Source organism: Lagenorhynchus albirostris, chromosome 2 (assembly GCF_949774975.1).
Source record: "Lagenorhynchus albirostris chromosome 2, mLagAlb1.1, whole genome shotgun sequence".
Lineage (NCBI taxonomy): Eukaryota > Metazoa > Chordata > Mammalia > Artiodactyla > Delphinidae > Lagenorhynchus > Lagenorhynchus albirostris.
Genome location: NC_083096.1, coordinates 71,544,866 through 71,666,761, shown reverse-complemented (window position 1 = coordinate 71,666,761; position 121,896 = coordinate 71,544,866). Strand labels below are relative to the sequence as shown.

The window sequence follows — 121,896 nt, the reverse complement described above, 5'->3', positions numbered from 1 at the left end:
TGGTCTAAATAAGACTCATTTGATATCAGCAGTATACATTATGTAAAACTTGGAATCTCAAGGAAACTAAACTTTCTGCTGCCTTTTTGTTTACATAAGCTCACCTAGCCAATGCCCTTCCTTCACCATGAAGATAGACAGCAGCTCAGTTCCAGTCAAGGTCTGGCTAATTTTGACTCAGTCAAAATAGAAGGAAACCTGGATACAGGCTCCGGACTCTGTCCTGTTACATCATGAGATAAACTTGCAGTGAGTGCGAGCACTGCCATCTGCTTTGGAAGGCCTCAGCTTGGGCGTTAGACCTATAAAGCACCAATTCTGGTGGAGCATCAACCTGTTCATTCTTGACCAGAGTTATATCCTGTAAAGATCACACCCAAAGTATAAATTCAAATATCGCTTGGGGCTTAGGTGTCCCTATCTGATCTGCAGGCCACAGATTATTTGCTTTTAAGCAACAAACCAATGAATTAGACTGCTAGGGAGGCAAGCCTATAGGAAAAAACATGATGCTTATTATTTTTTCCAAATTATAAAAGTTATAGATGCAAAATATGGCATTGAGATAGTAAAGTATAAAAAAGAAGGTGAAAAGCACCCCTAACACCCCATTCCTAAGAATTAATAGCTAGTATATATATTGCTGTATTTCAAACATATATATGTATATATTTATATATATATATATATACTTAAAATATATATATATTTTTTCTGTACTTAGATCTTAGCTCCATAAACATCAATATTAATGACATCCAGGGTTTTAGAAGAACAGCTCGAGCCAGGTTTCCATATATGATTCAGGATTGAATGGTTGTTCCTTGCTTTTCCTGGCCTTGATGACCTTGAAGAAGAAAGAGGTAAAGATAAACAATGAGACGACCCTGATTATACATTTCCCCCTTCACTCACACTGTGTCAACTTGCTATGGGCTGCATCCCTTATTCTCTTCCCGTCTGAGGGGCTCTCCTCCCACTCTCACCTATCTTCTTTAGTGAATTCCTGTCTTTTGAGTCAACACCCCCAATTCTTGGCTGGAACCCTGAAATGAGATATGCACTCACACCCAGCGTGAGTGCATGTGGACAGGCAGGAGTTGTTGGAGAACAAGAGAGAGGAAGGAGCAGGTGTACTCAATGCCAAGTGTTGAAGGGAAAGTTCTTACTGGGAGAAAAGGTGGAAGGAAGGGGCAAAAGTTATTCCTGGCTCCATGCTGTGAAGGAAGGATTGGGATATATCATTGAGAGCCTGAGCACTGGCAAGATCGAAGAGCATGTGCATTTCTGAGTGCCTGATATGTCAGCCTTTGTATTTGATCTGTTTGCATTCCAGTGCAGGCATACCTTGGAGATATTATGGGTTCACTTCCAGACCACTGTGATAAAGTGAATATTGCAATAAAATGACACACAACTTTTTTGCTTTCCCAGTGCATATAAAAGTTATGTTTACACTATACTGTAGCCTATTAAGTGTGCAAGAGCATTAATGTATATACCTTAATCAAAAAGTACATTTTGCTAAAAACAGCTGACCATCATGTATCTCTCAGCCTTCATAGAATTGAAGAGTGTTAGGACCTTACCCTGGGAATGTTGTGGCTGGTTTGACCTTCTATCCAGACCACTAAAACTTTTTCCATATCAACAATAAGGCTATTTTGCTTTCTTATCATTCATGTGTTCACTGGGATAACATTTTTAATTTCCTTTAAAAACTTTTCTTGTGCATTCACAACTTGTCTATTTGGTGCAAGAGGCCTAGCTTTTGTCTTCTTTTTTTTTTTTGCCTTCCTCACTAAGCTTAATAATGTCTAGTTTTTGATTTAACATGAGGGATATGTGACTCTTCCTTTCACTTGAACGTTTAGAGGCCTCTGTAGGGTTATTAATTGGCCTAATTTCAATATTGTTTTGTCTCAGGGAATAGGGAGGCCCAACGAGGAGAGAGATGGGGGAATGGTCCATCAGTGGAGCAGTCAGAACACACATAACATTTATCAAAGAAATTCACCATCTTGTATGGGTGTGTGGTTCATGGCACTGCAAAACAATTTCAGTAGTAACATCAAAGATCACAGACCTCTCAGGCTGGTGAGTGCTGGTCGGCGCCGATCCTCTGTGTGGGAATCTCTCCCACTTTGCCCTCCGCACCCCTGTTGCTGTGCTCTCCTCCGCGGCTCCGAAGCCTTCCCCCTCCACCGGCCGCAGTCTCTGCCCACGAAGGGGCTTCCTAGTTTGTGGAAACTTCTCCTCCTTCACAGCTCCCTCCCAGAGGTGCAGGTCCTGTCCCTATTCTTTTTTCTTTGTTTTTCCTTTTCTCCTTTGTCCTACCCAGGTACGTGGGGAGTTTCTTGTCTTTTGGGAGGTCTGAGGTCTTCTGCCATCATTCAGTAGGTGTTCTGGAGGAGTTGTTCCACATGTAGATGTAGTTGTGGTGTATCAGTGGGGAGGAAGGTGATCTCCACATCTTACTTCTCCACCATCTTAAAGGAGCCCCAAGAATTTTAAATTTCATTTATTGTGCTGTTCATCATTGTTTGTTTGCTCTTTAGTTCTTCTAGGTTCTTTTTAAATGTTTCTTGTATTTTCTCCATTCTATTTCCAAGATTTTGGATCATCTTTACTATCATTACTCTGAATTCTTTTTCAGGTAGACTGCCTATTTCCTCTTCATTTGTTTGGTCTGGTGGGTGTTTACCTCGCTCCTTCATCTGCTGCATATTTCTCTGTCTTCTCATTTTGCTTAACTTACTGTGTTTGGGGTCTCCTTTTTTCAGGCTGCAGGTTCATAGTTCCCGTTGTTTTTCGTGTCTGCCCCCATTGTGTAAGTTTGTTTCGGTGACTTGTGTAGGCTTCCTGGTGGAGGGAACTGGTGACTGTGTTCTGGTAGATGAGGCTGGATCTTGTCTTTCTGGTGGGCAGGACCACGTCCACTGGTGTGTTTTGGGGTGTCTATGACCTTATTATAATTTTAGGCAGCCTCTCTGCTAATGGGTGGGTTTGTGTTCCTATCTTGCTAGTTGTTTGGCATGGGGCATCCACCACTGGAGCTTGCTGGCCATTGGGTGGAGCTGGGTCTTAGAGTTGAGGCGGTGATCCCTGGGAGAGCTCTTGCCAATTGATATTACGTGTGGCCAGGAGGTCTCTGGTGGTCCAATGTCCTGAACTCGTCTCTCCCACCTCAGAGGCTCAGGCCTGACACCAGGCCAGAGCAGCAAGACCCTGTCAGCCACATGGCTCAGAAGAAAAGGGAGAAAAAAAGAAAGAAAAAATAATAATTTAAGAAAAGTAAATTAAAAAATAAAAGAAAAGAAAATGTAGTAAAAGAAAATTATTAAAATAAAAAATATAAATGTAATAAAAAAAGAAGAGAGCAACCAAACCAATAAACAAATCCACCAATGATAACAAGTGCTAAAAACTATACTAAGATAAACATAAAAATCAGAAACAAGTCAGTCGCAGACAGCAAACCCCAAGTCTACAGTTGCTCCCAATAATCCACCACCTCAATTTTGTGTTGGTTCGTTGTCTATTCAGGTATTCCACAGATTAAGGGTACCTCAAGTTGATTTTGGGGATTTCAGCTGCTGCTCCTGAGGCTGCCCAGAGAGATTTCCCTTTCTCTTCTTTGTTCGCACAGCTCCTGGGATTCAGCTTTGGTTTGGGCCCCACCTCTGCATGTAGGTTGCCCTCAGGCTCTGTTCCCACCCAGACAGGATGGGGTTAAAGCAGCAGCTGATTAGGGGGCTCTGGCTCACTCATGCACGGGGGAGTAGTTATAATTGGAATGAGGGGTGAGCCTGCAGTGGCACAGGCCAGCGTGACGCTGCAACAGCCTGAGGCACACTGTGTGTTCTCCCTGGGAAGTTGTCCCTGGATCATGGGACCCTGGCAGTGGCAGGCTGCACAGGCTCCTGGGTGTGTGTGTGTGTGTGTGTGTGTGTGTGTGTGTGTGTGTGTGTGTGTGTGTGTGTGTGTGTGTGTGTGTGTGTGTGTGTGTGTGTGGATAGTGACCTGTGCTTGCACACAGGATTCTTGGTGACTGCAGCAGCAGCATTAGCATTTCATGCCCGTCTCTGCTGTCTGTGCTGACAGTTGCAGCTCACGCCCATCTCTGAAGCTTGTTTAGGTGGTGCTCTGCCTTCTGTGGGAAGACAGGGAAGGAATCCTCTCACCTCACACACCACAAAACAATGGTCTCTTGCCTCTTAGGCAGCTCCAGACTTTTTCCCGGACTCCCTCCCTGATAGCTGTGGCACAGTAGCCCCCTTCAGGCTGTGTTCACGCAGCCAACCCCAGTCCTCTCCCTGGGGTCTGACCTCCGAAGTCCAAGCCTCAGCTCCCAGCCCCCAGCCTCCCTGGCGGGTGAGCAGACAAGCTTCTCAGGCTGGTGAGTGCTGGTCGGCACCGATCCTCTGTGTGGGAATCTCTCCACTTTGCCCTTTGCACCCCTGTTGCTGCGTTCTCCTCGGTGGCTCTGAAGCTTCTCCCCCGGAACCCACCCCCCGTATCCGCCAGTGAAAGGGCTTCCTAGTGTGTGGAAACTTTTCCTCCTTCACATCTCCCTCTCAGAGGTGTGGGTCCCATCCCTATTCTTTTGTCTCTGTTTTTTCTTTTGCCCTACCCAGGTATGTGGGGATTTTCTTGTCTTTTGGGAGGTCTGAGGTCTTCTGCCAGCATTCAGTAGGTGTTCTGTAGGAGTTGTTCCACATGTACATGTAGTTTTGATGTATTTGTAGGGAGGAAGGTGATCTCCATGTCTTACTCCTCCGCCATCTTGAAAGTCCACTCTATAAAAATGTATATATATATTTTTTTGCGGTATGCGGGCCTCTCACTGCTGTGGCCTCTCCCCTTGCGGAGCATAGGCTCCAGACATGCAGGCTCTGGACGCGCAGGCTCAGCGGCCATGGCTCACGGGCCCAGCCACTCCGCGGCATGTGGGATCTTCCCGGACCGGGGCACAAACCCGCGTCCCCTGCATCGGCAGGTGGACTCCCAACCACTGTGCCACCAGGGAAGCCCTATAAAAATATTTTGAAATGAATTTCTAAAGTCTCTCCAAGCTTATAGAGGAGAATAAACAATTCCTATTAATCAACATAAAATTATATATAATTACCTTCTGGACTACAAACAGCCTATTCACAATTGTTTTATGCGGCTGAGTTTGAAGCTTACGATCTTTGGGGGTTTCACCAGGTTTTCTGATAATGTGCTGTGGGACACTGATCTGTTGGTCAGATTCAACATCACACACAATGGAGGCACTATTTGCTTCCAGGAAACAACTATGCCAATAATATTTTGATATCATAATTTTTTTGGAGTGAATTTATCCTTCAGCTATTTATTGAAAACTTTTACATAAAAGAGCGCACTCTCCATAGCCACTGCAGTGTGAAACATCTATTGTTTTCCTTCTTGGGTCTCAAATTCAAATGGCTTCATTTCTTTCAGCACCATGACTGTCACAGGCTTTTCTGCAATACTCTTGCCTGATGGATTCCTGCTGGGCCACTGTCTTTTTCCACTCACGCTGAAGGCAACAGAAGAAAGACTTCAGCTTGAGTAAAGAAGGTACTATTGAGGAAACACCACTTCATTCATGATATTAAACCTCTGAAAGCCAGCCAAGGTAGATGGAGTCAAAGAAGAGATATAGAGGGGTTAGGAAGAGATATGAGGTCTAGAATTATCTAGATAGACAAGAGAGTGCATAGGCAAGAATTCATGTCCTACTTTCAGATGAGGCCATATTACCAGCTTTGGAGGCAGACTCCCTGAACTGCATCCTTGCTTTTCTACTGTATGTGAAGAGCCCATCAGATCTCTGAGACATTGCTTACAAGGCAAAGGGGTGAAGCTGGTCCTTCTATTGACTCCATTAGGACACAAGATGTCCACATTCCTCCACCCAATACTGTCCTGAATATTCATTTTACTCTGGTATAAAAGTAAGGGAGTTCATCAGGAGGTTAAAAAAAAATCAGCAATCTCAAACTCTTGCTTTTCCTTAAAAAAACAAAAAACAAAAAAACAGACTTCTATCAGAGCTGTTTCTTAAGACCCAAAAAGTATACGTTACAAAGAGAGAGAGAAAAAAAGATTAGAGATCAATGCAAGCTCACCCTGAAATGCGTGCCTCAGTTGATAAATGAATATGAAGATCACTATAAATAAAAGATGCTATGCCTTTTGGAGTAAAATATGAGGGCAGTCACAATGTGATGGATCAAGTTTAACTCAATTAACCCCCTGGGATAAACAGGGGTTTGGAGTTTGCTGCATTTGAAAACTGAACTGATATTAAAAAAAAACAAGCTTCTATATGAAAAGAGTCATCCAGAGGCTCAAAAAGGAGAATTCAGTTTCTTTCCTTTTAGGTAGTCTCTCTCAGACACCTGCACAAGATTTAGAAAATGCTTTCCCCTGGACAACAGAAAGCAGCGCGATCATTCAGCATTCTGTGAAGGTGCACCAACTTATCTTATTGGTTGATGTGATAGCTGGAAGCTCTGTTTAGGGGATGGATTCTTTTTGGCCATTTCAGTCCACAAGCTTTGCTCAGAAAATATGCTTTCCATTAGGATGTACACAAATCACTTTTGTAACATACCATTCATTAGATTAATGTTAGTATTAGAGCTTTGTAGAGCACATATGTGTCATGGGCATCTTTCCAGAAATGCATTATGTAACACATGGGTTTCCAGTTCATAATTGCAAAGGTTTCAAAACCTGAGCTTCAGAGGAGACTTTAGAAACAGGCTAGCTGCAATGAATTGTTCACTCCCTTGCCTAACTAGTCTTCCCAAATTATGCGCCTTTTCCAGGAAATGAGATCAAAATAAAAATGAAATTCTTGGTTAAAAAAAAAAAAGCAAGGGAGTTCAATTATCTGTACAAACCTTCCCAAATTTTTAGAGATGCTCCTGTGCTTGATAAAATGACAGATTAAGTTAGATGTGAGTAAAGGGAATGACCTAGATCTGAGATCCTGCAAATGAGTTAAAGAGAGAATTTAAAAGAAGAATCAACTCTACTTTTATGAATTTACCCTTAGAAATAATGAACTACCGCTAAGGTTTATATAAAAGAATTATATCTTGTTATCTGTAATTCTAAAAAATTGAAATAATTTAAATATAAAAAAACAGGGATTTGATTAAATTAAATATGTGATAGTCAGACGAGATAATACTATATAAATATTAAAACTGCTTTAGAGGAATAGTATGATAAATTGATTCAAAAAGGGTAAAGGCTCCAAACAAAATATACAATGTGTTTCTTATTAGAGAAATAAACATTAAGTCACACACACAATCACACTAGAGAGATATTTACCAATATCAAATATGGTTTTCTCTAGGTGATAAGATTATAGGTAATTATTTTCTTTGTGCTTTTCCAAATTGACAGAGATAGGAGATCGGGGTGTTGTTTTAGAGGAAAATGCTACTTTTGAAAAGCAAGTTGCTGTCCAAACTCAAAGGGGAATAGAGAAAAGCAGAGGCATATAAGGCCAAGTGTAGGACCTCCTGAGTGGAATCTCCAGTAGGACCTGGAGTGCAGGAAATGTCTATCCATTAGAGGACACTGATGGACCATGAAACAGACTCTATTTGAACCAATTCAGGAAAGTGTCAGCTTCACTTAGGTCACTCCAAGATTTCTTCTGTTTGTACCACTTACCTATAGCTGGACAATGTATATTTCCATTACTGATGACTGGAAGGCACCACTTACACCTGAATCTAGTCTCCCTGTCCAGAGAAAGTGGTTGTTCTAGACAAAAGGAAGAGAGTATGTATAATCAGTTTCCAGAGTTCATGCATCTGTAAAATGATATGATACCTGCCTCACAGGGAATGACATTGCATGCTTGTGGTGAATTCTGTGGTGAGTCTCCCATATGTTGTCTGCTGCTCCTCTTTAGGAAAGGTAATCATTCTTACAGAAGCCAAGACTCTCTCCAGGTATCACTCTTGCCTGAAGAGAGCTACCTCATCTTAGTGCAGGTGCATAAAGGTCTTCCTTCCTGTATCCAAATTATGACAACTCTGAAAGGTATTCCCATCTCCTGAGCTCCCTGTGGGATTTGCTGCAATGCATTGGAGATGAAATTTTGCCTCTTCTTCTATGTCATTCCCTTGCAGGTATTAATCCTGAGAACACTCTCACATATACCGCCTGAAAACAACTGTCTATTCCAGAGTTTTCTTCTTATAGAATCCACCCTGTAACAATGTGTTAAGATGCCCAGAGCCTGGCAGAGATTAGGAGCTCAGTAGGTGTTTAATCTGATGAATCTGAAGCAATTTCCCTTTTTGTTACCCAGACATACCTTTCATATTATAGCCTTGTTCTCTTTACTTGCATGCTGTGCGATAAAGAACAGAGGGCTCCAATGTGGGACATGACAAGGACAGTGACTGGAGGATGCTCTTACAAGGACTGAGGCCCCTCCACTTGCTCATCACAACTAATATGAGAGACTTCCAGTGGGGCATGTTCATGACATCATTTCTGGGAGCTGCAGAAACATCAGGAATCACTTCAACTTGACTTCTCTCTTTCATTAGCTTTGCTCCTTTTTTCCATTTTTATTTCTTATCAATGGGTTAAAAGTAAATAAATACACATTAACCCAGAAGAGATAAACATAGGTAGCTGAGAAAATGTAAATATTTCCTCTCGGGAATACAAGAAAATTATCTTGAGTCAAAACTTGCGCTGGGATCACACACACCTGCAGCTGCTTCAGCATATTGTAGCAGTAGGTAAATACCTTCAGAGATATAGGTACAGGAATATAATGATACACAAAAACATTCTGCCTCTAACATAGATGTTGTCAGACCAAATCCAGGAGAATATATTGACCAGAAATCTACTGTAAGAAATAACAATGGAAATTTTTCAGGCTAGAAGAAAGAAATGTCACACAGAAAGAAGAACTTACTGAAATAATGAAGAACACTTTAAAAGGCAAATACATGGGTAAATATGAAGAGTACTGACAGTTTAATACCACAACAATGATGAGGACAGTGACAGTGATGATGATAATAATGATGACACTGTATGTGATTATAACATGTAGAGGTAAAATATGCAATAATAATAATCATAATATTAGCACAAAAGATGGGGGGCACATAAGTTAACTTTTACTGCATAATAAACCACCCCAAAGCTTAGTGGCTTAAAAAAAAACAAACGTTACTATCTCTTATAATTCTGTAGATTGTCTGAGCAGTTCTTCCAATCTTGGCTGGCAGATGACTTCTCATACACACACGTCTGGGACTTTAGCTGAGACGCTGGGAAGACTGTGATAACTGGGGCTTCATCCCTTGTGGTGTCTCATCACCTAAATGTTAAGCAAGGTTTGTTCACAGTAAGGCAGAAGGGTTCCCAGAAACAAGAGAAGGCAAGCTCCAATGTACATACGGTTTTCACATCTGTTCTTCATGTTTCCTAATGCCCCGTTGGCTAAAGCAAGTCACATGCCTACACCCAGATTCAGAGGTTAAGATATGGAGCCTTGGGCTTCCCTGGTGGCACGGTGGTTGAGAGTCCGCCCACAGATGCAGGGGACACGGGTTCGTGTCTCGGCCTGGGAAGATCCCACATGCCGTGGAGAGGCTGGGCCCGTGAGCCATGGCCGCTGAGCCTGCGCGTCTGGAGCCTGTGCTCCGCAACGGGAGAGGCCACAGCAGTGAGAGGTCAGCGTACCGCAAAAAAAAAAAAAAAAAAGATATGGAGTCTTCACCTCCTGATGAGTATCTGCATGATCACAATGCAAGGGGTGATAGCGTGTTTATAGCTTACCACAGCATCAATTCATCCAATTCCCCAAAAGGTACCATTAAGAGTGTGAAAACCAAGCCACAAAGTGAGAGAACAAATACATTTCCATTTATTGACTGAGATAGTAGTGTACCCAGGGGATTCACTTTTTGATACTTTATGTGTATATATAAACCAAAGTACTGGTATCCAGAATATAAATAACTCTCATCCACACATGTTTAAAAGGTAGACACACCACCAGATAAGTAGGCAAAAAAAAAATGTATTGTCGCTTTGCTAAATAAGATACACAAATGGTCAATAACCACATAAACATAAACAGCGCTCAACCTCAAAAGTTATCAGAGAAATGCATATTAAAATACTCTTTAAAAATGGCAAATATTTTTTAAGTAAATAAGATTTCTTTAAAAACCTGTGAACTAAGTAGAATTCTCAAATTGCTACACCACTTCAGAAAATAGTTGGGCACTGTTTGCTAAAATTCAATATATACTAGCCTTACTATCCAGTAATTGCATTCACAGGTGTACAGCCAAGAGAAAGATTCACACATATACACGATATTATATATATACTTATATAATTGCATACATATGCGTATATATAAATGAAAAGACATACTTAATGTTCATAATATTTATAATGAACCTAAGTGATCATAGCAGCACTATTCATAATGGCCCCAAATAACAATCAGCAGTAGACTCTCTCTCTCATGTATATGTATAAAACTATATATATATATTTATATGTATAAAACTAAAATATGAAATGTTATACAGAAATTAAAGTGAACAAACTACTGCTACAAACTACATCATGAATGAAATTATACTAACGTCATTTGAAAAAAGAAAGACACAAAATAATTTGCACTGTAAAATTCCTTTTATATTCAAAAACAGGCAAAACTAGTCTCTGGTGTTAGAATTCAAGACAATGGCTATCTTTAAGCGTGAGTCTTAGAGGGAGTACAAAAGGGACTTCAGGGGTGCTAATAAAATTTACTGACCAAGATGGTATATCATCTTGCATTTACTTTTTGATAATTTATTGAGCTGTATTCTTAAGATCTGTGTATCTTCTATATTTGTGATATAATACAGTAAAAAGTAGTATATATATACACATATATACTGAAATGTGTATATATATATATTTACATGTATAAGGTGTATAGATATTTATATATAAATGTATATTTCACCTGGTAACTTAAATAATTTGAATAAAACTAAAGTGTCCTCCCTGACAATGCCCATTCACTAACCTTTCATTTCCAACCTATCACCAAATCTTAATACTTCTCAAATCTCTCTAAATTCAGTATATTTTCCTCCATTTCCATTTTATAAGCAAATCAAAGTTACTAATATCTCTTCCAGACCTATGGTAATAGTTGTTCTCCCCAAAGTCAAACTGGCTACTCATTTTTTTCCAAATAGTATCCAGAACTTTCACTATAAAATGAAATCTAGTAGCACTCTATGGCCCCAAAACTTTTGATCAATCACATCTGATAAAAACAAAGAATTCTAATCATGTTCCACAGGACTTACACCGTCTTCTCTCAAAGGGCATCATACTACCCTTCAGAGATTCTCTGTACTTCAGCCACACTGGTTTTCTTTTAAGCCCTCAAGCAAGTCAAACTCCTGCCACAGGCCTTTTTCACACTGTGTTTCCTCTGACTGAAGATACTTTTCATTCCTGTTCATTTTCAGAGTTTAGCACAAAAGTCACTTCTCAAGCGAAGCCTCAGCTGACCAACTCCCACTCTAACTCCCGGCTGTTATTAGGTTTCTTTGACACATGCTCTGCAACGACCAATGTCCTTTCAGTTGGAACTCTTACCTCAGCTTATTAATTCATTAATTTGTGCTCAAGAAAAAGATCTACCTCTCTCATTAGAAATGTAAGCTCTGTAAAACTTGGATTTGTTTATAACTCCCTGTTTTAACACCAGAACCTAAGAGTTCCTGTCACCTATTAGATGACTCAAGGGATATTTACTGAATGCGTAAGTGGATGGATGGGTGGATGACATGCTGGCTGCTCACCGGTGGCACCACAGTGCAGCTGTATCATCTGCCTTGGGTGCCCTAGGTCTATGGCCTAGAAGTTGGCTTTTCTTTAATGAAAAGCCAACTTCTAGCCTTGATTTTTAAAATACCATGTCTCAAGATGTCCTTTTCCAATTATTTGGTGGGGGGTGGTGGAGGGGTTGAGGTAGAGGGAACAGCATTCTCTGTTTTTTTTTTGTATTTAAGTATAATTTACAATGTTGTGTTAGTTTCAAGCATACAGCAAAGTGATTCAGTTTTATTTTTTTTCAGATTTTTTTTCCATTATAGGTTATTACAAGATATTGAGTATAGTTCCCTCTGCTCTGCTCTGCTCTGCTCTGTGGCACATGAGGAGAAGTTGTGAGAAGAACCTTATACAGCAGTCTGTGTGCAGACATGCCTGGTTATGCAGAAAGAACCTTCAACAAAGGATGGAAGATGAACCCTACAGGAAACAAAACAAAAACTGGTTTCCTACCAGAATAGTTAGGGGTGGCGTGGAGCACAAATAAATTTGCTACATACAAAGTAGACCTAAGAATACTCCAGGATGGAATTTTTAAACAAAATAGGAACCTAACTGACTTCTTATATGGAGTACTGAGCTACCAGTCATTCATAACTTTCCAACCAGATTCTTTTACTGAAATCTTGTCCCATACTGGATCATTTTTACCTAGTCAGGATAATAAAATTCTAGGATCATTACAACAGCAAAAAGAGGAAAGATTGCAGTAGGGGAAATTTGGTGCCATCCTGGACAGAGAGGAATGAATTCTTCAGTTTAGAGAAAAAACAAAAGACATTCTAAATATCTTCAGCCTATGTTCACCAACACTTCTAGATTCCTGGCTCACCCTCAGAAAACCACAGAGCTTTGGGTTACTTGGGGCAATTACGTGTAGTTACTGCCACCTTGAGGGCATCTCTAAAACCTACACCTTCTAACTTCGCTGAGCAGAGGAAAGTACAATGCAAGACACAATCAGTCCCTTCTGTAAAGTGCCTTAGAAACTAGATAACAATTTATATCAATGTAGCATCATGTGCTTATATCATCATTTACATTCATCATTTACATCATTTACATTTATCTCCTCAGTGTATATTCTCTACCTGGGCTTTCTAAGCCAATAGTGTAGATGAAAGCCAGAATAAATCACAGTTGTCAACTCATATGTCTCCTTGTAGAATGATTTCAAAAGGAAGAATGATTGAGAAGGCTTGTTAAAATCTAAGTCTTACGTCAAAATATATTCAAGGTAAGTGACTTGGAAACTTCTATCCCAAAGAAAATAATCCAACTTTCTATTGTACCATTATACCAGCTAACCTAGATTCTAAGAAAGAAGTAAACCATGGTATAGTACAGGGAAATTTAAAGTAATTCAGTTTGTGTAAACTTGTAAGCTGATACCAAATCAATCATGGAGTTTATCTGAATGCATTTCTGCTATTAGTTATTTTAAACCATATTTTCACTGGTGAATACAGTAATAATTGACACCACAGTCGTATTTTTATTCTGGATATATCAATATATTTTGAAATTACAAAATTACACAAGCCCTAAATTACTGTCATAACACTAAGAAGCAATAACTTGCCATAATTCAAACCCCTGGAGGAGTTATATCCCTGTTCCCAAAGTCATCCTGTTCTTTACTTTGTTAATTGGTCATCCCAAGACTAGAGTCCCAGAGTGAAGTGCTTACATCAGTATTTGGCTTTATAAGCCTGAGAAGCGGTCTGTCATTTGTCATGGCCGGGGAACAAGACTGGCCAAGTCAGTAAGCATTTCCTCCAATAACTTTCTACCACTTGCATGTCAATAATTCCTTTTTTTTTTTTCTTCTGACACTCATGAGGTGATGGCTTAACCAATTTAAGAATACAGGAACATTTATTTGGGTGCATAAGAACTTCTTTCCTTGGGCCAAAATTCTTAAGCCCCAATATGAAACTAAAAGGAAAGAAAATTCTGAATCCAAACACCACTACTCCAGTACCTTTAAATTATTTCCCTCATCTCAGTAAGTCAATATATATCAAGTAAAAAAAAATACTATGAGGGCTTCCTTGGTGGCGCAGTGGTTGAGAGTCCGCCTGCCAATGCAGGGGACACGGGTTCGTGCCCCGGTCCGGGAAGATCCCACATGCCGCGGAGCGGCTGGGCCCGTGAGCCATGGCCGCTGAGCCTGCGTGTCCGGAGCCTGTGCTCTGCAACGGGAGAGGCCACAACAGTGAGAGGCCCGCGTACCGCAAAAAAAAACAAAAAAACAAAACAAAATAAAACTATGAAATTTAAGTTCTAATTCATTTTGCCCCCTTTGCTGAGTAAATCTTAGTAAATTATATATTTTAGTAATGGGACAGTCTCGAAATTAGAAATTAGGGTGGAGAGCTCAGTGTTTTCAACAGTAAAACATCTCATCACCAATTTTAGTGTAAAGTAATATCTGAGAAAATCTTGAGAGTAAAAAGAGGAAATCCTGAAATAAAGCAGAGTAAAGGAATTCTTGCTCTAGCAAGGATCATCAGAGAAGCCCTCCTGGAGGTTGGTCTGTCTCAGACAAAATGATCAAATAGGGGATGAAAATAGCAGAAAAGGCAGAGAGGTGGGAAAGTATGCCTTGTCCACTATTTTAAGTGTCAGAGAACAATAGCTATGACGAACCAGGAACTGCATCTATTCATATACTTTCCCTGTGCCGTGCAATGCAGATGAGATTAATGGCGCCAGTTCTAGGTGTGTACAGTAGGACAGAACTGAGCTACATCATCCCGATGTTTTCATAGAGGTTCAGTCTCCTTTCCTGCTCCAGCACTGAGTCTCATCTTTATTCTACTTAAAATGGGGAGATCATCACAGAGCCACTGATGCCTTTTCTGCCACCAGAATTATCCAAGGTTTACGGTATTAGTTTGGGAAAAAGAAAAAATAAAAGAAAATAAATTTGAGATGCAGATTGCAGAATGAGAGAGAAGAGAGACTATATGGGAGAAGCATTCGAGTTGGAAAGAAAAGAATTCCACCTTATAATTTAACTAAATTCCCACTTGGTGCAAGTGTTCCAACTTCCCTCTCATGCCTAACCTTTCTAACCCTAGCCCTCCTCAGATATACCTTTCACTCTAAATTTTGCACATAACTGCTTGTCACTGCATTTTGGTTTTTGTTTTCTGAATTCTTAATCGATCTTATTTCCTAACCACCATAATGTTCTACTCCTGATTTTCAATTAAAATTTATTTTCCAGAAATATCCACTTGCTCTCTCCTGGCAGTTCATTCACTTCACCATGTTCTGGACCCGGGCTAGACAGTTTCCACACTTTATCTCCTAACCAACCTATAAGCACAGGAGATACTAAGAAATATTTAACAAACTGCATGGTGCAAGGATTGACCAACTAGAACAAGTGTCCACTGTAAATGGCCAGTATAGTCATACAAGACAATTATCACTTCACTGACTTTATCTTCCACAATTTTCTCCCTCATTCCACTCCAGGCACACTGGCCTCCTCAGAGTTCCTCAAGCTTCCAGGAACACTCATATTTCAAAGACATTTGTAACTGTTGGGTTTTTGTCTGCCTAAAAGATATTTTTCTGAGTGTATTTGGTTTGTACTTATCATTTTCTATTCTATATGTTTTATTCATTTTACTCATTTTATTCATGTCTCTACCCACTAGAATGTACACTCCATAATGGTAAAGATCTTTTTCTATTTTGTTTCCTGTTTTACTTCCAGCATATGGAAGGGTGACTGGCACAGAGCCTGCGCTCAGTGATTATTTTTGTATAAATTAATTTACTAATTTAATCTACAGAACAGTACCCTGATATAGATAATTTTATTATCTCCATCTTATAAAAAGGGAAATTGCAAATCAGAGAGACTGTATAATTTGTCCAAGAATACACAGACAGTCAGTGGCAGAGCCTGGATTAATCTCCATCTATTTGATTACAAAAGTCATGCTCTTTCTACCGTGCCATGCTGCCTTTAAGGAGAAAATGGTTCATGGTTGGTGTCCGGTCCAACACAGATGTAGATGTGTGGATTTTGTGCCCTCTTAAATTCCCTTCTGGCCAAAGAATTGTATTCCCCATGATGGATCTAAATCGCTCTCAACATGGCTTATATTTTTATGTTTAGATCTTGAGTTTCCAGGATATATACTAGGGCCTTAAGGAAGTGCAAAACAGAAACAACAGTGTAGAAGAGGAGGGATTGGAGCTTAGGGAGGTTGATCCACAGGCACTCACCAACAATTAAAGGTAAAAGAGAGAGAGAAAAAGGCAATTATCTCAAGTTTCTAGTTTGGAAAATTGGGTGGTAAACAAAAATAAGAAAGGAGGAATTCATTTACCATAGACGGAAAGGTATGCATGGGAGAAGTTTTGATACGTCTTTAGGACTTTAGAATTTTAGGGCCGAGATATTTGAGTATCCAACTGGTTCACGGCCCAACTCATGTAATGTGCTTCTCATTTTGATTACCTGTCCTATATCCCTGGTTATGAATTTTCCTGTTTCCTTCATCATGTCATTAGTTCTGATTTAGCTTCATAACAATTTGGCTGAAATAAAGTGGCTTAAAATTTTGAGCAATGCAGACTGAAGTAGAGGGGAGAGCAAGGTGAGAAGAGTGGAGATGAAGCTGGGGTGCTGACTCAGTAGGAGGGCTTATTCTGCTGGAGGCATCAGCATTCCATGGAACTACATCCAAAGAGACAAGGCAAAACAGAGATTGGCTCAGGATATATCAGTAACTGGAACAATCCAATGTGGTAGGAAGTGTCTGTAATTTAAACCAGCGGTTCCCAGCCTTTTCAGCATCAGGGACCGGTTTGATAGAAGACAATTTTTCCACGGGCGTGGGTGGGAGATAGTTTCAGGATGATTCAAGCACATTACACTTACTATTCCGTGGCTGATCTGACAGGAGGCGGAACTCAGGCAGTAATGAGAGCGATGGGGAGCGGCTGTAAATACAGATGAAGCTTCACTTGCTCACCCGCCGCTCACTTCCTGTTGTGCAGCCAGGTTCCTAACAGGCCAGGGGCCGCCACCGGTCCCTAGCCCAGGGCTTGGGGACCCCTGATTTAAACCTTATGGGAGCCCCATAAAAAATATGAGACTCAAAGAAGGCCAGGCAACTGAGGCTTATATTACCATCCTGAGCTAAGCAGAAGCGGGTAGAGGTCTGGGGCTTCAAAGGGGAGGAAGAAAATTCACAGGAAGATAAGAACAGATGTTTGGTAAATAGATGTTTGCCCTACCATGCAGATAAGTCTTTCTGATGTAAAAAGTTACCTTTGGTAATACCTCTCTTTCTGGTAGAGGCCCCCTATCTAAATTCTTTTAGGTAGGTTTAGGGAGATGTAAAAAGGTTTTCCTGAGTCTGCTGGTTCTTAATTGCCTTTAGCTCAAAATCCACATGTCAAAGTGAGATATTTGGGGGTGACATTGTACTCCTCCTCATTCCTAACTCTTATTTAGACTCTTCAGTAGGTTTTGCATCATTTGCTCATGTGTCTCTTGGATTTGTTGCTTTAAGCAATTGGCCTCCAACTCTGGGATTTCTTTCCCCTGCCTATTCTGACTACTGGCCCTACCAATTATTGGCTCACATGGCCATCCTAGCCTCCTAAGGGAAGGGAGCTTGGGACTGGAAAGATGGATGTAAGAGGCAATAGGATCTAAGAAAAACATAACTATCTTCTCCACTTGAAGTTGCTAACATCTACTAGCTGTATACATGCCAGATTCAACCTGTAATTTTTCCCTTATATCTCTTTCTGGAGGCTGTTGCTGGCACTTCTGATGTGTGATTGACATGGCATTCCTTAATCAGATTACCAAAAGTTGGGTGTTGATTTTATTTTTGCAGAAAGCAGAACAGAGGAATCATATATATATATATATATATATATATATATATATATATATATATATATATATATATATATATATATATATATATATGACCTAAATGACAACACAGGAAGGATGAAAGTATTTGGTGTTTGGAAAAGAGAACAAAATCCAGTGTAAAGAAGGGGATAAACTTCAACTTACATTCTTCAAGCTGTCAAAAGCTGGAGAAAAACTACAGCTAAAATCTGGAGTTCATAGTTTCATTAAGGTGAGAACTTCACGGAGGAAAGGCAACTCTCCAAAAGGATAATGTTTTGTGTTCGCTTTCAGCAAACTGGACAGGTGCTATTGAAGAGGATATGGTGTGGAAGACCCTGATATTTAGTACACTTACAGCTCACAGAACTTAGGAGCTTCCTTTTAGGAAATACACATCCTAGGCACACAGTTAAGAGGACATGGACTTCATAAAGCAGAGACACATGCTGTGGTACCCACACAACCCTACAGACTGTTGAATACTTAGTGTTCAACACTAAGTCTAATGCAGGCGGTTTGCCCAAAGTTGGACAAATTATTCTGAAAGAGGTATATAAAAGTAGACACAGACCAGGTATACCTTGAGGACACATTTCTCAAAGTCAATTCCTTGCACCTATCATAGTCCAGGGAAATTGAATCAGGATAAACCCGTACTGCTGACTTTTCGTCTCTCCCTCATACCAGTACATCTTGCTGCCACTACTTGGTCCTCTTCCCCATTTCTTAGCTTTGTTTGCACTGGCTGCTGTCTCCCTTTTTAAGAGTGGGGTGGAGACTTGAGACACTGGCATATGTGACCTTGTTAAGTAGGAGTGTATATCTCGAGCCAGATTTAACTTCAGAAGAGTGATTCAAGAGTGAACAATGTACTAGGAGGAAGGAAAGAAGATAATTTTATGAGAAGAAAAGAAAGATGCACTTTAGGAGGACAGTGGAGCATTGAAGGGGTAATTGATCAACTTCATCTCAGACTATGTATATTTTTTCTTCATCCAGGTTATTAAGGTCAAAAATTGAAATGAAATGGATCAATTCAGATCAACTGGTCTAAACAGCATTTAATTGAAGAATATCTAATACAGACAGCCTCTTCAATCAGACTGTGAGTTACTGGAGAGCAGCAGTACACAGGTTCCTTCCCAAACCCAGGCTAGTCAGAATGGGATAATTCCTGGATAAACAATTCCATACAGATGAGTAAAAATAACCAAATTCACAGGAAATCAAATATCAAAGATTTATAGCATGAAAAGATTGTCAACCTCACTGATAATCTGAAAAATGAAGTTAATATAAAATTTACTTTTTTCTTATGTTTAAGTGTACTAGAAGACCACTAAGGTTCCAAAAAAGGGCTTGGCAAAATTTTTCTGTAAAGCACCAAATAGCATATATTTTAAACTATGTGGGCCCTAGAGTCTCTGTTACGGATGCTTACCCTTGCACTGGCTACCAAAGGAGCCATAGACAATCCATAGATGAATGAGCATGTTTGTGTCCAATAAAACTGTATGGTGGACATTGAAATTTGAATTTGATATAATTTTCATGTGCCACATTCTTCTTTTGATTTTTTCCCCAAGCATTAAAAAAATATACATAAGAAAATTTTTTGATAATTTAAACTTCACCAAAATGAACATGTCTTTTCAAAAGTTACCTTTAAATCATGAAAAGGCAAGCCAAAGATTGAGACATAGTATTTGCTAGTCACATAGCCACTAAAGACCCTGTACCCAGAATTTATAAAGGATTCTCAAAACTCAGTATTATGCAAACAAACAGCTGAATTTTTAAGATGGGCAAAAAGAAATACATAGGTGGCAAATAAGGACATAAAAAGATGCTCAACCTTATTTATCTTTAGGGAAATGCAGAATAAAACTACAGTGAGATACCACTATGCACCAATTAGAATGACTAAAATTTAAAAAGATTGACCATACCAGGGGCTGATGAAGATGAGGAGGAAGTAGAACTGTCATGCAATGGTGGCAAGAATGTTAAGTGGTACAGAACTTGGCAAAAAAGTTGGATAGTTTCTTTGTTTTTTAAAATTAACATGCACTTACAATGCTAAACTCTGAGGTGGATGCAGAGCAACTGATATTCTCACACATTGCTCAGGGGAATGAAAAATGCTACAGCCACCTTAGAAAACAGTTTGGCAATTTCTTTTTTTTTTTTTTTTTTTTTTGCGCTATGCGGGCCTCTTACTGTTGTGGCCTCTCCCGTTGCGGAGCACAGGCTCAGCGGCCGTGGCTCACGGGCCCAGCCGCTCCGCGGCATGTAGGATCTTCCCGGACCGGGGCACGAACCCGTGTCCCCTGCCTCGGCAGGCGGACTCTCAACCACTGCGCCACCAGGGAAGCCCGGCAATTTCTTATATATTTGAAATACATTTATCATATGAACCAACAGTCTCACCCCAAGATTTTTATTCATTGAAAATGATAACACAGGTTCACACAAAAATCTGCGTGCGAATATCTGCAGCAATTTTATTTGTAAATATGTCAAAGTGTCAACAATCCAATTGCTCCTCACTTGGGGAATGGATAAACAAACTTTGGTGGGTCCACACATTGAATTCTACGCAGCAATAAACAGGAATAAACTGATATACACAACTACATGGATGAATCTTAAACATACTATACTAAGTGAAAGAAGTCAGACTCAAAATGCTATATACATTTTAACTTCCATTTTAGGAAACTCTGGAAAAGGGGAAAGTTTAAGTTAAGAAACTATGTCAGTAGTTACCAGGAGCTTGGATTGGAGGAAGCCTTGACAATAAAGTGTCATGAGGGAAATTCTTGTTATGATGGACTGTTCTAATCATTAGGAACATGATCTTACCTTCTGTCCCTTATTTTTCTTACTAGGGGAGTGAAAAGAAGAACATTATCAACCCTCTAGAGCTAATATAAGATTAAGTGACACAAAATAATTGCAAAACACCAGGTACCAAATATGTGATCAAGAAATACACTGTAAGGAAACTATATTCGATATCCTGTAATAAACCATAATGGAAAAGAATACAAAAAAGAATACATTCATATGTATAGCTGAATCAGTTTGCTGTACAGCAGAAATTAACACACACTATAAATCAACTCTACTTCAATAGAATACATGTAAAAAACTACATTGTAAATTTCAGTGTTAGCTATCTACTTTCCGCCATTGTACTCTAAACTAAATTAATTATTCGTCAGTGTTTGCCTAATGCAAGTCTTTGCCTGGAGCAACTTCCTCATAGGATCCACACATGTGAGAACCAGGAAGTATAGCTGCAGAGCTACTTACTCGTCAGTACCTGAATAAGTAAGTGGAACCAGTTATTTCACATCAGACAGGGCTAGAATTACTTCCAACATATACTAGTGACTTCATGCAAATCATCAGAAGCTGCCTTATTTGGTACACAAATTACCCAATTATGGCCCCTCCAGGAGATCAATTCTGAAAAGATATCATTGTTTTGGACTAAAGCAACTCCACCCTACGATAGGGGTTGGCAATTGAAGCACAGACTAGTTTCAGCTGCTCTGCCTTCTTCTTGGGTTTCTTTGAGCAGGGCACAGCTTGTTCAACCTGTTCATTCTTTACCAGAGTTATATTCTGTAAAGATCACAACCAAAGTATAAATCCAAATATTGCTTGGGTCTTAAGTATCCCTATCTGATTTGCAGCCCACAGACTATTTGCTTTTAAGCAATGAACTAGACTCCTAGGGAGGCATGTCTTTAGGAAAAATCATGTTTATTATTATTTCCAAATTATAAAAGTTATAGATGCAAAATTACGAATTGAGATGATACAGAGAAGTATAAAAAAATGCAAAGCACCCCATCCCTAAGAATTAATGGCTAGTATACATATTGTGGTATTTCAACCATATGTATACATATATACTTTTTTTCTGTACTTAGATCTTAGCTCCATAAACATCAATATTAATGACATCCAGGTTTTTAGAAGAACAGCTATAATCAGGTTTCCATATATGATTCAGGATTGAATGGTTGTTCCTTGCTTTTCCTGGCCTTGGTGACCTTGAAGAAGAAAGAGATAAGATAAACAAAGAGATGACCCTGATTATACATTTCCCCCTTCACTCACACTGTGTCACCTTGCTATGGGCTGCATCCCTTTTTCTCTTCCCGTCTGAGGGGCTCTCCTCCCACTCTCACCTATCTTCTTTAGTGAATTCCTGTCTTTTGAGTCAACACCCCCAATTCTTGGCTGGAACCCTGAAATGAGATATGCACTCACACCCAGCGTGAGTGCATGTGGACAGGCAGGAGTTGTTGGAGAACAAGAGAGAGGAAGGAGCAGGTGTACTCAAAGCCAAGAGTTGAAGGGAAAGTTCTTACTGGAAAGAAAGGTGGAAGAAAGGGGCAAAAGTTATTCCTGGCACCATGCTGTGAAGGAAGGATTGGGATATATCATTGAGAGTCTGAGTAATGGCAAGATCAAAGAGCATGTGCATGTTGGTGGGAATGTAAATTGATGCACTATGGAGAACAGTATGGAGGTTACTTAAAAAACTAAAACTAAAACTACCATATGACCCAGCAATCCCACTACTGGGCATATACCCTGAGAAAACCATAATTCAAAAAGAGTCATGTACCACAATGCTCATTGCAGCTCTGTTTACAATAAAATAGCCAGGACATGGAAGCAACCTAAGTGTCCATCAACAGATGAATGGATAAAGAAGATGTGACACATATATACAATGGAATATTACTCAGCCATAAAAAGAAATGAAACTGAGTCATTTGTAGTGAGGTGGATGGACCTAGAGACTGTCATACAGAGTGAAGTAAGTCAGAAAGAGAAAAACAAATACCGTATGCTAACACATATATATGGAATCTTGAAAAAAAAAATGGTTCTGAAGAACCTAGGGACAGGACAGGAATAAAGACGCAGACATAGAGAATGGACTTGAGGACACGGGGAGGGGGAAGGGTAAGCTGGGAAGAAGTGCGAGAATGGCATGGACTTATATATACTACCAAATGTAAAATAGGTAGCTAGTGGGAAGCAGCCGCATAGCACAGGGAGATCAACCCGCTGCTTTGTGACCACCTAGAGGGGTGGGATAGGGAGGATGGGAGGGGGGGAGATGCAAGAGGGAGGGGATATGGGGATATATACATATGTATAGCTGATTCACTTTGTTGTAAAGCAGAAACTAACACACCGTTGTAAAGCAATTATACTCCAATAAAGATGTTAAAAAAAAAAAGGGGGGGGGGTCTTCCCTGGTGGCACAGTGGTTGAGAGTCCGCCTGCTGATGCAGGGGACGCGGGTTCGTGCCCCGGTCCAGGAGGATCCCACATGCCGAGGAGCGGCTGGGCCCGTGAGTCATGGCTGCTGGGCGTGCGCGTCCGCAGCCTGTGCTCCGCGGCGGGAGAGGCCACGGCAGTGAGAGGCCCGCGTACCGCAAAAAAAAAAAAAGGATCATCAGAGTAGCTACTGCATAGGGTTATTCTGAAAATTAAATGAGAAGATCTATGTACGATATTTAGCACATGTCCAAAATTATCAATATCATCCACTCAAGCAAGCTCTGTTCCACATTGACTATCTTCAGTAATAAGCAAATTCGACATTAGCTGATTCCACATGTTTTGTGCAATGATTGGGTCCTATGGGATTAACTGCAATTAAGTACTCCAAGTTTGATGTCCTTTATTCCTACATAGGCATCTATACACAGACTAGAAATCCAGAGAGCACTAAAAGCACCATCATGATGAATGGCAGGGAGCAAAATTATAGTTTGAGAGTTTTTTACAACCTCAGTCACAAAAGAGATTTTGGGGAGAACACTTAATCGTAAAGACATTTTTTATATCTACTATTTCACTTAAATGTCAGATTAGAGAATAGGCTTTAATTAAAGTTTGTAATAAGTAAAAAAAAAAAAAAAGAGCATGTGCATTTCTGAGTGCCTGATATGTCAGCCTTTGTATTTGATCTGTTTGCATTCCAGTGCAGGCATACATTGAAGATATTATGGGCTCAGTTCCAGACCACTGTGATAAAGCGAATATTGCAATAAAATGACACACAATTTATTTGCTTTCTCAGCGCATAGAAAACTTATGTTTACACCATACTGTAGTCTATTAATGCAGTAGCATTAATTAATGTATTAATCAATGTATTAATGTACATACCTGAATCAAAAATACTTTATTGCTAAAAAGACATTAACCATCATCTGAATCTTCAGTGAGTCATACTCTTTTTTTTATGGAGGAGGATCTTGCCTGGATGTGGATGGCTGCCGACTGATGAAGGTGATGGTTGCTGAAGGTTGGGGTGGTGGTGGCAATTTCTTAAATAAGACAATGAGGAAGTCTGCTGGATTGACTGACTCTTCCTTTTCATGGAAAATCTCTCTATAGCATGCATTGCTGTTTGATAGTGTAGGGGAACAAAGTTTGCCACGTTTACCACCCCAAAATATGTCTTTCTGGCATGAGGATTAATTTATTTTGATTATCTTTAAGAAAGAGAAGAGTCTGTAAGTCTTTCTTTTCACCTCCCCTTTAGCTGTGTAAATAATTTAGATAAAGGGGCTGTTCCCAGAATAAAGGCCTCATCAGAGGTATCTGCAAAGAATATGGGCTAGGTGTAGTGGAGGAAAACTTGGCAGGGCCCAGAGATCAGAGTCCAGTCTGTGTCCCATCCTCTCTGCATGCCCAGAAACCATTTGTTTACCAAAACATTTGTTTTTCCATCTTCATGTGAATTGTCTTTCTCCCCAGTGGAAGTCCCAAACAACTACCCCCAACATACTCTTTTGTCATTAACTGAAGATGGTATTTAAGGTGAGGGTTTCAGTCATCTTGGTGAGTTACTCACTTTTTCTGGGTCTCTCCCATGTATACATGCTATTAAACTTTTGTTTGCTCTACTTCTGTTTATCTGTCTCACGTCAATTTAATTCTTAGACCAGCCGAAGAATCCAGGAGGGTAAAATAAATTTTTTTCCTCACCGAGAATAGCACTTTACACACAGTAGAACTTCTTTCAAAATTGGAACCAAACTTCTCAAACCCTGCCAAAGCTATATCAACTAAGTTTGTGTAATATTCTAAATCCTTTGTTGTCATTTCAACAGTATTCACAGCAGCATCATCAGGAGTAGATTCCATCTTAAGAAGCCATTTTTTTAATTCACCCATAAGAAGCAACTCATTATACGCTGAAGTTTCATCATGAGATAGCAGCAATTCAGTAACATCTTCAGGCTCCACTTCTAATTCTAGTTCATTTGCTATATCTACCACATCTACAGTTACTTCCTCCACTGAAGTCATGAACCTTTCAAAATCATCCATGAGGGTTGAAATCAAACTTCCTTCAAATTTCCTTCAAACTCTCATTCATGTTGGTATGTTGACCTCTTCCCATGAAATAGGAATGTTCTTAATGACATCTAGAATGGTGAATCCTTTCCAGAAGATTTTTATTTGACTTTGCCCTGATCCATCAGAAGAATCATATCTACTGCAGCTATATAGCCTTGTGAAATGTATTGCTTAAATAAGAATCCCTGGGCTGCAGAATGGATGTTGTGTTAGCATGATAACAACATTAATCTTGTTGTACATCTCCATCAATGCTCTTAGGTGATCAGGTGCATTGTCAATGAGCAGTAATATTTTAAAAGGAATCTTTTTTTTTCTGAGCAGTAGGTCTCAACAGTGGGCTTAAAATATTCAGTAAACCATGTTGTAAACAGATGCACTGTCATCCAGGCTTTATTGTGCCATTTACAAGAGCAGAGGCAGAGTAGACTTAGCAATCTTAAGGGCCCTCAGAATTTCAGAGTGGTCAGTGAGCACTGATTTCAACTTAGTCACCAGCTGCGTTAGTCCATAACAGGAGAGTCAGTCCATCCTTCAAAGCTTTAAAACCATGCACTGACTTCTCCTCTCTAGCTATGGAAGTCCTAGATGGCATCTTCTTCCAATATCAGGCTGTTTCATCTTCATTGAAAATCTGTTGTTGAGTGTAGCAACCTTTATCAGTCATCTCTGCTAGATCTTCTGTATAACTTAGCTGCAGCTTCTACATCAGCAGCACGCGCTGCTTCACCTTGTACTTTTATGTTATAGAGATGGCTTCTTAAACCTCATGAACCAACTTCTGCTAACTTCAAACTTTTCTTCTGCAGATTTCTTACATCTCTCAGCCTTCACAGAATTGAAAAGTGTTAGGACCTTACTCTGGGACTATTGTAGCTGGTTTGACCTTCTATCCAGACCACTAAAACTTTTTCCATATAAAAAATAAGGCTGTTTTGATTTGTTATTCATAGGTTCACTGGCATAACATTTTAAAATTCCTTTAAAACGTTTTTCTGTACATTCACAACTTGTCTATTTAATGCAAGATATCTAGCTTTTGACCTCTTTTTTGCCTTCCTCACTAAGCTTAAATATGTCTAGTTTTTGATTTAACCTGAGAGATATGTGAGTCTTCCTTTCACTTGAACACTTAGAGGCCTCTGTGGGGTTATTAATTAGCCTAATTTCAATATTGTTTTGTCTCAGGGAATAGGGAGGCCCAAGGAGAGGGAGAGAGATGGGGGAATGGCCCATCAGTGGAGCAGTGAGAACACACATAACATTTATGAAAGAAATTTGCCATTTTATATGGGTGTGCGGTTCATGGCACTCCAAATGATTTCAATAGCAACATCACTGATCACAGATCACCATGACAAATATAAGAATAATGAAAAAGGCTGAAATATTATGAGACTTGCCAAACATGACACAGAGTCAAAGTGACAAATGTTTTGGAAAAATGGCAGCAGGAGACTTGCTCTACACAGGATTGCTACAAACCCTCAATTTCTCAATTTGTCAAAAAAAAAAAAAAAAGAAAAAAAAAAGCAATATCTGGAAAGCACAAGAAAATGAAGTGCAATAAAACAAGGTATGGCTGTGTTAACTTTTGTTAGTGTTCCAGGAATCCATCCCACATGAATGTGTATATGTGGGTTTGACAAAGACCATGGAATTTTCCCTGTAGGACCAAACACCTCTGTTGTAGACCAGTATGTGTATCTCACTAAAGGCAGGTAACTTTGTGTTCTGAAATGCTCAGGGGCATCCTTGATCATTTAGATTGAAATGAGCTCTGTTAACTATCCTCTGGGATAAAAGGTATTTCTTCTATTCTATACATGATGAATCAGAGGTTCCTAGTATTTAAGTTATTAGTCACCTAGCAAATGACAGAACCAGTATTTGAAACAAATCTGCCTTAAGGAAGTCCAAATTTACTAAATAATCTACCTGGTCTGAAAATTCAAACAATTCTACAATATTTAGCTTAGATATCATATCCTTTAATAGCCTCTCTGAAGTTTCTCTCTTCAATATGATTAAAAGTACCCTTAAATGAAAACTATAAGATGCTGATGAAAGAAATTGAAGATGGCACAAACAGATGGAAAAGTATATCATGTTCTTGGATTGGAAGAATCAATATTGTTAAAATGACCATACTACCTAAGGCAATCAACAGATTCAATGCAATCCCTATAAAATTACCAATAGCATTTTTCAAAGGACTGGAAAAAGTTTTTTTTTATTTTGTATAGAAACACAAAAGACTCCAAATAGCCAAAACAATATTGAGAAAGAAGAATGGAGCTGGAGGAATCACGCTCCCTGACTTCAGACTACTACAAAACTACAGTAATCAAAACAGTATGGTACTGCCATAAAAACAAACATATAGATCAACGGAACAGGATAGAAAGCCCAGAAATAAACCCACACACTTATGGTCAATTAATCAATGACAAAGGAGGCAAGAATATACAATGGAGAAAAGACAGTCTGTTCAATAAGTGGTGCTGGGAAAACTGGACAGCTACATCTAAAAGAATCAAGTTAGAACATTCCCTAACACCATATACAAAAATAAACTCAGAATGGATTAAGGACCTAAATGTAAGACCCGATACTATAAAACACCTATCACAAACATAGGCAGAACACTCTTTGAAATAAGTTGCAGCAATATTTTTTTGGATCAGTCTCCTAGAGTAATGGAAATGAAAACAAAAATGACCAAATGGGATTTAATTAAACTTAAAGCTTTTGCATAGCAAAGGAAACAATAAACAAAACGAAAAGACAACCTATGGCCTGGGAGAAAATATTTGCAAATGATGCTACCAACAAGGGATTAACTTCCAAAATATACAAACAGCTCATACAGCTTAATATCAAAATAACAAACCCAATCAAAAAATGGGCAGAGGACCTAAATATACATTTCTCTAAAGAAGACATATAATGGCCAACAAACTCATAAAAAGATGCTCAATATTGCTAATTATTAGAGAAATGCAAATCAAAACTACAATGAAGTGTAACCTCATACCAGTCAGAATGGCAATCATTAAAAAGACTACAAGGGGGCAGAGTCAAGATGGCAGTATGGGCTTCCCTAGTGGCACAGTGGTTGACAGTCTGCCTGCCGATGCAGGGAACACGGGTTCGTGCCCTGGTCTGGGAGGATCCCACATGCCACGAAGCGGCTGGGTCCGTGAGCCAAGGCCACTGAGCCTGTGCGTCTGGAGCCTGTGCTCTGCAATGGGAGAGGTCACAACGGTGAGAGGCCCATGTACCGCCAAAAAAAAAAAAGATAGCGGTATGGGAAGACACCGAGTTACCATCTCCCCACAACTAGGGAGCCTGCCTAGTTGGAGGACCCAGCCTGCCAGTGGAGGACCCTGATGTCCAAGGAGATGGAGGAACCCCGAAGTGAATGGGTAAGATGTGGGGGGACTGAAGGGGGAGGTCAGACAGGATTGGCACCCCTGAGGACAGGGAGATCAGGAGACGCAGGTAGGAGGGGCCCTCTGGGAGGAGGAGCTGGAGAGGAGTGGAGGGTGACTGCCCCACCCACTTGGGCCCAGGGAGCCTGCTGAGCTCCCAGGCCAATGCCCTGCCTTCCAAAGGCCCCTCCAGGCCACGTGGGTCCTTGGGAGCATAGGAGGGAGGTCGGGGAGATCAGGAGAGGCAGGCAGGAAGGGCCCTTTAGGAGGGAGGAGCAGGAGAGGAGAGGAGGGTGTTTGCCTCACCCACTCAAGCCCAGGAAGCCCGCTGGGCTCCCAGTTGAGGTCTCCTACCCTCTGGGACCTCTGTTCAGTTGAGCCTAGGCCCCACGCCCCACTGCTCCCAGAGCCTTTTCCAGCACTGTGGGTCCTAAGCATAGGCCCTGTCCACTGCCCAAACCTTGACCTTGCTTAGGCCCTACCCTCCACAATCAAGGCCTTTTCCACCATTTTTTTTTCTTTTCCCTCCTCCTCTTTTTTACTATTGTGGTACCTTCCAGTTGATAATTCATTTATATTTTTATATTCTTTCTAACGTATCTGTTAGTTTCCTAGTCCAATTTTATTTTCTACATTGTTATTGTTCCCTCTCTCTCTCTTTTTTTTTTTTTGCCACCCCCACGGTTTGCAGGATCTTCATTTATGAGCCAGGTTGGGCAGAAGCTCCTGCAGTGGAACCTCCAAGTCCAAACCACTGGACTAACAGAGAATCTCAGACCCCAGGGAATATTCATCAAACTGAGGTCTCACAGAGGTCATCATCTCAGCACCAAGACCCAGCTCTACCCAACAGCCTACAAACTCCAGTTTTGGAAGCCTCACACCAAACAGCAAGTAAGACAGGAACACCATCCCACTAATTAAAAAAAAAAAAAATGAGAGGGCAAAAAAATATGTCACAGATGAAGAAGCAAGGTAAAAAACGTACAACACCAAATAAATGAAGAGGAAATACACAATTTACCTGAAAAAGAATTCAGAGTAATGATAGCAAAGATGATCCAGAATTGTGGAAATAGAATGGAGGCACGGATTGAGAAAATACAAGAAATGTTTAGCAAAGATCTAGAAGAAATAAAGAACAAACAAAGAGATGAACAACACAATAACTGAAATGAAAAATACACTAGAAGGAATCAATAACAGAATAACTGAGGCAGAAGAACAAATAAGTGAGCTGGAAGACAAAATGGTGGAAATAACTGCTGAGGAGCATAATAAAGGGGAAAAAAAGAAAAAAATTGAAGACTATCTCAGAGACCTCTGGGACAACACTAAATGGACGAACATTCACATTATAGGGGTCCCAGAAGAAGAAGAAGAAAAGAAAGGGTCTGAGAAAATATTTGAAGAGATTATAGTCAAAAACTTGCCTAACATGGGAAAGGAAATAGTCACCCAAGTCCAGGAAGCACAGAGAGTCCCATACAGGATAAACCCTAGGAAAAACACACCAAGACACATATTAATCAAACTAACAAAAATTCAATTCAAAGAAAAAATATTAAAAGCAGCAAGGGAAAAGCAAAGACAATATACAAAGGAATCCCCATACACAGATTTTTCAGCAGAAACTCTGCTGGCCTGAAGGGAGTGGCAGGATATATTTAAAGTGATGAAAGAGAAAAACCTACAACCAATATTACTCTCCCCAGCAAGGATCTCATTCAGATTTAACAAGAAATCAAAAGCTTTCCAGACAAGCAAAAGCTAAGAGAATTCAGCACCACCAAACCAGCCTTACAACAAATGCTAAAGAAACTTCTCTAGGTGGGAAAAACAAGAGAAGAAAAAGACCCACAAAAACAAAGCCAAAACAATTTAAAAAGTGGTAATAGGAGCATACATATCAATAATAACTTTCAATGTAAATGTATTAAATTCCCCAACCAAAAGGCACAGACTGGCTGAATGGATACAGTAATACGACACATATATATGCTGTCTTCAAGAGACCCACTTAAGACTAGGGACACATACAGACTGAAAGCGAAGGGATGGAAAAAGATATTCCATGAAAATGGAAATCAAAAGAAAGCTGGATTAGCAATACTCATATCAGATAAAATAGACTTTAAAATAAAGACTGTTACATGAGATAAGGAAGGACACTACATAATGATCAAAGGATCAATCCAAGAAGAAGATATAACAATTATAAATGTTCATGCACCCAACATAGGAGCACCTCAATATATAAGGCAAATGCTAACAACCATGAAAGAAGAAATCAACAGTAACACAATAATAGTAGGGGACTTTAACACCACACTTACACCAATGGACATATCATCCAAACAGAAAATATATAAGGAAACACAAGCTTTAAATGACACAATAGACCAGATAGATTTAATTGATATTTATAGACCATTCCACCCAAAAGTGGCAGAATACACTTTCTTCTCAAGTGCACACGAAACATTCTCCAGGATACATCACATCTTTGGACACAAATCAAGCCTCAGAAAATTTAAGAAAATTGAAATCATATCAAGCATCTTTTCTGACCACAACACTATGAGATTGGAAATCAATTACAGGAAAAAATACTGAAAAAACACAAATACATGGAGGCTAAACAGTGCACTACTAAATAACCAAGAGACCACTGAAGAAATCAAAGAAGCAATAAAAAAGTACATAGAAACAAATGACAATGAAAACACATCGACCCAAAACCTATAGGAATAAAAGGAATAAAAACCATATGAACATCTCATTAGATGCAGAAAAAGCTTTTGACAAAAGCTTTTGATGCAGCAAAAGCAGTTCTAAGAGGGAAGTTTATAGCAATTCAATATCACCTCAAGAAACAAGAAAAATCTCAAATACACAATCTAACCGTACACTTAAAACAACTAGAGAAAGAACAAAGAAAACCCAAAGTCAGTAGAGGGAAAGAAATCATAAAGATCAGAGCAGAAATAAATGAAATAGAAATGAAGAAAACAATAGCAAGGATCAATAAAACTAAAACTTGGTTCTCTGAGAAGATAGGCAAAATTGATAAACCCTTAGCCAGACTCATCAAGAAAAAAAAGGGAGAGTACGCAAATCAATAAAATTAGAAATGAAAAAGGAGAAATCACAACTGACACTGCAGAAATACAAAGGAATATAAGAGACTACTACCAACAACTTTATGCCAATATAATGGACAGCCACGAAGAAATGGACAAATTCTTGGAAGGGTACAATTTTCCAAGGCTGAACCAGGAAGAATTAGAAAATATAAACAGACCTATCACAAGTAATGAAATTGAAACCGTAATTAAAAATCTTCAAAAAAAGAAAAGTCCAGGACCAGATGGTTTCACAGGCGAATTCTATCACACATTTAGAGAAGAGCTAACACTGACCCTTCTCATACTCTTCTAAAAATTGCAGAGGGAGAAACACTCCCAAATTCATTCTAGAAAGCCACCATCACCCTGATACCAAAACCAGAAAAAGATATCCTAAAAAAAGAAAATTATAGATCAATATCTCTGATGAACATAGATGCAAAAATCCTGAACAAAGTACTAGAAAACAGAATACAACAACACATTAAATGGATCATACACCACAGTAAAGTGGGATTCATCCCAGGGATGTAAGGATTCTTTAATATATGCAAATCAATCAATGTGATACACCACATTAACAAATTAAGGAATAAAAACCATATGAACATCTCAATAGATGCAGAAAAAGCTTTTGACAAAACTCAGCACCTATTTATGATAAAAACCCTCCAGAAAATGGGTATAGAGGGAACCTACCTCAACATAATAAAGGCCATATATGACAAACCCACAGCAAGCATCATACTCAATGGCGAAAAACTGAAAGCATTTCCACTAAGATCAGGAACAAGACAAGGATATCCACTCTTGCCACTCTTATTCAACATATTTTTGGAAGTTCTAGCCATGGCAATCAGAGAAGAAAAAGAAAGAAAAAGAATACAAATTGGAAAAGAAGAAGTAAAACTGTCACTGTTTGCAGATGACATGATACTATACATAGAAAATCCTAAAGATGCCACCAGAAAACTAATAGAACTAATCAATGAATTTGGTAAGGTTGCAGGATACAAAATTAATGCACAGAAACCTCTGGCGTTCCTATACACCAATAACGAAAAATCAGAAAGAGAAATTAAGGAAACACTCCCATTTACAATTGCAACAGAAAGAATAAAGTATCTAGGAATAAACCTGCCTAAAGAGGTGAAAGACTTGTACTCAGAAAATTATAAAATACTGATGAAAGAAATCAGAGATGACATAAACAGATGGAGAAATATACCATGTCCTTGGACTGGAAGAATCAAAAGCAATCTACAGATTCAATGCAATCCCTATCAAACTACCAATGGCATTCTTCACAGAATTAGAACAAAACTTTTTACAAGTTGTAAGGAACACAAAAGACCCTGAGTTGCCAAAGCGATCTTGAGAAAGAAAAATGGGGTTGGAGAAATCAGGCTCCCCAAATTCAAACTATACCACAAAGCTACAGTAATCAAGACAGTATGGTACTGGCACAAAAACAGAAATACAGATCAATGGTACAGGATAGAATGCCCAGAGATAAACTCACACACATACGGTCACCTAATTTACAACAAAGGAAACAAGAACATACAATGGAGAAAAGACAACTTCTTCAATAAGTGGTGCTGGGAAAACTGGACAACTACATGTAAAAGAATGAAATTAGAGCAACTACCTAACACCATACACAAAAATAAACTCCAAATGGATTAAAGACATAAATGTAAGCCCAGACACTATAAAACTCTTAGAGGAAAATATAGGAAAAACACTCTTTGACATAAACCACAGCAAGATCTTTTTTGTCCCACCTCCTAGCGTAATAGAAAAAAAACAAAAATAAACAAATGGGACTTAATTAAACTTAAAAGCTTTTGCACAGCAAAGGAAACCATAAACAAGACAAAAAGACAACCCTCAGAATGGGAGAAAATAATTGCAAGTGAAACAACAGACAAAGGATTAATCTCCAAAATATGCAAACAGTTCATGGAGCTCAATATCAAAAAAAACAACAACAATCTAATTAAAAATTGGGTGGAATACCTAAATTGACATTTCACCAAGTGAGACATACAGATGGTCAAGAGGCACATGAAAAGATGCTCAACATCACTAATTATTAGAGAAATGCAAATCAAAACTACAATGAGGTAGCACCTCACGCCGGTCAGAATGGCCGTTATCAAAAAATCTAGAAACAATAAATGCTGGAAAGGGTGTGGGGAAAAGGAAACCTGCTGCACTGTTGGTGAGAATGTAAATTGTTACAACCACTATGGAAAAGAGGATGATGACCTAGAGGGGTGGGATAGGGTGGATGGGAGGGAGGCTCAAGAGGGAAGGACATATATGCATATGACTGATTCACTATGGTATACAATAGAAACTAACACAGTATTGTAAAGCAATTATACTCCAATAAAAATATATTAAGAAAAAGATACTATGTGGATTAAATGAGATAATGTAAAGAAACAAATAGTTACAAGTAACAAATGCTGGAGAGGGTGTGGAGAAAAAGAAACCTTCCTTACACTGTTGTTGGGAATGTAAATTGGTGCAGCCACTATGGAGAACAGTATGGAGGTTCCTTAAAAAGCTAAAAATAGAGTTACCACATGACCCAGCAATCCCACTACTGGGCATATGCCCTGAGAAAACCATAATTCAAAAAGAGACATGTACCACAATGTTCACTGCAGCACTACAATAACCAGTACATGGAACCAACCTAAATGTCCATCGACAAATGAATGGATAAAGAAGATGTGGTACATATATACAATGGAATACTACTCAGCCATAAAAATAATGAAATAATGTCATTAGAAGCAACATGGACGGACCTAGAGATTATCATACTAAGTGAAGTAGTCAGAGAAAGACAATTATCATATGTTATTATTTATATGTGGAATCTAAAAAAATGATACAAATGAACTTATTTACAAAACAGGAATAGATTGACAGACATAGAAAGCAAACTTATGGTTACCAAAGAGGATAGCAGTGGGAGAAGCGGGAGTAAATTAGGAGTTTTGGATTAACATATGCACATTATTATCTATAAAATAGGTAACTGAGGACCTACTGTATAGCACAGAGAACTATACTCAGTATCTTGTAATAACCTATAAGGGAAAAGAATCTGAAAATGAATATATATGTGTGTGTGTGTGTGTGTGTGTGTGTGTGTGTGTAACTGATCCCATTTGCTGTACACTTGAAACTAAGAAAACATTGTAAACTATACTTCAATACAAAAAAAATAAATTTAAAAATATCATTAAAAAAAGAATAATGAAAAGAAACTTTACACCCACTAAATGGCAAAAATTAGTTCTCGTTCCACCTGCTGGACTCTCCGTAGTAACAGCAGTCTAGTTTTCTTAAAGACTTCTACTTTGGAACAATAATGACCCCCCAGAAAATCTCACCTTGATGAAACTGTGAATTATGGATCTCAGCTGCCTCTTATCCCCACTTACTGCCAATTCAAAGCAGATGAGTGTAAGTCTATCGCCTTTCTCACAGCTGATTCTGGTCAGTCGTTCTCCATAAACCAGGACTTCCATCACTCCTGTATTATCTTGTATTTCATAATATATGCATTCATTACGTACCAATTTCTGCAAAAGAAAATTAGCATCCATCTTCTGAGAACTGGATCAGGAATTTCCACAACTTTGAAAATTATAGGGTGTTAGTGGAAACTGTTGTCTCAGACCAGTTAATATGAGCTGGAGGTCCAGAATTACAGGTACCAAATAGTGTAAGATATCTTGTTCAGTTTATCCCCCCATTTAAATTCTCTTTCTGTTTTTCCTTCCTTTAAGTCTTTGTGTGCTGGGTTCTTCTAGAAAACTGGATTACTTTCCTAATTTTTCCTGCTCCCATCTCAGAATAGCTGAGATTTCTTAAGAAAATTGGATATAGTGTGGTCTGATAAGCTTCACAGGTTTCTTTGGATCTCCCTGAGAACAAAGGCCATTCATGTCTTATTATGAGTCTCAAAAAGATGGTTGCAAGTCCTCCTTAAGCAGATTATTATTTCAATATGTAATTCTTTCCTCTATCTTCTCTATTTATTCATTCTTCCCTAATCTGCCCAATCTTGAATCTAGATCATCTACTTCCATTGTTCTAATTTCTATATCACTTACTTTACTCATGAATTCTACAAATGCACATGTGTGCACAGTCACTTAAACAGAGTGTATGGAAAACAACAGGGGGATAGGTAAACAGCCACCCTAGAAGACATATATAATGGATTATGAAACAATACTTCACATAACGGTTAGGTCAGCTAACCTTAGTATTTCTATGATGTGTTGGGACTGAAATACCTACCCTAATTCTAAAAATTCAGCAAAATTCTGCATTTTATTGCCCATATTAATATATTGTGGAATGAAACAACTTGATTTTTCTAGCGTTTTCAACATCCATATTTCTCTTATTTGTTAATGCCAAGGTTTTTTGCTCAACAATTTTTTGATGAATGAATGTGAAGAAGTGAGAGAACTTTAGAGGTCAGATGATCAGAATCTTAGCTAACTGTGGATAAGAGCTGATTCTAGGGCAAAGTAGTCTATTGATTTCTGACTCTGGTTGTCATAGTTGAAATCCTAGCTTGGAAGGGCAATTCTTTATTCACAATTAAGTTAAGCTGTCACTGAAACAGGAGGCAGAACTCAAAGAAACAAAACCAGAAGGAGAGCTCTCTCTCTTCGCCCCCCCACCTCTCTCTATATATCTATATATATAAACATATATAGATGGATATAGATTTGTATGTATCTATATATATATACAGATATAAACTCTGCCCTTTACTGGCTCAGGGTGGCTATGAATGGATTAGCACAGCTGTTAAAATCCCATGATTTCTGGAGGACTTGCATGCTGTTACCTTGGGAAGAAGAATGTTAAGAGATTGTCTATGTTATATTCTGAAGTGGGAAGACGGCACCCAGGTATCCCTGGTCAGGGGGGCTTTGAGTTCCTGTGTTTATGAAGTTAACCAAATTCATTCGGCAGCTAAGACTTTTACGTTCCAGGGTTGCAGAAGAAATATTGCAGAACAATGGTGTGGGCTTACCTCATGCACCAGAAACACCCCATTCACAAATGTTCCTAGAGCTTGCGAGTAAAGATGACTGATTTTAGGAGTTGCATTTGCCTTTTGAATCAGGCTTTTAGAGATCTCCATCTTTCGGTCAGGGTTAACATCAGACACAGATGAGGCATTGAACACCTCCAGGAACCCACTGCGGCCAAAATAATCTGATATGGCAATGATTTTCTTTGGGATGAACTTCTCCTTCAGGTCAACATGATAAACCTTCACTTGGAAGAACTGGCTCTCAGTAGCCACTGTGGCATGAAACATCTTCCTCTCGCCTTCTCTGACATCATATGTAAATGGTTCCGTTGCTTTCAGCACCATCACTTCTTTGGGCCCCCTCTGGAAGCCCTCCTCTCTGGAAGCTTCTTTAGGTACAGCCTTCAATCTTGGTTTCTACATAGAAGTATACACCAAAAACAGGCACAATTAAGAACAGGATTCACTCTCTAATGAGAATCATCTACGGCTAAATGTTGACCTCAACAAAGAACATAATTAAGAACATAATTAACATATTAAGAACATAATTAGGTGGAGTTGGGAAAAAAACATAATTAACATATTAAGAACATAATTAGGTGGAGTTGGGAAAAAAAAAAAACCTAGACAAAGATCACTGACGTGGTATATATAATCTAATGGAATGTATGGAGATGATTTAAACAGTGAATTTTCTTCTTTTTCATTGTTTTATGAGTGTGGTAGGAAGAATACTTTTCTTTAAAAGGTTTTTTAAACCTTTTTAAACTCAAGGGAAGAACTATTTCTCCCAGGAAGAGCTATGTAGAGTACAGAGGCAGTGGGCAATAGCAATGCTGCTGTGTAGTGATTTCTAGTAGAGATGAGGATGAAAAAATCAACTTAAATTATCCCATCAACTCATTTCAGTGTGCAAGATAAGATACAAATTTGGATGAACATAAATTGCCCTTGATAGCACTGAGAGTAGGGAATGGCTCCAGTCAGAATCCATTGATCTCATCCCAGTAGATGTGGCAATTTAAAGACCCAAATTTGAAAGTCTCTTTTCAGGAAAGCAGTGTTATGTTGAAAAAGGGTTAGTAGACAGTCACTGGAAAAAAATCCCATGAACTTTCTGAATTTGGAAATGTCCTGGATAAGGGATGTTTTGAAGAGTAGCAGAATCAGCCACCCCAAAATATGTTTCTTTGGCATAGGATTATCTTAAGCTGATTATTTTGAAAAACAACATACATAGAGGAAGCTCTAAAACCAGAAAGAAAGTTGCCCTTTTGCAAGGGAAATGTGTATTTATAAACTAAATCTCCATTTCTAAGGGTGTCTCCCCCTGTGTACTAGGAAGAGAAGGAGGACTCTAAATCTCAAGAGAATACTATCACCAGAGGAGAAACTGACTTAAATTTGCATAACAAACATCACCCTTGTTTTTCCTGCTTTTCCTGGTAACCTCCACAAAACGGGCCTCCCCACACTTTTCTTTCTTCTGTCTTCACTAAAGATGGTATTTAAGCTGGGGGCTTAGGCCACCTCAGGGAGTTACTCATTCTTCTTGGGTCTCCTCTATGTATAGATGAGGTATACCTGTTAATAAACTTCTGCTAGCTTTTTCTTGACAATCTTTGCTTTAATACAGGGGTCTCAGCCAAGAACTCAGAACGTTAGAGGGGAAATTGCTTTTCCTCCTCTACACACCCCTGTTAGAATAATGGCAGGACCCTTAGGAGAAGAATGCCAAAGGAGAAGTCAGGTGTCAGGGGACTTTTCTATGCCCCCCTGTCTACCCAGTGCCTGCACCATTTCTGAGTTTCAGGAGAGCAGTTTGAATTGGAGGGGAGGTTACTGATCTGTAAGAAGTGTGAAGGCAAGGGGGGGCCATGGGAGTTCTAGGGACCAGTTCATGGAGACAGGCCAGCTGCCTCCACAGACCAGCAGTGCTCCATGTGGTCTGACTTGTACCATTATACAGGCCACAGCCTGGGGGTCATGAGGCTTAACTCTGATTTCTCATCACTGTGGCCAATTCTCCCTACATCCGATGCTCATTCCCAGGCCAAGTTAATCAGGAAAAACAAATCTCATACTAGTAACAACAGCAGCACCTTGACAAGAAGTGCACAGGACCTAAGGAAGAAATTATGTATCTATACTCAGGGTCATGAAAGAAGACCTGATGGACACATGTTCTTATTATGTTCATTGTGTGTATAGGGAATACTGAAAATAGCCTAAAGTCAAATAGTAAAGGATTATTTTTAAATTTATAAAAATTTAAAGATGCAGTTATTCTCTTACATTAAAATAATAATTTAAATCTATACTTCTTGAATTAAGTAGCACTTCAAGATATAGCAGGTGAAAGTAGAAACCTGAATTATAGAAAAATATGTGTAATGTGATCAACCTGGGATAAATTGATATTCTTTGTATATACATAACAAAAGGTAAAATCAGAAAGACTGTTTACCAAAATATGGCATTTGATAGAAGGGAGATTTCAGATAGTTAAAATTAATTATTTTTGTCTATGTATCTGCATTTCCTAAATTTCTTAGATGATATTACTTCCATGATTAAAAAAAAGAGAAAGAATTGGTGATAGTGCTTTGTTTGTTTCTGTATTTCTCCACCTTATTGCACCCTAAGCTCTCTCACTCATGATGTATTGAGAGAAACACAGAAATAAAATTAAACAAACAAATTACTAGTTATACCCATGACTGAAGAGGAATGATTTATGTGCACATTAGGTCATAGAATATCCTAATACAAAGGGCAGCATAATAAGAGTCCGAATTTGAATGTAGGTAGGATCTCAAAATACACACTCAATAACAATACGTGTGATCTAATTAATAAAGAATTGTATGTTGTAGGGGATTAGAGTGAAGTTCCTTTATGGTTCTAGAGAACGCTGTCATTATGTTGTAGGGAGGGAAAGTACTGAAAACAGGAATCTGGTACCTTGGTTGAGGAACTGCTGGATGAGGTTGGTGGCAGCATCTGAGGAGTCTGAAGGCAGCCCTCATTTGGGATTATGCTGAAGTTTGCACATTGTGGAAGCTGACTCTGCTCCGGGCATAGTTTCTTTTTCTTGGAGTCAAGCGTTTTATTGGTTGTGTCTTCTATTCTTTGAATCCAAAAATATGTATTTTCTTCTTCCTGGTTAATGGTTTTCAATATCAGATGAACCATAACATTTCTCTCTCTCTCTCTCTCTCTCTCTCTTTCTCTCTGTCTCTATCTCTCTCTGTCTCTCTCTCACACACACACACCACAGGATCTTCACTCTGCCAATTTGCTCTGGAATAATAGTACATCTTCAGATACCCTCAACACCTCCCCACCTTGGAGTCCAACCAGGATTTCAAACTTCTCTCTGCAAATGTTAAAAACTGAGGTGATCAAAATTTCATCGATCTGTTTTGGAATTCTGGCTCTACCTCTGCTGCAAACTGGCCTGTATCAACTTTACCAAGACAACACTTGGAGTAATTTATTAGTAGAAAACTCTACCAGGTTATAATGGAAGCACATCTCTGAACAATGTTGGCTGTACTTATGGACATTTTATTAACTAAGTCTTCATTACCTTATATATTTACCAAATAAGCAAATCGGTTCTATCATCTACTCTTCAAATCCAGGAAACCCAGGTCTGCATTCATTTGAATGCTTTGTTTATCAGCATACCAGAGACACTGTTTCAAATTCATAATTCCAGAGGCAGGATTCTGCTATCTACCTAGTCTCTATCAAGCAACCAAATCTTTCGTAGTTCTCAGCAATAAACAGACCCATTCACGGTTTCACCCAGGGCATTCTCAGTACATGGATTTTTATAATTGTTTAAGCCAGGGCAGGAAGTGTCTGTAAAATCAATTATTTTGACTACCTTTGGTTTCACTGATGAAAGACCATTTCTAACGTTCTGCAGTATAGAATTGCCACAGTTCTTACCACTTCTAGCATTCATTTAACCAATCCATAAAGTATCAGTTGTTGGTAAAATTGTAGTTGAGGGAGCTGCTTAAAATGCCTGTCTCTGGCATGCAGCTACTTGATTAGAATACCCTCTGACCTTCCTTGTCACTTCATTCCTCATTAGAAAGCTTAAGAGTCTGGGCAATGGAAACAAATCTGAGATATAACACTATCCGACATAAATTTTTACAAATAAATTTCAGATATTGTAGCATCTATACAACAATATATGCAACTAAAAGCTCAAGTTTTAGAATTCAGTTAGGCTACATTTGAATCCTGGCTCTCACATTCACTTTCTGCATGAACTTGGAGAAGATTTCTAACCTCTAAGAACTTCAGTTTTCTCATATGTAAAATGGGATTAACAATAGCATCCTCGTGTGACGTTATAAAGAACAAATGAGATAGTGTACACAAAGAACACAGGTTTTAGAGTCTAGCATCATTAAATGCTCATTACCTAGAAATATCACTACATTATTATTTTACAGTAGACACAGGGCTTTCTATTTTTGCTCTGATCCACAGATGTTTCATGCTTAATGTTGGCTTTCTTGATGGAAACCCAATATAGAGGTGGTATGGGAAGCACTTTATTAAAGAAGCTTCTCTATTCACTTCTGCTACATTTAGTAATTCAATCTCATTGACAAGAGCATCTTGATCATTTTTTACATTTGGTTAAACCAAAAACTCCCATCATAACAGTAGGATTTAGGTCCCTAAAACATACTATATGGCTGGATAATACTTAAAAATAGTAATTGAATTTTTTCCCTTGGCTTATTTCCTTCACCACTCTACCCTGTTCTTGAAGCATGCCAATGTGTGCTGTTTGCTACTGGGGAGACATAGCAGCAGGAATAAAAGAAAATATTGGTCTGCTTCTGTCTTTGAATCCCAAACAGAGCCTATATTACAAAGAAAACAGTTGGGAGACCCCATGATGAAGAAGAGCAAGGCTTTCCTGCTCTTTCCACTGATGAATCAAAGACAGAATGGGTCAGATCGTCTTTGTGCCAGGTCTCCTACAGAGGTGGCTGGACCCCAAAGAAGAAATGACTGAATGGTGTGTTTAGGTGTATGAGGCCAAAAGGACAGATGAGCCTCCCTGGGATTCCTGTGCTCCAAGGAGTTTTAGGGGCAGCAGAATGATTCTTATGAAAGTAGAAATGACTATGTCACAAGTTTAGGCAGATAGGACCTTAGAAAGTGTCAATTCTAAGCCTGTATGCATAGAAAAATAGGGTTGTCTTGCAAGGGGGGGCGGATATGGGGATATATGTATACGTATAGCTGACTCACTTTGTTACACAGCAGAAACTAACACACATTGTAAAGCAATTATACTCCAATAAAGATGTTAAAAAAAATAAAGAAGAAAAATAGGGTTGTCTAGAGATGTCCACATAAGTCATTGTCGTAGCAGAGAGACAGTGAGCCTGGGGTTTCAATGACTAGACCAAGGCCAGCTGGACCTAGAGGCAAACAGGCACAGATTACTAGCTCCATCCCATAAATAAAACAAAGAGAGACTATGTGAGGAATTATTAATCATTGGAGGTAACAGTAATAAAAACAATAACAAAACTTGAAAAATCTTGTCAGAAGAAATCTGTCTTCAACTGGTATACATGGATTTGCGTAGGGGGCTTCAGCCTCAGCAGCTTGGAACTTGGGTGACAAACTATTTTAGAGAATAGTGATTTAAATACTCCTTTTGCCTATGCCTCAGTCACTTGCTTATCTACCGCAGAAATAGGCATTGTACCCCAGTGTGATGATAAGCACAGGGGTCAAATCAGGGCAGAACAAAGGCAGGCTAGGATAGGAGCTGATACACACGTGTGTGTACTCACTTTTCCATTCTCATCTGGTCTTTGCTGGGAAAGAGCACTGTGAATGAAAACTACGGCCTGCCACATCCATAAACTGAGGATGCTGCAGCCATCAAGCCATCACATTACAGCTGCCCCAATGGTAAGCCCTGAGGGAACTCAAGATAAAAACAGGATGCCCGCCATCTAGCAGTCAACTGCTGCAGCCAACCCTGATGGCACACCTTGAGGAAACTCAGCATGAGAAAGCACAGGAGACTGGCCCCAGATAGCTGAGGTTCATAGCAAAGGAATGATTTCAGTGAGTTCAGACTCTTGCATCTTCCTATACATAGAAAAGTGCTAAATTCCTTAACTTGAGATATCTGGCTGTCTTTATTAACAGTAATCTTTTGATGTTCCAACTACCTGGTCTTTGTTGCAAAACCTCCTATACATCCTGGCTCCCCACTTGCTTCTTCAGAGCAGTATCTCAGAGCTATCTGAGATTCTGTGTCCCCCGCTTAAGTCCTCATATTGTCTGCTGAATAAAACATAACTCTCAACTTTTAGGTTGTGCATTTTTCTTCAGTTGACCTGCACCTTATAACTGATGTTATAGTATAGTAACAAAGAAAAATGTACATTTATTACAGTTGCGATAAGTGCTAAAAAGGAAAAGGAAACAGATCTTTGAAAGCAAACAAAAGGAATACCTAGGACTTCCCTGGTGGCACAGCCGTTAAGAATCTGCCTGCCAATGCAGGGGACAAGGGTTCGAGCCCTGGTCCGGGAAGATCTCACATGCCACGGAGCAACTAAGTCCATGCACCACAACTACTGAGCCTGTGCTCTAGAGCCAGCGAACCACAACTACTGAGCCCGCGAGTCACAACTACTGAAGTCTGCATGCCTAGAGCCCATGCTCTGCAACAAGAGAAGCCACCGCAATGAGAAGCCCACACACCACAATGAAGAGTAGTCCCCACTCACCACAACAAAGACCCAACGCAGCCAAAAATAAAATGTAGATAAATAAATAAATTTATTAAAAAAAAGAAAAAAAGAGGAATACCTAATGTATTCTGTGAGGGGGGGTATCAGTGAGGACTTGTATGAGGAAGAGATTCAGGTTTGCACCTGAAAGGTGTAGACACCTGAACCAGTGGTGAATCAGGACAAGTGATTCCAAACAAAGAAAGCAGTCCATGTCAAAACATCTGACATGGGAAGGAGCACAGAACTTTGAAAATAAACCCCATCATGTGGTGGGTGAACAAAGGGGAGTAGGGCCAGGGAAAGTGGAATGTAAGGGTGAACACACATTCATCTTGACTTGTCTGGTCACCTTCCCCTCCTCTTTCTATTCAACACAAGAGTGTAACCCTCTCAAAATTAGAGATTATTTCATAAATACATGCTTTGTAAATAGCCAAGGAGTTAGAATAGAGTGGGATCACAAAACATACACGGAAAAATGAATGAGTGATTATATTAAATAAATAAATGGTAAATTGTGGGAAATGAGATTATGATAATTCTTGTACTTACGTTGTAGGAGGTACAAGGAATGGGAATAGGGAGCAGGTACCTTGACTGAGAAACTGCTGGATGGTGTTGGTGGAGGTATAGATTTCACTGGACAACTGCTCCCAGTTGGGCATTTGCTGGTTGCTGAAGTTCCTGGAAGTTGACTCTGTTTCTGAGATACGGTCTTCCTTTTTAAGTCGTTAATTTTGGTGGCTATGTCATTTTTTTTCTTGAGAAAAAAAGATTTTTTCCTTAGTTCTTGATAATGATATTCAAAATCACATAGAACACATCATTTCTTTTCTCTCTTTTTTTTCTTTTCTCTTTTTTAATGTAGAGTCTTAAGTTTTCAATTTTTTTCTGAAATAATAGCACATATACAGATACCTGTATTACCTATCCTTCTCCTATCTCAACTAGGATTATAAATTTCACTCTCCAAATATTAAAAGCTCAGATGAAATTTCATTGGTTTGGGATGGAATCCAGGTCCTACATCTGATGAAAACTGGCCAAAGCAGGAAGGTAAACTTCCCTGGTTATAAGGGAAGCAAATCTCAGTCCAGAATTGGCTGCATTTAAGGATGTTTATTAACTATGACTTTCTGATCAAGAAAATACACAAGTGGGTTTCTGATATCTGCTCTTCAGGCTCCTAGAAACCTACTGATATTTTGGGAAAGATTACTGGACAAAATATGGACTCTTGGAACTAATAAAAATGACAACAAGGAAACTACACCCCAAATAGAGAGTCCCTTTATATGGGAGGTCTGTCTTCAAGGGGCATGTGTGTGTGTGGGGGTGGGGTGGGTATGCAGCCTGAGTCAGAGGGCAGCTTGGTTCATAGGTGAGAAACTATGTTAGAGAATAGTGGTTTAAATCCTGCTCTTGCCTACCCTTCATGTTGCCTTGGGGCCATCTTTTAGTGCCCATTCATCTCAAATACAGGCTCCATAGTCCTGGGTTGCATATAACCACAGGGCAAAACAAAAAGCAGGTTGGAATAGGAGTCAATGTCTACAGGTGTGAAATCACTTTCCCACCCCTGTCTTGTCTTCCTCTGGGACAGGTTACCTATAATCTGAGCTCCTTGTCTAGAAGGAAAGAAAAATGTAGTTATCACAGTTGTGATAAGTACTATAAAGGAATAGTAAAGTGTCCAAACAATGAGAGTATCTGATCCTTTCTTGAAAGGGGTTGTTTCAGTGAGGACTTGCCTGGAGAAGGAATTCAGGTTGGTACCTGAAGGTTGAAAGCATTTGAGCCAGAGAAGAGATAGGGATAATGAATTCCCAATCAAGGAAAGAGCCTATGTGCAAACACCTGACATGGGAAAGAGCATATAATGCTGAGAACTAGTCTAGGCCCGTGGTTAAGGGGAAAGGGGTGAAAGGAGACTGAAATGTAGGGGAGAAACATACCCTTATAGTCATGTCTAATTGTCTGGCCACTACCATTCCTTATTTCAGGACCAAACATAAGACAGTCACATTCTTGAGGTCAGGAATTATTTCATAAATGCATACCTTGCCAAAAGCCACAGGACTTAGAATACATTGAGGTCTCAATATCTGCATTTGATAAATTAATGGGTGATTTTATTATATAAGGAAATTTTATATAGTAAGGGATTACTGAGAAACTCTTTCAAGGTCATGAGGATCCTTATAATATGATGTAGGGTGGTGAACATATTAGGAACAGGAAAACGGTACCTTGGTTGAAGAGCTGCTGGATGGGTTTGGTGGAAGCATTTGAGGAGTCTGGGGAAGGCTCTCAGTTGACTCTGTACTGGTTACTAACAATCCTGGAAGCTGACTCTGATCCTTCTTTAGATTCATCCTCTTAGATTCATTAGTTTTTGTGGTTTTCTTTCCCTGAAAGTAGGGTTTTTTCCCCCAGTTAATACTTTTCAATAATAAAAGAAACACATCTTTACTACTGAGAAAATCAAATTTTTATTATTAGATTCTAATTATACTAAAATTTATGTCCTTGGGAACTCCAGGGAACTACATATAGTCCATCGTCTGAAGAGATGCCCAGAAGGTAAGCAGTGCACATGTATGTTGGCTTCATACAAATAGTAAGGAAAATTTTATACATGTCATTCCTGTACTCACTTCTGTGTTGATGAGAGGAGCAGTGGACTTGGATTTAGAAGATCTAAGTTTGAATTTAGTCTCTTTGAGTAGGCTTTGGCAAGCTGTTTTCCTAATCTGCTTGCTACTTTAATATACATCTAAAAGAGGGGTAATGATTTCATATTTCCACCATAGGGAATTATATTACACAATTTAAAGTGCACAGTAGTTCAGAAACATAATGGGTGATCAGTACCTATTAATTCACTGGCTCTAAGATTAATTTTCACTCTGGCCCTGGATCCCTTTTTCTCTGATTCGTTTATTTGCATGTTGAGAAATGAATAAAGAACTAAGTGTTCATAAGAAGGTAACAAGTAGAAAAGCCACAGTAAAATCTCCTTTTGTGGGACCTTAGCCATCCTACCTTCACAGGTGTATCCTTGATTGATTCAGGTCCCAAAGCTTTATCAGTGGTGGATGTAGATTGGTCAGGACTGGGTTTATTCAGCTTGCTTTTTTTCACTGGAGTTGCTTCTTTTGCTCTGCTTCTCCTAATAACTGATGTGGTAAAAAAGAACATGATAAATCCAGAGGAGATGGTCTAAGATACCTGAAGCACCTTCAATACTATTTCCTGTCACTTCCTGCTTGTGGATCTGGGTAAGCTTGTATCTGCCTCTACTGCATTAGCCTAGCTTGGCCATAGGTGGCCAGCAGTAGCAGCATAGGTATAGGTACTGGCTCAGACTTCCTCAGTGGTTTCCTTTCTTGTCCCCTGTACCACAAGCATATTCTTCCTGTCCTCTGGACTCCTATCTAGCTCAGTCGAACACTTTTACAATCCACTTATTCTATATTTTCCTTTTAAGAATCTAAAGTTTTCATGATGCTAGTGGTGGGTCAATTTCTACAGAAGATCTATTTGAATTACTGAAACCAGAGAAAATGAATATAATCTAATTTGTGATGGGACAAAGTGGTGATACTAGACTTTGACTTTTTAAAATATGTTTTCCTAATCCAGTGGTTTTATAAGAGGCAAGTTCTTCACATCTCTCAGAGGTAGGTTTTTATTTAAGTACTGCCTCAGAGTTTTTCTAGAAAGTATAAAAATGATAGAGTAAATATGATAATAGAGCATGCATATCAACTGATTTAAATATTTCAAGAATCTACATGTTCTAATTTTGTTTCATCATTGTCTAACCTTTCTAATGTATGGAAGCCTCAGCCTTTCTCATCAGCTCCTTCTAATATTTCCTTTGCCCACACCCCCAAAATACACCCTCTAAAACATATCAGATCTCTTTGTAGGAAAGGCATCCTCTAAGTTGTCAATTTGTTGGCATCTGAAGTACTACCATTGTCATGGCTACTGAGTCCTAAGTTGGGAAACAGAGGTCTAAACTTTGACCAAATCAGGGTTCTATTTAAGGTTGAGGTCAGTACAGAGAGAGTGTGAAAGAGGTTCTTCCAAGTACCTTTTAACCTCTCCTTTCGAAGAGTTTTAGCAAGGTCTTTAATTTCTTCTATATCTTTGATCAAGTCTATTAATTTTTCAACACAGGCAGCCCCAGGGTACTTTACTTCCATCAAGTCAGCAATCTTAATTCTGTCATAGTCATCTTGCATTTTACTAGTCAGTCTTAAATCCTTGGCCAGTAAACTCTTAATTATGCTAAACTGATAATCATTGATGTGCTGAAATCCTTTCAGCAGAACAATTCTTTTGAATTCACTCCCCATCTCTCAAGTTAGGGATGTGCCTGCAAGAGAAAAATAACATACAGTGTTACACCTTTATACAGACAATTTAAAAGACTGGTTATATCTATGTGAGTTAACGGCATATGTCAAAGTATTATCCATGGGTGTGTGTGACAAAAAGAGACTATTACCAGATGTGTTACTGCAGAAAATGGGTTGAAAACTGCTGTATGAGAAACTTCTAAGAAATTCTCCCATTTTAATGATGATCTTGAGTTGGTTTAAGGGTGGGTATGGTGGAAGGAGGTCCAGAAATAAGCAATGGTTGCAGTGTGTCAAGTATGGGCTATGCAGTGTCAAAGTCCCTGATTCCTCCTCCCATCCTTTATTGGAGCTGCAGCCTACTTCTTGAATGTCTGCCTTGTTGGTTCATGACTCTTTCCACCATGTCTGAAGTGGCCTATGAACAAAACGGGCTGCAACCTCTCACCTTATACAAATATCCTTCTGCCATAGCACTACAGCTCCACGCTGGGTACCAACCCTAGTCCATCCACTTGGCACTTCCCTAGTCAGTTCTTATTAGCATCATCTCTCCCTGGGGCGTGGACCATGTTCTCTGTGTCCTATGTGCCCATATCAGTGTCCCTTTGTTGGACTTCTCCCTTCTCTCTTAGACAGGATCACAGCATTTATTGGCTGGAATTATTTCGATGGCTGCTTGATTTTTCTCCTTCCAGGCTTAATTTCTCTAATCAGTTCTTTTCATAGAGCCAGATATCTCTCTATAAAGCCACAGTTCTAGCTCACTTGACATCCTTCAACAGTTTCCCATTTTCTCTTTGAAAAAGTTCTTGCTCCATAGCCTGGCTTAAAATGCTTTGAATTATCTGCCTTTCTTTACCTCTGTAATTTTTATTATTTATTTATTGTAATTTTTGCTCTAGAAATACACACCACACCTTACCTTTTCATATTTCATGACTTTGTTAATTCCCTTCCCAAGGCCTAGAAGGCCATTCCCATCTCTCTTCCTCTGAATACCTCCTTAGAGCATTCAAGACTCAACTGAGGCTTTGTCTTCTGAAAGCTGCCAGGGGCCTGACTTGGGAGGGAGTGTCACTCTCTGGGCCTCTTTAGCACCGCCCTGTGCACCTCCTTGATGGCACTCAATGTATGGTGTGCATTCCAGTTTTCTGTTTCAAGTCATGAATTCTTTTAGTTAGGAAACATGTGTTTGTGTACCTCTTCTATAATTGGAATGTTCAAATTCCCAGGGTTGTGAATTATTCCTTCTTGAGAGATCAGGAGCATCCTCAGTGAGATCAGGCCCATAGAGTGATGAGCCCACACTGGCCCAGGACCACCACAGTGCTGCAGACTGCCTTATCAGAAACCAGCCAATCCACCAGCAGGCCTGAAACAGCCCAAGAATCTCCTGGGCCATTGACCTGCCTGCCAGTAGGTCGAAACCAATTCTGGGACACCATGGACCCCTTAGCCAGTGGCCCTAGGCTTTGGCCCCAATGACCAACAGGCTTATACCAGCTTCAGGACCTCCAGGGTCCTGTAGCCAGTGGCCGACCCACCAGTGAGCCGGCACTAGTCCCAGTAAGCCCTGGTCCTTGGTCCTGTCCTTTAGCAAGCTGACTCCAGCCCTGGGGCCACTGGGCCCCAGACCCAACCACCAACAGGCCAACACCAGTTCTGAGACACACTGGACCCCTCAGCCAGCTGCCCCATGACCAAACCCCACTCACTAGTGGCCAGCACCAGTTTTGGGACACGCCAGAACCTGTAGCCTGCTGGCCTGCCCACCAATGGGCCAGCACTGTCCCTGGGACCCCCAAGGTTGCACAGCCGGTCACCTTGTGACCCAGACTCACCAACCATTGTCCTTAGCACAAGGCAGGGCCTGGCAACCAACTGGGGTCAGCCACACCTACCAGACTATACACGATAGTCAGCCGACCACAAAAGAAGACTTGCATAGCCCTCATAGGGTGAACCCCTGGAGCAGGGGCCCCCGAACCCTGGGCTACAGACAGGTACCAGTCCATGGCCTATTAGGAACAGGGCTTCACAGCAGGAGATGAGCAGCGGGCAAGCAAGCAAAGCTTCATCTGTATTTATAACTGCTCCCCATTGCTCACATTACTGCCTGAGCTCCACCTCCTGTCAGATCAGCGACCGCGCTAGAGTCTCATAGGAGCGCGAACCCTACTGTGACTGCGCATGTGAAGGATTTAGGTTGTGCACTCCTTATGAGAATCTAATGCCTGATGATCTGAGGTGGAGCTGAGGCAGTGTTGCTAGCACTGGGGAGTAGCTGCAAATATAGATTATCATTAGCAGAGAGGTTTGACTGCACAGAGACCATAATAAATCAATTGCTTGCAGACTCATATCAAAACCCTATCAGTGAGTGGCAAGTGACAAGCTGCATCTGGTGGTAGGCTTTATAGTGGCAAGTGAGTTGATGTACTTCAATTGTACAGCTGCATCTGGTGGCAGAGCTTAAGCCAGAATCCGACACTTATTTTAGTCTGCACATGGCTGGCCCATTATTTTATTTACTATTTCTGTCCATGCCTCTTTCCCGCATTGCACACTTGTCTCAGTCACAGTTTTGGCAAGCCCGCAAGCTAACCCTAGCCAAAATGAGTAAAAAACAAAAGTCACTGGAGAGCTTCTTTGAAAATGGGGAAAGACCCAATGATGAGACAGCAGAAGACTCTTAAGACTGCCAACAAAATGAAAGCTGCATTTAAAAGAAAATACCAAGAGTCCTACTTAAATTACGGGTTCATTGCAACAGGTGATTCACATTCTCCAAGCCCACTTTGCATAATATGCGGTGACCAGCTATCCAACGAAGCCACGAAACCTTCAAAACTGTTTCACCACATGGAGACAAAGCACCCTGCATGAAAAGACAAGCCTTTGGATTTTTTCAAAACAAAAAAACGTGAACACAAAGAACAGAAGCAATTATCGAAGGCCACCACTTCATCACATGTGTCTGCACTGAGAGCATCATTCTTAATGGCTAATTGCATTGCTAAAGCTAAGAAGCCCTTTACTATTGGTGAACAGTTGATCCTGCCTGCTGCTAAGGACATTTGTTGTGAACTTTTAGGAGAGGCTGCAGTTCAAAGGTGGCACCTGTTCCTCTTTCGGCTGCACCATAACTAGATGAATTGATGAAATAGCAGAGGATATTGAGGCACAATTGTTAGAGAGGATTAACGAGTCACCGTGGTATACAATCCAGGTTGATGAGTCTACCGATGTTGACAACAAAGCAACAATGCTTGTTTCTGTGTGATATATTTTTCAGGAGGATTTGCATGAGGATATGTTATGTGCACTTTTGTTGCCAACCAACACCACAGCTGCAGAACTATTCAAGTCTTTGAATGATTACATATCAGGAAAACTGAACTGGTCATTTTGTGTCAGTATATGCACAGACAGAGTGGCTGCCATGACTGGACAGCTTTCTGGTTTCACTACTCAGGTCAACTGGGTCGCTTCTGAATGTGAGTCTACGCACTGTGTCATCCATAGAGAAATGCTGGTTAGCCGAAAAATGTCACCTGAACGTAACAACGTTTTGCAGGATGCGATTAAAATTATCAGCCACATTAAAGTACATGCCCTTAACTCACATTTGTTCACGTAGCTCTGTGAGGAGATGGACACAGAGTACACACATCTTCTCTTATACACAGAAGTGAGATGGCTTTCTAAAAGTAGATCACTGGTGAGAGTTTTTGAGTTATGAGAGCTGCCTCAGAGATTTCTTTTAGAAAAACAGTCACCATTGGTGGCAAATTTCAGTGACACAAAATGGGTCTCAAACTTGCTTACTTGTGTGATGTTTTCAACCTGCTCAACAAACTCGATCTGTCACTTCAGGGGAGAGCTACAACTGTGTTCAAGTCAGCAGATAAAGTGACTTCATTCAAAGCCAAACTGGAATTAGGGGGGTGACGAGTGAACATTGGGATATTTGATATGTTTCAAACATTAGCAGAGATTTTGAGAGACTGAGCCAGGGCCTTCTTTCTCCCAGCTGGTGCATGATCACCTATCTCAGCTTTCTAGAGAGTTTGAGCATTACTTCCCAACCACAAAAGACCCCCAAACTGGGAAGGAATGGATCTACAACTCATTTGTGAGTAAGCCAGGTGAATCGATTTTGTTCATGCTAGAAGACGATCGACTGCTTGAGACTGCCAATGACAGTGGCCTTAAAAGTATGTTTGAGACAACTTCAAATCTCCATGCAGTCTGGATTAAAGTCAAGGTGGAATATCCTTAAATTGCCACAAAAGCACTGAAAAGCCTGCTTCCATTTCCGACATCCTATCTTTGTGAAGCAGGGTTTTCTGCAGTGTCAGCAACCAAAACAAGATTACAGAGTAGACTGGACATGAGCAACACACTTCAGCTGTCACTGTCTCCCATCATCCCCAGATGGGACCATCTAGTCGCAGGAAAACCGCTCAGGGCTCCCATTGATTCTGCATTACGGTGAGTTGTATAATTATTTCATTATATATCACATTGTAATAATAATAGAAATAAAGAGCATAATAAATGTAATGCGCTTGAATCATCCCAAAACCATTCCCCCCACCTCAGTCTGTGGAATAATTGTCTTCCATGAAACTGGTCTCTGGTGCCAAAAAGTTGGGGACTGCAGCCCTAGAGCATATAGCTCTGGTGACCAGAAGGGAGTGCACTGCTGGGACAAATAGGACATCTTCTACAAAAGACTACTTCTCCAAGGTCAGGAAACATAACCAACGTACCAAATACACAGAAAGAAAAGAAGAAATTAGGTAAAATGAAGCTATAGAGGAATATGTTCCAAATGAAGGAACAAGATAAAACCTCAGAAGAACAACTAAGTGAAGTGGACATAGGCAACCTACCCAATAAGTAGTTCACAGAGGTGACCATAAAGGTGCTCAAAGAACTCGGGAGCAGATTGGATGAACAGAGTGGAAAGTTAGACGTTTTTAACAAAAAATTAGAAAATATAAAGAAGAATCAAACACAGATGAAGAATAATGTAACTGAAATGAAAAATAAACCAGAAAGAAACAACAGTAGAGCTAATGATACAGTAGAACAGATCAGTGAGCTGGAAGACAGAATAATGGAAATCACTGAAGCTGAACAAAAATTAAAAAAAAGAAAGAAAGAAATGAGGACAGTTTAAGAGAACTCTGGGACAACATCAAACATGTTATCATTCATCATATCATAGGAGGGTCCCAGAAGGAGAAGAGAGAGAAAAAGGGGCAGAGAACATATTTGAAGACATTAATAGCTGAAAACTTCCTTAACCTGTGTAAGGAAACAGACAGGAAGCCTAGAGAGTCCCAAACAGGATCAACCCAAAGAGGACCACACCAAGACACACTGTAATTAAGATGGCAAAAATTAAAGATAAGGAGAAAATATTAAAATCAGCAAGGGAAAAGCAACAAGTTTCATACAAGGGAATTCCCATAAGGCTATCAGCTGACTTTTCGGCAGAAACTCTGCAGACCAGAAGGGAGTGGCATGATATGGTTAAAGTGATGAAAAAGAATAATCTACAACCAAGAATACTCTTGCCAGCAAATCTTTCATTCAGATTTTGTGGAGAGATTAAAAGTTTTACAGGCAAGCAAAAGCTAAAAGAGTTCAGCACCAGCAAACTGGCTTTAAAAGAAATGTTAAAGGGACTTTTCCAAGTAAAAAGAAAAGAAACATGAAACATAAAAGGAAAAAAATCTCATTCGTAAATGCAAATATACGGTAAAGGTCATATATTAGCCATGTATAAAGCTAGTAGGAAGGTTAAAAGACAAAAGTTGTAAAATCATCTACATCTGCAATAAGTTGTTAAGGGAAACAAAAAGATGTGAATATGATGTCAAAATTATAAATGTAGAAAGGGGGGAGGAAATGCAGTGTTGTTAAAATGTGTTTAAACTTAAGAGGTCAGCAAGTTAAAATAATCATATATACATGAACAAGACAAGGATGCCCACTCTCACCACTTTTTTTTTTTTTTTACATTTTATTGGGGTATAATTGCTTTACAATGGTGTGTTAGTTTCTGCTTTATAACAAAGTGAATCAGTCATACATAAACATATGTTCCCATATGTCTTCCCTCTTGCATCTCCCTCCCTCCCACCCTCCCTATCCCACCCCTCCAGGCTGTCACAAAGCACCGAGCCAATATCCCTGTGCCATGCGGCTGCTTCCCACTAGCTATCTACCTTACTACGTTTGTTAGTGTGTATATGCCCATGACTCTCTCTCGCCCTGTCACAGCTCACCCTTCCCCCTCCCCATAACCTCAAGTCCGTTCTCTAGGAGGTTTGCGTCTTTATTCCTGCTTTACCCCTAGGTTCTTCATGACATTTTTTTCTTAAATTCCATATATATGTGTTAGCATACGGTATTTGTCTTTTTCTTTCTGACTTACTTCACTCTGTATGAAAGACTCTAGGTCTATCCACCTCATTACAAAGAGCTCAATTTCGTTTCTTTTTATGGCTGAGTAATATTCCATTGTATATATGTGCCACATCTTCTTTATCCATTCATCCGATGATGGGCACTTAGGTTGTTTCCATCTCCGGGCTATTGTAAATAGAGCTGCAATGAACATTTTGGTACATGACTCTTTTTGAATTTTGGTTTTCTCAGGGTATATGCCCAGTAGTGGGATTGCTGGGTCATACAGTAGTTCTATTTGTAGTTTTTTAAGGAACCTCCATACTGTTCTCCATAGTGGCTGAACCAATTCACATTCCCACCAGCAGTGCAAGAGTGTTCCCTTTTCTCCACACCCTCTCCAGCATTTATTGTTTCTAGATTTTTTGAGGATGGCCATTCTGACTGGTGTGAGATGATATCTCATTGTAGTTTTGATTTGCATTTCTCTAATGATTAATGATGTTGAGCATTCTTTCATGTGTTTGTTGGCAGTCTGTATATCTTCTTTGGAGAAAAGTCTATTTAGGTCTTCTGCCCATTTTTGGATTGGGTTGTTTGTTTTCTTGTTATTGAGCTGCATGAGCTGCTTGTAAATTTTGGAGATTAATCCTTTGTCGGTTGCTTCATTTGCAAATATTTTCTCCCATTCTGAGGGTTGTCTTTTGGTCTTGTTTATGGTTTCCTTTGCTGTGCAAAAGCTTTGAAGTTTCATTAGGTCCCATTTGTTTATTTTTGTTTTTATTTCCATTACTCTAGGAGGTGGGTCAGAAAGGATCTTGCTGTGATTTATGTCATAGAGTGTTCTGCCTATGTTTTCCTCTAAGAGTTTGATAGTTTCTGGCCTTACATTTAGGTCTTTAATCCATTTTGAGCTTATTTTTGTGTATGGTGTTAGGGAGTGATCTAATCTCATACTTTTACATGTACCTGTCCAGTATCCCAGCACCACTTATTGAAGAGGCTGTCCTTTCTCCACTGCACATTACTGCCACCTTTATCAAAGATAAGGTGTCCGTATGTGCATGGGTTTATCTCTGGGCTTTCTATCCTGTTCCATTGATCTATCTTTCTGTTTCTGTGCCAGTACCATACCGTCTTGATAACTGTAGCTTTGTAGTATAGTCTGAAGTCAGGGAGCCTGATTCCTCCAGTTCCTTCTTTTGTTCTCAAGATTGCTTTGGCTATTCGGGGTCTTTTGTGTTTCCATACAAATTGCAAAATTTTTTGTTCTAGTTCTGTGAAAAATGCCAGTGGTAGTTTGATAGGGATTGCATTGAATCTATAGATTGCTTTGGGTAGTAGAGTCATTTTCACAATGTTGATTCTTCCAATCCAAGAACATGGTATATCTCTCTATCTATTTGTATCATCTTTAATTTCTTTCATCAGTGTCTTATAATTTTCTGCATACAGGTCTTTTGTCTCCTTAGGTAGGTTTATTCCTAGATATTTTATTCTTTTTGTTGCAATGGTAAATGGGAGTGTTTTCTTGATTTCACTTTCAGATTTTTCATCATTAGTATATAGGAATGCCAGAGATTTCTGTGCATTAATTTTGTATCCTGTCACTTTACCAAATTCATTGATTAGCTCTAGTAGTTTTCTGGTAGCATCTTTAGGGTTCTCTATGTATAGGATCATGTCATCTGCAAACAGTGACAGCTTTACTTCTTCTTTTCCTATTTGGATTCCTTTTATTTCCTTTTCTTCTCTGATTGCTGTGGCTAAAACTTCCAAAACTATGTTGAATAAGAGTGGCCACTCTCACCACTTTTATTTAACATAGTATTAGAAGTCCTAGTCACAGCAACCAAACTAGAAACAAAGAAAAATAAAAGGAATCCAAATTGTAAAGGAAAAATTAAAACTGTTACTGTTTGCAGATGAAATTATATTATACATAGAAAATCCTAAAGACACCATAAAAAACCTACTGAAACTCACCAATGAATTCACTTAAGTTGCAGGATATGAAGTTAATATATAGAAATCTGTTGCATTTCTATACACTAACAATGAACTATCAAAAACAGAAATTAAGAAAAAAATCCCATTTACAATCACATCAAAAAGAATAAAATGCTTAAGAATAAATCTACTAAGGAGGTAGAAGAACTGTATTTGGAAAACTATAAGACACTGATGAAAGAAATTGAAGACAACACAAAAAAATGGAAAGATATAATGTTCATGGATTGAACGAATTAATATTATTAAAATGACTAAACTACCCAAAGCACTCTACAGATACAATGCAATCCCTATCAAACTACCAATGACAGTTTTCACAGAACTAGAACAAAAAAAATCTAAAATTTGTATGGAAACACAAAAGACTTCAAACAGCCAAAACAATTTTGAGAAAGAAGAACAAAGCTGGAGGTACCATGATCCCTGATTTCAGACTATACTACAAAGCTACAGTAATCAAGACACTATGGGCTTCCCTGGTGGTGCAGTGGTTGACAGTCCGCCTGCCGATGCAGGGGACATGGGCTCGTGCCCCAGTACGGGAAGATCCCACATGTCGCGGAGCGGCTGGGCCCGTGAGCCATGGCCGCTGAGCCTGCGCGTCCAGAGCCTGTGCTCCACAACGGGAGAGGCCACAACAGTGAGAGGCCCACGTACCGCAAAAAAAAAAAAAAAAAAAAAAAAGACACTATGGTACTGGAATTAAAACAGAAATATAGGTAAATGGAACTAGATAGAAAGCCCAGAGATAAACCCATACACATATGGTCACCTTATTTTTGATAAAGGTGCAAGAATATACAATGGAGAAAAGTGAGTTTCCTCAATAAGTAGTGGTGGGAAAAGTGGACAGCTACATGTAAAAGAATGAAATTAGAACACTCCCTAATACCATACACAAAAATAAACTCAAAATGGATTAAAGACCTAAATGTAAGGCCAGACACTATAAAACTCTTAGAGGAAAACATAGGCAGAACACTCTATGACATAGATCACAGCAAGATCCCTTTGACCCACCTCCTAGAGAAATGGAAATAAAAACAAAAATAAACAAATGGGACCTAATGAAACTTAAAATTTTGCACAGCAAAGGAAACCATAAACAAGAAGAAAAGACAACCCTCAGAATGGGAGAAGATATTTGCAAATGAAGCAACTGACAAAGGATTAATCTCCAAAAGTTACAAGCATGCAGCTCAATATCAAAAAAACAAACAACCTAATCCAAAAATGGGCAGAAGACCTAAATAGACTTTTCTCCAAAGAAGATATACAGATTGCCAACAAACACATGAAAGAATGCTCAACATCATTAATCATTAGAGAAATGAATGGCCATCATCAAAAATCTACAAATAATAAAAAAAGAAAGGTCATGAAGAACCTAGGGGTAAAACGGGAATAAGACACAGACCTACTAGAGAATGGACTTGAGGATATGGGGAGGGGGAAGGGTAAGCTGTGACAAAGTGAGAGACTGGCATGGACATATATACACTACCAAACGTAAAATAGATAGCTAGTGGGAAGCAGCCTCATAGCACAGGGAGATCAGCTCACTGGTTTGTGACCACATAGAGGGGTGGGATAGGGAGGGTGGGAGGGAGGGAGACGCAAGAGGGAAGAGATATGGGAACATATGTATATGCATAACTGATTCACTTTGTTATAAAGCAGAAACGAACACACCATTGTAAAGCAATTATACTCCAATAAAGACGTTAAAAAAATCTACAAATAATAAATGCTGGAGAGGGTGTGGGGAAAAGGGAACCCTCTTGCACTGTTGGTGGGAATGTAAGTTGATACAGCCACTATGGAGCCCAGTGTGGAGTTCCTTAGAAAACTAAAAATAGAACTACCATATGACCCAGCAATCCCACTACTGGGCATATACCCTGAGAAAAACATAATTCAAAAAGAGTCAGGTACCACAATGTTCATTGCAGCTCTATTTACAATAGCCAGGACATGGAAGCAACCTAAGTGTCCATCGAGAGATGAATGGATAAAGAAGATGTGGCACATATATACAATGGAATATTACTCAGCCATAAAAAGAAATGAAATTGAGTTATTTGTTGTGATGTGGATGGACCTAGAGACTGTCATACAGAGTGAAGTAAGTCAGAAAGAGAAAAATAAATACTGTATGCTAACACATATATATGGAATCTAAAAAAAAAAAAATGGTTCTGATGAACCTAGGGGCAGGACACGAATAACGATGCAGACGTAGAGAATGGACTTGAGGACACGGGGAGGGGGAAGGGTAAACTGGGACGAACTGAGAGAGTGGCAAGGACATATATACACTACCAAATGTAAAATAGATAGCTAGTGGGAAGCAGCCGCACAGCACAGGGAGATCAGCTCAGTGCTTTGTGACCACCTAGAGGGGTGGGATAGGGAGGGTGGGAGGGAGGGAGACGCAAGAGGGAGGAGATATGGGGATATATGTATATGTATAGCTGATTCACTTTGTTATACAGCAGAAACTAACACACCATTGTAAAGCAATTATACTCCAATAAAGATGTAAAAAAAAAAAAAGAAAGAAAGAAATAATCACTATGTTGCATAACAGGAACTACCACAATGTTGTAGGTCAGTTATACTGCAAAAACAAACAAACAAACAAACAACAAACTCATAGAAAAGAAATTAGATTTGTGGTAAACTGTGAGGAGAAAGGGAATTGGATGAAGTCAGGAAAAAGGTGAGAACTTCCTTTTATAACATAAATAGGTACTAGGGATGTAATGTACAACATGATAAATATAATTACCACTGCTGTATGTTATATATGAAAGTTATTATGAGAGTATATCCTAAGAGTTCTCTTCATAAGAAAAAGAAAATTTTTTTGTACTTCTTTAATTTTGTATCTATATGAGATGATGGATGTTGCCTAAACTTATTATGCTTATCGTTTCATAATGGATATAAATCAAACACTATGCTGCACACCCTAAATTCATACAGCGCCATATGTCAATTATGTCTCAATAAAACTGGAAGAAAAAAATATAAAATGCAGACCTTAGCTCCCTTTGCCCAGATAATCATTTAGATTCATTAAATAGCCTCTCTGAAGTTTCTAGATTGTGAATTTCAAAACATATCTAGTCCCAGGGGTAAGAGAAGAGGTACTCCCCATCTATCTTGAGGGGAAAATAATTTTTAGAGTAGAATTTTTAATCTAGTCTAAATGATACTTAAATATGAGGGCCTCAAACACTATTGCATTCGAGGCATTGGTAGTTTTGGCAGACAAAGACCCACATGGAAACATTTATTGGAAATAATAGTCAGTAAAAATTAATATATAAAGTCAAGAAAAACTGTAAGCTGAAAGGTAAGTAAGGGTGAAAACTTAACTTGATTAGGTGAGTCTATGCCTTAAAAATAAATAAAGCCCTGACTGAAGAGAAGAGAAGCAGGAAGTATATCAACATGGTGGAGGGAGAGAGGGAGGACAAAGAATATGACAGTTCACTAATGTATTTGTCTTAAATGGTAAGTCAGATGGGGGTATAAGTAAAAAACAAATCAAAAAAGGAGAATATAGAAGTATCATAAATTGAAAAGAAGAAAGCAGATACAAGACAATATATGTTAATTATCAGCATAAAGGTTCTAACCGGTTAAGCTTAAGTGACAAATTGGTCAACTTGGATTTAAGAAATCTGCCAATGTATTGTTAACAAAAGATCACTTAAAGGTGGAAAAGTAAAATATTTATCATGCAAAGAGTAAGTAAAAGAAAACCAGTTTATCTATATTACTGTGGTTTTAAATAGATCTGAAGATAAAAAGTATCATCAGAGCACAACACAATGATAAAACGTCCACCTCCTAGGGAAATACAACAGTTTTAATTGTGTATTTGCCTATTAAAAGTAAATATAATAAGTGTAATTAACAGCATTTATCTAACATACATAAGATTCTGAAATGAATATTAAAAATCTTATATTCTAGTCAAGCCCATATAAAATATTACTGTATCAGGCCATACAGAAAGTCTTTAAACAATTCTAAAAGTAGACAATAGAAATCTATTTGTAATTGCCTCTCTCCTATGCCTTGCCACCAGAAAAAAAAAAGTATTAATTTTCAGGAAGGCAGAAAGGAATCCTAAAAGAAACTGAAATAACAACACTGGCAGCTGGTGTAAAATGGAGTCTAAAAGAAAAAGTAAACTGTCTTAAGAGAGGTAAAGAAGCCATGTTTTATATAACTGTACTTGCGGAATTGAAACTTGTCTGCTCTTCTCTGTGTGTGTGTGTTTTCTAAAATTAGGACAATGCCATACAATACACTTTTATATCCAGATGTATTTTTTTACTCAATATTATTTTATGATACTTTTATCATGCCCCTATCTTGACTTTCACCGAGGCCCCCACCACAGCCACCAAGTTTCCTGTGCATCTTCCAGGGAAGGAAACCAAACCTTTGCTCTAAATATAGCTCATGCCGCTAGTTGCCTGGGGAATAGATTATAATATCTTCTATAGTCAAAATGCATCTCCCTTTGTTCAGGCTTCAGTTGTAGTGGAATAAAATGTCTATTATTTGCCTAGGCAGTAAAGGATTAGAATCAAGCTACTGCTGTTTTCACTTTTCTGAGTATAGTTGATATAAAACATTTCCCCCCAAATTCTTCATGACTAAAGCTCCCCTTCTCACCTTGAGGCTACCAACCAGGTACCCACAGCTCTCTAAAGAAATCCCTACCAGTCTTACCTCAGTGAAAATGTCCTCCACAGTAGTCTAGATATTGAGGTTTTCTTCAGATATGCAAGAATCACTGCTTATTTTGCTTAAGTAGGATGATAAATCAGTAAAGCTCTCAGAGACTGAACTTCAGAATTTTATAATCTCCTGAAGGGCAGAGGAAAAAGAAGTATTTTGAAAGACAACAAGGAAAAAGGGCACTGGCTATACAAAAACTTGACTTAGTGCTGGCTTCCTCATACGGTGCTTTCCCGGGGAGAGAGAGAAGTTAGGAAACAGTATTGAGACTCCTCCCACCAACGTTCTTAGCTTTCAGTTTCATTAGTCAGAGAAAATAAATGGTTTATTTCCTGTAAATATCTTAATCAAAATGAAAAATTATGGCAAAGTTACACTTAAAATTTTTTTATTATAAATGTCAGTAGATGAAAAGAGTTCCAACATTAGGACTCTGTTATCCAGCAGACTTACATGAGGGTCATTAGAAAACTATATTCCCTTGAATGACTCTCAAATATACAAGAAGTAAGGTAAGCCATCTGGCCACTTATCCCTTACTTCCTGTTCTCAGAGTAGCAGTGGCAAGAAGAGATCTTGGAAGAACCCTCTATCTCTACTCTTTTTGACTGAAACTCCTGGAAGGGGGTGAGTTTTCTATAAAATAGCTGTTGGTTTAAATAGCACCTAAAACATTCACCCAGTTAATGACTGACACACCTGGAGCTTGACAGAAGTAGAAGGTCATTACAAATATGTGAATCCTTCCTCAGATTATGTAGAAAGGAATGTGATATTAGTGGCCCTCTTGACTATGATTAGCTACTTAACTTCACTGATTAACTTCATGCTTACTCATCATGCTTTCTGCATTAGTCAAAGGTAAACACAAGTGGCTAGTAGGCTTATATCATGACAGCTTCGAAACCTTGCAAATTCTGGAAGAACACTGAACCTCTGGAATAAGAGGGGCCTGATAAACCTTCCGGTCTACGGTGTTACTTCTGTGAAGGACAGTGGATGCCTTCCGGAGTACCGTACGCCCTGAGATGTCGAATAAATGCCACCAGCCAGCAGACCTTATAGTGGTTACTCACCAGCTGATCTGCAAGTAGAGTGAGATCATGACTGCAAATGGGTCCTAAAACAGCTAATGTTCGTAGATAATCCGAGGTCTTCTAAAGAGAAGAAAGCCAATTACTTTCATACAAACTAGAGTGATGGAAGGGATAGTTGAAGTCTGGATATGAAACCATCTGAATAACTTCACCAAAGTAGAAGTCAGGAAAAAGCAAAGAGGATCTGGAGTGAGGTCCAGAAACACCTGTGGGTGTTCACTGTTTCCTGTCACAGGTTTTAGGTTGCTGTTATGTGGATGCATGAAGCTGGTGTTAAGGTAATGCGTAAAGAGGAACTTTAGGGAGGTCAGGAGATCCCACTCCAGAGATCAGAGGGCTGTGGACACATGGGAGGAATGGCCATAATTCAGAACATTTTCCTGCCCCTTTTCTTATAATCAATTCATGTGGAGTAATGTTCTCAGTAGAGACTCCAGTATACAACACACAGATTACTGTTATCAATGAACACAGTTCAGAGCAATGCTCCATAATTCATATTGTGCAGTTGGTATTTTAATAGACGAAGCAAAGGAATGCTAAAAAACCTTAACTTTGCCAACCTAGTTAAGGTTTACAGAATTTCACTCTCAGGAGGATGAAATGTATGGCATGGAAATAGAGGCAGACACTCAGTTGTGCAAACCAAGACAGTTCAGCTAGAGAGGCGAGATAGGAAGGGAGTAGGAAATGTCAGCACAGTTAGTATGTGTGTTGCTGGTTCTATGGCAGCAAGACAAATTCTAGACTCCTCTGAGGAGTGAGCTAGTTACTTCATGCCATGGTCACGACTGGCTTGGAAATTCAGTGGGATTCAGCATTAGAGGAAATTAGAATAACCAAGGGACTCGAGAGTGCAGATTAACATCAATCTCTGGTTTTGGCAATTCAGCTGAATAATATTCTTCTCAAACTTTAGGTTTGGCTTTTATTACCCAAACACACACACACACACACACACACACACACACACACGTATACATACACATACATGTATGCACTCTCATACATGCATGTACACACACATGCACAGACAGCCAATCATTCTCCTGTTTTTGCATTCTTGGAAGAAAATTCTTCTATCTACTTTTTTTAATTCAACAAATATTTAACAATAAGTAAGATTTAAGGATCTAATGTACAGCATGGTGACTATAGCTAATAATACTGTATTGTATACTTGAAATTTGCTAAGAGAGTAAATCTTAAGCATTTTTACAAAAAAAGGTAACTTTTAAAGTTTGTGTTTGTGTGCTCTTTTTACTCTTAAATATGAGTAAACAGACATGAATCACATTCAGAAAAACCCCTAATGTGAAAAAGAACAAAACATGCAGAGAAAGGAACTTAAAAGAAACAGAGACAAAGGATGAGGGAGAAGAAAACTACATATATATATATATATATATATATATAGAGAGAGAGAGAGAGAGAGAGAGAGAGAGAGAGAGAGAGGGAGAGAGAGAGAGAGAGAGAGAGAGAGAGAGAGAGAGGGAGAGGGAGAGGGAGAGAGGGAGTCATCAGAGATAGAAGGCATTGTATCAATGAAATAAAAAGATCATGCTAACAAATGTGAAAAAATAAAGAAATTAACAGAAGAGTTTTTAGAGATGTGTCTTTTAAATGTGATAGCAGAAAAAATTTAAACTTAATAGAGTGGTGGAGGATAAATTTGAGGAGTTCCTTTTCAGTGTATACCTAGAAGACAATGAGATGGAGAAAAGGGAGAGAAAAGAAGAAGTGTAGAGGTTTATGCTTTGGTGAATATTAACCAGCTCAAGGTGGTTATATATAATAGATGCCCAAGCAAGAATGAACCAAGACAATAAAGAAAAGGAAGTTATCAAAGAACTAACATCTAGCTTGCTGAATGGTGGTGGGGGGGGACAACATATATAAAAGCACATTATTTTAAAATCACAAAACACCAAGGAGAGAGCAAGTCTTAAAACTTCCAGAAGAAAAAAAAAAAAACAGATCACATCCAAGGATTAGGAATAAGAATGGTATGGCCTTTTTTTTTTTTTAATATCTTTTTTGGAGTATAATTGCTTTACAATGGTGTGTTAGCTTCCACTTTATAACAAAGTGAATCAGCTATACATATACATATATCCCCATATCTCCTCCCTTTTGTGTCTCCCTCCCACCCTCCCTATCCCACCCGTCTAGGTGGACACAAAGCACTGAGCTGATCTCCCTGTGCTATGCCGCTGCTTCCCACTAGCTATCTATTTTACATTTGGTAGTGTATATATGTCCATGCCACTCTCTCACTTTGTCCCAGCTTACCCTTCCCCCTACCTGTATCCTCAAGTCCATTCTCTAGTAGGTCTGAGTCTTTCTTCCCGTCTTGCCCCTAGGTTCTTCATGACCATTTTTTTTTTTTTAGATTCCATATATATGTGTTAGCATATGGTATTGTTTTTCTCTTTCTGACTTACTTCACTCTGTATGACAGACTCTAGGTCCATCCACCCCACTAAAAATAACTCAATTTTGTTTCTGTTTATGGCTGAGTAATATTCCATTGTATATAATGGCATGGCCTTCTTGACAGCAGCGCCAGAAGCTAGAAGACATGGCGGGTGGGAGGGGGGCGCAATCGCTTTACCACTTGAAGGCAAACAATTTTTAGCCTGGTATTCTATACCCAGCTGACAATTAATTACACATAAGCATAAGGAAGGAACAAAATTGTTCAGGGAATCTCCAGGACAACGATGAAGAGAAGTCCCTGAACCTTGACTCGTGAAGAGCTGGAGAGCAGAGCAGCTTGTCCAGATGGAAGGGTTGGACACGGAACTCAAGGAGGACTCCTGACCAAAGAAAGAGTGGCGGGGGGTGCGGGAAGGAGGGGGTCTGCCTGTGCTGCAGGTGGTGAGTGGCCCTTATAAAGTGAGTTTGCTTTGAGGGGAATTTTACAATTTTGGCAGTTTAGAAAGTCCTAGGGACCAGGGCATAAAAAGTTCAACAAACTATTAAAGAAATGTCATTGACTTCAGAAAAACATTAAAGACGCATAAGGAAGCAACACAATACAGTATATAGCTTACCTGTGAGTTTTATTTACATAGTCATAGTAATATAAAATACCAAACATTGATTTGGCCAAAAATACCAAACATTGATTTGGCCAAAAATTTTTTGAAAAATTTTGAAATGACTGTATTGGGGAAATGGAAGGAAGGAATCACATGTATTTGTGAGATGTGGGGCTCTCACAATGTACAAGAAAAAGGGTTTCATATAAAACAAACTTGTGGTTACCAATTATCCCCGGGGAGGGATAATTTAGGAGTTTGGGATTAACATACACATACTGCTATGTATAAAATAGATAACCAGAAAGGATCTACTGTACAGCACAGGGAATTCTGCTCAATAGTTTGTGATAACCTATAAGGGAAAAGGATCTGAAAAAGAATATATATATATATATATATATATGTGTGTGTGTGTGTGTGTGTATATATATATATACATGTACATATATATATATTCTGAATCATCGTGCTGTACACCTGAAACTAACACAACATTGTAAATCAACTATACTTCAATTAATAAATAATAAAAAAAATGTTAAAAGATTAAATTAAAACATAAGGGGCTCTACTAGATGCTGATTAAAGTATCAGAATCTTTCCACTTCCTTATCCTAAGGATCTATTAATTTTACACAAAATTTCAAACACAACCTACATTAAGATATAATAGTATTTTATAAGTAGAATTAACTACTTCCAGCTAAGAGAATTTGGGAAGTTTCCATTAGGGAAAAAGGGCATTTGGGCTGGTCCTATCAGAAAGAATCAGATTTCAATAAGTGGGAATACAAAAAATGGAATCCCAGGTCAGCAGAATGGAATAGTCCATTTCCAGGACTGTCCATGTAGAGTCAACAAGTCATCTATTCCCTGGGGTCCCTGATTGCCTCTGGCACAGAGAGCTAACCTTTATCACTAGCCTTTAAGTGGTAGGGCCTTCCATAGGTTATCTCATGTAACCTCACAACACACTATGTGTAAATACATTAACCACACCTCATCGATGAGGGAACTGAAACTGAAAGGTGTTAAGGCTCTTGTTCAAGGGTACCCAGCTAGTCAGTGGTGGAGAAAGAATTTAAACTCAGTTATTTTCTGTTAAATGCCCATTTCCTTTCTATCACTCTGCCCTGCCTTATGGAATATCTGCACATAATTTATAGACTTGACACACCAATATACAGAAAGCGTTTTTTTAGGAGTACAGACAGATCAAATAAAGAAACCCTAGAGGGGCAGGCTCTGCACTCACCCACAATCACCGTTTCTAGGTCTTTCTCACCACATCCTTCCCCTCAGCTCTCACACAGCTCAACGCACAGATAAATGTTCTACCAGAGAGGAAGCAACAACCTCAGACTGTTCAAGATTCTTACTGCAAATTATACAATCGACTATGGCTAGTTGTACTTTTTTTTTTCAATTTGTTGTACAATGTGATGATTTAATGAATTGGAGGGGCTTTATTAAAGTATAGTAACCTCTCAGATCATTGGGAAGGCTGAAGGAGCAAAATCAAGTCTAAACTCACGTAAACAAAAAATGCCGCATGCTTTGCACACCTCCTTACCCCGCCCATATCCACACACTCCAAGCCAGGCAGCAAAACTGCTCTGAATGAGCAAGCTCAGTGCTTCTGCCACTGCACACAAGATGTCAAGACCTGACTTCACCTTATTCACGAAATCTGCAGTACGAATGCCACTTCCATATCAGGAAGTTGAACTTTAGGTTGCTGCATTCGCCTAAAACCCACACATCTTTGAAAACAGCTGTATCAGCAAGAGGGAAGCCCCATGTGCATCCTGGTTCTCCTGCTGAGGACTTCCAAATCAAGCCTCCCTTGGAAGCAGGTGACAGGGCAAACCTATGCCACATGTATCCAACTGGGCTGCAAGAGAACTTGAGAGTCTGAATTCTGAGTTGGGAGGTGGGAATTGTTACATGTGAATTATTTAAAAGATGTTGGGCAGCCATGAATATGACATGTCTGCTGTAAACCCATTCAAAAGACATAGGAGTCATTCATCACTCACGGATTTCTGGCTCAAGAGCATAGGTGAATGATGGGGTGAATGACGGGGGAGTCATTACAGAGAATAAGAGCACTGGAGGTGGGGTACATCAGGACAGGTGAAGAGACGTGGCTTGAGTGCTAGAAGTGTTGAATTTGAGGTTCCTGTGAGATGTAAATGGAGATTTAATTGCACATATGACCCTGGAGCTTAGATGAAAGGTCAGAACTCCAGATAATAAAATGGACAGCATCAGAATACAGACGGCAATCGATGCTGTAGAACAGGATGAGATCGTCATGCTGAGTGAAGACAGTGTGGGCCTTGGAGCCACAGAGAGCTCAGACAGGAAGTGGCTGGGCGGAAGAGGAAGAGTCAGCAAGGGAGACTTACAAAGAAAGGCCAGAGCAGGATGGAAAAGAAGCAACAGCTGGCGCGGTTCTGGAAGGCAAGACAGAGAGTGTTTCAAGAAGGGTGGGGTTCAGACCCAGCAAACCCTTCTAGAAACAGTCATTAGGTAATTAGTCATTTCCTCCATTTACCCCTCATTCCATAATTTTAGTCTGGTTTCCCCTGTTTACGTTGAGTCACAATGACCTGAAACAGACAGTAGGTAAAAATGTAACACAAGCGAGGCAATAATAAAAGCCTGAGAGTCGATCCTAAGGCTCTTCCAGCTTCTAAATCATATTCTCAGGGCCTCCTTCTCTTCCTACCTTGTGAACACGGGCCCTTTGTTCGTGGTGCGTGGTCATCTTTCTGTTCTCTTCCTGGTCATCTTATCCATAATGCTCTGTGGCCAGGCCTTTCCCCACATCCCTCTGTCCCGATAGACTAAGCTCAGGCTACCCTGACCATACCTGCCCTCCATTTCACGCTCGTCCTTCATTTGGTTAATTCCTATTCACCTCCAGATCTCTCTTTATATTTCACTTTCTCCAAAATTATTTTCAAGTCCTCCCAGCCTAAATTTGGGTTAAGTACTCCAACTGTCCATCCCCATAAAACCCAGGACTTCCCATATATCGACATTGTGCGAAGAAGTGCCCGGGCTCTGGCTCTGCACGAAGTTAGAATTCCCGCTCCACCGCCTGTGTGAGCTTGGGAACGTCTCTTACCCCACTGGAGACCGACAGTGCCTAATCCATGCCGGTGCTGTGAAAATTTAAAAAGTTCAAGTACTTAAGGCACTAAGCATAGTCATTGAAAGACAGAAAGCACTTGGCAAACACTGTGCATTATTATTAATATCATCCGCATTATCACTCTCATCATATTGTTTAAGGCCTAATATCTGCCTTCTTCCCTGAGATATAAACTCTGTAGGGGTAGAAACTGCATCTGTCTTGTTTAAAAACAAAAGAAAAAAAAAATCAACACTGGGACTGGAATCGAGTAAGACTTCAATGCACATTCATTAAGTATGGGATTCTCAGGCACTTGTGTAAAAAATAATTCCAAACCCAAAGGGCCCAGATCCTCCACAAACCTGCCACCCTAAAAGTCATTTCTATCCAAATGTATAATGAAAAACTCACACTCCACATATCCTAAATCAGTGATAATCTTGGGCCCCTAAGTACCATCTCTTTCTGATTCTGCTTTTACTGTTAATGGAACCACAATCCTCCCAGTGACCTAGGCTCCAAACCTCATAGTCATCTCCAATTCTTCCCTCTTCCTTGACCCCTACATCTAGTCAATTTCATAAATACTGACAATATTAGGGACAAGGCTGACTCAGGGGTGATGGTAGTCAGGTGAGGTTGTGATAAAAAAATAAAAATGATCACCATACCTGATAGTAAGTTAACCTTTCAATATCTATGGGAAGCCTGCCTGAAGGAACCGTCCTCGTGCTGAACTGCTGAAGGGCACCTGAAGACAAAAACAGGGGGATCAGGATGGTGATTTTGGTATTTATATTCCAACATTTATATTAATCATTTATTAATGAATTTTTAATGGTAATAACCTGTCAAACCATTTGTGTGTTATGAAAAGCAACTGCAGGCTTTCTCTTCATTCTCAAGAGTCTGTTTTTGAATTTAATAGTGACATGCAGCACAGTTGGGTACATTTCTTCAGTGCTAAGTGGTCCTTTGATCCCTGAGGTTTCCTGCATAATCGGAAATGTTCCAATTTACTCTTGTCCCTTTCCTACTTCTCATTTACCACAGTGGATGATGGAAAATTACAAAATGATAGAAAAAGTTAATGCAACTGGTGATAAGCCAGGAGAGTGACCCTAATTGGGACATCAAGTAGGCAGGAAGAAGGGGAGGTGGGATAGAAAAAGCATAGGGTTACTTTGACATTATCAGGCATAGCTGAGGTTCTGGGGTGATTGAATTGGCTCTGGAAAATGGGATGATGTGTGTATATGTGGGACATAAAAGTTGTGTCTCTGACACCTGGATCCTACATCTTCCTGGCCATGTGGCCATTGTACATGCCTTAGAATCATGGGATGAAGATACACCAGGTACTAGGAGCCTCATGAGTCAGTTGGGCCTGATGTTTATTGTTTCATAATGTCAAGGAAATGACCTAAAGTTTCACACTGGTTTTCCCAATTATAACCCCAAACATATGCTTCCAAAAAGGCAACGATGTCCCTCCACCAAGCCCCAACCTCAATGAAACTATAGTGTCCAAATATCAGCCGCAGCTTTTTTCCCCGACGTATTGTTGGTTAAAAGTAGCTATTTTTAAGCTTATCTCCATTCTCACACTTGATCTTAGTCCATCATCCAACTCACTACATCTTCCTTCCTTTGCCTTTTCTTGAAACATAACACAGTATCCTGGCTAAGGATTGTCATACATATGAGAAGGACAAGGTTTTCATAGAAACTCCTGGCCTGGGTGATGGGCTATCTCTGAGCCACTGACCGACCTGGGTACATACAAGTATTGTTTAAATTAATAATCCTAACTGTGCAAAGTAAGCATGACTATTACCCCCACTTTATAGATGAGAAAATAGAGGCTTAGAGGTGTTTTGTGACCGGCCCCAAATCATACAACTAATGAGTAGCAGTAATAGGGTTTGAACTTCAGCCTTGTGAAGCCAGAGCCAAAGCTCTTAAAGATTATAAAACACTGCCCCTTCGTGGCAATATGAAGAAGTACAGCTCAGTGACCAGCAGGATAAAAACCACGTGGCTCAACAGGAGGTAAATATATAGCATATGTCTTGCTTAAAGATGTAGCAATTTGGGGTTGTTTGTACAGCTCCACTACATGCAGGCATCCTTACTGAGTCTTGTTATCTGGCTCTTCCTTAAGAAGTTCTTTTCCTAGTTCTATTCTTTTACTCTCAGCGTAGCTGAATGCAAAACAAAACACAAGGCCCTCTGCTTAGTTCTTTAAATTATGTGCCAGCCTGGACCAAAAAAGACTACTCAGGGGCATTTTCCTGGGTTCCAGAATCACAATATCACAATAACAGAACTGGAGGCTGGAAAACACCACCCAGATCCCCAAACCCCACAAGGAAAGCATTTATTCCTCCAGGAGTATTGGCTGCTGACAGCTGAGTTTGTCTCCTGGGATTGCTCAAGGCTGAAGGAAGCTGCCTTGCCTAAGGTTACACTCTCGTATGGACAGGTTCAAAGTTCCAGCCCTCCTGCCTCAGTGAGAGACCACTAGAAGCCATCCCAACTCTAAAGTAACAGAGGGATTGGCTGCATCCCCGTTACAATTGCACCGCGGTTCAACTTCTTCCTCTGCCCAAGCTGCTTCCCTCTCTCCTTTCAAGTGTTTCCAAGAGCATCCTCTAATAGGCCTCCCACAGGCAAATCTTGGAGTCTGTTTCTCAGACAACCAACCTAAGATAATACTCAACTCTTAACTTGAATCATACTCACAAATACTGTCACTTTAAATAAGGTGCAGGAGTGCAGGGTAAAGATATATAACAGAAAAGCACATGGATGTAAAGTTCAGAAACATACCAGAAGGTAAAAGTCATATATGAATTGGGGATCAATCAATCAGTCCTCATATGCTGCTCGAGTATGTGACCACTTCACATTTCATAACTTTGTAATCGCCATCATGCCACTTAAATTCCTTGTCCTTCAGTTTTTTAATCTCTAAATAAAAGGATGTAATTAAATGTTTTCTATGGTCACTTCAGACCAAGTCCAAAAATTTACCTTAAAACTTCACCTTAAAACTTCATAGTGAAAACTCTTACAATCTTTCCTACAAGGTTGTGTTTGAAGGTTATTTGTTTGTTTTCGTTTTGACCTTGAGCTGTTCATCTACTGTTTTGATATGGTGATTAGGGATACAGGTCTTTTCCATCAGTATCAGCATCAAACATATGCAAGGCATGGTTCAACTCTAGGAAACCTTGGGACAGTAATTGTTGATTCCTCTTTGGGGTAAAGTTCTCTTTTAAGTTGATGCTAAAATTTTTCACTAGGAAGAAACTCACTCTAATTATCCACATTAGCATGAAGTGTCTCATTCTCAAAGACTCAAGCTCAAATCCCTCCTGGAATCCCTCTTATTCAGTAACTTCCTATTGACCTTCTTTCCCTCTTAGTTTCTTCTTTGAATGGAGACATGGGAATAAAGGTATAGACTGTCATCAGGAAAGATGAATGACTGTTACATGAGAAAACTCAATCCCAATGTTAAACTTATAAAACTTAGTTTGCGTGGTCCTAAGGAAATGTTGAACTTAGGAAGACAGTACAAAATAATTAATACAAGATAAAGTAACTTAAATAGCAGAGCTAGAGAAAAGAATGATGGGATAGAGGTTAAAGTTTCTATATTCAGACATTCTTGATCTCACAGGTGTAGAGGACAGAAAAGTTTTTCTTCAATCAAATTAATATCACGTGTTGTTATGACCCCTGAAAAAACCAGGGCAGAATCCGTCCACAGTGACACTTTTGTCATGGTATGACTTGGCAGGTTCTGTCTTCCCTTTTTTGTATTATAGGCTGGGTCCCTTTTCATTATTCCCATCAAGGAAGAAGAGGAAGAACTCCTGTGAGCCTTAAAGATTCACAAGTTACAAGACCGTCCTATATGCCTGAGGGTAGACACCATGAATAAAATTATATACTTATAAAACACAATCGTTACATCACTAATCATTAGAGAAATGCAAATCAAAACTACAGTGAGGTATCACCTCCCACCAGTCAGAATGGCCATCATCAAAAAATCTACAAACAGTAAATACTGGAGAGGGTGTGGAGAAAAGGGAACCCTCTTGCACTGTTGGTGGGAATGTAAATTGATACAGCCACTATGGAGAACAGTATGGAGGTTCCTTAAAAAGCTAAAACTAGAACTACCATACGACCCAGCAATCCCACTACTGGGCATATACCCTGAGAAAACCTAATTCAAAAACAGTCATGTACCACAATGTTCATTGCAGCTCTGTTTACAATAGCCAGGTCATGGAAGCAACCTAAGTGTCCATCGACAGATGAATGGATAAAGAAGATGTGGCACGTATATACAATGGAATATTACTCAGCCATAAAAAGAAACAAAATTGAGTTATTTGTAGTGAGGTGGATGGACCTAGAGTCTATCATACAGACTGAAGTAGGTCAGAAAGAGAAAAACAAATACCGTATGCTAACACATATATAGGAATCTAAAAAAAAAGGTTCTGAAGAACCTAGGGGCAGGACAGGAATAAAGACGCAGATGTAGAGAATGGACTTGAGGGGACATGGGGAGGGGGACGGATAAGCTGGGACGAACTGAGAGAGTGGCAAGGACATATATACACTACCAAATGTAAAATAGATAGCTAGTGGGAAGCAGTGGCATAGCACAGGGAGATCAGCTCGGTGCTTTGTGACCACTTAGAGGGGTGGGATAGGGAGGGTGGGAGGGAGATGCAAGAGGGAGGAGATATGGGGATATATGTATATGTATAGCTGATTCACTTTATTATACAGCAGAAACTAACACACCATTGTAAAGCAATTATACTCCAATAAAGATGTTAAAAAAAAAGAAAGAACAACAATAAAGACACAATCTTAGATGGAAAAAACAAAACAAAACACAATCATTACATATATCCTCATTATCTCTGTTTTGGGAGCAATCTGGATGGCATGAACCAAAGCAGACAGTTTAAGGTTTTCCTCTCCAGATGCCCCTTTATTTGGGAAATAACTTAGGAGGCTGAAGTATAAGAGAGGCACCAATAAATGATAAGCAAGTGTGTGTATATCAGTGTGTGTGTTTGTATGTTCATCAAATGCCAGTAATTGCCAAAGCGAAACTGGCTTTGTCCCTCTCCGTTGAAAAGGTCCCCTTTAAGAGGTGACCATTTAAACTGGTGTCACCTCTAGAAGTGTTCTGTCATGGAGGGGCTTCAAGGACACATAGAATAAAAAACGAATGGCATCCCTGAAGTTATGCAATGTAAGAGGAAGCAATGAGGGTGATTTGTCCACAGACACATACCCTAAAAATAGCTCTATTTCTTTCATTCAAATTAAGGAAGGAAATGACTAAAAAGTGAAATCCTTAGGTCAGTCTGGATCTTATAGTGAATTAAAGATTCTTCACAAAAGAGAGCAAATAATTATCATCTAGCAATCCACCTCCTCGTATTTACCTTAAGAAATAAAAATGTGATCTCAGATTTAAAGAAATGGCTATTCATCCTAATGCAATTTTAACAGTAAAATACGAAAATATTTTCTGAACAAAAGTAAGAATGGTATTGAAGAATATGACGCAGGAAATGGTTCACCATGTTGCGTTATCTGAAAACAGTAAGTTACCACATAATATATACGATAAGTCCCAAATTTCATGCATATGTGTTCAGCTGGAGTTTGTGATGGCATATAACAGTTTTAGCCCTAATTAGGCAGAGCATAAGTTAAACCCCACCAAACATGCCCCACAATTATACAGATTAGAGACTGGCTCCCATTCTCTGCCCACCTTACGTTATCAGACTGAAGCAGTGCGAAGCTCTAATCTTCTGGGGGAGGGGTAAAACATAGTGAAGCTGGAGGAGGGGTGGGAACACTGCCCCATGCAGGCAGCTGAGAGGGGGAGAGTGTATCCTCACGTCCCTGTATTCTCCAGGCCCAACCACAACCTAAGGATAGGATCAATCACAGTGTCTGTGCTCAGAGTGAGACACTAGAGTGTGAAGAGGATAGGTTCCTTGCCTGACGTTACAAACGTATAAGTAGAGGGTAAGAATGTGATCCCAGGTAATTATTCTCTAGAGCCTAAAATTTTAACTAAATACCAATCTGCTTCTGCATAAATAAATTACTGGAAAGACATTAACACACACTCACACACACACACACACACACACACACACATGCACACACACAGCTCCATGACATTTACAAATGGAAGGGAGTATTAGTGATGGCATATATAATTCTACAAGGTCTAGCATATTATTTCGATTTACCTCCCTGGCTATACAATATTAAAAGGCATCTGAATTTCCTGAGGGTCAGTGGAGGGATGTAGCCAGACACATCAGATTATGCAGTGGCGGTGGGGGGGAGTTGGGGAATGCATTTAATATTTGCTACAGATTTCCTAGAAAAAATAAGTTGATGATATTGATTAGTGGATTTGTAGCTGCTCTAAAAGGTACATCTCTAGAGTTTTTTTTTTTTTTTTTTTTTTTTTGCGGTACGCGGGCCCCTCACTGTTGTAGCCTCTCCCGTTGCGGAGCACAGGCTCCGGACGCGCAGGCCCAGCGGCCATGGCTCATGGGCCCAGCCGCTCCGCGGCATGTGGGATCTTCCCGGACCGGGGCACGAACCAGTGTCCCCTGCATCGGCAGGCGGACTCTCAACCACTGCGCCACCAGGGAAGCCCTAGAGTTTTGATTTGTGAATAGAATTCAGCTTGGAAGAACAATCTGGAGAGGCATGCCACAGGATTCTGTTCCGATGGAGCTTTTTCATCATTCACTCAGAAGCAGGCACCAGATTTGCTGAAAACACAAAGATTCAAGGGAAAGCTTATATGTATTGGTAAACACAATAGATATCTCAAATAGCCTAAAAGGACCAGAAAAATATGCACACTAAATTTGCAAAGTCAACTTTCATAAAGTTAAGTTTTGGAATATAGAAAGAAAATATCAAATGTATAATTGACAGGAAAGAACTATATTAGTAGTCATTCTCATAGTTCCATATGAAATGAAAAAACATTACACATAAATCAGCGTCAAGTGGATCGAAAACTTAACTGAGAAAGAAAATACCATAACACTTTTAGAAGAGCACATATAACAATAAATTCATGACAGAGGAGTTGTAAAGGGTACAGAATGAAAATCATGAAGGAAACGTTGATCAGATAAATTATATTAAAATTGGGACCTTCTGTTGACGAAAACATCAGAGAAAGTGGAAAAACAATCTAAAAATTGGGAGAAGATATGTGAAGGTCCATACAACTGACAGAGGTTTAGTATCCAGAATATACAGAGAAGTCCCATAAATCTATAAGAAAAAGACAAACAACCCAATAGATACATGAGCAGAAGATTAGAGCAGCACTTTACATGTGAAGAAACACAAATGGCAAACTAATATGTGAAAAGGCGCTTAAACTCATCAATGGTAACCAGGGAAATGAAAATTTAAACCACAGTGAGATGCCACTTAACCACCACCAGAAAAGCAAGTATTAAAATTTGACAAACCAAACATTGGTGAGGACATGGATAAATGGAAATTAGTCTTTTATTAATTTTTAATTTTTAAAAAAAATTTTTGCCATGCTGCGCAGCATGTGGGCTCTTAGCCCCCGACCGGGGATCAAACCCATGCCCCCTTCATTGGAAGCATGAGTCTTAACCACTGGGCCGCCAGGAAAGTCTCCCGGAAAGTAGTCTTATCCACTGCAGAAGTATAACGAAGTATAAATTGTTTGGATCATAATGTGGCATTATCAAGTAATTTTGAAGATACACATATCCTATGATACAGCAGTCCCCATGCTAGAAAAACTTCTTAGCAGCAGTGTTTGTTAAAGCAAAAAGAAATAAAGAAATAAAAAGTGACCAACCAGGGGCTTCCCTGGTGGCTCAGTGGCTAAGAATCCGCCTGCCAATTCAGGGGACACAGGTTCGAGCCCTGGTCCAGGAAGGTCCCACATGCCATGGAGCAACTAAGCTCATGCGCCACAGATACTGAGCCTGTGCTCTAGAGCCCGCGAGCCACAACTACTGAGCCCATGTGCCACAACTACTGAAGCCCATGCGCCTAGAGCCCGTGTTCTGCAACAAGAGAAGCCACTGCAATGAGAAGTCCGTGTACCACAATGAAGAGTAGCCCCTGCTCACTGCAACTAGAGTAAGTCCGCGTGCAGCAACGAAGACCCAATGCAGCCAAAAATAAATAAATAAATTTATTTTAAAAAATAATAAAGTGACCAACAATAAAATGGACAAATAAATTGTGGTATATTCATGTAGTGGAAAATTACATGACTGTAAAAGTGAACTACAGTTAAAACAACAACGTGAATGAATCTTAGCAAGTTGCAGAATATACATAATATGATTTCATGTATTTAAGGTATAAAGTGTACAAATTAAACAATATATTGTTTACTGATACAAAACTTAAAAGAAAAGCAAAGGGATAAAACCTCCAAATTCAAAAAAGTAGTTACTTCAGGGGAGTGGGAAGTGAATGGGACTGGAGAGGCACATGGGGCTTTGGAGCTAATGATCATATTCTATTTCATAAATTAATTGGGTGGTGGGTACACAGGTATTTGTTGTGCTTTTATACGTCTGCATCTTAAACATGTGCTTATAAATATTATTTTGTGTATCTATGCAGTAGTTAACAATTTTAAGACATCAAATATTCTCAGTGAGGTTTTTTTCTTCTTTTTTTAGTATGGGTAACTTGGCATACAATGAAGCTCTTTTACAATTATTTATGATGGTTTACATTTTTAAAATAACTTTTCCAAAATTGAGGATTTTGTTCTACCTTTTCATTTTGTGTGTCTAATATATTTTCAGTGTTATTCTTGTTCTAGCCTGCTTGTGCTAGCAAAAAAGGTAAAACAATCTGACTATCAAAAAATATATATTTTACTATTTCTTTCATTAAGCTCGGGTTTTTTTTCTTTTTGTTGCTGTGACAGAACAATTTAAATCATTACTGAAAATCAGAAAATATAGCCAAACGAAAGTAGACAAGAAAAACAATACTCATAACCCCATAGAGGCAAGCACTCCTGACACTTCTGGGAAAATCCTTTCAGATCAATTTCCTTGCTGGCTATGAGCTAATAAAAAAATGGAAAGAGTAGTATTTTGTTATACATGTTTTATAATCAACCATCATTTAGTCAATCTATATCAGAGAGCAGAAAACTCTGAACCTGCCCTCTCTCTTTTCCTCTGTATCCTAAGGGATTTATAAAATAATTCAATCCTTCCCTCAAGGCAGGAAAAAACAAAGAGGTTGGATGGAGAATGTCAACTCCGATCAGTTGGTGGCGGTTGCGTGAGCTCTGTTTTGAGACACTTTCTAAGAATGCAGCTGAGCAGTGAACTCTGTCTGTGCCAAGAGCTTGGGAAGAGAGAGGGACGAAGCACCCACGCCCAGAGTCTGCCATCGCAGCCTACAGGGCTTCTTTGTTTACATGACAGCTTCCTTGGTGATCTCTATTTTCCCAGCTAAGTTCTCTAGAATACTCTCTACTATATTCTGCACCTTTCTTTGTCTTCTTCCTTTACAGCCTATGTTGAAAGGTACCTAGTTTACTCTGTCTAATATCGAAAGTGTATGTAACTTGAGATCTTTAAGGTACCACGCTTGCTTTGAAGTGGAAAGCGCTACACTTAAAATATAATAACGGATGCCTGGAAATCTATAATGGCTAGAAGCATTTAAAATTTAAATAACTTAATTGGCATATCGTACATTGTATACTACCAAGAATTCCCTATGAAGGAGGTAGGAACACTGAAAAGGAAAACATTACAGCTTCAATTTGTACTTTATAATGATGACCATAGGTGTTCATTTTCAAGTCAAAGCTATTATGATGATAGGAGGGGACTAAATTGAGAAGAATTTGCAGAGCATATGGAATTGGACTAGCATCCCATTTATTAAATCTCAATAAAATTGAGCCATCATATCACACCAGCCCACTTTTATAAAATCTCCCCTGTTACAATAAACCAGATTGTAAAGTGTCTTGGTAGAGTAGGTCTGGGCTCTAAGAAGGCTCTTCTACCAAAGGAAAGAGGGCTGCTTCCTGATACAACATAAGCTTTCTTTTGAAACTAATGTACAACTGTGATGATATCCATCCACAGTGTTACTACTCGCTGAAAAGGTCCTCCTTTAACTAGTTTTTAACTTTAGTGCCCACCCACACCTTCTCATTTGAGATTTAAGAGAGGCAACTTGGTGTAGTGGAAAGGGCAGGAACTTTAAAATTTTTTCACATCTTCATTTCTTGGTTTCTCTCATTCACTAGCCAATGACCTTGGGCATGTTACTTAGCCTCTCTGAGTCCTATCTGCCAAAGATAGAATGTCCCCCTTGCAGGGATGCTGTGAAGAGAAATAGGATAATATGTCAGTATGACCTATTGCAATGGCTAATTCATGGTATGAGCTTAATCAGTGTCAGTTGTGCCATGTATATCAGGGAAATAATAATCTAGAATCTAATAAATAAATTGCCATTTATTTTTATTTCAAAAAATTTTAATGGCTTTTGATGCTACTTACCCACAGTCTCCTTTTCCAGCTCTAAGAGACATTTTAAAACTATGGCTTCCTAAGGCAACCTCTCTAAACTTTTTCTGACTTCTATGGCCTACTAGTGCCTCCTTGAAGTATGATCACAACCAGAACTGCAAGTGGTACACTCAGGCAGACAGACCATGGTGACAGAGTGCTACTCACTAAAGCGTCGGAGCTGGAACCAGCCAAGAATGCATGTAACTCTTTGTAGGTGTTACCAGCCATGAGAGCAGAGGTATATATAAATGGGCTGCTTGAAGAGTTTGTCTCCTGGAGGGGCTACAAGGGGACTGCATTGGCCTTTAGTCATACACACACACACCACCACCACCACCACCACCACCACCACCACCACCACCACTTCCCTTCATCCTTTAATCCCTTTCCTGCTTGTGATCTGGGTGATTTCCAAGACATTAGGTTGTTCTGGGATTGAAGCAACTCTAAGACACAGAAAATCCGAAATTGCAAGAAAGCCCTCAGGCCTCTCTTTCACCCTCCAAGAGGATGAACCCTTGAACTGCAGGATAGAGAAAAGTGAGAATTCTCTCCAAATCTTAGGCAAACCACTAAGTCCTGCAGCTGTGTTATCTCTGAGATCTGGCATTCCTTAAAGGTCACTGTGCCAATGTTTTATATTCTTAGGTACCCACCCTGATGGAGCCTTTTACACTTTATAAAGCCCTTTCAAATACATAGTACATGTAATTTTAATAACCAAATGAGGTGAGTAACATTTCCCAAAACTCCATAAGTGAGAACACAGTGGCTTCTAATCCCAAGGTGAATTCTTTTCCACTGGCCCATGGTTACATCACCCCAGGCCTTATGCATTCCGGTCCCCTCACGTCCCAGGCTGCAACACAGAGCTACCTTCTTCAGGAAACACTCACCACACATGCACACACAAATTTCACAGCCATAGCAAACCTGCTTAGAGTTATGAGAAGTAGAGAGAGACACAAGTGATTATACAAGAGGCAACACAAGTGAAAGTGGATTTTGAACCAGAGTGCCTGGGTTCAGATCCTCCTTTCCCCACTGAACTGAGTGACACTGGGCAAGTCACTAATCCTATGCTTTAATTTTCTTATCTCTAAAGAGGAGATAATAGTAGTACTTGAGAATCCCATAAATCAATGCATAGAAAACACTTAGATTAGTGCTTGTTATGTGGCACAAACTAAGTGTTAGCTCACATCACTAAACTGGCAAAGCAATTCCTTAACTCAAGAATCGCAGGCGCTACAACCACTCATCCGTAGAAGAGAAATAAAAGAAATACTCACTTCATCCTGAGGGAGTCTTTCATTCCCAGGAGGGGTCCCCTTCATTTTCCTGATTTTGTAGATCTTCAGACAATTTATGAAAATACACTTTTAAAAATTTCTATGACATAGTCGAGAGCTGAGACAGAAGAAGCATTTCTATCACAAATTCAGCTACCTGAAGCCTAGCCACTATTGCTAGCTTACATTTGAAGACCTTTCACACACAAAATAATAAGAACTTAATCTCTTAAAATCATCAGCACAAATATTCAACCCATTTTGAAAGAGAATTTTCTCACATTCCACCTCCCTCTCACCATAGAAGGCATCAACCTCTAAGCGACACAAAATCTATGGATTATATGCCCTTTTTATTGGATACCTGTCATATGCCAGGCCCTGTGCTGGCCCTGAAAAATACAACAGAAAACCAGACAGATACAGTCCCTCACCTCACAGAGCTTAAAATTTAGAGTTGCATGTGTTCTCCAACATGGTTACCATGAACAATGTGTGGCTATTTAAATTTAAAATTAATTAAAATCAAATAAAAGTAAAAGTGTATTTCCTCAGTCACACTAGCCACATTTCTTTTTTTTTTTTTTTTTTTGGCCATGCCGCATGGTTTGTGGGATCTTAGTTCCCTGACCAGGGATTGAACTCAGGCCCTCAGCAGTTAAGGAAAGCACAGAGTCGTAACCACTGGACTGCCAGGGAAGTCCCTAGCTACTTTTTAAATGTTCAATAGTCATGTATGCCTAGTAGCTACTGCATTGGACAGCACGGATATAGAATATTTCCAGCCTTGTGAAAAGTCCTACTGGAGGGTGCTGATGCAGAGAAAGATAAAGGTAAGTAAACAGGCAATGGGAATATGGCACAGAAAATGCTATGACAGAGAAACAGGATGCTAAGGGAAAAATCCCTAACTCAGACTTGATAGGAGACAGGGATTCTGGAACAATTCCTAGAGATAGTGACATCCAAGCTGAGGCTTGTTCATTTGTTTAACAAGCATCTGTCATGCACCAGGCACTGGGAGTAGAGGAGCATATAATATAAACAAAAGTTCTTTTTCACAGAGCCTCAGTGGAGGAAGACAATCAAGAAACAAATACACTCCCCAAATAATTTCTGTTTGTGACACACGCTATGGAGGAAAACAATGGCATAATGGGGAGAGGCTACTTCAGTTTGCTGAGAAGTGAAAACCCAGCTGAGTTTGGGAATCTTAAATATATACTATTGATACTACGTATAAAATAGATAACTAATGAGAACATACTGTATAGCACAGGGAACTCTACTCAATGCTCTGTGGTGACCTGAATGGAAAGGAAGTCCAAAAGGGAGGGGATATATGTATATGTATGGCTGATTCATTTTGCTGTACAGTAGAAACTAACACAACATTGTTAAGCAATTATACTCCAATAAAAATTAATTAAAAATAGATATAATGACACAAGCTTCATGTTATGTGATTTTTTTTTCACCAGTGCTCAGTAACCCCAAAGTAGGTTCATAAAAGGCAGACAGTTAGGATCTTGCAGCAGAGGATGGTTGAACAATAGAATTAAGGATAAGGGGAAGAGTTATTGAAGTTCTGGGCCATGCAATTCAAGTTTCATAGAAAAATCAGTGAAGACAGGTGGGGCTAATAGGCACTGAGAAAATAGGTCCAAAACTGGAGATCCAGATGAAGCAGAAGGAGACAAAGGGCAGGGACAACTGGGTGATAGAACTGGAAGGATAGAGAGACATGAAGGTGTGGTTAGAAGACAAAGTACAAATTTTATTATTCAGAGAAAAAAAGTTCCTATAGGAGTGGCGATAGGACTAGATGGATACAATGAAACAGAGGTGAAAGCTGATGTAGGTGAAATACCTAGGATCCGAAGCTCTGACTCACCTCTATAATGTACAGCTCACAACCATGTTCCACAAGGTTTTCATAGACCTGTTTCGTTTGGGTTTTTTCTCCCATAGACCTACCATATCACTTGTGTCTGATTATATTAACGACTTTTCTTTTTTCATATCACCTGCTTGAATCAAGAGCAGGGACACAACCACATCTTCCTGGTGTGCTAGGTCCTCACTGGCATGTCCTACACTGACTTGCCTTAGTAAAGGACTTCCTACAGCTCTGGGCTCCTCCCATGTTCCTTAGAAAAGCCAAAGGATCACTTAATCTTACCCTTGTGTGCCTAAAGTAGAATTCTAACCTGGCAACAGGTAAGCACAACCTTAGAAACAAGGTTAGGTTGAACTAAGGGAGACTGATTTAAGAAATGTCAAGGAGTACACTGGCTTCAAGTGATACCCCCACCAGTGTTTACATTTACACATTGGCCTTAATAATTTCCTTCTTTGGGGATATAAAACAAGAGCAGAGTGTAATTCTTACTCCCAGTCTTAGCCATTTATTTTGGCTTCTACCGTGGAAATCGTCTATGCTTCAACCAGGGACCCACACTCTGCCATCAAATTATGAACCCTTAGGACATGTCCACAATACATAAAAAGTGAATTGGTAGATAAAACCTAGTAAAAGTCAGAATGCATCACTATAGGTAAACTCTTTACAGAAACATGGACTGTCCTTTCTCTACCTTATAATGTCTGAGATACTCCAACTCACCCCTCCAGACCCCACTCATTTGACTCTCCATGTTCATGAAGCCTTTCCAAACCTTCCCACATCTTCCCCCCATAAAACATTCTCACCTCTGGGCCACCACTGTTTGTCTCTACTGCAATTTGTTTTTTAATCTGTTTCCCATTATAAACCACATATTCCTTGAAACAAAGAACAATATTTTATTCATCTTTGTTTTCCTGATTTTTATGTATTAGGTAGTGCCTAATACATAGAATATGCTTAATGAATGTTTGAGGGAGGGAAGAAGAAAAGGGAAATAGGGAGGAAGAAAAGAAGGAATATGTGAATTAGGAAGGAGAGTGACACTCAGGCTACAGATAACTTGATAAAATCCTGCATACTCCTATTACAAAAGGGGAAAGCAGGGAAAGGCAGAAATGTGACTATAAGACCCTTCCTGAAGCTAAGCTTGTGTTTATGCCTAAGCTCTAGACCAGTCCAGAATGTTCCTCTACAACAATGAATCAGGAGACATGCATCCTTCTTCATACCTTCTAGCCATAGAGGAGGCAGCATGCTTAGTGAAGAGGGGGCCGAAGCCAATGACCTGGTTCTTGGCTCTGTGGCCCTGCATGAGCTCCCTAACCGGTCTGAATCTGAGTCCTATGTGTAACACCAGGCTGTTAACAACTGCTCTATGACCGATGCTCAAGTGAGATAACTGAACTGAAAATCTTCATAAAATCTAAAGGGCACTGCCCATGGATGAGATCACTGTCATTGGATCTAGCTCCACTTGGTTTCCAGACCTACTCTCCCCGCAGGCCAAAGTGTATTCCAGCTGTTGTAGGCTGTCTCATCCACATGTAGCACAGGGAGTATACTCGCTTTCATCATATGTTAGCTGGATGATATCACATATGCTCACAGTTTTACCATGTCTTATTTTCCCTGTCTACTGTGCTGGGCTTATGATAATCATCAGCTTAGTGTTCATCTCAGAGAGACTGTCAGTCACTGCAGCAGAGCTTGCCCGGGTCAATCTGGAGAGAGAGTCACCAAGTTTAGAATTGGAGAAGATAAGACGAGGTAGGTTTGCTTAGTCCTCGATTCATAACTTCGTGGTTCTGGGACGGGCATAGATGAGTAAGATGGCTGGACCAATCATTTTCTAGAGTCCTGAGTTAGTGTCTACCACTGATTGAAATGCGAGAGAAGATGAACTCGCTCCTAAACCATCCTCTTTCGGTTGCCGTACAGATATTTTTCTTCTCTTGGCTGCAAAGAGGCAAGAACGCCTTCCCTGAAAATCAGACCTAAAACATGAAAAGAAATTCTAGGTGTAGCTTTCAATTCCTTACCAATCATCTCCCTCTCCCAAATTCGCCCACACCAACACCAAGAGGATGCGAAGGAGCTATTCTGGAACCCAATTAAGCAATGGGGGTTTGACATGAAATCTATTCTAGCTAGTATTTCCTCCCACAGTTGGTAACAGATAGCCCTACCTCATCCTGAAGTTTCTTATATGTTAAGCAGAGCTAACAGAAAAAACCTACATGTTCTTTTTGTTTCATGAAGTTTCTCACCTTTCCCCAAGTAGGATATAGTATCTGCGTCATTCAGGGCATTTGAATGTCAATGTTGAATACGAAGATGAAGATTATGGGCTGAATGTCAGAAGATCTGAAAGGCTCATGAGGAGAAGATGGAAAGAAACTACCGCAGTGACAGGAGCGTTTCCCCTCTGGCAAAAAAAGGAGAGTGGTTTGGGGTATGGGTTTTGTTTTTGTTTTCAATTTGAGAGAATAATTTCTTGTTATAATAACAAAAGATTTCACTGAAACTGGAACAGTTGACAGAGTATGGTTGAACTTAATTAAACCCTCAAGGGGGAATAAGAAGAGGGTCAAACAAAGTCAATGAATGGAGAAGCCCAAGACTGGTCTGGAATTAAATAAGATAGTAAGATTGAGAGAGCTCTATAAAGTACAGAGTATTGTGCCAATGTCAATTCCTTTTTACTTTTAGAATCATTACTGCAGGATTAGCCTTTCTCTTAGATAAAACAGATAGTTGCTTCTGTGGGATTATTTCGAAGGGTCCTGAAGACCTACCTGTCTTCCAAATTGCCCCTAAACTGATTTGTAATAAGATGGTCAAATCCTATGCCACACAAAGTTCCAATACTACTTTGGGAAATAAAAATGAAACATATCTAGTTTAGGAATAAACGAATAAGTTGTAAAACCATCAGCTATTAACACCATGGCTCTTCATAGCTAGCCAATCACCCTGCAAGGTTTTGAGGACATGGGCCACAGATCATGTAAATTTTCACTTACTGTTTCTCTCATTCAACAAACATATATGGAGTGTCTATTATGTGTGAGGCATTCTGGGCTCTTTTACTACATGGTAGAACAAAAAAGACAAGGTCCCTGCCCTGGAGAAGTTCATATTCTAGCTGGGGAGAGAAGCAAGAAACATAATAGATATGTAAGTGAGACAGTATAAATATCAAATATATGTAAGTGAGATAGTATACTTATAAGTACAAGAAATGCCAGGACAGAATAAAGGGGGTCAGGGATGCAGGCGAAGTGAGTGATGGCAATTTTAAATTGGGTGGGCAGTCTATGTCTCCTTGAGAAGGTAAAATTTAAGCAAAGACCTGAAGGAGTTGATTAGGCAGATATCTGGGGAAGAGCATTCCAGAAAGAGAAAACTCATGTGAAGGTTCTAGGGCAGTAGCACACGCATGAGTTCAAGAATCACTGAGGAGCCCAAAGTGATCACAGCAGAGCAAGAAGCAGGGAGATAATACAAGGTGAGATCAGAGAAGTATGTTGAGAGAGGGGTAGACAGATCATGTAGGGCCTTACAGGTAGAAGGGCCATATAATTTATTGTCCAGATTGGAATCCATGTCAGAATAAAGGAGGTGTTACTAATAATTACACTGGGGCAATAATCTTAAAGCAGGCAAACCTGAATGTTTGGTGGCCTTACTGATAAGCCACTGTCTGGCATCTGGCTTTTACTTTGAAGCAAATGGGAAGTCACAAGATATACACTACCAGATGTAAAATAGATAGCTAGTGGGAAGTGGCCGCAGAGCACAGGGAGATCAGCTCGGTGCTTTGTGACCACCTAGAGGGGTGGGATAGGGAGGGTGAGAGGGAGACGCAAGAGGGAGGGGATATGGGGATATATGTATAGGTGTAGCTGATTCACTTTGTTATAAAGCAGAAACTAACACACCATTGTAAAGCCACTATACTCCAATAAAGATGTTAAACATAAATAAATAATAAAAGGGGTGGGTGGGTGGGGGAGAAAGCAGTGTGCCCTGAGGTTGAAACTGGGAGATAATTTGTAATTTAGATGAAAAAAAGTCATCAAAAACTTAACACTTCAGGCAATTCCAACCCCAAAAGCCTCTACTTTTCCTATCAATACTGACTGTATGCCAGGTTTCCTGCAGATGTGAGTGGGAAGAATATGCTTGACACATTTGGCAAGATGACTCCTTAGAGCAGGAGGGGTGAGCCTGTAGGCCACAGCAGACATCAAAGAAGGCAATGGTACTAGTCAGTCCTTTAAAAGAGGGACAGAAGGGGACCACGGATGGGCTGAGGGAATCTTTGTTTACTCTCTCTCAGAGTATTTCACCCCTACTACCACGGTTAATCCACCCCAGACAAAGAACCACATCTTATTACATTTTAGGTCCTCTACATCCTTCCTACCCAGAGAAGTTTACAAGTCTCCCCCAGTCTAACGGCTATCACTCTTGTTGCATATTTTTACTGTGATAAAATATATATGACATAATATTTATAATTTTAACAGTTTGTAAGTCTACAATTCAGTAGCACTAAATACATTCGCAATGATGTGTAAGCATCCCCGCTGTTTATAATCAAAACATTTTCATCACCTGAACTCCTGTTGCTTTTTAATGTTTATTCTAAACCCAATGATTACCTCTCACTCAAACCTCCACAGTGATGAACACCACATGGCTGACAAATTCACATTTCTTAAGGCAAAATGTTCAGGTTCTGAGGCAGCTCAATGTTACTGAATGTTACTCAGTGTTAAATCTTCACTCTTCCTTTCTAAAATTATCCCATGTGGTCTCAATGTGTCCAGTTTACAAGCAAGCAAAGAGAGAGAAAAACACTACAAAACAGCTCCCACCTTCCCCAGCCTCCCTGATGCATAGGGAGAGCCACATGACACAGTGCTAACTCAGCAAAAGCTGTGGGGAGGATCTCACAGCAAAGCTTGTGAAGGAGTGGAAGGGGAGGCACAGACAAGCCCTTTGCCCATCCACTCCTACTGCTTCGAATAGGGCACTAACATGGAATTGAAAGAGCCATTTTGTGGCTATAAGGTAACAAGCACACCCTATGTGTGACTAAGTGGAAAAAAAGAAGTATCCTGAGTCCCAGATGGCTTTGCAAAGCTGCTACACCAGCCCTAGGTGGTTGACTACCAGACATAAAAATAAGGCTTTGAATTAAATGTCTGTTAAATCAACGTGGTTTTTTTTGTTTGTTCATTTGTTCATTCAAGTCTCTGTTTCTTTCAATTGAATACAAATCAAAAAAACTTCTCTGCTGTGGGATCATCGTTGCTTTAATATGGTCTGTGCCAACCAACAGCAAAGTTGTCCAAACTCTCCAATTGTGTCCTGACCATTTCTAACAGGCACTATTAAATTTTTACAAAAAAATATATACTGACAAAGATGTTAATCACACCTCTGGACTTAAAAATGAGTAGACGAGCCACATAAATTATCTTCCTTTTAAAAAAGCCATTTCAAGAGATTTTCTTTAATAGCATAAAATATTTTCATGGATAAGGGAGCTTACAAACACACATGTACCTTTGGACAAGATTATTTCCTCACCTCCACCCCTTACTCCCACGTGAAGGTGGATGTGAGATTGGAGAAATGAATACAGGAGATGGAAGAGATGGGGAAAAGGTTGGTACAAAGAATGGACTATAACACTGTGTTTGGTTACACTCCTGTGTCCCAGCAGAACTGCCACGGGCTCCCTTCAGCCTAGCTTACCACCAGCACCCCTGCAGACGCACCAACACGCTCAGCTGCTTTACTTCCAAACCTCTGGTCCTCAGTCAGGTTCTTCTATCTTCTCTAGAAACCTCCCTAGCCCTTTTCTTTTTTGGAAAATGTTAAAGTCTCTAGGACTGGCTAGGGACCTGAAGAGAGGCATGATTTAGGGGTGAAAAGAAAAATCATCAAAATTTCTTCATATGCAGGCTTCAAGAAAAAGATGAGACACGTGAAAGATAAATGAGAAAATGGCATAAATAAGTACCCACTTGTTTTTTTCTTCCCCTTGATACTGAGAAGAGCCCTGGGGGGCTCCTGGGGACAAAAGCCTTTTTGTGTCCCCCATTTCTCTGATTACAGGAAATAGGCTTCATTCAGCCTCCATGACCTTCCCTGAGTTCCAACGGGCAGATTCAAGAAGTTGCTAATTAGGGAAGGGAGGGGAGGCCAGACCAGGGAGAAACAAACAGTCAAGAGAAACCATAGTGCAGCCTTGGGGCAAGGTCCTGGCTCCTCATCAAGGGATACACACAGCAACATCTTTGAGCTGTTTTGTACAGACCGAAAGCCCCACCACGTGGGAGAAATTAATGGGTAACATACGAAGGAATGCTGCCAGCAAGCAAGTAGACCCCAGACCAGTTGGAACCAGAAGGTTGATGATGCTGACTCCCACTTACCTCACCACCAACCAATCAGAAGAATGTTCACGAACTGATCACGCCCTCCTCGAACAATTGCTATAAAACTCCCCACTACCTCCTCCAGGGTGGGTCACACAGTTTTGAGGACATTAGCCTGCTATGGCCCCCTTTGCCTGGCAAAGCAATAAAGCTATTCTTTTCTACTTCATCCAAAACTGTCTCCGAGATTTAATTTGGTGTCAGCATACAGAGGCTGGATTCGGCTTCACCCTTGACCCACAGTTTTTCTTTAATAGGAAGTAATACTTTACCTCCTCCTCTATGATGGATTAAGGGTACATTAGAGGAAGTATAGAAACTTTATCAAAGAAATTGAAATTAATTAATTACTACCATTTTATGCCTATTAAATTAGTAAAGTTAAAAACTACAAATATATTTATGGAGACTCTGATAACTTGCAGGACATCCTAGAAAGCAATTAATTAATACATATCGAGTCAAAAAATAGTTATGACTTTGACTTAACAATTGCACTTGTGATGTATCTTGTGAAATAACTCGAAAGAAGATTACACATCAGTTACACATAATGAAAATTTGAAGATGCTCAGTTCAGAGTTACTTAGGATAGCAAAAGAAGAGAAAGGAAACAATCCTAATGCAATAAATATTAATGACAATGTGCCAGGCTGTGTGCTAAGCAATGGAGATACAATTCATAAAGACAAACAAACCCCATGCCCAAAGGGGGCTTATATTCTAGTGGAAGAAACAAATAAAAACATGTGTCAAGTAGTGATCACATCAACAAAAAATAAATGAAGCAAAGAAAATCATTGAGCTTCTATATGATGGAGCCAGAAATTAAACTCAGGTCATGTGAGTTATGCTCTTCTCAATGCTTTACCCACTTACCTCAAAGCAGACCCAGGAAATTCATTCAGATCTGCTGCTCTAAATTCCCCCATGGAGAACAAGAAAGGAAACCATATTAGAGAAGCTATGAAGAAGAGAGAATTTCAGGACCCCAAGGTGTTTTTCCTCGCAGGAGGGCAGGTGACTTTGTGAAGCCATGGGAGTGACCAGCTCACAGGACAGAGGCCAAGGCAGTGAGTGGGGTTTCCCTTCAGCTTCTTCCCTGATTTCTGAGTGTGGCTGAGACCAAGACCATGGCCCTACACCCACAGAAAACTTGCTTCAGGAGTCATCTTACAACATTTTATTCAATGGAAGCTCTGAGAACCAGAATCTGAAGTGTCACCAAATTGGGGGGGCACCATTTATTCACAAAAGACCCAAATTCTATGTTCCTTCAGACCCTCTTGTTCTGTCCTTGGTATACAAGGGCCTATGGACCTCAAAATGTCATTTAGAAAAAAAACTATGATGACTTTCCGATGCAGCTATTCCCAACTTTCCAGCAAATTATCTGTGAAGACAAAGATAGATGTGAAGATTTGCAAAGAAAAATCTTACACCATCAGTCAACCTATTGCCAGAATGTGAGAAGCTGATGGTAACGACTTGATAAGTGCAACCAGAAGCCTTAATATACTTTACTACCCAAAACCAAAATCAAAAAGTGTGAAGACATTTTGTCCCTCCCCCAATTGCTGCCCCTCCAGATTACAGAAATTGAGTCTGTGCCAAGTAGAACTGAGATCAAACCCTTCTTGGCATGAATATTGATATTTTAGCAGCCAAAGTGTCACCTGTTCTCATCCTCCTTCTTTCTACATACATTCATGAATTACACTATCTAGAAAACATCAGGGAAAATTTGGGGTGAGGGTGGAGGTACTGGATCCTGGCAACACATTCTATTAGTGGTCCAGGGAATTATACATCCTCACTATAACATGTTGTAGGTGGGGTAGAGTCAGGTAGAGCTCTAGAAACAACTCTTTTTTTTTTGCAGTACACGGGCCTCTCACTGTTGCGCAGCACAGGCTCCGGACGCGCAGGCTCAGCGGCCATGGCTCATGGGCCCAGCTGCTCCGCGGCATGTGGGATCTTCCTGGACCGGGGTACAAACCCGTGTCCCCTGCATTGGCAGGCGGACTCTCAACCACTGCACCACCAGGGAAGCCCTCTAGTAACAATTCTTACTGAGAATTGTGGTTTTCTTGTAATCCAGTGTTCAGCATCTATAATAAACAGTCAGTACACCTGAAACTACTATAATATGTCAATTATATCTGAATTTTTTAAAAAAGTAAAACATAAATGAATAAAATAAACAGTAGGACAAGACTCATATCAGTTAGAGGAAGCCACACAATACCAGCTCGTAACAACAACCACAACGAGATCAGGTAGAACTGGGCACATTCATCTGCATTTTCACCTCAGATTAGACTGATGATTATTCTAATAGCAGAGTAGACAGGGAATGAGGCCTAGGGCAGTCCACATCTCCTTTGGGAGATGCTGGGGATGTATAGAGCTCTTCTTTATCAAGAAAATTAAAACAACCTGGCATGAGGCCTAATAAAACACCTTATAGAGCAAAGCAAAAGAGACCTTGTTATACTTTGGAACTAGATAGAGTAGTGCTTGCACAACACTGTGAACATTGTAAAAGCCGCAGAATTGTTCACTTTAAAATGGTTAATTCTATGTTATGTGAATTTCACCTCCATTTTAAAAAAGGAGTGAGAAAATATGTGGTAGCAATTTACTTGGACTCTAAGAAAATGACTTGTCTCCACAGAATTAATGACATAGGACTTATGAAACAAGAAGCAAGGGAAATATATAAATATTGATCCTAAAAAAAAGATGTTTAAAAAGGAGAAAGCAAACGTAGAAGAAGTATAATATGAAAATAAAGCTAATCACACCAAATCCAAATATATCCATTACCCCAATACATGTAAATTAAACTTGTCAGTTAAAAGAGAATGACGGATTGGATTACAACACAATCCAACTTCTGTGCTACTTACAAAAGACACACCTACAGCATGAAAATAATGAAAAGTTGAGAAGAGATACATTCAGCCAAATACTAACCAAAAGACAGCCAGTATAGAGATATTAATATCAGCCAAAGAAGACTTTAATACAAATAGCATCATTAAGGACAGAGTTCCTATGCAATGAATAAAGACTAAAGTCACTAAAGCAATGTAACAATTCTAAACATGTACACACATTATTAAATAGACTCAGTAGATTTAAACAAAAATTGAAAGACCTGCAAAAATAAATTGACAAATCACCATGATGGTGGGAAACTACAGCATGCCTTTTTTCAGTCAATTATGATTCAAGCAGCCAAAACAATTCAGCAAAAATATAGAAGAGTTGAATAACACAATTAACAACTTCATCTGATGGAACATTTAGAAATATTTATTATGTATTTAATAGATGTAATATTTTATGTATTTTAAAAGATGTCTCAACCAATTTCAAAGAATTTCAAAGAATAGTTGTCACATGGATTTAATTGGTTCCTCAAACTCTAGGAATTTAGCCATAACTGTGGGAAAAATGGGGTTCAACCTTAAATGAACAGAAATAAATTTTCTGCCATGTAATACTATAAGAAATAGAAATTAAAATGTGTAATAAAAAAAAGTTTAAAAGCTATACTTCTTGCCCTTCTGAATCTGTGAAGAGTTTTATCTGCTAGGTATTTTTGTAATTGCAAGAATAATGTATAATACAGTTTTGTACTCTGCTGTTTTTAGCCTAATATTACATCATAGGCATTTTGTCACGCCATTGTTCTTGTCTTTTTCTTAGAAACTGATCCCCAGCCCTAAAGTTTTTCCCTCCTTCAGCCAGAAGTCAAAAGCCTCTAAAAATAAACTCACATCAATAAGACACCTGCAGACCAACACATCTAGAAAATCAGAATTCCTTTTAAACTCAGTCTGGATCAACCTCCTGCACAATATATTCTAATTCCTGCCACAGCCAAATGCATTTCCTTTTGTTAAAGTCTCAGTTGTGGTGAAATAAAAGCTAACTTCTATTCCCTCAGTCAACTGAAGATTTAGAATCAGACTACACACAGCTTTTCCTTTTGTGGAATATAGTCAGTGCCACCCGTTTTCCCACCACAGAAACCCACAGCTATTGTTCCTGTCTAATTTTTCAACGAGCAAATGGTTCCCCAGAGCTTTTTCTAGAAAAATTCCCACAGGCCTTACCTCACTGGAATCTCGTTCCACAGCAAACTAGTCCTTGAGTCAATGCTGCAGGAATGACGATTAGCCTTCTTAGGGTAGAAAGATATATCAGGTAAAGCTCTTCATTAGTTAACAGTGGGACATGATAAGAAGAGGATTTTAAAGGTAACAAGGAAACAGTGCCCCTGGCTAGTTTCACTTGGGAACTGGAGTAGTCCTTGCTGTTACCTGGGTGCTAAACCCTGGAAAAGAAAAGGCACAATTATTACAGGATTTTAAGAGTCCTCCCACCAAATTCTTAGTTTCCTGTTTCCTTTTCCAGTCAAGTCTGAACAGTTTTTCTATTCATTTGAGAACACAGCCAAAGATATTTCAGGTAGAGGGAAATGAAAGCAAGGAGGTCTTCCTTTATTTTGTTTCCCAAATTTCAAAGGGATTCACATCTGGAGTAGTGGGTCTCAAAGTGTGGCCCCTGGACCGGCAACATCTGCAACACCTGGAAACTTGTTAGAAATGCAAATTCTTGGGCCTCACACAAGATAAAATAAATCTGAAACTCTGGGGGTGGCACCAGCAGGCTGTGTCTGAACAAGCTCTTCAGGGTGATTCTGAAAACCACTACTCAGAACATTCCTGTCTAAATGTCTGCCAGCTGAGCTCATAAATTCTTATAGCCTTGGGTGAGGTTCAGGTTGCAATTTTAACCAGATTGCCAAGCAGAGGGTTGAGTGAGCAAACAAATCCTGCCAGAAAATCAGGGCAGTGGAAGTGGCTGAAAGAGATATTGGTTAGAATAATGATCACATTAGTACCACACTGAGGCTCTTAGAGCAGGCATGGGCAGGTCTACTATGGAATCCAGATAATCTCCCAGCTCCAGGGCTGGGAGCAAATAAAGTAATATCTCGGTTCTCCCAGGACCACTCCCAACAACAATTGTTGAGCCTTCCTGCAATGATGTCCAACATGGTATCAGCTCAGATATAAGGTACAAGAAGATGTGACAGACCATATGAGGGATAGGAAATTAGCATTAGGGGCTCACCAGACTGACACCTGACAGAAGCATAAGACCTACCTGTCAGCTCTTATTCATTCATTCATCTATGCATTCATTCAACAGATATTTGTTGAGCACCTATGTGGTCAGACACATTTTTTAAGTAGCTAAACTGCTATGGCATTTGCATACAGCCATTTTTGGCCATACAGCCACTTTTTAAAAATTTAAGTAGCTGAACTGCTATAGTGACCTCTCCATTCTTCAGAAATTTCCTGGAGGTACTTATGGTTCTTTTAGAGAGCACTGAACTAGGCACTTTTAACCTTGCTTTGAGTGAGTTCTATCAACTCTGATGAATACAATAGGATTGAAAGCCTGGGTTATGCCCCTGGACATTGAGGACTAATACTTGGATTGTCATACACTATGGATCTGGACATTTGGGCCACCTGGTATGTACATCATCTGGAATTCAAATCCCTATAAGAAAATAACTCATCACATCTGGCAGGAACTGAACTTTTCTTGACCACTACCGTGATCATGCCTCAGGGTTAAGAATGCAGGCCCCTCAAAGTAGAGTCTCTATGCAAACTTAAAAGTAAGCTGTTATTTTTCCCATCCTAGGTAGATGACCCTGGCAAAACCAAATGCACAAGTAGGTTTGAGGGTAGAGTTTTCCCAGATGGCATTTTCTGGAAATAGGATGGTACTCATTTTATAGTGTGATATCTGTCTTTAAGAATTAGGGGGACTTCCCTGGTGGCGCAGTGGTTAAGAATCCACCTGCCAACGCAGGGGACACGGGTTTGATCCCTGGTCTGGGAAGATCCCACACACTGCAAAGCAACTAATCCCGTGTGCTGCAACTACTGAAGCCCGTGCACCTGGAGCCCGTGCTCCACAGCAAGAGAAGCCACCGCAATGAGAAGCCCGTGCACCACAATGAAGAATAGCTTCCACTCGCCACAACTAGAGAAAGCCCGCATGCAGCAACGAAGACCCAACACAGCCAAAAATAAATAAATAAATTTATTAAAAAAAAAAGCAGCATTAGAGAGGACATGATGTACTGGGTTAGGTTAAGATTTGGGCAAGAGAAGATTTCCTGAAAAAGAAAAAAAAAATGCTGGTGCTGTAGCCAAGTTTCAGGGAAAGGTGATCTTTCTTAAGGAAAATGGAAAATGGACAATAAGGCGGTTAATGGGATATGATCTTCTAGTAGTGCCTTCAAACCCCCAAATGGGCTATCTTCCTTTTAGTCTTGGGGGCTTACCATTAAATACAGAGGATATCTTGTCTTATATTATGGAGGTAAACCTGTTTGGAGAACATATCATCATCGTCCAGAAGTGAGGCCTCTAAGCTCTTACACACGTATTGTGTGCACGCTGCACTAGCTGGCCCAGCTCCAAACACACCAAGGACTGTTGTGAGTGAGGAACAGTGTGGGGAGTTTTTGACAGATCTTCTGGATAGCAGTCACTCTCACTCACTGGATTATGAAGAATCACATTTATTAACTGCTGAGATACTAAAGTTGTATCCTGAAAAGAAATACATTCCTTAATATTTCTGTGTCCCTAAGAGTGTCTGGAAGGCTTTTCCTATACCACTATCCCCCTTTAGACTGGTTATTTCCCCCAGCCCCAAGACTGAGCTTCGTGAATACTCCAGCCTCACAGCTGTAAAAATTTCAATGGGTGAGAATGGATAGTGGGCACATACTGACATAAGGCTCTAGCCATACTGTCAGAGTTTGAATTTCCATCCTTCTTCAAGAGGAGGGCAGAGAATCCAACAGGATTAACTGAGTCACAGGAACCTGTTTTAGGATTAAACATTATTATCTATATAATACCAGAAGAGCTGTTCTTCTGGTTCCAAGAGTAAATACTGCATATAATGAAAGGCACAGCCACATTCTAATGTGAAGGTAAGTCTGCATCCTGTTGCGTAAAGACCTTTCCCTTGATCGACTATATGATTTGTTAACACCCAGATATAGGTAAAACAATTAGGGAGGCTGCCTGTGACAGTAGGCAATACTGGTGAGGGTATAGGTGGTGTGCTGGGGATTACCGCAGCATAGGATTCCAGCCAGGATGTCCAAGTGCAGAAGGAAGCATATGATAGATGAAAGGGCATCCACACAGAGTGTTACGGGTGTGACGTCATAGGGATGGTTCCTGTAGTGTGTGCATTGGCTCAGTAGGTGGCTGGGGTCACTGAACAGGCCAGATATAGAAACTATTTCCAATGGCTTGAAACTCAACTTTACATGGAATCTATAGTTATGAACCAGTATCCAAGGTTGTGGTCTTAAGAAAGTTGAAAAGAGGATTGAGTAGACCTGAATCTGACCATTTATCTCATTACTTCTCAAGAACAGAGCATTTCTTACCTGGGATGTGCTTTATGGAGCCACCAGGCTCTCCAGGGGCACAGACTCTAGGACTGAGGCTACTATTTGATGAGCATCAAAGGGAAGTTCCTTCTCCACTCCTCCACAACTTTCACTGATTCTCTATTCCCTTCCTCTGGAGCCATCCCTGCTAGGAGCCCAGGTGAAGCTGTCTGGAAGGTGTGGCCTTGACCATTATTATAAATCCAGGTTAGTGGGACAAAGATGGTTTTCACCAGCTCACAATATTAGCCCAACTGACCTGCATGGTTCCTGAGACTGTTTATTCAAATTTCCCTAGGGGAGTGTACAATCTCATGCCAAATCTTAGAAGAGCAGACATAAATCACTATCATACAAGATGCCTGATCATTCTCTTCCAGTGGATCCTGAGAATGGTTGTGGCCCATGTGGACCATGTCTGACTGGGAAAGTGGCTTCGTAAAGACCACATGAGGCAGCCAGGGATCCTGCATAGTTTGCCCTTTCAATCCAGCTTCTTGTGCAGTGGTATAACACACTTCTCAGTCTCCTCTTTTAGGCAGGATAACAGAAATGCCATTTTTAAGCCTCTCCTCAAAATGTGAGTGCCTGTATCTCCACTGATATTTAAAGCTGAATTAGGAATCATATCTTTTTCCTAGGATTGTAGGTGTTGGGTCTGTAGGCACAAGGTAAGCAACTCTATCCCTGACCTTTGAATTGGCTACAAAGCCACCAACCAGACACAGAAGCCCAAAGAACTATGTTTATTAGGCAAAACTGCTGTTGTGCATGATTACCTTTTATCAGAAAGGTGGGTGTCCATTACACTCGGCCCCATGTGATATTCTGGGAACCTGAACGCAATGCAAGGGTGAAACCGTGAACTTCAGGATGTTATGAATGAATCTGAGACAGAGAGACCCAAGAGACAGTATAACAGGACAAACTCAAATCAAAGCTAAGGAAATATCACAGATAGTCAGTATGAAAGACTACACTGAAAAGGAGCCCAGGCATAAGACAACAGAATGGCAATAGAGGAAAAGCACAAAGGGTTTAAAGTGGAGAGAGGAAAACTGAGCCTGGAAGAAGACAGCGGCCTGAGTTCATAGAACCCCTGTGGCCTTGGGTTTCATAGGAAAGGGTCCAATGAAGTGACCAGTCCAGCTTGGAAAAGGCCTGTGCACCTCGGGCCTTCCATAGTCACTTGACAGCTTCTGAAACTGTAGTAAGAAATCTGGATGCTGCAGAGAAAAAAACTCAAGATGGAAGAGGTACTGAGAATGTTTTTTTAAAGAAATTGTAGAGAAAGAAATACAGATGAGTACAGAAAATTGAAAAATTGGTTTCCACTACCAAGTTGCTTTTTTGTGTTACTTCAGCAACAGTTGTTTCAGAAATGAATGAGAATAATGAATAAGCAGTTAGGGATGGCAATAGCTTTTATAGACAGTAGTTAACAGAAATTTTGCAGCCAAGGGAAGAACAGAAATAGGTCAATACATGTTGGGAGGCTTAGTAGATAGCAGAAAAATAAACTGTGCTTCATATGGAGGTGACAGGTGTGTGTGTGTGTGTGTGTGTGTGTGTGTGTGTGTGTGAGTGTGTGTGTGTTAGGCTGAATCTCAAGTGTCAAAAGAAATTTCATGAAAGATTGAGAGTAACAGAAGATCAGATCAGGGTCCCAAAGGCATCAGGAAAGGATGTGCCCTGGAGCAAAGGCGACATTAACTATGAAGAAGAAAAGAAATGCTTCATCCTATGAGGCAGAAGAGCTGGGAATATGGGGAAAATAATAACACATCAAGTTCGTGCATTTTGTATATAGATGCTTATTTCAAACTGAGAAGCCCTAGGTTATCCAGTAAAATATGGTTTCTCCAGGTGGGTCGTTAAGTCAAGTAAAGTGAGGTTATTGATCTCCTTCCCTAAATCAATGGATGCTTCTTTGTACAAGGGAAAAAAATGGAGGATGCAGAAGGTCAGCAGCAATGATTCAGGCTCAGAACCCCTAAAATAAAATGGCTCAGAAGCAAGTAAAAGAAAACAAATTGAGGTCACATTTATCTTGCTAGATTTCTGGATCAGGATGACATTTTGAGCACAGATTTGAATTCCACCCTCAGGTCTTTGATATGAAAAATTTTATACAAAATATTTCAAATATAAATTTGAAAGAATAAGATCATGAACACTTGTATACCCATCACTTAGATTCAAGAAATGTTAACAATTTGCCTGAATTGTAAACATTATGTTGGTGTTTATCTGTATAAATTTACTGCTGAACCATTTGAAACTGGGTTATATATCATATTTAGCCACTAAATACTTCAGCATACATCTCCTATAGGAAAAAAGTCTTCTATAGAGCCTCGATACCTTTATCACCACCTAGGAATATTATCAAAAATACCCTGTTATCAAGCAACTACTGGGCCATACGGTCAAATCTCCCAAACAGACGAACAATTGCTTTTCTAGTGAGTTTTTTCATACTAGAATCCAATCAAAGCTTATGCACTACATTTGTTTTATATCTTTTGTTATTTTTAAACCAGAACAGCCACCCACACACACATATATTTTTTAATACCCGTGACGTGGGGATTTTGAAGAAATTCTAACAATCACCTTATAAAATTACCATATTCCTGAGGCATTGTCCCTTGCAGCATTGTTTAACATGCTCCTGTGTCTCCTGTATTCCCTGTATAATGGAACTCTGGACTAAAGTCTTGATTAAATACAGATGAAACATTTTAGGCAATGGTATTTCAAAGGCAATGCTGTTGCTTCACATTGCATCACACCAAGAGGCACACAATGTCGAGTGGTCCACTATCAATGAGGTAGTTTGATGCCAACAGCCCTCTATATTTTAAAGGTACACTTAACCCTTTTCAAACAGGAAGTAATCTATAGGATGATACTTAACATCATCTAAACATTCTATTTCCTAAAAAAACTTTCACCTAATGGTTCCAAATTCACTGATAATAACTGCCAGAATTAATTATTTCAGGATGGCAAAATGGTGATTTCTAGTGGCATCATTCCTTCTATATTTATTAGCAGACAATCTGCAATACATCACTTCCTCCTTTAAAAGGCAATGCATGGGCTTCCCTGGTGGCGCAGTGGTTGAAAGTCCGCCTGCCAATGCAGGGGACACGGGTTCGTGCCCGGTCCAGGAAGATCCCACATGCCGTGGAGCGGCTGGGCCCGTGAGCCATGGCCGCTGAGCCTGTGCGTCCAGAGCCTGTGCTCCGCAGCGGGAGAGGCCACAACAGTGAGAGGCCCGCGTACCACAAAAAAAAAAAAAAAAAAGAGGCAATGCAGTGGTCATTTGGGCTACCCACCAATATTCCATTTTTTTCTTCCTTCTGAGTAGAAGGAAGAAACCCTTAGAAGGAAGGACTAATCCACGATGGGTGGATTAGTCAGCTTTTGCTTCAGTAACAAACAATCCAAAATCTTACTGGCTTATAACGACAAACATTTCTTGCTCACAAGTCTGTGATTTGCCTGTGGCTCAGCTGTAGCTCTTCTGGGCTTTGCTCCAGGCTCCAGATCAGGAGCCTGAAAAAGAAGCAATGGCTCCTGGGGGCCTGCTCTTCTCTCGCTGGATGGCATGAGCTCCAAAGAGAGAGTAAAAGCCTGAGATGCCTTGTAAACCATCTGCTCCAGGCCAGTGTGCTGTCACTTCCACCCACATGGCATCAACCAAAGCAAGTCACAAAATCAGTAGAGGGAGGAAGTTTACTATCTTCCTGGGGAAAAGGGGAGAAGAAAGTTATTTCCTAAAAACATTATACAATCTGCCATCGTGGGATTGAACTTTTCTACCCTCCTAAATTGGGACATGACCATATAACTTGCTTGGGCCATGGAAATATGAACAGACATGTGGTGTATTTTCCAGCACCTTCCTTTCCACTGCCACAGCAGCATTCTAAATTATTGAGTCTCTGTCACTTTGCGTCCCTAAGTGAGGCTGACATAGATCAGAACACCTGCTAACCCAAGGTAGACATGTAGTGAAAGTGAAAAATAGACTCTCTTGTTTCAAGCCACTAAGATTTTGAGGTTGTGGCATAACCTACCTATCCAGACTAACACAAAGTAAAGTTTAATTCTTTCTTTTTAGTTACTAATTTTCAGAATAAGGAGTGGGTGTACTAAGAATCCCCACTGTAGCAAATAAGCTTTTTATTTCCCCCTTTCTCTTTTTTTGTTTTTCCTTTCCTTTTCTTATCTTTTTTTTTGAATATCATTATGGACTCATTTTGATTGATATGATCAATCATAAGCATTATTCTTTCGAGGCTCATATTGTCCCAGACTTGGCCAGTGAGAGTTCTGTCCTTTTAACAAGACGATTAATCTTCAGAATTTCCTTCTACTCTGACAGAGTAAGAAATCTTAAGCCCACTTTAAATTTCCCTGCTGCACACCTAGAACTTGCCACTTCTCTAAGGAGCCTTGGTTCTTTCTAGTGAGAATGGTATTTCAGAAAACAATACCTGAATGTCAGGTGTGCTCATTGCTACTGGAGTATATTGATTTCTAAGCTCTTTCATTGGACAGAGCATATTCTCACATTTTCTTTCTCTCCCTGTCCCTCTCAACACACACATATATGTATATGTGTATAGATAGATAGATAGCTATAGAGATATATAATAGACTTACAGATTATATGCAGATAAATATAAATTACACAGATTATATCATATGCATGCTATATTTTATATAGACTATGTGTAGATGATATTATATATAACCTTGTGCTCTTATTGATATTTCCAACTCAGATTTTATATTATAGGGTTCTCCCCATTACCTTCTTTGTTTCTATTGTTTTTTTCTTTTCTCAGACACTGAAAAACTTGAATCCTAACACCATGAACAGTTTTGCTTATTTGCTTTTTTATTTGTTTGTTTTCTGGCCACACCATGTGTCTTGTGGGATCTTATTTCCCTGACCAGGAATCGAACACAGGCCCTCGGCAGTGAAAGCACAGAGTCCTAACCACTGGACCGCCAGGGAATTCCCTGCTTATTTGCTTTATTCTACAACACGCATACAATAATTTCAAAATTATAACATCAACAATAAAAGAACTGAGTGAAGTTTAGGATTCCCTTGAGTTCTTTTTGTCCTTAGAAACCCTGCCACCAAAAGATGGACTCTGTGAGTCAGAGTCCTGTGTGCAAAAGACATTTGAAATATTTCCTTTTACTGTATAGTTATATGTTATCTATTAAATATGCAATTTGGTTAACTGGTTACAGTTTTTAGTTGAGCAGACAAGATATGTGCAACTTGTCTTGCGTAAGGATCCTGGGGCAGCTTGCTCTGCCACCTCTTCCCGTCTTTCTGATCACCTGTGTCATTATCTCAGCTATTGGCCTGTCTTTTGTTCCTAAACTAAACTGTCCTCCCCTGCCAGGGAGCTGGCTGTGAAAAATGTTAGGTATTTAGTATCCCTACACCAATTTCAAAGAAAATCCTTCTTTGTTATAACTCTTGGGTCAGATGTGGAAGACTGGCCTGGCATGTGTAGAACTGCCAGGGAGGAGGACATGATTGCAGGGAAGACAGAGAGAATCAATGAGGAGAAGATGAAGGGAGAGAGTGACAGCTCAAGAGAGAAGGAGGGAACTAGCTGTGAATTGGAAGGGAAAGGCTGGTCATGGACACTAGTGCTGTGAGGATCCTCCAAATAAGGCTGAAGGAACCTGAGTCAGAACCTTAATATCTGCAGGCAACTGATTCTTTTTCAGCAGGTACTGTTCTAAAGACTTACCCCTATTGGCTCATTTAATCCCTCTGGCAACTAGATGGTAGGGTGTATGATTATCCCCATTTTACTGATGAGGGAAGTGAGGCAGAGAGAGGTTTTGTAATTCACCCAGAGTCATAGAGATATTGAGTGGCAGAGTCAGGATTCAAACAACAGAGCCTGGTCCAAACTCCAGCACATCATAAGAAGCTCTTCCTCCAAGAGTCAGGTAACTGGCTCTTAGAAAGTTAAAGGATTATTCAAGACCAGTGAGATTCCCTACTGCCTGTATAAACTGGTGATAGAAACTGTAAAGGGAGCCCTCCAACCATGTTTTCATCCCAGTGAAGCCCTTAATCCCTAAGTGACTGTGGAATAATTTTCTTGTTTAGAAACCACACTCTTACCCAACACCATGACTCAAATAACAGGCTGTGACAACCATTCTGAGCACAGACTCTGCTTGATTGTATTGTGGGGGGACCTGTGAGCGCAATCTGTATACGTGGGAAAATTATGAGATCTCAGACACTAGTTTGGTGTGATTCTGTAAGCTCCTATTTTTGCTTGTTTTTGTTTTCTAGGTTTTTGTTTACTTGCTTTGCATGTGTAATGTTATCCTCCTTCAACACATGGGCTCTCAGTTTTTCTTCTATTCAAGTATATTTAAACCTGGGCTCCAGGCTCACAATGTGGTTTTAGGTTTCCAACAACTCTCTCATCTCCCTGTGCTGGTTTTATAAACCAGATAATGACCATAGGGTACTCACTCCACTGACAAATCTTATATTTCAAGGGCACTCTGCCACATGGGAAGTAAGAAATAATAATGAAGCAAATTCCATGGATGTAAAGTGGTGAGAAAGCACTCTTCCTTTGGAGTCCGAATTTAAAATCATGTCATTGTGGGCTTCCCTGGTGGCGCAGTGGCTGGGAGTCCACCTGCCGATGCAGGGGACACGGGTTCGTGCCCCGGTCCGGGAAGATCCCACATGCCGCGGAGCGGCTGGGCCCGTGAGCCATGGCCGCTGAGCCTGCGCATCCGGAGCCTGTGCTCCGCAATGGGAGAGGCCACAACAGTGAGAGGCCCGTGTACTGCAAAATAAAAAAAAAATAAAAATAAAAAATAAAATAAAATCATGTCATTGAAACTTATGGTCTTTACTGTTGATACATTTTTTATATCCAGGACAAGAGTTTAAGCCAAGAGCCTACATACATCCATCTTTGGCTCCCATCCAACACCTGGGCTACTACCATGCAGCTGAGTCAAGCAGAGAGAAAACAAAGGAATGAATGCATGCATGAATGAAATAAACATTGTTCTTCTATTCTCCTTGCTCTTTGTTGATGTTATTATTCATCTGAAGACATAATGGCAGGAAGGGTAGAAAGGACCTAGGGAGAAAAGGGAAAGGGCTACAGATCAAGAGGAAAAGCTAGCTGATCACAATTTGTAGAGAACAGAATAGTCTGAGAAGGTTTGCTAATATCAGCAGCTGTATTCATCCAAGTGATACCAGAAAACCCAGAAGTCCCAGTGGATTATTTGCTCACATTCCAGTCTGATGTAAGTGTTCCTGGTGGGGCAGCTTTCCTCCAAGCAGTGACTCAGATGCCCAGTTTCCTTCCATTTTTGTGGCAGTTCCATCCTCAAGACTTGGTTTCCAGTATCACCACTGGTATGAATATCCAGTGAGCAGACAAGAAAAAAGAGAGTGGAGAAAGAGCACTTGCTTCTCAACCACTTCGTCCTATAAGACATTCACATTACATCCACACACGTGCCATTGGCACCCAGTCCCTTCTACATACAAGGCAGTCTGGAAAGGTGGCCCCTGGAAGGGGAGCATGAATTCTTGGTGGGATGTTAGCTGTCTATGCCATAACTCTAGGAGGGTTAGTCAGGATCCTGTCCTGAGAACACTTGTTTAGGAAAAAAAAAAATGGCACTGGTAAGGAATTCAAAGGAAAAAGGATCACAAGCTGCCATCTCTCAAAAACCCTAGACATGGGCAGAACAAACTAGCCTAAGTCAGTCAAAACTGTGAAGTCAGTTGCAGAAGACAATTCCTCTCTTCCTTAATGCCTTGCTCTCCCCTGATGTTCAGACAGGCATTCATTCACTGCTCTCACGGTGACCCCAAGCTCTTGGGACCCTTCTATTTAATGGTAATTCTGCCCCATTCTCTCAAGACATTGCTAGAAGACCAGCTAATCAAGAGCTAAGATGTACACAACTGAATTGATCCTGTCTTTAATATATCTGCATTTTTACTATTCTTTATTTTCATAACCTAAGGACTGTAGAAACCTTGGACCCCACGAAAATGATTAACTCATGTTATCACAGTCCAATTTAGGAGAAATTTGACAGACAGCTAGTCCTTTGGGAGCCCCTCAATCATAGTACACAGCCTGCTCTATGAGTGAAGTCAACCCACTAATAAAATAGTAATAAATAATAATAAAATACTAAAACTCATAAAATGTCTGTCATTATCATAGTTCCTAATATTTTACAAAGGCCTTTAATATGCAGGTACAAATCAAAACAGCAGTATGAAATAAGAAAAACATATGATCTCCATTTTACTGATGAAGAAACTAAGACTCAGATAAGCTAAATGACTTTCCTAAAGTCACATAATCAGTACAGAGCAGACTAAAAACTAAAGCCAAGATGTTTTGATTCCTACTTCAGTGCTCTTTCATAATTCTGAGGAAATGGGCCCTTGCTTGTGATGTTCAGTATTTCTTGGGTATTTAGAAGTCTCTGCCTTTCACATGATCTTCCAGCAAAAATTAGCCTGTTTACCTGTCTTCCAACCTGGTCTTACATTTGAGATCCTTTTCCTTATTTTCTCTTCAACATGTATTACCTCTACATTCACGTTCTAATTGTCCTCTTTCTCCACCTTCAATATTTTCTTATGGTCAATTATCTGGGGCGGGGGGGGGAAAGGTTCGTATTTTGATTAAAGTGCCATGACATATTCCTGCAGTTATTTCCCAATGCACAGAAAAGTTTCCACGACTGCCAACCTTCCCAATCACCCTTGCCAATCTACTCTCCACGGCAGTAATGCACTCTTTCCCTCCTTTTTTTTTTTTTCTTTTTAATCATGAAAGCTGATTGAACAAGCACTAAACTAACAGTGTTGGATTGTGGCAGGAAAGCAAGTAAAGACCTTTGACCCGACCCATACGGTTAAAAGAAGACTGTAGTGATAAGCCACAAGATGGGAGTAAATTCCTCCTTAAATTCCCATGCAAATCCAGTCTGTTACACAGCAGGGCTTGTGTGTATTTGCCAGTAACTATGCTTAGGAGAAAATCTGCCTTGTTTACTCCATTTTCCCAGACTCTACTTGATTCAAGATACTCTCCGTTCAATTTTCTTCCCATATCCTTGCCTTTTTTCCACATTTCTAATTCCTTTAAATAATTGCCTCACAATCTCTGTTCTTCCTTCCCTTTACTTTCTTTTGTTCGTTTTGTTTTCCAGATTATTTCTTAGTCACACATGATCTTAATATTTCTGCTCATTGCTTCCTCCCAAAATATAAAATAGGAAATCCCCAGAAGATTTTTCTCTATTATCCAGCTGCTCTAAAATTGAAGATGAGCTTATAGGACTGCAGTTGGCAAACTACAGGCCAAATCCAGCCTGTGGTCCATTTCTGTAAGGCTCCTAAACTAAGAATGGATTTTACATGTTTAAAGGATTATAAATCCAAACAGACAGAAAGGCCCACAAAGCCTAAAATATTTACTATCTGCCCTTCTACAGAAAAAGTTTGCCAGCCCCAGACTATGAAAAACTTCTGGTCTCTCATCCATTGCTATCCTCAGTAATCTTGATGATTCTTTGAGATTCTCTGCCCAGTTTTCAAGTAGAGGACACAGGATAACAAGGCAACCAACTGCAAAAAGGAACCAGAACCCAAGGCCCCTAATATTTTTCTTCATGTGGCATGACCATTATTAGAAGGGTTTAGAACTTCTTTTTATCTCAATTTATTGTTTTAGGGGTAGAGTATTTTGGGTCATAGAGAACAACTCCTCAGATGATGGCCTTCACATTCCCACTGTATCAGGGCTACACTGGAGAACCAGCATCCTTCTCTCCAACCAGGAGAGTAAGAGAGAAGCAGGTGAGGTGGACCAGCATGCAAGGCAGCAGGGAGGTTGTCCAGGAGGAGAAAGGTCTCAATCATTTAGCCTCCCGGTGCATCCTAGGTGGTGGCGACTGGGTCTCCCCCAGCCACACCAAGATAGAGACTGATCTGAAACTTTCCCGCATTTGAATGACAGCTCCTGGCTCTGCTTCTGATGCCCTGTTAGCAGGTTGAGGTGTCACTAGAGAAGTAAAGAGCCTGGGAGGTTGTGATAGCAGTGTCCCCGGGGTATTGAGGGTGTGCTGGTTGTGCTGACAAGCCTGACTGCTTCTCTGAGACAAATGCCAGAGCTAAGGTGTGTGTGAGTTTGTAACAGCAGATCTCAGGAAAGCCTCCACTAAAAACCCTAACCGTTATGAGGGGAAACGCTCTCTGCCGGCAAAATAGGATGAAAGCAAAATAGCAGACAACCAGCAACACACTGGAGCAAAAGCTTTATAACGAAAACCTACCTAACTGTAGGCACACACCAGCTGTAGAACAAGCTAAACTCACATGTTTAGGTCCAGGCTGTGAGAATAGATTTAGGAGACACATATAAAAACAATAACAACAATACCAATAATAAGGTAGAAGGAGAAAGACCTTTTGCTGGCCCAGAATGTTACTCTTACTGGAATGTAAGATGTCCATAGGGTGATTTTCATTTTTTAATAAATGTTTATTAAACCTATATGAACTGCTAATTTTTGACCTAGAGCTCAGACAGGAGAAGACACTCATTCAGGACCACATGGTTATAAAAAACAAGACAGAAAATAGAAGAACCGGGAAAGCACAGGGAGGAAGAGCACAGATGAAATTAAACAGATGTGACTTCAACTCTCAAGTCTTTTTTTTTTTTAATTAATTTATTTTTATTTATTTATTTTGGGCTGTGTTGGGTCTTTGTTGGTGCGCGCGGACGTTCTCTAGTTGTGGCGAGCAGGGGCTACTCTTCGTTGCAGTGTGAGGGCTTCTCATTGCAGTGGCTTCTCTCATTGTGGAGCACGGGCTCTAGGCACGTGGGCTTCAGTAGTTGCGGCACGTGGGCTCAGTAGTTGTGGCTCACGGGCTCTAGAGCGCAGGCTCAGTAGTTGTGGCGCATGGGCTTAGTTGCTCCGTGGCATGTGAGATCTTCCCGGACCAAGGATTGAACCCATGTCCCCTGCATTGGCAGGGGGATTCTCAACCACTGCGTCACCACTTAGAAGCGATCTAATTTTGGGTGAGTTACCTCTCTGAGCCTTAGTTTTCTCATCTCTAAAGTTGGAACAGTATCTACTTTTCAGGGATCTTGTGAGGATCCGAGGTTGTTTTTCTAATGTAATTGGTTCATGGATGATTCCCTAGAGGGAAAGAGGACAGAGAGAGGAAGCTGTAGGTACTAGGTACTCTTACTCCAGGAAACGTGGGGCCAAGGTGGCCTGAGTGTCAGGATAGCAGAATTTCAGGCAGGGTTATATCCATATTTCCATATCCTTTGGGGATGAAAGATTAGAAAACTTGCAGTTCTCACAATCCATACTATAGTGACCATGGAAATTCCTAGCTGCAACATTTCAGCTCTGGGGCCAAGATTTCTGGACAGAATGTTTGCAAAGCAAGCCCTTCCTTCATTGCTTTCTGGACATTCCAGACCCTCAAATACGTGTGCAGGGCAATGTCCCCTTCTTTTTCCGCCTCTAACTTTGACTCTCCTGTTTTCTGACATTCTCAGCCTCCTGGGAGACTCCTAACCACATCCATGTGATAAGAAATATTCCTGTCTGAGAATGAGGGTTAGGGAAGGAAGACGTGCCACCAAAATTTCTCTGGCCTGAGAGTGCCCACCCATTTCCTGCACTGTGGTTATCTCTAAAGGGAGAACCGGGTAATATCCCTGTCTCCAGGTTTGCAAAGTCTCTGGTATTATCAGTAATGAAAAGACAACCTAAGATTGGTAAAAAAAAAAAGTATCACTTTGGAAAGCAATAAAGTATACCCTGATGAGGCTGACTAGGAATATAACCTATGATTTAGCAATCTTATTCCCCAGTATATAGTCTGAAAACTCTTGCACCATGAGACACAAGAATACTCTAGCGGCACTGGTTATAACAGAAAAACCTGGAAACAAATCACGTGTCTGTCAAAGGCTAGGTGTATTAATAAATTGTGGTATATCCATATCATGGTGCACTACACATCTGTGGACATAAATAAACTGTTGTACGTCTAAGGACATGGATAAATCTCAAGAAACACAATGATGAGGGAACCAAACAACACAAAAGAAGGTTTCCACTTATATACAGTTTAAAAATAACCAACACTAGGTAACATATTATTTAGCTATAAAGAAAACTAAGGGGGTGATTTGTTACATCTGGAGGCTGGAAGAGGGGTACCATAGAGGAGGTTCACCCAAGCATCTTCAGAGGAACTGGCAATGTTCTCCTATTAAGCTGGCTGGTTGGAACTTGAGTGTTTATTTTATGATCATAATTATACATTTTAAACTGTTTGGATATTTTATATACATCCTTGGCTATGAATAATTTATTTCACAATAAAAGAAATTAATGTAACCCAAATGTGCATGGGGCCCCTTGCAGAGTAGCCTCTGCTCTTACTCTACACTGAGCCCAGGAAGAGCACCAGTGTCAACCTTGACAAATAGCACAAATTTTATTAAACGTTTTGTAGAAGATGGAAATGAGTGTTATATATTGTGTAGCACATGGCAAAAGTTAAACTTTCCCTTTCTTTAATCATCTCTATTCTTCCTTTTTTCCTGCACAAATGCTTTCTCTTTCTCATACATCTGTCTCCTCCGAAGCCTTGAAGAAGCCCGTCTAGAAACTATGACAATCAATTCTTCTCACCTCACAGAGCCAGCTGTCCTGGCCAGCCCTAGCCCCCGCAGCATGACTGGGGGGCATTGACTGATACAGAATTTTGAATCTCATCAAAAAACTATTGACTACCACAACAAACTAATGTCAGAAAAGCAAAAGCACAGATGAACAGGAATCTGTCCCTGTCAAAAAGGAGTTACAAAGCCAAAGAGTACTGACAAGAGAGATGTTGACTATCTGAGGAATTGGCAAAAACTAGTTTCATGCCATGAGAAACAGAATAGGTCCAATCACTCATTCACTCCTTCTTAGTTCACGGTTTCACTTCATTCTTAGTGAGAGAATAGAAGCCACTGGATGTGAAGCCCCACATCTTCTGACCTACAAACCCACCTACTCACCTGCACTCATCACATCCTTCCTCCCTCTCTAAGCTCAACCTTTCCCTTGGGTTCTGGACTCCATCTATTCTTAAATCCTAGAAGATGTCAAGCCTTACATTATCTTTCTTCTCCTGAACCTGCAATTTCTGCCCCTCTCCTGGATTATCTTCATTGGCATGAAAGCATAATCCACTATCTCTCTTTAAGAATATAACAACAATAATCCTCCATTGACCCACACCTCTCCATACCTACTGGTCCATTTCTCAGTTCTCTTCTACAGCCAAACTTCTTGAAAGGGTTACTTACACACACTGCCTCTGTTCCTAAATTCTGAATTTTATACTACTGAAATCTAGCCTCTGACTTCACTGCTCGCTGAAACACCCACTGACTTCCATGTTGTGCAAAGTTCAATGGACCCTTCTCAGTCATGTTACTGAACTTCTCAGCAAAGGCACTCCCTCTTCCTTAAAACTTTTCTTTTTTGCTTCCTAAAACCACTTTCTCTCTTAATGGCTGTTTCTTCTCCTCAGTTTTCTTGAATGCTTCCTCCTCCTTGACCCAAATTTCAAATCGTGGGAGTCCAAAGAGCTTGTCTGAGCCCTCTTTGCTCTTCTCTCTACATTTTCTTCCCTAAATAACCTCATCAATTTCCACAGGTCTACTACTTATGGTCTTTATATGGAGGCCTTTTAAATTTACACGTGAAGCCTCTGAGCTCTTCTGAGCTTAAAACTCATACCCAACTACCTGCCTGGAGGCTTCTCTTGGAAAATTTACACACATCTCAAATGTAAACAGAACTCTTATCTTTCTCCTGAGCCTGTTTTGTTTTTTTTTTTGAAGTATATAGTTGATTTACAATGTTGCATTAATTTCTGCTGTATAGCAAAGTGATTCAGTTATCCATACATATACACTCTTTTTTATATTCTTTTCCATTATGGTTTAATCTTAGGATATCGAATACAGTCCCCTGTGCTATACAGTAGGACCTTGAGCCTGTTTCTTTCTCCTTCTTCCAAATCTTCCCAGATCAGTACATAGCAAGCCATTACTTCAGTGAGAAACATCCTTGATTCCTTTCCTTCCTTCATCATTCACATCTAAATCATCAAAATATCTGATCAATTTCTATCTTTAACATATAATCTCAAACCTACATTCTTCTGTCTTTACTGCCCTTGCATGACTCCAAGACAGTACCATCTCCTTCACTGTGATGGTGATGCTCCTGCAGCATCTTGTCACTCATCTCCCAAGTCCTCCCTCCTGAACTCCTAACTATGGGGCAACATCTCTGTGTGATCTCACTCCTGTATCTGTCCAGGATGCCCAGCTCATTCTATTCCATCCATATTTAACTCAGGGCCTCATTCTGCCCTTTCCTCTGCCTGAAGTTCGCCCCCCTTTCCCAACTGGGAAAGGCTTCTTGTTCATCTTACCCAAAGTACCTCCACCCATCAGCCTCTGTCTCAGTCTCTCACTTATTCCCTTCATAAGAAACTAATTACAAATGGTGGCTACTTCATTTATTGTTTTCTGCTGCTTTCCTTTTTGTCAATATCTCCTACCTGAATACATGTTTCACGAGGGTCAGTACCTCCTATGTCTTGTTTATTCTTCTTCTTCCAGTTCCTAACACAGTGATTGATATAAAATAGTTGCCAGACATAGCGACAGAAACCAGATAATGACAAATTCATAAAAAGTCCACAATAAAATGACTTCAGTATAAATTAATTGCCTCTTACGTGTCAGCCATTCTGTTGGGGAGACAGAAATAAAAGACAAGTAAATATGGCATGGGGAAGGCCACGACAGAGGCACATACAGGAGGTGACAGGCAGTCAAAGGTAAGGCACCTGATCTAGATGGGGTGGGAAGGTTAGCCAAGAAAGGCTACACAGAGGAGTCTGACATTTCAAAGGATGTTTTAAGTCATCCAGTGAAGAAATGGAGGAAGGGCATTCCAAGCGGAGTGAATAGATAAAGTGTACCAGTCTGAGAAGACTCTCCTCAACCTAACTCCTCCAGCTGGAAATGTGTAAACCAAGGGCTCTGCTTACACTCTCCTTTCCTTAACCCCAAACTAGACAAATGTGCCACACTTCAAAATGTCATCTCATCCCCACCCTCTGCTTCCAGGAAGTACTGTCTTTATTAATCTCAGGCAGACCTACTTAAAAAGATATATTTAACCCACCTGTAAAATGCACAGATCTCAAGCAAAAGTAACAACTTGGAATACACTGTCTGCTTGCAAGTTTCCTACATTAACCTGAAAGAGAGACTCACCTGAGATGATGCTGCCATGTCACAATATCACTTACTCCATGCTCAGCAAAGGCAGAGAACAACCCAGAACTAGGATCGTGGTCCAGGAAACTTTTGAAACTGTGTGTTAATGATGGAGAAGTTTCTGTGGCTGTGCTGTGTAAAGTTGTTTTCTCAAGACTTTTATAGTTTTAAAAAAAAGCAGATAGGCAGTGAAGATTAGCCAGACTCTGGGTATAATCATTAGTTTCTAAGACCTGTGGATTCACAGGAGTCATTTTGAGTTATATTTAATGAAGGAGAACTTTAATATGATGTTTCTTTCCACCTTAAGGATTTCAAATTACACTTTAAAACACAAAAGTTAAAATAAGAAGGACTTTTAGGAATAATCTTCTTCACCCCTTCGTTTTACAATCCAAGAGACTTAAGACCAATAGAGTAAGACCATTCACGTAATCAAGGTGTTTGTGGTGGTTAATTTTATGTGTCAACTTGACTGGGCCCGGGGTGCCCACATACTTGGTCAAACATCATTTCTGGGTGTGTCTGTGAGGGTATCTGTAACCTGAGTAAAGCAAATTGCCCCTCCCAATGTGGAGGGCTCCGTCCAATCTGTTGAAAACCTGAATAGAATAAAAGCCTAAGAAAGAATTCTTCCTCTCTGCCTGACTGTCTTCAAGCTAGAACATCAGTCTTCTCCTGCCTCCAAATTTGGACTTGGACTGGAACTATATTATCTGTTCTCCTGGGTATGAGTTTCTCAGCCTCCATAATCACATAAGCCAGTTCCTAATAATAAATCAATCAGTATCTCTCACTCTCCCTTCCTTTCTGTACACACACACACACATACACACATACACACACACATTATTGGTTTTGTTTCTCTCAAGAATCTTCACTAATACAGTGTTCAATGTCATCCCAAGGGAATCACACATCCGACCTCAATAGCCTCCTCCAACCACCAAAGTCCTGAGGCTCCAGGTCAAACGCCACACCATTAGCAGCATTTGCCACCCAGGTCCTGCCATCTTCCTGTGTGACTCTCTGTCCACATGAGTGGCCTGTCCTGAGTCCTACCTTCTCTTTTTTTTTAATAATTGAAGGATAGTTGATTTACAATATTATATTAGTTTCAAGCATACAACATAATGATTCAATATTTTTATAGATTCTACTTCACTTAAGGTTATTATAAAATATTGGCTATATACCCTATGCTAGACAACATATCCTTGTAGCTTATTTATCTTATACACAGTAGTCTGAACCTCTTAATCCCCTACCCCTATCTCGCCCCTCTGCCTTTCCCTGTCCCCACTGGTAACCACTAGCTTATTCTTTATATCTGTGAGTCTGTTTCTGTTTTGTTATTTTCTTGCCTTCTCTTTTCTTTGACTTTTCCATTCCCATTAACCTTCTCTTTGCTTCTGCTGCAAGCAGATTCTTTTCCTCACGTAAATTGATACAATCAAATACTCTATACTCTGAGAATAACCTTGCAGCATCACAGCTAGTTCACTGAATTGCTCCCAGACTCTCGCCTGCTTTTTGATCCATCCCTTAGTCCCCTTCTGACTTCATGTCCATGCACACCCAGATTTGCTCCTAGGGGCTGTAGAAAACTCCCACTTGCCAGTATCCTAAACTTCCTCCGTCTCTGTCCTTCCTCCACATCCATTTCCCTCCCCCCAGAATGTAACTCCAGTCACTTCACCTGTCAGCTTTCTCTACGCTTGTACCCAGCTGCGAATCGCTGCTAGAGAAAATCACACAGCTATAAATTAATGATAAACTTTATCTGCCTTCTCCACGCTGCTCCACAAACATACTGTGCTTCCTACTCAGCTGACTCTCCACATTTCAATAATAACTACTTCAAGATTTCTTCACTCTCTTCAGATACTTGACCCCTCTACATCCGAGTTCACTCTCAGAAAATTACCTTATTCTACTTCATAGAAGATAGAGCTCCATCAGACCAAACTCCTTCAACTTTCTAACTGTAGTGGATTGAATAGTGTCCCCACCAAAAAAAAAAAAAATGTCCAGATCCTAACCCTCAAAACCTGTGGATGTGACCTTATTTGGAAAAATAATTTTTGCAGACATAACTAAGTTTAGGGTGAGCCCTAAATCCAATGGCAGGTCTCTTGATAAGAGAAAGGCAGAAAGAATTCTGAGACACAGAGAAGCCGGCCATGTGAAGATAGAGGCAGAGGTAGGAGGTATGCAGTCTCAGACAAGGGACCCCTTCAGAGGGGGAGAGACCAGATGACACCTTAATTTCTGGACTTCTGACTTCCAAAACTGTGAGAGAATAAACTTCTGTGTACTTACACCACCCAGTTTGGGGTAATTAGTTATGGCATCCCTAGGAAATTAATCATGTCAATCAAGCTGGTACTTACCTGCATCCATAACTGCCCCATATCCTTCCTCTTTATTTACAAGAACAAAGGGTGGATACCTCCTATTTATGTCTCCAGATAGGCTGAGGATCCCACAACAAGGCCTTGTGATTAATAGTGCAAGTCTCAAGTCAGATGCATGGGTATGAATCCCAGATCCACCATGTACTGCGTGGCCCTGGTACCTATCTGTGCGTCAGTTTCCTCATCTCAAAGAAATGGGATAATAAAAATAGTACCTCTCAGAGAGGCTGTATAAGACTCAAATGAGATAGTGCTCTTAGAACAGTTCCTGCACAAAGAAGGGCCCAGTAAATTATTATCTTTTAATTAGCTCTGGTTATCTTCTTAGGGACTAAACTATTTAGTGAGTACTTCCTTTCTTGTTCTTTCAGCCTTTCTTTCATGGGATAATTTACATGAGTATTGAAACATTCTCAACGCTTTCATTTCCAAAAAACAACAACATCACTCCCCTAACCATACCTCGCCCCAGCGAGCTCCCACCCCATCCCTAAACTCCATTTCACAACAAATCTGCACTCACTGCCTTCACTTTCTCATCCCTTCCTCGTGCCTCAGTTCGCATGTGAGCCGACTGAAATCGACTCTGGCCCTCCACTGCACCTGCACTGGCCAAGGCTACACATGACTAACTTCTAAAAAAAACAGTTGTTATCAGCAGCCTTTGTCACTGCTGCCCACACACCCTTTTTTTTTTTTTTTTTTTTTTTCGCGGTACGCGGGCCTCTCACTGTTGTGGCCTCTTCCATCGCGGAGCACAGGTTCCGGACGCGCAGGCTCAGCGGCCATGGCTAACGGGCCCAGCTGCTCCGCGGCATGTGGAATCTTCCCAGACCGGGGCACGAACCCGCGTCTCCTGCATCGGGAAGCGGACTCTCAACCACTGCGCCACCAGGGAAGCCCCACACACCATTTTTTAAGAGCTTCTTTCCATTGGCTCTGGCACCTGCCCTCCTTGTTGTCTCCCAGGCTCTCTGGCCGATCTCCTGTGTTGGCTTCCCCCTCTTCTGATGATTCCTTAAATGATGGGTTCCTCAGGGCTTCCTTTTAGCCATTTTTTTTTTCTGTACCTTCAGTGAGATGTCGACCACTCCCAAAACATCAATTTACTCCCAACAGGCTGATGATTCCTGACTTGTCTCTCCAGCCCAGATTCCTCTTCCTCATTCCAGTCTCACCTATCTCATTGCTCACGAGATATATCTACCAATACGTCTTAGACATTTCAAATTCAACATGTCCAAGGGGGAATACTCACCTTCCCTGACCATTTCGAGAATCTACATCTTGTCTAGTACTCACTGTCTCACTAAGTGGCACCTCCCCTCACCCCTTGGTTCAAGCCAGAAACCTGCGAGCCATCCTGGACTCGTCTCTTCCCTTGACTTCGTAAAACCAATTTCCACCAAGTCTTAACCATTCAACACCTTAAATATCTCTCAGATTCACTCATTTCTCTCCTTCTCCACTGCCCTAATATAAGCTAATACCACATCACAAATACCTTGAAACTAATATCCCATCGGGGGTTTTCCTCCAGAATGTCTCCAAATTTCAGCTAGAATAATCTTTCCAAAATATAAATCTGAGTGTGGCCACCCCTGCCCCCATACACACACAAAGAGTTAAAATTTTTCATTGCTGGTATTTGCTCTTATAATAAAACCTAAACTCCTTAAAAAGATTTATCAGCCCCTCCACAATCTGGCTTTCAGCATTCAGCTCCCGTCCCATAGCCTGCCTGGTGTCTTTTTGTTCTCCCTTTCTTCCATGGCTTCATACCACTTCTTCCAGGAAGACCTCCATGACTCTCTGTCCTCCAGATATTACATGACATTCTCTGTACTTCTTTTAGCAGAGAACTCACCAGAACATGTTGGGATGCTGTAATTAATGTCTGCTTTCCACATTATATAGCAAGCTCTGTAAGGGTCAGAATCATGCCTGTCTTGTTCCCCATATCTCCCCAGTGCTTCTCAAAGCTCCTGACATACAGTAAGCATTTAATGAAGACAGGCTGAGGAAATAGACAAATGTTTTTCTAAGAGGGAGGGGATATTTGTATACATATAGCTGATTCACTTCACTGTACAGCAGAGACTAACACAACATTGTAAAGCAATTATACTCCAATAAAAAAAGTAAACAAATGCTGCTTTTCTTGTGAATAACTCAGTACTTTATACGACATTTCTCTAAATTCCCCGTGAATCATGACTGAGTTTGTATATGTAAAATGACCATAATTAAAAGTTATTGACTGAATTAAAGGAGCAATTAGAGTGATTTATCCCTGAACTCTCTCATAGAGTAAGTTAATTCAAAGGAAAGGAATTATTTGAAGAAAACCTAGAAACTGGGAGCCATTTAGTGGTGTGACCTGGAGACCTTGGAGAAAAGGTTTTAATGGCGTCGTACTCAGATTAAGATAGACCATGAAAAGTATCCTTTATAGTAGACTGGTTTCCTGAGGGGTCAAGTTTGGAAATTATAAAGAAATACATATTAGAGGAATTTAGGATAGGAAGCCATGGACAACATCCAAATTTGAAGGATTACTAAATAAGACATCTCTTAACCTGGTCAAATTTGGACTCTATCTTTTATACTTTCTACACCTTTGACCAATAATCTACTTCTGATTCACACCATTTCAGATAACTCTGACATCTTATTTCTCTTCTTTCCTATATGGATCATGGATGAGGTTTACAGACAATGTGTGCATTCAAATGGGATAGATGCAATCTTTGACCAAAATCAAGTCAGAAAATAACACATTTTAATGTTTGTGATTTGACATGCAAATAAAGAAAGTAAAAGAGTATCTAATAAATGAGGCTCACATACCATGAGGGAAATGCTGTATGCAGGAACACTGACTTTCCAGAGAAGAAAAGTTTTAGATTTTGCATTGGAAAAGCCTGGCTGGCATTGTTGAGCAAGATTTCCAGAAGGTGGCGCCCGGAACCAATTAATGTGAAACACAAATGCCAATGTGCTGTTGGACATTTTAAGAATTAAAATGTTTTAAGAATTAAATCACCTCCCTTTTGAGACATATATACTCTGCTCACACACTCAGGAGATTGTGGAGTCCATGCCTTCTGTGCAGACACATATACATGCGCCTAGACACATTCCTCCACTGAGGAATAGAGTAGCATTTTATATACCACTACTATACTATGAAGGCTAACATTAACAAGCCAGACATACAAACACACATACATATGCATGTGAATTGGATCTGCTTCTCAGGGCCAATCCATCTCCTCCAAACTGGTCCTTTAACACCATCTACTAAATAGTCCACATTTCTCTTCTATATTAGCATTCTCTCTCTCTCTCCACAATAACTAATCCACTTTCTATGCTTTCTTCAAACACACAACATCCTCTTTTTCCCAGTTATTCTCACAAGATGACATGATTACTTACTTTAAAAGAAGGAGGGGGGCTTCCCTGGTGGCGCAGTGGTTGAGAGTCTGCCTGCCCATGCAGGGGACACGGGTTCGTGCCCCGGTCCGGGAAGATCCCACATGCCGCGGAGTGGCTGGGCCCGTGGGCCATGGCCACTGAGCCTACGTGTCCAGAGACTGTGCTCCGCAATGGGAGAGGCCACAACAGTGAGAGGCCCACGTACCGCAAAAAAAAAAAAAAAAAAAAAAGGAAGCCTTATATATGCTGTCAACAAGAGACCCACTTCAGACCTAGAGACACGTACAGACTGAAAGTAAGGGGATGGAAAAAGATATTCCATGCAAATGGAAACCAAAAGAAAGCTGGAGTAGCAATTCTCATATCAGACAAAATAGACTTTAAAATAAGGACTATTAAAAGAGACAAAGAAGGACACTACATAATGATCAAGGGATCGATCCAAGAAGAAGATATAACAATTGTAAATATTTATGCACCCAACATAGGAGCACCTCAATACATAAGGCAAATACTAACAGCCATAAAAGGGGAAATCGACAGTAACACATTCATAGTAGGGGACTTAAACACCCCACTTTCACCCATGGACAGATCATCCAAAATGAAAATAAATAAGGAAACACAAGCTTTAAATGATACATTAAACAAGATGGACTTAATTGATATTTATAGGACACTCCATCCAAAAACAACAGAATACACATTTTTCTCAAGTGCTCATGGAACATTCTCCAGGATAGATCATATCTTGGGTCACAAATCAAGCCTTGGTAAATTTAAGAAAACTGAAATTGTATCAAGTATCATTTCTGACCACAATGCCATGAGACTAGATATCAATTACAGGAAAAGATCCGTAAAAAATACAAATACATGGAGGCTAAACAATACACTACTTAATAATGAAGTGATCACTGAAGAAATCAAAGAGGAAATAAAAAAATACCTAGAAACAAATGACAATGGAGACACAATGACCCTAAACCTATGGGATGCAGCAAAAGCAGTTCTAAGGGGGAAGTTTATAGCAATACAAGCCCACCTTAAGAAGCAGGAAACATCTCGAATAAACAACCTAACCTTGCACCTCAAGCAATTAGAGAAAGAAAAACAAAAAAACCCCAAAGCTAGCAGAAGGAAAGAAATCATAAAGATCAGATCAGAAATAAATGAAAAAGAAATGAAGGAAAAAATAGCAAAGATCAATAAAACTAAAAGCTGGTTCTTTGAGAAGATAAACAAAATAGATAAACCACTAGCCAGACTCATCAAGAAAAAAAGAGAGAAGACTCAAATCAATAGAATTAGAAATGAAAAAGGAGAGGTAACAACTGACACTGCAGAAATAAAAGAGATCATGAGAGATTACTACAAGCAACTCTCTGCCAATAAAATGGACAACCTGGAAGAAATGGACAAATTCTTAGAAATGCACAACCTGCCAAGACTGAATCAGGAAGAAATAGAAAATATGAACAGACCAATCACAAGCACTGAAATTGAAACTGTGATTAAAAATCTTCCAACAAACAAAAGCCCAGGACCAGGTGGCTTCACAGGCGAATTCTATCAAACATTTAGAGAAGCGCTAACACCTATCCTTCTCAAACTCTTCCAAAATATAGCAGAGGGAGGAACACTCCCAAATTCCTTCTACGAGGCCACCATCACCTTGATACCAAAACCAGACAAGGATGTCACAAAGAAAGAAAACTACAGGCCAATATCACTGATGAACATAGATGCAAAAAACCTCAACAAAATACTAGCAAACAGAATCCAACAGCACATTAAAAGGATCACACACCATGATCAACTGGGGTTTATTCCAGGAATGCAGGATTCTTCAATATATGCAAATCAATCAATGTGATAAACCATATTAACAAATTGAAGGAGAAAAACCATATGATCATCTCAATAGATGCAGAGAAAGCTTTTGACAAAATTCAACACCCATTTATGATAAAAACCCTGCAGAAAGTAGGCATAGAGGGAACTTTCCTCAACATAATAAAGGCCATATATGACAAGCCCACAGCAAACATCATCCTCAATGGTGAAAAACTGAAAGCATTTCCACTAAGATCAGGAACAAGACAAGGTTGCCCACTCTCACCACTCTTATTCAACATAGTTTTGGAAGTTTTAGTCACAGCAATCAGAGAAGAAAAGGAAATAAAAGGAATCCAAATCGGAAAAGAAGAAGTAAAGCTGTCACTGTTTGCAGATGACATGATACTATACATAGAGAATCCTAAAGATGCTACCAGAAAACTACTAGAGCTAATCAATGAATTTGGTAAAGTAGCAGGATACAAAATTAATGCACAGAAATCTCTGGCATTCCTATATACTAATGATGAGAAATCTGAAAGTGAAATCAAGAAAACACTCCCATTTACCATTGCAACAAAAAAAATAAAATATCTAGGGATAAACTTACCTAAGGAGACAAAAGACCTGTATGCAGAAAATTATAAGACACTGATGAAAGAAATTAAAGATGATACAAATAGATGGAGAGATATACCATGTTCTTGGATTGGAAGAATCAACACTGTGAAAATGACTCTACTACCCAAAACAAGCTATAGATTCAATGCAATCCCTATCAAACTACCACTGGCATTTTTCACAGAACTAGAACAAAAAATTTTGCAATTTGTATGGAAACACAAAAGACCCCGAATAGCCAAAGCAATCTTGAGAACGAAAAAAGGAGCTGGAGGAATCAGGCTCCCTGGCTTCAGACTATACTACAAAGCTACAGTAATCAAGACAGTATGGTACTGGCACAAAAACAGAAAGATAGATCAATGGAACAGGATAGAAAGCCCAGAGATAAACCCATGCACATATGGACACCTTATCTTTGATAAAGGTGGCAGGAATATACAGTGTAGAAAGGACAGCCTCTTCAATAAGTGGTGCTGGGAAAACTGGACAGGTACATGTAAAAGTATGAGATTAGATCACTCCCTAACACCATACAGAAAAATAAGCTCAAAATTGGTTAAAGACCTAAATGTAAGGCCAGAAACTATCAAACTCTTAGAGGAAAACATAGGCAGAACACTCTATGACATAAATCACTGCAAGATCCTTTCTGACCCACCTCCTAGAGTAATGGAAATAAAAACAAAAATAAACAAATGGGACCTAATGAAACTTCAAGGCTTTTGCACAGCAAAGGAAACCATAAACAAGACCAAAAGACAACCCTCAGAATGGGAGAAAATATTTGCAAATGAAGCAACCGACAAAGGATTAATCTCCAAAATTTACAAGCAGCTCATGCAGCTCAATAACAAAAATCAAACAACCCAATCCAAAAATGGGCGGAAGACCTAAATAGACATTTCTCCAAAGAAGATATACAGACTGCCAACAAACACATGAAAGAATGCTCAACATCATTAATCATTAGAGAAATGCAAATCAAAACTACAATGAGATATCATCTCACACCAGTCAGAATGGCCATCATCAAAAAATCTAGAAACAATAAATGTTGGAGAGGGTGTGGAGAAAAGGGAACACTCTTGCACTGCTGGTGGGAATGTGAATTGGTTCAGCCACTATGGAGAACAGTATGGAGGTTCCTTAAAAAACTACAAATAGAACTACCATATGACCCAGCAATCCCACTACTGGGCATATACCCTGAGAAAACCAAAATTCAAAAAGAGTCATGTACCAAAATGTTCATTGCAGCTCTATTTACAATAGCCTGGAGATGGAAACAACCTAAGTGCCCATCATCGGATGAATGGATAAAGAAGATGTGGCACATATATACAATGGAATATTACTCAGCCATAAAAAGAAACAAAATTGAGATATTTGTAATGAGGTGGATAGACCTAGAGTCTGTCATACAGAGTGAAGTAAGTCAGAAAGAAAAAGACAAATACCGTATGCTAACACATATATATGGAATTTAAGAAAAAAAATGTCATGAAGAACCTAGGGGTAAGACAGGAATAAAGACGCAGACCTACTGGAGAATGGACTTGAGGTTATGGGGAGGGGGAAGGGTGAGCTGTGACAGGGCGAGAGAGAGTCATGGGCATATACACACTAACAAACGTAGTAAGGTAGATAACTAGTGGGAAGCAGCCGCATGGCACAGGGATACTGGCTTGGTGCTTTGTGACAGCCTGGAGGGGTGGGATAGGGAGGGAGGCGCAAGAGGGA

General features: G+C 39.9%; 2 protein-coding genes across 3 annotated transcripts; both read right to left on the bottom strand.

Annotated features, from left to right (window-relative positions):
- Positions 1 to 226: 226 nt before the first annotated feature.
- AIM2 (absent in melanoma 2) lies at positions 227 to 5,949 on the bottom strand. Its single transcript, XM_060141859.1, is given in 5 exon segments — positions 227 to 361; positions 5,132 to 5,331; positions 5,334 to 5,482; positions 5,484 to 5,548; positions 5,773 to 5,949. Coding segments are annotated over 5 exon segments (726 nt in total).
- Positions 5,950 to 20,308: 14,359 nt separating this feature from the next.
- Positions 20,309 to 61,490, bottom strand: IFI16 (interferon gamma inducible protein 16). 2 transcript variants are annotated; one of them, XM_060135661.1, is made up of 9 exons: positions 61,259 to 61,490; positions 47,797 to 48,081; positions 46,740 to 46,873; positions 45,944 to 46,105; positions 44,287 to 44,454; positions 39,856 to 40,053; positions 36,886 to 37,305; positions 35,219 to 35,410; positions 20,309 to 21,897 (listed from the first exon to the last, which is right to left on the bottom strand). In XM_060135661.1, exons 2-9 carry the CDS (start codon positions 48,059 to 48,061, stop codon positions 21,835 to 21,837), a joined length of 1,602 nt encoding a protein of 533 aa, XP_059991644.1. In that variant the 5' UTR covers positions 48,062 to 48,081; positions 61,259 to 61,490; the 3' UTR covers positions 20,309 to 21,834. The 2 variants fall into 2 exon arrangements, with proteins under 2 accessions (XP_059991644.1, XP_059991635.1); XM_060135652.1 differs by lacking the exon at positions 20,309 to 21,897 and adding an exon at positions 21,904 to 24,201.
- Positions 61,491 to 121,896: the final 60,406 nt, after the last annotated feature.

What these genes read in the sequence shown, in the direction of transcription:
- IFI16 (XM_060135652.1), bottom strand. Translation starts at nt 48,061, where the DNA reads ATGGGGAGTGAATTCAAAAGAATTGTTCTGCTGAAAGGATTTCAGCAC. An exon ending in TCGAAAGGAGAGGTTAAAAG is followed by an intron (nt 46,874 to 47,796) that starts GTACTTGGAAGA and finishes TTACCACATCAG; the next exon opens with TTATTAGGAGAAGCAGAGCA. An exon ending in GGGTGTTTCTGGTGCATGAG is followed by an intron (nt 35,411 to 36,885) that starts GTAAGCCCACAC and finishes TTTCTTTTGCAG; the next exon opens with AAATTGGTACGTAATGAATG.